The sequence below is a fragment of the Clupea harengus genome, chromosome 17 (genome assembly GCF_900700415.2).
Source record: "Clupea harengus chromosome 17, Ch_v2.0.2, whole genome shotgun sequence".
NCBI classification, from domain to species: domain Eukaryota; kingdom Metazoa; phylum Chordata; class Actinopteri; order Clupeiformes; family Clupeidae; genus Clupea; species Clupea harengus.
This window is the reverse complement of record NC_045168.1, coordinates 23,759,354-23,863,699: the sequence shown is the minus strand read 5'-3', so window position 1 is coordinate 23,863,699 and position 104,346 is coordinate 23,759,354. Positions and strand designations below refer to the sequence as shown.

At 41.7% G+C, this 104,346-nt stretch overlaps 11 protein-coding genes, 1 long non-coding RNA gene and 1 pseudogene across 14 annotated transcripts in view; 10 read left to right on the top strand and 3 right to left on the bottom strand.

The window, feature by feature from the left end:
• Positions 1 to 3,607: 3,607 nt before the first annotated feature.
• Positions 3,608 to 6,905, top strand: LOC116224358 (annotated as a pseudogene).
• Positions 6,906 to 10,506: 3,601 nt separating this feature from the next.
• LOC105905241 lies at positions 10,507 to 12,840 on the top strand. Its single transcript, XR_001162603.3, has 4 exons — positions 10,507 to 10,707; positions 11,422 to 11,484; positions 11,635 to 11,759; positions 12,493 to 12,840. It is a non-coding gene; the product is annotated as an uncharacterized LOC105905241 (long non-coding RNA).
• A 1,770-nt stretch (positions 12,841 to 14,610) lies between these two features.
• On the bottom strand, positions 14,611 to 15,698 carry LOC105905237 (cold-inducible RNA-binding protein-like). The gene has a single exon (XM_042710266.1). It carries the CDS (start codon positions 15,626 to 15,628, stop codon positions 15,095 to 15,097), a length of 534 nt encoding a protein of 177 aa, XP_042566200.1. The 5' UTR covers positions 15,629 to 15,698; the 3' UTR covers positions 14,611 to 15,094.
• Positions 15,699 to 16,549: 851 nt separating this feature from the next.
• lsm5 (LSM5 homolog, U6 small nuclear RNA and mRNA degradation associated) lies at positions 16,550 to 18,279 on the top strand. Its single transcript, XM_012833241.3, has 5 exons — positions 16,550 to 16,692; positions 17,489 to 17,584; positions 17,710 to 17,737; positions 17,826 to 17,898; positions 18,001 to 18,279. The coding sequence occupies exons 1-5, from the start codon at positions 16,647 to 16,649 to the stop codon at positions 18,031 to 18,033; spliced, it is 276 nt and encodes a 91-aa protein (XP_012688695.1). The 5' UTR covers positions 16,550 to 16,646; the 3' UTR covers positions 18,034 to 18,279.
• A 1,240-nt stretch (positions 18,280 to 19,519) lies between these two features.
• psme2 (proteasome activator subunit 2) lies at positions 19,520 to 22,883 on the bottom strand. Its single transcript, XM_012833240.3, has 11 exons — positions 22,677 to 22,883; positions 22,173 to 22,205; positions 21,918 to 21,980; positions 21,736 to 21,819; positions 21,563 to 21,611; positions 21,360 to 21,457; positions 20,681 to 20,749; positions 20,499 to 20,566; positions 20,344 to 20,398; positions 20,098 to 20,184; positions 19,520 to 19,704 (listed from the first exon to the last, which is right to left on the bottom strand). Exons 1-11 carry the CDS (start codon positions 22,722 to 22,724, stop codon positions 19,624 to 19,626), a joined length of 735 nt encoding a protein of 244 aa, XP_012688694.1. The 5' UTR covers positions 22,725 to 22,883; the 3' UTR covers positions 19,520 to 19,623.
• Positions 22,884 to 22,985: 102 nt separating this feature from the next.
• On the top strand, positions 22,986 to 32,324 carry LOC105905240 (E3 ubiquitin-protein ligase RNF31). The gene is given in 24 exon segments (XM_012833242.3): positions 22,986 to 23,359; positions 23,858 to 24,074; positions 24,167 to 24,313; positions 24,715 to 24,870; positions 24,962 to 25,030; positions 25,131 to 25,262; positions 25,265 to 25,442; positions 25,555 to 25,714; positions 26,206 to 26,351; positions 26,506 to 26,666; positions 26,899 to 27,129; positions 27,235 to 27,558; positions 27,780 to 27,965; positions 28,194 to 28,400; positions 28,589 to 28,762; positions 28,943 to 29,041; positions 29,212 to 29,301; positions 29,818 to 29,932; positions 30,403 to 30,515; positions 30,624 to 30,737; positions 31,053 to 31,101; positions 31,254 to 31,350; positions 31,819 to 31,984; positions 32,100 to 32,324. Coding segments are annotated over 23 exon segments (3,357 nt in total). The 5' UTR covers positions 22,986 to 23,359; positions 23,858 to 23,879; the 3' UTR covers positions 32,148 to 32,324.
• Positions 32,325 to 32,390: 66 nt separating this feature from the next.
• Positions 32,391 to 37,569, top strand: irf9 (interferon regulatory factor 9). Its single transcript, XM_012833239.3, has 10 exons — positions 32,391 to 32,776; positions 33,262 to 33,317; positions 33,460 to 33,582; positions 33,847 to 34,027; positions 35,140 to 35,282; positions 35,507 to 35,585; positions 35,703 to 35,756; positions 35,851 to 36,240; positions 36,393 to 36,508; positions 36,706 to 37,569. The coding sequence occupies exons 1-10, from the start codon at positions 32,563 to 32,565 to the stop codon at positions 36,835 to 36,837; spliced, it is 1,488 nt and encodes a 495-aa protein (XP_012688693.2). The 5' UTR covers positions 32,391 to 32,562; the 3' UTR covers positions 36,838 to 37,569.
• Positions 37,570 to 37,589: 20 nt separating this feature from the next.
• On the bottom strand, positions 37,590 to 40,810 carry emc9 (ER membrane protein complex subunit 9). Its single transcript, XM_012833216.3, has 6 exons — positions 40,306 to 40,810; positions 39,734 to 39,938; positions 39,450 to 39,526; positions 39,293 to 39,362; positions 38,964 to 39,058; positions 37,590 to 38,570 (listed from the first exon to the last, which is right to left on the bottom strand). Exons 2-6 carry the CDS (start codon positions 39,926 to 39,928, stop codon positions 38,390 to 38,392), a joined length of 618 nt encoding a protein of 205 aa, XP_012688670.1. The 5' UTR covers positions 39,929 to 39,938; positions 40,306 to 40,810; the 3' UTR covers positions 37,590 to 38,389.
• A 2,983-nt stretch (positions 40,811 to 43,793) lies between these two features.
• On the top strand, positions 43,794 to 48,424 carry LOC116224393 (sialic acid-binding Ig-like lectin 14). The gene is made up of 7 exons (XM_031583885.2): positions 43,794 to 43,911; positions 44,014 to 44,583; positions 44,839 to 45,144; positions 45,812 to 46,072; positions 46,173 to 46,263; positions 46,452 to 46,506; positions 46,763 to 48,424. The coding sequence occupies exons 2-7, from the start codon at positions 44,169 to 44,171 to the stop codon at positions 46,940 to 46,942; spliced, it is 1,308 nt and encodes a 435-aa protein (XP_031439745.1). The 5' UTR covers positions 43,794 to 43,911; positions 44,014 to 44,168; the 3' UTR covers positions 46,943 to 48,424.
• Positions 48,425 to 55,383: 6,959 nt separating this feature from the next.
• Positions 55,384 to 76,530, top strand: LOC105905185 (transcription termination factor 1-like). Of its 2 annotated transcripts, none has more exons than XM_031583748.2 (9): positions 55,384 to 56,601; positions 69,474 to 69,659; positions 69,886 to 69,964; positions 70,857 to 70,981; positions 72,943 to 73,144; positions 74,934 to 75,020; positions 75,437 to 75,502; positions 75,814 to 75,899; positions 76,168 to 76,530. In XM_031583748.2, exons 1-9 carry the CDS (start codon positions 55,938 to 55,940, stop codon positions 76,296 to 76,298), a joined length of 1,626 nt encoding a protein of 541 aa, XP_031439608.1. In that variant the 5' UTR covers positions 55,384 to 55,937; the 3' UTR covers positions 76,299 to 76,530. The 2 variants fall into 2 exon arrangements, with proteins under 2 accessions (XP_031439608.1, XP_031439607.1); XM_031583747.2 differs by lacking the exons at positions 69,474 to 69,659; positions 69,886 to 69,964; positions 70,857 to 70,981; ... (3 more) ...; positions 75,814 to 75,899; positions 76,168 to 76,530 and adding exons at positions 56,988 to 57,173; positions 57,443 to 57,521; positions 58,588 to 58,712; ... (3 more) ...; positions 60,646 to 60,731; positions 60,967 to 61,332 and having other exon boundaries at positions 55,408 to 56,601.
• Positions 76,531 to 80,364: 3,834 nt separating this feature from the next.
• On the top strand, positions 80,365 to 91,515 carry LOC116224372 (transcription termination factor 1-like). Its single transcript, XM_031583749.2, has 9 exons — positions 80,365 to 81,515; positions 81,910 to 82,095; positions 82,309 to 82,387; positions 82,705 to 82,829; positions 83,289 to 83,496; positions 83,744 to 83,830; positions 84,265 to 84,330; positions 89,925 to 90,010; positions 90,299 to 91,515. Exons 1-9 carry the CDS (start codon positions 80,870 to 80,872, stop codon positions 90,430 to 90,432), a joined length of 1,617 nt encoding a protein of 538 aa, XP_031439609.1. The 5' UTR covers positions 80,365 to 80,869; the 3' UTR covers positions 90,433 to 91,515.
• Positions 91,516 to 94,348: 2,833 nt separating this feature from the next.
• Positions 94,349 to 101,973, top strand: LOC116224357 (leukocyte elastase inhibitor-like; the record flags this gene model as incomplete). Its single annotated transcript, XM_042710230.1, has 7 exons — positions 94,349 to 94,506; positions 99,369 to 99,495; positions 99,732 to 99,849; positions 100,060 to 100,202; positions 100,400 to 100,437; positions 100,636 to 100,765; positions 101,440 to 101,973. Coding segments are annotated over 7 exons (1,086 nt in total), but the record flags the coding sequence as incomplete, so codon positions are not given.
• A 1,771-nt stretch (positions 101,974 to 103,744) lies between these two features.
• The window catches only part of LOC116224444 (leukocyte elastase inhibitor-like), a 14,469-nt gene continuing 13,867 nt past the window's right edge, over positions 103,745 to 104,346 (top strand). The window contains exon 1 of one of the 2 annotated variants that reach the window (XM_031584233.2): positions 103,745 to 103,824. The gene's annotated coding sequence lies outside the window, so the exon portion shown is untranslated. Of the gene's footprint in view, positions 103,825 to 103,855; positions 104,095 to 104,346 lie in introns of those variants that run through there. The other variant, XM_031584232.2, reaches the window with a different exon arrangement.

The window sequence follows — 104,346 nt, the reverse complement described above, 5'->3', positions numbered from 1 at the left end:
ATTCACCCCCTTTAAATAGACTGACCTAATTCAACAGAGGTCCAGCCAATTGGTGCTAGAAGTCTCACAATTAGTGAAATGGGGATCAGTGTGCAGTGAATGTGTCTCAAGTGATTGTAGTATAATGACACCAGTGTCTGGAAGGTCCATTCACTGGTCAGTATGCAGTAACCGTTTAACATGTCCCTATGGTCAAATCATTTTTGTCCAGGCCAGTTTAAATAGTTAGTTTTTAAAAATGATTCTGTTGAACCACAATTCAAAAGCAATGTCTGATTTTCATTAGTTAATTTTCAGTACAATTTTATTTATTATTACTTTTGTCAGTTTCAAGTTATTTCAGTGACCATTGTGGCAACAATTTTGTCTACGTCTGTACATCAGCATTTGGATCATGCTATAAGAGAGAGAAACATTTTGTTAGTAGACGTCAATTTGATAAACAGATAAGGAGATACATTTAGGTAGTCAATTAACAATAAGTAATAAGTAAGTTTATCAGTATCAATATAGGCATTAGCAATATGATATAAAAGTAGAGAGAGAGAGAGAGAGAGAGAGAGAGAGGCTGCTTGTGCAGGTGTATGGGAATTTTATTAGCATTTAGTTTAGTTTTGTTATGTTATGTTATGTTCAGTTATGGTTGGCTGACATGGCGCATGCGGATTTGAGTTAGGATGGCAGGGATGGCAGGATATCCAGCAGAGCCTAACTGGCTGGAAACAAGCGCAGCACGCGCCGTATGCTGTACCCGGGATCCGTAAAGGCCCTCCTTCACGATACAACATATGCTGTCTGTAGCCCAGTTTTATTGATTTTGGGGATTTTGTTTGTGTTTAGTTGTGAAGAGTTATGTTTAGTTATGTTGGTTGGCTTGGTGCCTGGGGAGTTTTAGTCATAAAAGCACAAAAGGGGTGGCAGGATACACAATACTGCCCAATTGGCTGGTGACAGCCGCAACACGTGCCATATGCGGTCCCCGGAATCCGTAAAGGCCCTCCTTCACGGTACAACATACGCTGTCTGTAGCCCAGTAATAAAAGAGTCTGTTTTGTTGACCAGAGTCAAAAGAGCCAGATGAAATTGACCGTGATTCAATGTTGTAAAACAATACAATGTGTGAATACTTTTATAGGCATAGTATGCCCTACTTGTTATGGAACATCATTATCTCAAGTTGAGTTTAATGTTATACGTACCGTTTTGTCTGTTTCTAGATCAGCTCTCCAGCACACCTTCAAATCTATATGAGATTACATGCATATGTATTGTTTGAAACAAGCTTCAAATTAAACAGACAGCGAAGAAACAAAGTTCATAGAGAACTCCAGAGGGTTTGTCCCATCCTGAGGTGTCCTTTTTTATTGAAACCCCCAAGTAATATTCACAGTCCCTTCCCCTCTTCCCAGGGGGGCCTTCCTGTGTTGGACCTCATACTGGGTGAGCACAGGTCTGGGCATGGAAGATAAAGGACACCTTTTCAGCGCTTCTGACTACCCATTAACTATGGACTGTAAAAACAATGGGTTAATCAGAACAAGAACGGTAGTGGAACAAACACTGGAACCCAAAACATTATGGGATAGAAACCTGTGGATGGTGGAGTCTCACATTGATTCCGACGGGGATTGAGAAGCCATATAGCCCACTAGATGTAGCCTCTTGACTGGGTACTAAAGAATAGAAAATTAGGAAACATGCCATGCACGCAATGTTTTATAAGTACACGACTGAGTCACCCCTCCTTGCAGGCCTGGATGTAGTTCCCACTTCATTGAGTCATTCATCAGTGCTGAAGCACTCACACGCCACGCTGAGAGCTGTGGAGCACGTCGGTGGAGGGAGCTCTTCCTTCAGAAGACCCTCCTTAATGATCTTGTGCCGGCCCACTCCATCACTTGTTTCAGTAACTGGTTTTGGCACCATGCCATAGACGATGTCCAGCCTAGAGATGCAGCCAGTGCCAGGCTTATTGGGAGCACGATATTTGTTCAGTGTATCCAGAGCCTCTCCATACCTCATGTAGTCCCAGAACCTCTCACTGTGGTTATGGTCAGGTGTTACCACCCTCTCAGGATAACTAACTTCTTACTGGTAGCAAGCATCACCGGCTATTTCTATCAATATTGTATAAACGAGTGGGCAATTGTTGGTCAGTGCAAAACATAGTGCCAAAAAAAAAAATCGGTATTTCCATCATTCCATTTTAAAATTACAGGCAAACACTTTGTAGGCCTTTCACATTAAAACTTCGAAAAGTTTTGTTATGAAACTAAAATGTACCCATCCTTCTGAGGCAGATCTCCCATTCACAATTGCATCACTAACACAATGCAGATGATGACATCACAGGGCATTTCCTGTCTGGGACTAACCACTTAACTAACATCGCTGTTATTTGTAGTTATGAAACAATCGATTGTGAATTGCCATCGAACAAATAACAAATGATTGCATGAATGCAATAAATAATAATTAATCATACTGACATTATTACTTAAGACGTATATATTTGGTTAAGTAATGTTATGTTTAATTCTCTATAATGATTTCTTAAATGTGAGTCATGATTTTGAATCTAAAGTTGATTCAGAAAAATCTACACATCACACAGATTTCTGATGGTAAACCCGTCCTGCTCAATCCTCACTTCAGTTATTGGTTCTCTTCTGTTAATCATGAACTAAAATGTCTTAACTGTGAGCTCAATCACTGCGACATCATTCCAATAATATGACTGGCAGAGGGATTAACGGGCTGTAATGAGCTCATGGCTCAGTACTGTTAGGTAAACACACAATGTCTTACTGCGCACTTTTCAGTTCATACTGTTCTTTTATTACTTGTCCTACTTTGCATTAAGTGTCAATATTATATAAATATAATATATAATAAATATCACTCAATTCAGTACATATTTTAAAATGTTACTAATCCTTTTTTTATATAATTATTTGTATTATTGCATACAAGAGGCAATACAGGTATCAGCATACTTTGTAATATTTTACAGTTTATACACCTCCCTATGGTTTTAACAACTCATATTCACACATTCATACGCGCAACACAGACACTCACCCGCCCCCAGACACCCTCCCACCGCTCACACACACTCTGACACGCAGACAACCCCCCCCCCCCTCAACACACACATACACACACACTTGGTTCCCAGCTTTCAGCCACCACACCTATTCCCTATTGCTTGGCTTTTAAATTGTCAAGGCTTCATATAAGTCCTGCCACACCTTATTGAATTGTCGCCTTCTGTTCCGGTCTTCGAACATCTTTGATCTTTCTATACTTAAATAGTATTTCATTAGACCCTTCCATTGCTGTAATGATGGGGCCTCGGAGCCCTTCCAATCCTTTAAGATTAACTTTTTATACACCAAAGAGGAAAATATGACCATCCATCCAATGAGATATTTAAGTGTATCTGTATTTTGGAAAATACATCTCATGACTGAATTCAAATTTGATTCTACAAGTAGTGGTCATCCATTTTTGAATCTCTAACCATCCCTTGCGGACCTTCTCGCGTTCCCAGAAGGCATGTATAATTGTTTCCTTGTATATGCCAGATTTGACACAAACAGGGAAAATGTCACTAATCCTAACAATAATCCTACTGTAAATTGCTTTGGATAAAAGTGTCTGCCGCATTAATAAATATAAATACAAAACGACGAGAGGCTATTCTTTATCGCCAACAGAAAGTTTAGTGATAAATCAAAATCTACCAAATATGGGGGTGGGGACTTAGTTCTATTTTCTGTGATGACGATACAGGCACTCTGTTCACATGTAGTTTCCTTGGTGCAGCTTTGGTCACCAGTAATGGATACTTGTGGAAACAACAGCGCCGCTTTGCCCTCTTGACCCTATAGTATTTTGGAGTTGGCAAGAAGTCTCTTGAGTCAGCCATTTTGGATGAGTTTACATATTTAGCCAATGATATTGAAGCACTTAATGGTAAGAATTAATATATTGGCTATTCTATCTTTGCAATTAAAGGATAGTTGAATGAGGCAAATCACATCATCCTGTAAAATCATTAATGATTGTACTCATCTGTGTGTTATTTAATCACCAAGGGCATACAAAAGCATAGGGTGTTCATACACAATAGATAAAGTATTCTCTGGCTGTCACAATGTTTGTCTTGTTAGGGAAACCCCACAATCCATACCTGCCCACAAACTACGATGTTGCCAACATCATTGGCTCCCTTGTTTTTGGACATCGATTTGAATACACTGACAAGAGGTTCCAGATGCTGATGAAAATGTTTGATAAATCTATTGAAGTTGAAGCCTCCATTTAGGCTGAGGTATTGTGCAAGTGTTCAATGAAAACATCACACTGTTTTAAACATGTTTTTGCCCTATCTGATATTCTCAAAGCACTAAGATGAGCACAATAGGTAGGCAATGTATAAGTACAACATATGAGTACAATGGGTAGGTAATGTATAAGTACAATATGAGTACAATGACTATAACGGATGGGTGAAGATCGAGCGGACCTTATCATTTTCCTCCATTTTGTAGCTGTACAACTCTTTCCCGATGGTGATGAGACTCTTGCCTGGACCTCACCAGACAGTCTTAAAGAACTGGAACACTGTGAAAGATTTCCTGAGGGTAGAAATTGAGCAACACAAGAAAGACTGGGACCCATGGGAGCCCAGGGATTACATCGACTGCTACCTGAGTGAGATTGAAAAGGTGAGAAGTGTGTATGCGAGTTGGACTCAGTGGCAAAACGTGCCTTTTAGTCTTTTGTGGCCTATATATATACACAGTGGTGGCCAAAATTATTAGAACACTTGGCATATTTAAGAGGTTTCAGTTGTTTTTGTTGAATTGGCCATTGAATTACCCATAAAACAAATGAAATATCTACACAGTCATCATTATGCTCTATAATCCATAAAATAAAAGCCATCATAAGGAGATTTAGGTCATTTTCCTTACAAAAAACAAGCTAGGCCTATTTCACCATCAACGTCACACAATGATGTTCCTTCACAGAAGAAGCCAAATTACTTGTGTAATCATTGTCAGGTGTGAACATGGTTAAATTGATGGTGAGTCTTAGGACACAGCTGTGTGACTCTTTTGAATGTACAAGGCCTATCCTGCTCATTAAGTGATTGGTAACATCAGGGTTTTGTTACTGAGGCCACACCACCAATTGGTATAAATTCAAAGCCTCTAGAAGTAGTCTTGAAGCACATGTTGCTCTTTGAACATGGCTAAGGTGAAGAAGGAGCTAATGAATGAGCATCGGGTTCGAATAAAGGCACTTTTTGATGCTGGCTGGAGTTACTGCCGCATAGCCAAAGACTTGAAATGCAGTCCAAGCACTGTAAAGTACACTTTAGACCGCCATGATGCCACCAATTCGTGAGTGAAGCTACTCCAAATTCTCAGTCTTAAGGACCGAAGAAAAACCTCACGAGAACTGCGTGACAAGATCAACACCACAATGACAGATGGTGCAACAGTGTCTTCATGTAATGTGCGTCGGATACTGGGAGAAGAAGGACTTGTTGGCAGAATAGCAGCAAAGAAACCATTACTGAAAGAGAAAAATAGAGTGAAATGCCTGAAATTTGCAAAAGAACACCAGAAATGGACAATATATACTGGTATACTATAAAGTGTTGTGGACTGATGAGTCCAAGTTTGAACAGTTTGGCAACAAGCAAAAAGTGTATGTTAGATGGAGGGAAGGGGAGAGATATAAAAATGAGTGTCTCTTGTCAACAGTTAAACACAGAGGGGGTAGTATTATGGTGTGGGGTGCCATTTCAGCCTCAGGAACAGGTGACTTAGTGAAAATGTATGGCATCATGGATAAGAAAGTATACCACAACATTCTGGTGAAGCACGGAGTACCATCTGGGAGTCGTCTTATTGGGCCCGGATTTATTTTCCAAGAGGACAATGACCCTAAACATCCTTCCAACTATTGCCGGAACTACTTGCGACAGAAAGAATCTGCTGGAACATTGAAAATGATGGACTGGCCCCCTCAAAGTCTGGACCTTAACCCCATTGAGCAAATTTAGGGCGAATTGGAAAATAAACTGGACAGATCTATTGTACATTAGTGTTGAAGATCTCAGGAAATATATTGACTATGTCAGAGAGATGTGCTGCTGTAATTGCTGCAAAAGGTGGACATACAAAATATTAGAGTTAAAAGTGGATAAAAACAGTAACACTCACTTCATCTTATATTTGTTGTGCTCAGAGAAAGCCATCTGCATGTTTCATGAACATTATGAAATGAAATCATGTTTTGGAGGCCACGAGGAGAATCTGATCATGTGCAGCCTGGATCTGTTTGTGTCCGGCTCAGAGACCACGTCCACCACCCTCCGTTGGAGCTTCCTCTACATGGCCAAATATCTGGAGGTCCAAGGTGTGGTGAGATTGCACACACAGCAGCCGCCGGGCATGCTTTAAATGTGTCTCCCATTTCTGGGGGTTGATCCTGCTGAAGCCACAGTTTCTGGCTGGGCCTCGCTGGGGCATTCAAGGCATGAAACAGATTTTGGACTGTACCCCAAAATGAATTAGACATCTATGATCAAAGTTGTATTTCATCTTATTGTGACTTACAGCTGCAACATGCTGATTTTTCCTGCTCTTTCCATTAAACTTCAACAGAAAAGGTCCAGGCTGAGATAGACCGGGTGATTGGTCAGTCACGCCAGCCTAGCATGGCAGACAGAGCGGACATGCCCTACACTGAGGCAGTCCTCCATGAGATCCAGAGGATGGGCAACATCGCCCCACTGGGCCCCCAGGGTCACCACCAAAGATGGGCACCTCGGTGACTACCTCAACCCAAGGGGGAATTTAGAAACACCCTCCAAATTACACTAAATAGTTATTACTGAAGACAATAAAGAAAATATGTGTTATTTTAAAAAGAACAAATGCTGGAAATGGTTGGATTCGCTGTTGGAAATGGTCTCATAGCTTTCCCCAGACTGATGGGCTGTCAGTACCTTCTTCCTGATGTCCTCGGATATCTCCTTTCCTCTCGGCATTGTTGATCTGTGTGGGTACACCTTGGCACTACAGTAGTTTGGTTGGTTTCCTCTCTATTTTGATCTGTGTTGCCCAACCCTTTTCCTAAGGATGTCTCATTTGATTGGTTTGCTTGATTGACTAATTAAGCACCAAAATGTGTTTCACCTGAATCTGTTACCTTCTTGACTTTACCAATGCAGCTGGGGGTTCACTTACTTTTGCACTTACACTAATTCCATGTTTCATGTAGTTTTTATGGCTAATCTCACAATTCCCTCTCAACAAGTACATGCAATTGACAAACATAAACCTGACATTTCATATATGGAAAACTGGTGATGATAAAATAGAAAAATCATGGTAAAACAACAGAAAACTCTAAACTGCTCAAGGGGTTCACATACTTTCAAGCAGCAACCACAAAATCAAAGCCTGGCCAAGATGGAGCTCTTTCTCTTCTTCACCTCGTTCTCTTCTTCACCTCTTTCTCTTCTTCACCTCTTTCCTGCAGCGGTTTATATTTTCAATGCGTCCTGGAGTGAAGCCCATGATGGATTTCCGTTTTGGCATAACCCTGGCACCCCTGCCACATGAGATATGTGCCACACCACGCCATCTGTGACCGGTAGCAGAGGGCAGACTGCAACTTTGTCTCTCTGCACCATCTACTCTTCGACTTTAGCGGCTGTGAAAAGGGCAGAGCTGCAGGGAGATTAATGCTGGGATGTTTTTAATGGTGAAAAAAGGTTTAATTGTACTTCATTTTGATCGGTGTTTAAATTCTCAATGAATAATGGGTGTATGCAATATTATACACACTCACACACACACAACAGCACGCTTAGATGGAACCGTACAAAAGCAGCTAATCTAACTTCCCTTTCATGGGCATGACGCACAGAACTCCCCTGTCGTTTGAATAGTTGGGATTTATTTTCCCCTAGTGGTCAGAGTTTTTACATTCTTTGACGATACAAAAACGTTTAGGAAATCATGTCAAATACTACTTTTGCTCTCCCCCATTGAATTGCTTTCTCATTCGCTTTAACATTTTGTATTTTATTATTTTATACTGAATTCTGAGCAGAACTGCTCTTTGCGTGTAACATAGGCGATTGCATTAATGGACTTCATGACATTAAATTAAATATGAGTGACTTTACTTTAACAAGCCATCCAGGGCCTGCTGCAGAGAAACATCCCCACAGCATGGCATGTGTGTCTGATGATGCACAGGGTTTGGTGTTCGTGAAACATAGTGTCTAGTCTGATGGCCAAAAAGCAACATTTTGGTCTCGGCAGACCATAGAACCTCCTTCGACTTGACATCAGAATCTCCCACATGCCTTCTGGCAAACTCGAGCTGACATTTCATAGGAGCTTTTTTCAACAGTGGCTTTCTGTTTGACACGCTCCCATAAAGCTGTGACTGGTGAAGATCCCTGGCAACAGTAGTTGTTTGCACAGTCTCACCCATCTCAGCCACGGAAGCTTGAAACTCCCCCAGAGGAATCCTAGGCGTCTTGGTGGCCTCCCTCACTAGTCCCATAGTTACTCCGTTTTTGAGGATGCTGTCAGCACACGATCGGTGGTAGCAGGAAGTAATTCTTGGTCTCTGATTGGTTAAGATCTGTCACCTGACCGGAACGGAAAAAACTATACGTATGATTGGCTAATCCCAGGCTAATACCAGGACCTTTATTTTGTCCTTGGGTAACGATGTCGATTGCCTGACTGCAGCGGGTCTGTTGTGGGCGGACATGAGCATATGCCACCGCACCCTCAGTGCTTTTCTTAAATAAGAATATTTGTTTTGCTTTATTGTTGTATAATCGTCAATGTATATTACTTTCTTTATATTATAATAACATATTAACCTATATTCTTCATTACATATAAGAAATAGCAAATAGATATGTGTTATTTAAGTAGTACTATGGACTGAGAATATTTTTTCATATTCTGTTGAACAGATAGGTAGGCCTACTGTATGATGAAGTAGGCCTACAGTAATTAATGGTGTACTGTATGACGAAGTAGGCCTATAGTAATTAATGGTGTACTGTATGACGAAGTAGGCCTACAGTAATTAATGGTGAACTGTATGATGAAGTAGGCCTACAGTAATTAATGGTGTACTGCCACTTAATGTGACAAAAACATAGCACAGAGACTGTCCACAGGCCCATGTGAGGCCCTCTACCTGCATGTACCATTGTTCAGTCGGGGTAACCGTTTGCTTCCATTCGTGAAGGGTGTGATGAATGTAGTGTACTTGACTGATGACTTTGTAAGTGGAATCTGCCAGAACTTCATGTTGGCATCCAGTTTGCTGAACGTTTTTGCTCCAGCAAGTGTTCCGGGGATCTGTTCTACTGACGTCAGAATGTACTTTTCACGGCACACATAGTCCTTCAAACCCGTCAGGTCCACACATAAACACACCTTTTCAGCATATTTCTTGGGCACACCTACCATGTGGGCACACCAATCAGCTGGCCCCACCACGCAGCTGATGACACCCAGGCCTTGCATGCGCTGGAGATCCTCTTTGACTTTCCCCATCAATGCTAGTGGAATCCTCCTGGGGGTTTTCAAGGAAGACGGGACCGCCGCTGATTTAAGCTGGATGGTTGGCGCATAGCTTGGGGTAGCTTGTCTGGAGGGTCTCTATATCTATGCTGTCGACATGGACAAGTAAGCCAAGGGCCCTCAATAGCTGGCAACCCGAGCAAGGGTGTGATCAGGTTTTTGACCACATAGACCTTCTCCATGATCTGCTTGGCTCCTATCCTCAACTGCAGTCTGGCGAACCCCAACACATCCGGTGGAAGCTGTCCTGGACCAAACAAAGGTTTCTCCGCTTTTTAGAGAACAGACAGCTGTGCACTGGAAAAAATGCTGTCAAAAACATTGACATCTGCTCCAGTGTCAATTGTAAAAGTAATGTTTTTGTGTCTATTTTAGGCTAATTATGTCTATTTTAACAGTCCATGGATCAGCATCTGATGTCACAGAGCCAAGAAAGAAGCTTTCCTCTTCTCCCTCAGGCGAAATTCCATGCACAGCCTTAGCAGGAAAGCACACACGCTAGTATGTGCTAGAAATACAAAGACCAACCCATATGTAATATTCAGGTCATTGTGTTTGCATTGCAATTCATGATGCTGACAGAAAGACCATACCTAAGCAACTCTTTGATGACATGAAACTTGGTATATGGTCTCAGGAACCCTTCCTGAGGTGGTGCAAAAATGTTTGCTTCATTTGACCATTGGGGGGTGCTGTGATATGCATAAAACTGTTTTTCTTTTTGCCCACGACAAGGCAAAATGGAAAAGGTTGTAAAAAGGTTCCCTGTTTGGAAAAAAAGAACCAAGAAATATTTCAAAATGTTCCAAATGCAATACGTTTCTAAAATAAATGTTATTGTGATCAATACATTGCCATAAAGGTCTGATGTATCAAATATGATTAAAAATCACCGTGGCGAATTCCAAACATTTGACCAATCACGGCAGAAATGCTGGAGGGCGACGTGAGGCGACGTGAAATGGCCGGACCTGAGGGGGCATAAATCAAACAGTGAAGCAAGCCGGACGCCGAAGCTACAAGGAATCATTGTAATCTACCGAGGCAAATTTTCGACATGGTGAGTATTTACACATTTAATACACTGCTGTATGAGATAACTTTAAGTACTGAAGTTATTTCACCTTTTGTGTTTAGCTAGCTTTCCACCTTACAGACGCTCTGTTATCTGATTGGAATTTCGCTCGTTCTCATCAGCGTTTCCTTTGCTAATGTTATCTGTAAGTGCTGTGTGATATAACTTTTAAGTATTGAATTCATTTCACCCGTTGTTTTATGTTGTCGTATCGATGTATTTAGCTATCTAGCTACGTTACAAACACTCCCTTATCTGACAAGAATTTCGCCATATTAAGGGGGCTTTTACGTGGGCAATGAATTAATGAGAACGAAAGAACGAAAGTATTTTCGAAAGTATTTTCTACACAATCGTTTAAATTCAGATGTATAGACGAGTTTATTTGGAGGTTGTCATATGAATACAATCTCTTTTACACATGTTTAGGGAGCTACTCTCACAGCTGATGTTATGTAACGGTGTCTAACTGTATAATAGCTTACACTGCACACTTAAAGAATACATATTTGTAATGGAAATCAGGTTAATTCATGAGCTGTGTTTCAAACACGGACACAGTATACCCTATGTGGCTTATGCCACCACTGTGTTTTTCATAGGGTTAATACTATTACTAGAAAGATGGTCTGCTCTTCATGTGCATTTATGTTATTTTCATGCATTAAAAACAATGTGCGTGCATCTATATCACCAAAGGCAACATCTTTAAAGTCACACAAGGCGATGGCAGACTCCGAGTGGATTGCCATTGGCAGGAAGGTAACACACCTACCCATATATTTTGGAGTTGCTGCCTGCCTCTAGTTAAGATCAAGGGAACAAATCTAATGTGCGTGTGTTTGTGCGTGCGTGCGCCTGTCTGTGCGTGTGCGTGTGCGTGTGTGTGTGTGTGTCTGTCTGTATGTGTAGGTGTCTAACCCAGTATCAGGGTGGAATCGTTGCTGGTGACGGTCATCAGTAAAGCATCAGCCCAGCAGAGGCCAGGGAAGTGCTTCAGACTCTACACAGAGAAGGCCTACAGGACAGAGATGCAGGTATAACACGCACGCACAGACGCACGCACGTACGTCGTACGCATTCACCTCAACTCTCTACACAGAGAAGGCATACAGGACAGAGATGCAGGTATAACACACACGCACAGACGCACGCACGTACGTCGTACGCATTCACCTCAACTCTCTACACAGAGAAGGCCTACAAGACAGAGATGCAGGTATGACATGCACGCACACACACACACACACACACACACACACCTCAACTCTTTACACAGAGAAGGCCTACAAGACAGAGATGCAGGTATAACACGCACGCACAGACGCACGCACGTACGTCGTACGCATTGACCTCAACTCTCTATACAGAGAAGGCCTACAAGGCAGAGATGCAGGTATAACACGCACGCACAGACGCATTCACCTCAACTCTCTACACAGAGAAGGCCTACAAGACAGAGATGCAGGTATAACACGCACGCACAGACGCACGCACACACAGACATGCCGGAAAGACGCACGCACACACACACACACACACACACACACACACACACACACACACCTCAACTCTCTACACAGAGAAGGCCTACAAGACAGATGCAGGTAGAACACACACACACACAGCTCAACACTCTCCAGCTGCCAGGCTAAAGGCGGGTTCTTTCTTTCCACCACACTGGTCCTTTAGTTTGTCACTGGGTCTCCCCGCTTAAACGCGTGTGGGCTGCTCTAAGTGTTTGTTTGTTTGTATTGTGTCCCTCTGTAGTTGGAAATTCCTCATGGGGGTAGGAGCTGCGCGCCATCGGAGTGCTATTGGGGAGCGTTCCTGGTGGATGGGCCTGCGCAGAACCGTCTCCGCGCTTGAACGTGACGAAGCGAGTGCCTGCCACACTGAACGGTAGCGACTAGCTGTCTGGATTGTCTTCTGGATTGGGATGACTTTCCTCTTTGGTGTGGGTTGATCTATTGCTGTGGACTTTTCTGTGGATTCTATATGTTGGGCGTGGTTTTAGTATTGCATACTGATAATACCTTTTGGGTAAAATGTTGTGTTTTTTGTAAATAGTTGAGTGTGTAAAATGAATTCTGTTTTAATTAAATCTTTCAAAAATAATTCTTTGCTTCTTTCCTCTATGAACAAACAAATATGGTGTACAAGTGGGTGTTTTAATGACAATGTGTGTTAAAACAGCTTACCAATAATAATAATAATAATAATGATGTTGAAAGTAATCATAATGGTGGTGATCCCAATGACAACAATAAATAAAAGTAGCATTGAATGTTATTAACAAGTTAATAAAAAAAGCACAAACAGATAGAAAGATCTGCATGTGATGAGGGCTCAGCAGTGGACATGGACCTTGAGAAGAATAAAATAGTTATTACACAAAAAGAATAAGAATATACAGGTGTATCAAATTTGAATATTGTGGAAAAGTTCATTTTTCCCCCCCGTAATTTTATTCAAAAAGTGTCACCTTCATAAATTCTAAAATCATTACACATAAAGTGGCATGTTTCAAGCCTTTTTTGTTTTAATCTTGATTACGGCATACAGCTCATGGAAATCAAAAATCCACTAGCTCAAAATATTAGAAAAAAACATTTACCGCACAGAAATGTCAACCTGAGAAGATCAGCTTATTAACTCAAAACGCAAAAAAGTATATTCATTTTTGCACTCCAAACTTGGTCAGGGCTCCTTTTGCACAAACTAATGCGTCAAATTGAAGGCTCAGGAAACCTTTGCAGGTATTTTGAGTTAATTAGCTGATCAGAACTCTTCTCAGGTTGACATTTCTGTATTTTAAATTCTTTATTCTAATATTTTGAGATACTGGATTTTTGATTTCCATTAGCTGTAAGCCGTAATCATCAAGATTAAAACAAAAACATATATGTTTTTGTTTTAATCTTGACGAAACTAAGAATTTCCACAGTCGTGGGTTCGTATACCGTCTGCGGTGTCTTCAGGCAGCTAGAAATGCATTTATCAAATGGCTTCTTTTTTCCCTCTCTTTTCTCCCTTTCTTCTCCCCCCCCCCCCCTCAGATGGCAGTATGTTCCCCAGCTTACTTCTATGGAAAACGTCATGAGGTCAAGGAAAGATGTGAAGTAGAATTCATAAGGACTTAGGCAAAGACAAATGCTGTGAAAAATGTATCCATTACGCAAAAGTAGTTTTTTGTTGCAGATTCCCTCACAACTTTCTCAATTAGAAGAACTACACCTATACTAGGCTACTATTTTTTTTAATCAACAAATCCCTCTAATGGGCTCCATGAAGCCAAAAATGAAAACAAACACACACAAAAAACACAACATAATAAAACTGAGAGGAATATCAAACGGGAGGTGACCGAGAACACAAAGCACAATACTCCCCTCTATGCTGACATCATCTGGATGAACCGTTTTTTCATTTCCCTGACTGTGATCAATCAAGTTATCCATTTCGGTAATTCTTTCATTTCTTTGTTTCCTGTAAGAGTTTGTCCAGTTACAGTAAATTAAAAGACAAACTAGGCTATGAGCAGGGCCCATACAGACTGACTGGATTGGATTTATGAGCCGTGGAGGGCGGGACCAGGCCTAGGCCGCAGGAGGGCGCTTCACCAGTCTGAAAGGAAGCCATGCTTTGGAAAGCCATGCTTTAGTCATGGCCGACCCCTCCCCCACCCCAGTGCTCGTTTATGTTAGTTTTGGCAAGCATATCGTGAAAGCCCGGATAACCAAATCGGCCATTCTTTGACAATTTAATTTGGTTTTTATGATACTTGTCGAAGACAAGTCCTCACCGTTCTTAACTAAACTCAGATATGTGGATTATAAAAATGCAGATATTCCCATTCGAGAATCCCAAAGAAAAGAGGAGGCAAAGTGACTGTTGATACTTTATTCTTCAGATGGACATAGAAAGTAGCCTTTACAATACATATAAAAAAGTTTAAGTCATCGTAAGGAATTGGGACATAATGTTCATAGATATCTCGGAGCAAAACTGTTCTGAATGAGTAAATAAAAAGGTTGAATCGTTTTTGGTTCTTACACGAGGCTGCCTGATTCCACTGGATAAAGACAAAGATTTGGCGGCAAATGAACTGAAGCCGACAACGAGGCAGATTAGCTTTTGACTTTACTGCCAGAAACTTAACATCCCCCTTTTCTGTGTTTCCCCACAAAACAAAGATGCACGCAAGTTAATTCAACATAGAAAAGCGATTTGCAAATCGCCGAGAAAATAAGAAAGAGAGAACTTGAACAATTGGTTTCTTGCGGAGGGCATCTTTGTGAGGTGTTGATCTCGGGGTAAAGAGGGAGCAGGCCGATATCTAGTCGACAACAGCGTAGCGGTCATAGCCGTCTCAGTACCGGTCACCATAGCCGCTAGACTGGTCCCGATCCCGGCTGTAGCCTCCGCCTCCACCTGAGGAGTAGCTTCCACCACCACCCCCGCTGCGGCTAGAGTAGCCTCCGCCGCCACCTCTGCTGTAGCTACGGTCACCGCCGCCGCCGCCATATCCACGGCCTCCTCCGCCGCCATATCCACGGTCACCACCGCCGCCATATCCTCCGCCACCGCCGCCATATCCTCCGCCACCACGGTAACCGCCGCCTCCGCCACCACGGTAACCTCCTCCGCCACCGGGCTTTCCGGCCTTGTCCACGCGGATCGTTCTACCGTCGACAGACTGTCCATTCATTCCCTCTAATGCGTCTTTCGCGTCTTCCGGGTTCTCGAATGTGACGAAACCAAAACCACGCGGGTCCTGTGTTTCCCGGTTTCTGGCAACGTGAACGTTTGAAATGGCCCCATATTTTGAGAATGCTTCTTCAAGGGACTGCTCCGTCGTGTCGAAGCTGAGTCCGCCGACGAAGAGTTTTCCCTCGTCAGACATGTCGCTGGTTATTCTGCTGCCGTCTGTCGAGCTGGAATGTTCTGCGTAATGTCCGCCTGAATCCGGGGTTCGTCGAGAAGTTATACTAGGCTACTAATTATGCAAGGGTGGATGTGTTTGACGTGGGTCACATTGATTGGCTGTTGTTACTCTCGCAAGGAATTGTGGGGCAGTTGGGGAGTGCTGGGACGAGAGTAAAGTGGGGCAGAAGTAATCCATTTTCTCTGAATACAACAATGATGGACATACATCCGTGGGTCAAAACAGAGCATTTTGACCTTCATCTATCTGCCAAACATCTCCCTGTTATGTCATTTTATTATAGAGTTAAAGCCAATAAACGATTTTTTATGTACATTTTAATAGCGGTTGCTTTTTGGAATATTAAAGCCTGTTTTTCATGTAGAGGTTCAATCTCATGTTTATTCTGTAGACCATTTAGTGCGATTGACAATCTCAGACTTTCTTATAGCATGCTTGTTTGCACAGAATACAAGCTAGGCTATAATGGCAAATGTCTACGGAGGGACTAAAGTGTCTTAAAGTAAAGTTACTGTTCTCCCCACCAACACAGAACCCCTAGACATTCTAAATCAATGTAAAAATATCTATGTTAATTATGTGGAAGTGAGACTTGGAAGAGCCGTTTTAGAAAGATGTAAATATCTTTGGTCGTACAAAGATGCGGCCAATAAAACTATAGTTAAGGTGCTGTATGGACACAAAATAACTATTTCACATGCAGCCCGGAATCTTGTATCACCACCTTTAGTATAGAAAGTTAGGACGTTTCCTATCAGATTAGTGCATCAAGAGCCTGGCCAGCTTCACAGAATCTATTATCTTCAGGGATAAAGGGACAGGCTGCCATTGTTGCCCCCCACCCCCAAAATCCACTCTTAAAAGAGCAGTGCATGTTTTCGCCTCTGAATCGATTCTATCATTGATCGATTAGTATTCCCACCGTTCGAAAGAGTTGGATCTTCGATCGATTATACTTTCTTGAACTGTTCGTAACATGGCGGCAACACCAGCAACAAATCCTTCCCAACTGCTCCCATTAGGTAGGTTTCAGTTATTTTGTTATTTGTAAAGGGGGAAAAAGCCTTGACATATCGTGAGTTGAACAGCTGCGCGGAACAACTTTCCTATTCTGGTGCATATGAAAGTATTAGCACCGAGAACACCCAGCTATAGCTAGCAACTGTTAGCAAACCCATGATATTAGCCAGTAGCTAAATAGGTCGCCATGAGTATTGAATAAGATGGTATGAATGAACCGCAGCAGCGCCTTCGCATGTTAACTGTGATGTTCGCTAAACTACCAAGATTTATTTATATATCCATATATCAATGAATATATATATATATATTATAGCGTTTCAGTGTAAAAACAGTCACGTGCAGAGGTGCAATTGCTTATGCTAAAGTGCCTAGGTTTGTCCGTGGCTTTGAAACATAGATTGTCTCCATGATGCAACCAGGGAAAGGCAGAAACTCGTTAAGTCATTACAATGTGTAATGTTTCCCCTTTACTCAAGTGAACCCAGTGAAATGGCATACATTCCATGCCAGAAGTAGCAACATGGAGCAACAACATCTGCGAGCTTTATTAGAGTTGAGCTAGGTCATGTAAAAAAAAGTTTTGGGCTGCATTCCCATTATAAATCGTTAGCTTTCAAGAGATGTATTCATAACTACTAGGCGGCCAGAGTATAATAAGTGCAAAGCCTGAAGAATATATATATTTTAAAGTTACTTGCTCTGCATAATAAGATCCTGAGTATCAGACTCCGCATTTCTACTCAGAATTGGGAGAAAGAAAATGTATTAATTTGACTGTCTTGCCTCAATCAACAGAACTTGTGGACAAATGTATTGGCTCCAGAATCCACATCGTCATGAAGAATGACAAAGAGATTGTCGGCACCTTATTGGGTTTTGACGATTTTGTCAGTATCCTTTTATGGAGTTGTAGGATGTTTTGAAAAAATATATATTATTTTCAGCTACTTTAGTAGAGCATAGATAAAACCAACTGTCTAAATTCTCCCAAAATGTTCCTTCACTACCACTCACAGACATGGTGCTGGAGGATGTAACAGAATTGTAAGTATCATCTCTCGAATTTATAAAACTTCAAAACTTTAAAATATATTTTCCTTTTGAATGGTGTTTATAACAATGTTTCCCTCAGTGAAATCACTCCAGAAGGTAGGAGGATAACTAAACTTGACCAGATTCTGTTAAATGGTAACAATATTACAATGGTAAGTTTGAATTGAATTAATGGAGTTGCATTATTTTTAAATGTATAGTGTTGTATGTTTGGTTGCCTCTGCCATGGCTAATCTTTCTCTTTTATTTTGTAGCTAATTCCTGGAGGTGAAGGCCCAGATGTTTGAAGGAGTTATGCTTAAGTCTCTCTTTTTTTTTTTAATTGTACTTCCTTTCTCTTATGCATTTGTTCCCCATTTTTATTTTCATTTTTGTTATTTTGTAAACAAATAATTTCTACTGGAGCCATTGATTTTAATTTGGAATGATTTGAACAGTTGTAAATAAGGTGGATTATGTGGCGTATGACGTATAGGCTCCTCGTGCTACTGAGAGTCCTAGTTTTGTTATGAATAAAGCCATTTGTGCCCAAACAGGCTTGGCTCCTGACCTTTTTGTCTATGTTGAGAGCCATCAGACATGGTTCCTGGCTTAGGTGTGTCGTGGAGCTAGAGCTATTAGACTCTGATTGTTGGCTTTTATCTACAGTCACAACAAGATGGTTGAAGCCAAACATATTAGCATTTATATGGCCCTACCTGGCTATAGCCTTGGTCATGACCTCCCCTTTTGCCTAACATAAAGCCATTTTTGCCCAATGTGGAACTAATCAGACTTTGTTTTTCACTTGCTTGGTTTTCATATCGCTGTAAACTGAAGTTAACCTAAGGGGTAGGTGTGATCATTTTCCATAATATGTGTTCCACTGCTCTTATTCTTGAGCTGACAATAATAATAATAATTAAGACCTTTGTCAGGTTTTTAATGGCACACACGACACACTGGAACACACACATGCATATATGGAGGCGACACAGGACACACACACACGCAGATAGGCCTGAGGTCGCGGTTAATTTATTTTCTGCTTTTTCCCATCCTGGACCGTCCTTCCTCAAGGACCCCCCAGGAGCAGTGGGCAGCTTTGCAGCGCCCGGGGACCAAGTGAAGTGAACTGTCCATCTTTGGTCAGGGATGGACATGAGTTCTGTTATTTTGACAAGGGTTCTACCTTCGTTCTGTTAGATTTAGGTAGATTTCATATGTCAGACCATATCTCAATTTGACCCCCACTCTCAGTTTGAATATCACCAGGGCAGAGCCATCAGGCTAGGCTCCTGGCCTTTTGTCTATGTTGAGAGCCATCAGACATGGTTCCTGGCTTTTGTGTGTCTTGGAGCCCGAGCTATTAGACTCTGATCTTTGGCTTTTGTCTACAGCCACAACAAGATGGTTGAAGGCAAACATATTAGCATTTAAATGGCCCTATAATGTAGAAGAAGACTTTCCTCGTAGAGACCATGATTTGCCGAGGTTACTGTGCCTAGCTTTGGAATAAAAGTATTCTTTGACTAAGCCGTTTTCCACAAGTCTCTTACTCATAACAAGCTAACTTGATCTAAGGATCCGACTTTGGCCTTTTCATCAAGGAATTCGCCTAACAACAGCATACTCTTTCAGCCCTTTAAGCATGTATTTTGAATGTGATTTAGAGGAATTGAATGAAGCTCACATATCCCTGCTTGTGATGAATATTTTGTGATCTTAAGATCATCTTGATGAATTGACCCAGTAGCAGTGACTCCTCCTACACAGCAGACCAAATCATAATTGTTCTGTATCAAGGCTGTTTTTTAATGGATTGAGAGAAAGAAAAACAGGAACTGTAGTTATGTGGATATTGTAATCACTGGTAATGTGAAATCCCAGTTTAAACATCAATACATGGAGGGTTTCTCTTCTCCCTTTGGATTGGTTACTTTCTCCAGGTTCTTGCTGATGATGTCATACAATTCAGCCTGGGCAAAAAAAAATATACAGCTTATTATGTTACATTACATTTAGTCATTTTGCAGACGCTTTTATCCTAAGTTTATTAAGTGGGGGCAGAACCAGCTATCACTGTGTAAGCAAGCATAAATTACTTGATCCTAATGCGAGCAGCTATAGGCAGCCAGTGGAGCTCAACTTTGCCAGGGGGTATGTACTATTTATGCATAAACAACTTTTTAAAATTATATATACATTTGTTTCCATTTCACTGGGTCTAATAACTAAATTATTACAAAATCACAAAGATGGGAAAATGCACAAAACCATTGTCGCAGTAATGTTTCCTGTTACCTCAACTCCATCATTAAATTATAAGATACCGTATTTCACCTTAACACCAACCCAGTGTGATTACTTACATAGAAGCCACGGATGTCCAGGACGATCACTCTGATCTCAGAGTACACAGCTTCATCTTTCTCGTGGACCAAAGAACGGTAGTCCATCTAGTAGCACATGCATGGAAGGGAAAGGGCGAGGGAACCATGTTAGAAATAACATGTGATATTTTAACCAGAACTATTTAGTAATGCTCAATTCTTTCACAGTAGCTGCACATCTGTGCGCTGCAGTACTATATCAGATGTACAAAAAGGTCATCTCACCACATGAGTATCTTTGGAGGCTTTGGCAACGGCATCGCCCCTTTCTGAAAAGTATCTAAAAACACCATAGAGGTAATGAACACCATAGAGGTAATGAAAGAAATGCAATTAGGACAATTCAACAGTAATGTAAAAAGTTAACCATTTACACTTACTTGTTTAGGTTGGTTTGAAATCCCTCAACTTTAGTCTTCACAGCAGTTATCCTTTCAAGTATTTTTTCCTTCATAAAATGAAAAACAATAATATGATCAAATGGGACACAATGAAAATGTAACAAAAAGGAAATATGTTGGATGGTTACAGCAATTTCTAATTAATGTAGAAATAATTGTACCTGAATGGCAACTCCAAAGTCATTCCCGTCCTCAATTTTGGGAATGAGATGCTGAATCCAACAGGATACCTAAGAGATAAAAGATCAAAGCATCTTCATAATATACTTTTTTTTATAGTTTACATAAAATATTGATAACCAATAACTTGAAGAAGTTTAATCAGAGTTATTTTCTTTTGTTTATGTATAGTAATGCACACTAATCAAATATGTTAAAATATAAAACAATCTGATGAAATGTGGGGTGGCTGCTAGACATTTTAAAAGACCTGTGGAAACCTGCGGTGACAATTCATTACTGCAATCTATAACCAGTTACCTCCACCAAAGACGTTATGTTTTCTTTACCGTTTGTTGATTTGTTTGTCTGTCAGTAGATTACGCAAAAACTACCAGGCTGATTCCCATGCAACGTGGTGGAGGGGTGGGGCATGAGCCAAGGAAGAACCCATTACATTATTGTGCAGATCCAGGAATTGTCTCCCTTTAACATTGCGAGAGGAATTTTTTTGACTGCCTGCTGACCTTGGCACACCTTTGGCCTTGGCAGGGGTCTGCGCTCTCCTAATGCCCTTCTAGTTTTATAGGAAATTCCCTCAACTATGAAAGGGAAGAAATGTGAGGACCAAATACATGGTTGTCATTTTCAGATATTGCATTGTAATGTTTTTGTTCTTACTGTGATGCAGGTCTCCTTCAGAGCAACAATCTCTGGCTTCACTATGTTCAAGAGCTTTACAATTTTTTCATTTCCTTTGATGAAACCACACTTTGGAGCTGAAAGGGGGTGGTCAAAATGAAGGAGAGTGAGAAATATCAAGAATAGCACTTAACGAATGGTGTTTGAACCAAGGTAGATACAATGCAGGGAAAAGTACATACTTTTTTTCTTCTTCTTTTCATCTTCTTCATTTTTATCAGTCTCCATCTCCTAAGAAGATCATGTGAGTTAACAAATCAAATCTCCTTGCTTATATAATGTGAGCCCTTATCTAATAACACAAAACCCTCTAACCCTGAACTCAAATTTCTAAAGTGATTAGAGTGTTGCTGACCTCATCCTCTACTGGGGGCTCAGGGATGGGGATTTCCAGCGGGGCATGGAGGGAGGAGAGGTCTGTGATGCACAAGGCTTCCTCCTGAGAGTAGGGGTGGGACAAAGAAAAGGAAACAGAAATTATTTAAGTAAATGAATACACTTAATTAAGGTAATGGTCGGGCGTGCATACATACACACCTGGAGCAAGTTGTCCAGTTGTGTTATCTTCAAAGGGATGTGGTTTGAAAAGAGATTCTCGGCCTAAACATAAAAGTTGAAATTCCAACATGTGATTTAATAGACATACCATAGGCCTACAATAGCACAACAACTTATTTGTAATGCAATGCAATATTTCATAATTGCCTGTCAACTTCGGTTTACTAAGCAACACGGATCTAATAATAGGGGTCTAATAGCTGTGTGAATCCTGCTTCCACATAGGCTACCTACCTGAAGGTAGAGTGACTGGCGATAGTTCTCAACCTGGGTGGAAGGTAGGAAAAGCACAGAATGGGTTAAAAGTTCAGGGTTTCTGTCTTTGCTTTGTCTCTACAAGTGGCTTTTCTTACATTTGGCAGTTGACTACGTAATGACAACGACAATAAGGAAATGGGAAATAACCTATTATACTTTCGATTTCAATTGCTGCGAATGGCAGCGATGACTAATGATTTTAAAGCAAAAAGCAATAAACTGTATTGAGCACATGGTGAATGCAGTCTGTAAAAATTCATCGTGCGTTTGCAAACATTATCAACAAATAGCTATTATTTGAATTTGTAACTTCAGCATTCAGCACGCATACCCACACACACCCTTTGTGAATCGCAGTAGACCCTACGAAGTTTTAAATAATCATGACATATAACTTTAAAATAAAAATCTAGCCTACAGAATGTTCACATCGTTTTGAGTATTTTCTCTTGCTGCATAGCCTAAACCCAATTTTCTTACCTTAACTATGTTCTCGCGACTTATCTTGAGTACAGAGGTTTTAGACATGTTGAGACTTGATATTAATAACTTTTATAGTCTATTTCAATTTGAATATCTGAAAAAATTGTCTTAGATAGCCTCTCTCTCTCTATCTCTAAATATATGTATATATAGAGGAGTCGCAATCCGTCTTGTCCTTAATTCCCTCCTGATAAAGCTTTCGATTTCATCTTTTGCACCTGATGACACCTCCCATACTTAAATATGTAGAAAACCCCAAAAACTTAAGGTAGACTAAGTCAGAAATGTTGGCACTTATATAAACGCTGATTTTAGACATCCATCATTGATATGAGGCTGCTTGAAATTTGAACATAATGTAGGCTGAATGAATATTGTCTTCCTTAATATCTTTTCAGTGCTATAGCCTATAAGATAATTTATAGTTTCGTAAACGGACTAGATACCACCTTAACTTTTCCCGTAAAGTCTTCTGATAGCATTTCGAACGAGTTCGAGAAATCATGAACTTCCGCATATGTTCACAGCTATGAACACCCCAAACGCTGGTTCAAAGCATGATACTTATGTTTATGTATATAACTTTAAAGACAGGTCTCCATTTTTAGTGACAGACTACTCGAGTTGGACACAGGATCAGTGGGGAGACTCGGAATATTACCTCGTTTTAAGTGTTCACGGTAATGTGTTGCCTACAACCTTTGAGTTTCAGAAATAACGACATCTAGTGACTTGTAAACAAGCTTTCGATATCAACCCTGTTAGCCGGGGTAGCTAGTTAGATTTCCAGTTAACGTTAGCCTACATTTGTGTGATATGTCATGGCTAATTTAAGTCAACAAATTGTTGCAGTATTAAAAAATCGATAACAGTTAGCTTAGAGCATGTGAATGTAAGTCGGCCTCTGTTAGTTCTGGTTAATTAAGCTGCTTTATACCATAGTACCAACAAGTAAGCTGGTAAGTTATAATTTTAAGCAGTCAAACTAGTAGGTAAGGTCATTTTACTGTAGAAATATTAAGCTGGGCCAAAATAGAAGAAACAATAAGTCGTTTCAGCAGTAGGCCTACATGACTGTACAGTATGAGTGTAGTTATTGTGTTATAACTTTTGTGAGATTGACTTTTTGTTATTCAGTGTTTTGACATTTTTCCATTGCCATCGTGTTTCTGAAACAGCAGCCCCATATGTAGCAGTATAATGGCACTCTCGGATCAGTTTGAAGAGCTCAGAAGGAGGGCAGAGTCTCAACTGACTTTATCAGGCTCCATCCCAGAAATTAGAACAGATGTCACATTGATGGCCAAGATGGCCCTCCCCCTGTCTGAGCGGTACAAACACATCAATGCTGAAACCATGGTGTCAGAGAATGCTGTTGGACAGAGTAGACATGAGGTTTGTGGACATTTAGACAACTCTCTTTCTTGTTTACTCTTTCACTTCCATTTCGGCTTCATCTCTGTACACTTTTCTCTCTCTCCCTGCAGGTGCTGGAGTGCTGTGCACACCTGTTGAAAGCAGTAAGCATTCTGGAGAAATATGGCTGTAATCTCACCAGCCCCAACCGGCCCAAATACTGGCGCAGTGTCAAGCACAACAACCCAGTATTCAGGACCACTGTGGATGCTGTCAAGGTAAATAAGCACAATAACCCAGTATTCAGAACCACTGTGGATGCTGTCAAGGTAAATAAGCACAATAACCCAGTATTCAGGACCACTGTGGATGCTGTCAAGGTAAATAAGCACAATAACCCAGTATTCAGAACCACTGTGGATGCTGTCAAGGTAAATGAGCACAATAACCCAGTATTCAGGACCACTGTGGATGCTGTCAAGGTAAATCAGTACCCCAAGTCTATGTGTATCAGTAGGCTCGTCATCAGTGTATCTGTGTTTGAGTGCTAACATGTGTGACTACAATAATTTATTCTTTGCATCTGTGAAGGTGATATGGATTGAGGTTTTTACTCTGCATTATACTACTTTCTGCTACCCTGCCACAAAAAGTAACTTGTTTTCTTTTCTTTCCGCAGGGTGGTAGGGATGTGCTTTGTCTTTATGGATACACCAGTCATCTCCCAGATGGCCTTAGCTTTCCAGATGATGTCACAGAGCCTAATGTTCGAAGGGTGGCAGAGGTTACTGTGGAAGTCATGATGATGCGCACAGAGTTAGACATGCTTGTCAAGGTAAGCATTAGCTTGAGAATTTAAGGCTCACGTACAAGCTGGCTAAATGTACTGATAATGCAAAACAAGCATTTGCTTTTTTTTCTGTAAGGAGGTGCATCCCCACCCTGAGTTCTTTGAGAGTGTTGGACCAGTTCTTCTGGAGCAGAATAGCCCTGAGGTATGCATGAGAACCATCCTAGTCTCTACCATCTCTCTGTCTCTCTATCTCACACACTCACACAAGCGCACTCAATCTTTTTGTCTGTCTGTCTTTATAGGAGGTCATCTCTGATGCCCTGGTTATACCCCCCCAGCCTCCATCATCACCACTTAAACCCAACATCACCACCCCTACCCCAGCCCTGGCCTCCATAGATATATCCTCCATTCCCGCTCCACCAGCCCGGCTAGTAGTGCTGTCAGATCCCCCTGCAGCGTCCCCTTCAGACACCCCCAGGGATGTGACATGTGTGGGGGGACATCCACGCTTGTCTGTGCCTCCTGTGGCTCGAAGCCATTCTGTGACGCCTGTGATGCCATCTGCCATCGCCACCCTGTCAGAGCCAGTCACCGACGAGATCGGGTTCAGGGTGAGCGCAGTTGCACTGGTCCACTATCACTTGGGAGCTAGATAGAGATATTGTTGTGCCTTAGGGCAGACTACTACTGTACAGACAGACTACTAATGTTTCCCTCTTTTAGAAAACTGCTCTATCTGTGGAGTTTCCCTTGTGTCTGCCCACTGTGTCACCTGCAGCCAACGCCTGTGTACTGAATGTGACCAGCTGTACCATTCCCATCCAAGTCGCAGGGCACACGACAGACAGCCGATCAGTCACACACCACTGGGAAAAGCTTTGAGGTTAGAGACTCATCTTGTTTCATGTATCTATTCAGAATGTGCTTTCATCCCACCCTATAGTCATAGGTTTAAAGACAGGGTACACTACTGTACTTGTAAGGCAAAAACACAATGGGCTGCCTTTGATTCCATGTCATGACCAGCTTTTGAAAATATGAACAATTGCTAGACAGTGTCCTTGTGCGAGCGAGATTAATTAGCATCCAGGATACCCTTGATGTTTCAGGGGTCTTTGTTCTGTTGGAAAGCAGTAGTAAAGTAGATGAAGCTATCAGATACCGGAACGGTGAAGCTACTATTTCACCATCTCTCTAACTATTGCACCATTTGAAAGTCCCGCTCTGTTCATTTGCACATCAAATAAGCTGTCACATTAGTGTTTAATGAATCATGATCTTTAATGAATCAGCATGCAGTATCAAGAGGAGTGATTTGTTGCTATGTTTGTTTCTCCTGAACATTCTCATCTTTCAACTATCCTGCTTCCCCAGTCATTCGCTGTCTTCGTGGGAGTGTGTGCGCTGCACCAGAGTGAATGATGTCCAGGCTGTGTTGTGCATGAGTTGTGAATGCCCACGCTTGGCCAGTGCTGTCCCAGTGGGCTTTGAGGAATCGGCGCAGTCTTCCACCATCACAGGTTACCCAGCCACCTGTGTTTCCTTTATTTATGCAAATATGTCTAAAAAAATTAAAACCGTGCATTTTCATCTCCTGTGCCATGTAGTTTCTGTCAAATCTCAGATCTGTATCGCTGTGTATTCTACATCTCTCCTGTTTGCCCCCTCTCTCAGAGTGGCAGTGCCGGAGCTGTACCGTGATGAACCCTGGCAACAGTGTGTTGTGTACCGTGTGTGAACGCCCTCGTCTCGCCACGCGTCCCTCTGTCACCCCCACACGCCACCCGCCATCTCCACACACACCACCCGCCCAGTTGGAGGCCACAGAGAACGAGGTTGGCATGATACCTCTGTCGGTTCTTCTACATACACAAGATATGAGTTTAGAGTTCACAAGATCATTCCTCTTTCCATGTTCTAACCATTGTTCAAGTCTACAGTTTGTTTGAAATAGATTGTCTACGTCGTATGCTGACAAATCTCGTGCGTGTTTGAAGCATCTTGACAGCCCAGTTCTACAGCTTTCTCCACATTCCTCTCTCTTACACACAAAGCTTTTCTTCTCAGTGGATGTGTGAGCACTGCACATTTGCCAACGCCAGGCCCTCAGGGGTCTGTGAGATGTGCACCCTGCCCCGCCAGGAGCCTCCCAAGAGCCGCAAGCCCCTTCCTCTGTTGCCAAGCAACGCCAACGCTAACACTAAAGCCCAGACGCCCACTCCCATGCCCAGGAACATGCAACTACAGACACAGAAGATCATGAAGGAGGAGGGCCAGAAACTTGTCAATCACATCAGAGTGGGTGGATCTGTTAATCTGCTACAATTTACTAGTCTCAGAATACTATTCTCTTGTCATTTGTCTTCACGCCTCTTTGTCTTTCTCATCACTCTGCTGCCTCAGGAAGGGGAGAAGAGGGGAGTGAGTCCAGAGGAGGTGTATGCTGCCCTCTGTGTCTCCAGGAATAGCAATGTCAACCCTTCTGACTGGATTACCTCTGAACTTCCCCACCTGCTGGATGAAATCTGTGCTATGGCTGTGTCTGTCCAGCAAACATGCGCAACAGCTAAGCAAAGTGAAGACTCCTCAGACTTGAGCAGTGGCATGGCAGGAATGACTGGAGGGCAAGTGCAACTGTCCAGAGCCGAGGCCAAACAGGCCTGGCTAACAGCAGGCGGCAACACTGAGAAGGCTGTGCGGCAGCTGTTGAGGACTAGACAAGACAAGGTAACTTGAACAAGCTCACATAAGGGGACCTCCTAACATCCTAACCATCACTAAGTAGCCATGGTAGAAAACAGATTTTTTTTTGGGGGGGTGGTTTGCTGTGCTTGATCGGTGGATGTGTCCGTTACTTATGATTCTCAATTTGAAATTGCACATCTCAGCACGTGTGTAGATAGATGCATGTGTGTGGTAATATATATATATATATATGTATGCTGTAGATGCAGGAGCTGCATTCATTGGGTTTCAAGGACCGAGCCCAATGTGAAGGGGCCTTGAGGCAGAGTGGGGGTGATGTACATGGGGCTCTGTCAGTTCTTCAGCGGCCCCTTCTGGAGCCCTTTCACCAGCGCGTGTGGTGCAGTCAGCCAGAGGCCCCCATTGATGTCAACAACCCAGACAAACAGGTTGGTGCTGACTTCACTAAACTTCATAGAGCGTGTGCTTTTTTGCAAATAACTTCTGCAGCTATATTTCTTGTCAGCTTTAATAGTTTCTGGATTTGTATGTGTAATAGTGTTATTCTGTGATGGCATTGTCTCTCATTTCTTTAAACATTTGAATTAGATCTTGATCCATGCCCTCTGTTTGAAGTGCAAGTTAAAGGTGATGATGTTCTACTCTTGTGGTCGCAGAGGATGTGTCGCAGGCTGCTAGCGCTCTATGACCTGCCCAGCTGGGGCCGCTGTGAGCTGGTTCTGTCTCTGCTGCAGGAGCCAGGGATGGACTACTCTCTGGAGGACGTGGTGCAGGCTGTCAAAGAGAGCCAAGACCGGGACTTCATCCGACGCATGCTCAACAACACGTGCACTATGTGCTTCAGCAAATACCCCCTCAACAAGGTGTGTGTGTGTGTGTGTGTGTGTGTGTGTGTGTGTGTGTGTGTATGTTTATGTTTGCCCAGGGGTATGTAAAGATGCGAAGGGGCTGTCCTGTGTGTGTGTGTGTGTGTGCGTGCGTGCGTGCGTGCGTGCGTGTGTGTGTGTGTGGGTGTGCGTGCACATTATCACTGTTGTCTTTAATCTTTCAGATGCAATCCCTGACTTCATGTCAGTGTTTAATGTGCTGTGAGTGCTTCAGGGATCACTTTACCATCGCCATCCGAGACAAACACATCAGAGACATGGTCTGTCCAAACTGTGAGGAGCCAGACATCAATGACCCCGAGCACCTGGACAACTACTTCTCCACTCTGGACATTCAGGTAGAGGAAGGAGGAGAGGGAGAAAGGGATTTGGGATTACAGGAGAATAGCAACAGAAGATGAGTCTGTCATAAGTCAGTTGAATTGAGGATGCAAGAGAACAAGTTTCCTGTCTATTTGACTTACTGTATATTGCTCATTGCATGGTACTGACCACTTCCTGACTTTTTGGTTCTCTAGCTGCGGGACTGCCTGGAGAAAGATGTTTTTGATCTCTATCACAAGAAGCTCACAGAGCATGCACTCATCCAGGACCCCAAATTCCTGTGGTGCACTCACGTGAGTAACCACTCACCTCTAGGTTCATATAGTCACAATATGACCTCAAATCAGATTAATGCATCACAGGCAGTGCCTAGTGATCTCTCAGATTATCACTGATCATTTTCTCTCTCTCTTTTTCTCTCCCCACTGTCTGCCATTTCATCCATTTCTCCTTCTCTTCTCAGTGTACAAATGGCTTCATCTATGATGGTAACCAGTTCAAAGTCACCTGTCAGAGCTGTAGAAAGAGCTTCTGTGCCCAGTGTAAGAAGCCTGTGAGTATCTTACAACGCCTGGATGTATAATGGAGATGGTGATGCCACCTCAGTTATTACCTTTACTATCAGTTACTACAGACAGCGCATGTGGTACCGTGAAGGAGGCCTTTAAGGATCCCGGGTACAGCATGTGTTGTGGGGCTGTATCCTGACACCCTTACTATCCCAATGCACCAAGCCAGCCAACATAATTAAACGTAACTCATCAAAACTAAACATAAACAATATTCCCATACACATAATTGCCACCATCACCATAGTTTTCAGTTCCATTGCTCTACTTACCCTTGTAATAGTAACCTACAGGCACACTGCATACCCACTAAGCTGTTCTACAATAACACCAATGTGCCAAGGTTCTGCTCAAGGTTTCTTCCTGTTAAGCGCCTAGAGACTGTTGTATTGTTTTGGCGCTATGTAAATACAATTGAATTGAATACCTTTACTGCTGTATATGCGTTACCAAGGGATTGCCATTGGTAAAAGTGACTAAATGATTTTTGGTTTTCTCAGTGGGAAGATCAACATGAGGATGTGTCCTGTGAGACGTTCCAGGCTTGGAAACGAGAGAATGATCCAGAATACCAGAGACAGGGACTCGCTGGCTACCTGCGAGACAATGGAATAGGTGAGTCCCTTGGGATATACACCTGAAAGACATGATGTTACACAGCCGTATGGGATATACACCTGAAAGTCATGATGTTACACAGCCGTATGGGATATACACCTGAAAGACATGATGTTACACAGCCGTATAGGATATACACCTGAAAGACATGATGTTACACAGCCGTATGGGATATACACCTGAAAGACATGATGTTACACAGCCGTATGGGATATACACCTGAAAGTCATGATGTTACACAGCCGTATGGGATATACACCTGAAAGACATGATGTTACACAGCCGTATAGGATATACACCTGAAAGACATGATGTTACACAGCCGTATGGGATATACACCTGAAAGTCATGATGGACATGATGTTACACAGCCGTATAGAGACAACAACTAAAAAAAAAACACACATTTAAAAGCTTGCTTAATAGATTCAGGTAGATTTACTTTGTAACATATAATTCCTCCTCAGTCTGTCCCAGCTGTAGCTACCAGTATGCCTTGACCAGAGGGGGGTGCATGCACTTTACCTGCACGCAGTGTCGATATGAGTTCTGCAGTGGCTGCAACAATCCTTTCCACAAGGTAACCAACCGTTCTTCTTTCAACGCTAAGGGGGTCATCTGTTCATAAAGTCCCTTCCCTATAAAAGCCTTATATAAAACACATAAACCATGTATCTCTCCTTCACAGACTGGATGTACTGTTGCGCAGTGCTCTGTCACAGGTCTGCATGCCCACCACCCAAGGGACTGCCTGTTTTACCTGCGGGACTGGGAGCCAAAGAGACTGCAGGAGCTTCTGCAGGTAGAATGAGAGAGAGAGAGCTGAGGAAAGACTAAATGATGGGGTAGGGAATGGTAGGAGGATGGCTAAGCAGTAACGTGTGAATCCTGTCAGAGTTACTGGATGAGTACACATTTAAGTTTGAAACGGTATTAACAACCAAAACACTGGCCTTCAAAGGAGTCTGAGATCATGTGTGAAGGAGTCCATGAGTCCAGAGGGAAAGTGCTCATCTTAACATCGAATGATTTCACTTTGTTCTGTGGACTTGCCGGTGCAGGGCAATAGTATGACTGAATGACTACAAACTTTTAATACTTCACCATATTTCAACAGAAAAATGGAGTCGAATTCAACACAAACCCACCCAATGGTACTCAGACAGGTAAGGAAAGCGCTTTTTAGTATCAGTTTTTTTACAAACAGTTAGAGTCTCTCTCTCTCTCTCTCTCTCTCTCTCTCTCTCTCTCTCTCTTTCCAATTGTCCAATTGTATCCCCCTACTTGTAGCTCACTCTCACTCTATCCCTGTCCTCAGGAGCGTGTGGAGTGATTGAACAGAAGGAGGAGGGTGGCCAGCACATTGACTCTCCCTGTGGGATTCAGACACAGCCGGATCAGGCGGGACTCTGCGAGTGAGTGACAGGACATCAGAGTTGCCATCACCTTCACCACCAAAACATTTCACATTGTCACAAATCAGTATAGCCACTAAATGAAGTGATAAGATATAGTGACTAAGAGACTAATTGAGTTGTCTGATAAAGTTCATAAATGTGGCTACTAATTGGGTGAACATATTTGGAACAGACGTATAGTATAAAGAGGCCTGATTGGTTTGAGCAGGGACATAGTGCTGTGGAGGTGGACAATGGGACAAATAGCACAGAATTTGTGACATGACTGTATAATCAGAGCTGTAACTGACTAAGTGTAACAATAATGCTGCCCTCAGTAAACGTCTGCAATAGGTCTGTGTGATGAGAAATCAAATGTCATGTGGTGTTCTTCAGCATGCTTTGAGTCCTGAGCGATCATATCTGGAGGCATGCCGTGCCTTTTTTTTGGACCCTGGAGGTTTTATCTGTTTAATTTGTTTTTAGTAAACACTACCGGGAGTATATGGTGAGCCTCATCAATAACCACACCTTGGATCCAGCTCCACTCTTTGATGAGACAGAACTGATGGCTGCCTGCAGGAGATACCAGATTGACCTCAGGCCGGGAGAGGCCGAGGACCAGAGCATGCACCAAGCAAGGCTTTTGCAGGCAAGTGACTAGACATGTAGGAGGAATCTGTGGAGTGTGATAGTGCTTAGTGAAATTCTGTGTGGAAGTCTGGTGGCTTCAATGGACTGATTTTCTGATTGTTTTTCTATTTTAGAAACTGTTGGAGATTCCACTTGGAGACAAGGTCCCCCGAAAGAAATAACTGTTCATAATGTTTTTTGAAGCATTTATCTTTTAAATATTTTCTTAAAGGAAATAAGGAACATGATTAGCTAAATACACAAAGAGAATATGTTTTTGATATGTTTAAACAACTGAAATAGAATCATTCAATGAAAGTAAAAATCTATCTTGTGTAAAATAAAAACAATAAAACAAATTCTTAAAATGATTTTCTTCTGTTGCTGAGTATCGTAGCCACCAACTTCAGAGGCTGCAGAAACGTCCTTGTGTGATACATCGTTCAGACATCTGTCCAATTTTACTGTCCACGAATGAGATATCATAGCCATACTATTTATTTCAGATTCAGAGAGATATCCTTCTGGTGCACAACGGGAATTTACTACTTAACTGCCTCAAATAGTAAAATAAAAATAGCAAATTTTGGTAAATAAATGCACCAAATCAGTGACCTGTCCATAAGGATTAAACAGCCCCATCTAGCGATGGTAAAAGATACCTACTTTGGATTTCCGCGATGTCACGTGATTTCTGGGAAAGGGCAAGTCTACTTCAAAACAGCTGAGGTCTGGGAGACTGGGGCTTCCCTGACAGTGAGGTTGCTAGCAGTCCAGTTCTATCCTGACGAAGGATCCGAAGCTGCGTCTGGTAAGTGACCCTTAACTGTAACGCCTGTTTAGGACAAATATGTGCAAAGAATTACGTGAACGAAGAGCTTAAACAATATATTTTGTAGATAGTAGTGGACCTTTCTTTTAAACCAAATTAACCATAGTTAACAACAACAGGTTAACAAATCTAACGTTCTAAAATGTTCTTAACATAAATTATTTAAATACTTACATTTGCACATAATAGTCAAAATGTATCTCTTTCATGTCCATAGTCATTTTCAGCTAATGTTAGACCAAATGAACCAGTTAACAAATCTAACGTTCTAAAATGTTCTCAACATAAATACATAAATACATAAATACTTACATTTGTACATAATTGTCAAAATGTGTCTCTGTCATGTCCATAGTCATTAGCAAATGTTAGACAATGCTTAGCCTAGAGAATTTTATTGGAAAAATTAAAACCGGGTAGTAGCTACGGCCATAAAAGCAATAAACTGTTTTTGTTGATCGTAGATATGCCTTCAGGAATTCGGTCAACGCGCCGGCTTCGCTCATGGATGGTGGAGCAGGTGAGGTGTACCTCAGAGGGGAGAGTCTCAGTGTGTGAATGTGGTGAAGTGAGAGAGAGATAGACAGAGCGAGAGAGAGAGACACAGAGACACAGAGACACAGACAGCCCCTTTCTTACAGATATGTTTGTGAACTCAACAGGTGAGCAGTGGAAGGTATCCAGGTCTGATGTGGGATGACCAGGCCAAGACTATGTTCCGCATCCCATGGAAACATGCAGGCAAACAAGATTTTCGTAGCGAAGAAGATGCTGCCATTTTCAAGGTAACACCATCACCCCATGTGTTCAGTGTGCACTTAACCAACCCACTACATCTGTCTGTAGGTAAATATCGTGGTAGTAATCATGTTAACGCAAGGCAGCTTGAGAGGATGCTGGTATTTGTGGTTATGAAGAAACCGGGATGTGAAGTAACAGTTTCTACTTATGAAATCACAACATTGTGACCACTGACTCATCCCCACACTCACAAGTTGGTAAAACACATTTCCCAATGGCTGGTGTGCTAAAATCCACCCTCTCTGCAGGCTTGGGCTGAGTTTAAGGGAAAGCTGACTGATGCTGGCCGCTCCGACCCGGCATCTTGGAAGACTCGTCTTCGCTGCGCGCTCAACAAGAGCCCTGAGTTCTGTGAGGTTGCAGAAAGATCACAGCTGGATATATCAGAGCCGTTCAAAGTGTATCGGCTGGTACCAATCTCTGAGCAAGGTAGCAACACAACTAACCGTACCTTGGTTCTCACACCTGCACACACTCTTACACATATAGTGTTCCACATATAGTGTAGGAAGTAATACCTTAACTGTACTGTACCTTTATTCACAATCACTCTCAGAGTCCTCCTTCAACCTACTCCTGGCTAACTGTACCTTTACAAAACTGTGGCGTTCCCACGAGTGTAAACAGACCCGCTGCCATAGTCTTGGAGTAGAGTAGGTCTACAGCAAACATTGGGACATCATTGTAATGCTCAGGCTACGGTGCCAAGTATCAGCAAACTCAAACAACCACAAACCCTTAGGCTATTTATTATTCAGTACAGCTGATCGCACGCAATAGAATTGCTGTTCTCTTGTCATGTAGTGGCTGCTAAACTAGACAGTGTAGCAAACATAATAATGGACTTGATCTGGTTACATTATGATGTCTGTTTGAATGGATCAAATTGGAAGATGGAAGATGTTTCAATCAAGCCATGGCAGACGTTGCAAACATTACACTGCAGTGCAGTGAACAGTGTTAGTTCATTTGGCCTCGAGATCCGCACGGCTAACCACAGGAAACAGGAAGCTTCTGAAAATGAGTAGATTAACTTGTTCATCACCATTAGTCTCCTCTCTGTTGTCAAATGCTTGGGCATTCTGTGTCCGTTGTCTCAGTTGGTAGATGACAAAGAAACATGGTTTCTTTTCATGAATTGTTACAATATACTACTTAAGGATGAGCATTACTATGTGCATCGTTGAGAACAGATTTTGGGGACAGGAACTCTGTTTAATTTGGTCCCCCCTGTCTTTCAGAAAAGCAAAGAATATTTCCCTATGTTTTTATGAATTTCTGTTCTTGGAAATAATGAGGTCATATAGATTACGTTCTTTCCTGCACTTATTTCAACATGTATCTCACAGCATCGCAGGCAGAGGTTTGGAAGCATTTTTAGTACTACTGCTCTTGAAGGGGTTTATCAGTGTAGGCCACAAAGTACAAATGTTGCCATCGCTTCTAAAACTGCAACGGTGATATGCTATCTGTCCAGTTACACAACTGCAATTAGACTCCTTGGAAACCACTATCTATGCACGCAATTCCCTCTTGCACAGGGCTGGGGAATGTCAAAACAGGCCAGATGAAGGAGGTCTCCGGGAGGAAGAGGAGGAGGAGGAGCCACAGCGAGGATAGCGAGGAGGAGCTCTCAGCCAAGATGATAAAGGAACAAGTCACAGCCGTGCACGAAATCAACATGGTGGGTTTTCTTACTCACACCAAAGCAAGTCATTGCAATTTACTGTTTTATGTTATGTTCTATTACATATTAACTGGAACCTTGTTATACAATTTAAATCTTCTCAAGCTTAATAATGCACCAATAATGTCAGCAATTTCTGTGAAAAAGCAAGGCAAGCGTTAGATTTTCTCATGAGTCTCAGTAATTACATATGTGACCTTAAATTCTGCTATTCCATAAAGGAAATGGAAGCTGTCACTGAGGTCAACACCCAAGTTATAGAAGTCACTGCGCCCACAGTCACCATGAAGACTGATGGCCGTATGTCCCAATTCTTGATTTGACACATAACATTAAACTCATTCTAACACAGTACTAATCTGATCTAGAGATGATATGTTATGCAAGTGAGTTTCATATGAATCCTATTTCTTGCAGTCAACGAAATCCAGTTGAACGTTACAATTGAGACTTCACCCGCTGCCTCCACGGGTAATTGAGTATCCACCAAACAAGCTTATTTCTGTTGTTCTTTGCGTCTTGCCAATCTTACTCAACCAGACTCACTGCTTTTCTCCTTGGGCAGTGCTCCACTCCTTCCTGGTTTCTGTGCAGTACCTGGGCCAGGAGATGCTCAGGCGTGAAGTTCAGGACAAGGACATCCGAATCTCCTATATGCCTGTGGCTCCAGTCCCGCCCCCCCCATCATCTCAGACCACTTTCCACCGGATCCCCCTTCCAGATCCTCCCATCTCAATGGCGTCTGAACCAGCCATGCAGGCCATCTCCACTCTGCTGCCCTTTATGGAGAAGGGTGTGATGCTGACATCCACAGGAAGCGGGGTGTATGCCAAGCGCTGCTGCCAAGGGCGGGTCTTTTGGAGGGGGCCTCATACTCCCTCCTCCACCTCCCCCAATAAGATGGAGCGCACTGTGGAGCGAGTGATGGTGTTCAGCAGGAAGGCATTTATAGAAGGTGAGGGAACTCTGTCCTGGTCTCAGGGGGCTGTCTGCTTGCTTTATTCCACTTTAAGGTACACAGTACAGTACACCATAATCACTCCGTTATTTGAATGATAATTTGCCTTTGTACTATTGTTTACAATTGCATTTTGTGTTGGGACATAGAACTGCAAAACTATCAAACTTCTGGGGGACCGCCTCCACAGACCAGCATCACCATGTGCTTTGGGGAGGAGCTTCTTAATACAGATGACCCTGCCGCTAAGCTCATCACTGTGAATGTAAGTAAACGCCAACTTAGCCAGAATCAGTTCCAGACTCCTGCAAGGATCAGTGCATTAAACAGTAATTAAAGAGTCCATGATAAGAAATTATGATGCAGTAATTACATTGTAGCAATTCTTGTGATTTTGTGTTTGTGCAGAAAATGTGACGTCCCCCTTAAGTTCATCCTTTTGTGCTTTCTTTTTTTGATCAGATCTCCTTTCCTTGGGCAGAACAACAGATCAAGGAGGTAGATACGCTCAGGGAGTCTGTGTCCATCTTTCAAAACCTAGCCAACCAGTCACCACATGGAGAAGTCACTCTCAATCTCATTCAGATACCTTAGCCTTAAAGCTATCATTCCTGAGTGACAGCCCAGAACCCTGGTCTATCAATGGAAGCATTACCTACGGCACAAGCACTACATGTTACCCTTCAGGAAGAAACCAAGTTTGTTAATGCACTTTCCACAGAGTGGTTTACCCCAGACAAACACATTTCCCAGATCTTCTGGGGAAAAAGGGGCAAAGAAATAACACTTAACTAGGAACCCCAAACTTCTCCCAACCTGAAGCACTTCAGCTGTTTTGTACTGTCCTACTTCTCAGAAGAATCAGGCTGGTTTATTGAGTGACGAAGGTGAGAAAATATGGACATGAATGACCACTATTGTCAACCGCCACATTCTACATATTAATAGGCATCACATTCAGAGCAGTCTCTGTAGAAACTGTTGAATGAGATGAATTGGTGTTCATTTGTGTTCTCGTGCTAGAAGCAGAACAGGAGGGGAGAGAGAATGCAAACCTTGATTTCTGACTCTAATGTGGCACGAATGTGTATATATGACCTAATGCATCACTCACTAACCATGACTGCATTTCAAAATGTATAATTGTACTTTGTGAAAATACCTGTGATTATGATAGTGTTCTTAATGATGATTAGAATTACTGTTGTGTTTATTAGTAAGGGTAGCATGTCCTTTTTGGTGACTATTACAAGTTTAGTGATTGATCATGGCTATTGCAATCCCATGAATGTCTTTTTTTATTAAAGGGTTTACAGCAAAGATCCACTCCTTCTCCCAGACACAGATTCTTTTTTTATATTTTATTATTAATATAAGAGGACAAGAGGATATCACAAGGTGATTTGGTGAAATTATGTAGGTAAACCTTTGCTTCAAATTTAATCTGTACTATTTAAAATAAATAAAGCAGATTTCAAATACAGGACCAGATGTTGAATTCCTTGTGCTAGTGGTTGGAGGCCATTGTGTGATACCCCATATCCACTACCACAGGAGATTTAACATTGTGTTATGGTACTGAAATTGTGTTTTCTCTGTAGGAATTCCCCTGTTTGTCACTCTCACAGGTAGCGGAATACCTGAGTGCTCAGTTCCATCCTCTTAAATTGTGAGATATAATCCAGTCAGACCCTTCCAGCATGTGGGAAGAAAACAAGACTCTATTTGTTGGTCAAAATGTAGATTAAAAGCAGACTTAAACAGATGTCTATATGTACAGTTACACAAGGGAGTCTGTAGATCAAGTTTGGTCTCATATTGTGTACTTACTAATTACCACTGCAACAATTGCTAGTTTTATTAAAAGGCACAGAGAACTAGGATTTTTTGTTATTTATCCAAAACATAATTGTTCATTGACAGTTCTTCAGTGTGTTTAGTTCAAATATAATACAAAGTATTTCAGATGGAACAAACAGCCTCTGTTAATGCATTACAACAAACAGTATATTAGCACAAATCTAATCAATGGAGGAAAAAATGAAAAAAAAAAAACATTTTAAAATAGCAGTTGTTTTTCAGAACATTTCACATTAGTTTTTTCATGAGGTTTATTTAATGTCTGTTGTTACACCCGTTCATCAAGTCACACGTTCCCATTGACAGGAGAGGCCAGTTCTGCTATTTTGGCATTCAGTTTTTGATTGGTCCAGTCCTTTGTTATGTCATCCAAATGACTGTCAAAATCCACCAAAAGCGTGTGGTCTCCTGAGTCAAGCAGCTGATTGGCTACTGAACGAGTCTCCTCCCACTGTCTCAGCATTATCCTGAGAGAAGAAAACAATGTTAACATGACCCGTTTTCATTGAAACAAGTTCATGAATAGCTCAAACATCTCCACCTGGCAATATTGGAAACTAACAGCGCACAAGACATTCTGGATTCACGGTCACCGGGGATCCGTATGAGTGACGATGCATTCCACTGTTTGATGGGTAGTGAATGGAGAGCACCTCGCTTAGACAAACCAGGGTGGTCAGTGTGCACCGGCTTTTGATAACACCTTTTGCACTTGCCTAAGCAAACTGCAACAGGGAGTTGAATCCTTCAGGTCAACTAACTGCACAGTACGAGATCTTTTTGTATATTCTGTTCTTCAAAAATGCACATTCAATTTTCCATCCCCCTTGGTAAATGTGGTGCATGCATGTATGTCTTACATGTGTTTGTCCTTCAGTGTCCAGCGGGAGTCTTTGCGCTCATACATCACTATGGGAGGCACCCTGTATCCTTGAGACATTTTGGCCCCATCAATCTGAAAAACATCTGCCTTTTTACAATAGCACTGTAAAGAATACTAAGGTAAGGCTGAGTAGGCCCAACAATCCACCTATTTTACATCCAACAGTAAAATTGCACATTTCAACAAACCTAACTACCTATAACTACTTAGGATTGGGCAGTAGTAGTTGATTATGTATGAACTAAACTGAATAAATGATTAGGCTGGTGCTACCAGTGTATACAAATAAAACAGACATATTCTTACCATAAGCAGTACTGCACCACTACACTGCTCAGCAATCTTGTCTGCTATCTTCAAGGCACAAGGTGTTGGACTGCAAGAGAGGTGAAAATTGAAGGCTCAGAGACATTTGTGCACTGTATGAGAAACAGAAATGTTTGTTAATGGGAAAGAGAGGCACCTGCTATCTGATACACAAGCATTTGCTTGATAGTATCCCACAATCCTCTGCTGTGTCTGTGCACACCAAACATCCACCTGAAAAAGTAATTGCATGAGTCTCAATATGACCATTATCTATTCATATCCGAAGTCAACAACACAGTATCCATAAGGGTTCGGCAGCAACTACTTTCAAGCCATATTCACAACGGCACGGTAATAAGACCGATGCTGTTATTTACGAGCATAAATGATACAACAGATGTCAAGTCCGTAGCCTGCACAATCACAGCACTGGCCTACCTGTGTGAGGGCGACCTGTGTGATGGGTGCCAGTGGCAGGTGCGAGTGGAGAAGAGGCACACAGTCTGTAACACATAGAGGACCCCCTACTGGACTGGATGATAACAGCAGGCCGTTAACGCTGCACCGGGGAAACAGGCAAGAGTGTAGATACATCTTCACATAGGCCAGGCAGGATAACTCTACCTCCCCCATCGCTGCAATACTGAAAGAGTTAACGTTAGAGATGTAGGGTGGATGAAGAAAATTGCCAAAACGATTGGATGGAAAAAAACGACATAATAGTACTACATAAATCAAGACGCTGATTAAGTTAAATAAATGTGCGGACAGATATCCTAAAATGATCTGTTCCCATTTTTTTGCACAGCAAGCAAGTCGTGTTTTAGGCTCAACACAAACACTGTCAAACTTAAACGCAGTGAAGGCTTTATGGAGGAATTACACATAGACTGGTACGTGTGATGCTGGTATGGCTGACGAAAGCGAACGTTGGTGCAGCAAAACATGAACAATTTACGGCTAACTAGCAAACATCTTGGTCGCTAACGTTGTACGCGCCCCGTGCTTACCGTTTGTTATCGTAGTTCCGTGGAAGACAATATTAGCAAAGTAGGCAATTAATCACTTGTTTAAAATAATAGTTCGCAATACATGCCGGTTAAAGAAGCTAGGATGAATGTGACATGATAAACCCTTTGGATACACTGATCAATTTCTCACTTCCTCTAGTCACCAACGTGTACGCCCCGCAAATGCAATGGTACATTATGATTGGTTACAAACATTACACTCAGCCTACCTACTGGAGCACATTGTCGACTATCAAGACAGTATTCGGGCACTTCCGCCATAAAGCAACCCATTTTAGGCTACAGGCCACATGCATTCATTTCACGAACTGATGGTTTATGGGACACAATTCCTTCATGGAACCTTTGTTTAACGTTCAACACTGCACCCCTGGCCCTTGCCCTCTCATATAACTTGGCCACATTTAGTCTATAAACAGTACTTGAACCACTTCCAAATAGATTGATTGTTCTATAGATAGATAATGACTATCATTAGTAGTAGTAGTAGGCTAGTAGTATTGTTATTGTTATTATTATTATTAGCCTCTGTTAGTATCATTACTACAGAGTCTACATTTATGCTAAATCTCAGCTCAATGTTACACGAGCCTGCTGTGTTCCGCAAAGCTATTGAATTCTCGGCTACATTTTGGTTAAATACAGCCTCTGTGCACGGTATTTTGTTTTGAGCGCTGTCAATTTGGAAAAGCCTGCTCATGCACCCCCCGCAGCCGTTTACGCATGTTGCCGAAGTACTGCAGCCCAGGCTCTGGCTCTGGAGCGCTCATCCGAACATGAGGGTGACCTCTTCACCTCTACAGTGACCTCTTCATCTTCATCTTCATCATCTTCAGAGCCACTGGTCTGGTAATCATGGCTTTTCGGTTCCATGCGATCCTTTGAGGTCATTGAAGTTCACCGACGGGTGTATTGGTACGAGGTAAGTCTAGAGTGGCGTTTCTCATCTGTAGTGTGGTATCTTCGTGGTTCTCCAGCATGGCACACCTCTGTGAAAGCGGTGGTGGTCCTCAGCTGGTCAGAGGTCAAAGGTCCCAGGGGTTCCAGTGCAGTGGCTTCCTCAATCTGCTGCGGGCTCGCTTGATTGACAGTCCCTAAAAATAGATATAGCCTACATTAGACTTTTATCTGTGATGTTGTTATAAATTAGTAACCAACAGTGCAGCATTTAGTCACATCTTGAAAGTAAAGAGTTGATGTCTCCTTCAATGCTTAAAATGCCAGGGTTTATTTAACACACACAGTTTATGTGATTGTGGGACCCACGTGAGAAGAGAAGAGAAGAAGAGAAGACAACAGCACCTGAACTCAACTCAAACTTTCTGTTAATATGTAGACCTACAATGCAGCATAGAGCGCACAAGCTCATGTGGTTAGTCCATACATTGCACATCATCACTGCTTTCTGCATACACTTCCACCTCACACAATGTAAGGTACTCTGACCGCCCTGGAATGAGCACATTAACCCAGCGACCCTCCATCCCATGACACTTGAAGGCCCTGGATTCCCCAGCAGGGATGGAGGAGATCACAGCACACCTGAAAAGAGTTAGATATTGTAAGTAGTGGGTTACTATTGGAAGAGGTTTAAACATGTACTTGTACTGTAGGTGTAGATGTTTCTGTATAGAGGAACACACAACAGATAGATCTGGTTGGAATTTTAAAGCAGCAATAAGGAGTTCTGTTCCAAAACTACCTAAACGAACTACCTAAAAGGCATGCAAAAACCTTGCAAACACCACAAACAGCCCAGTTGACACTGATAGAAGCTTGCCAACACACTAACTGGTGTCTTTTGGCAGTATAGCTGGCAATGTCATGCTTTTCTTCCATTGCAAGGGGATCCAGCCAGGAAACACAGAACTACATAGGGCATATCCTTGATGGCTAGTGGGAAAGACACCGGTGTTTATCTGTCTTTCACATGATCATATGCTATCACAATGAATTTCAGGATGGTACCAAAACTAGTTACTTATAAAACCGTACATCAAAAAGTGTCAAATTGTTGCATAGTGTTGCTTTAATCACTGTTCCAGCTTTCATTTGGTGTACATTGGGCTTAGACCTCTGGGTAACACTTTCTATAAAGCCTAGCTTTATAAGGCCCTATAAGGGCATTATAAGGGCCTTAATAATGACTTATAAAGTCCCTTCCTCTTCTAAAGAAACTGCCCCCTGAAAGACACACTGCTAAAGGGTACAAAGGTCGGTAACACTTTCTTTGCCCTATACAGGCCTTAATAATGACTTATAATGTAGCTATAAGTCATTATAGCAATCATTATAACTATAATGTCTTCACAATGACTCATAACCACCTTTATGAAACATTATATCAGTTAATTATAAATGGTCCATTTGGAATGGAATAATGCATTATAAATATGTGATCGTCAGTCTGTGTGTCAGTAACACTTTCTATTTAGCGTGCCTTTATAAGGACCTATAAGGGCATTATTAATGCCTTTAAAAAGTAGCTATAAGTCATTGTAGCACTAATTATAACTATGTATGTAAGTCTTCACAGCACCCCATAACCACCTTTATGATATAATATTCATATTCATTTATTGTTATAAGCATGGTGACTATGCTGCTACAGACATAGAATATTATAAACTGCCATACGATTTTATAAGAGGACTTTGTCAGCTTTAAGTAAAGTGACAAAAGGATAGTGTTGTTATGAACAGATATAAGATTATTATAAGATAGGATAAGGCATTATGAACTTGTGAAAACAAATGAATACTCTGACATAGGCTGCTGAAATGGCATGTGCTGAATTTCAACAATCTGAATTTCAACAATTGCAGAACATTGACTTAAATGACCAGAACATTGATTTGGAAAGTTCCCCTTGTCCATTTCAGCCTCCAGTTTCAATTTCAGCATAGCAATTTTATTGATGGCCATTGGAGCAGGTGCATCTGCAAAACAAAATTAGTTCAACCCAGAGTAAGGCACTCTTGGACAATTCTATGAAGTAAGTCTACTATTTAGACTAAAGTAGTGGTTCTGACCAGGTTCATTTATTAGTTATAATATATATTGTCAGTTATAATTAGTGCTACAATGACTTATAGCTACTTTTTAAAGGCATTAATAATGCCCTTATAGGGCCTTATAAAGGCAGGCTTCATGGAGAGTGTTACTGAAACACAGACTGACGATCACATATTTATAATGCATCATTCCGTCTTAAATTATAACCATTTATAATGAACTGATATAATGTTTCATAAAGGTGGTTATGAGTCATTGTGAAGACATTATACATAGTTATAATGATTGCTATAATGACTTATAGCTACATTATAAGTAATTATTAAGGCCTTTATAGGGCCTTATAAAGCTAGGCTTCATAGAAAGTGTTACCGACCTCTGTACCCTTTAGCAGTGTGTCTTTCAGGGGGCAGTTTCTTTAGAAGAGGAAGTGGATGCTTTCCTGTCTTTGCTTCTCAGCAAAACCAGTATGTCTCCGGGAAACTTTGTCTCCACACAATAGTACTGTATCATTGTACTGTTAAATTGATGTTTGTCTGATTTTACAGTATTCAATGGTTTGAAGATAAGGTAAGGGTTATCTGGATGACAGTAAATGGTTTGATGCTAAAAATGGGCATACAGTGAGTTACAGAAATTAACTCAACAATGATACGATATTTGCTTTTCAAGGTGTTTCTATCTGAAGTCGCCATCACTGTGACATGATTCTGGTGAGGGACCTTATTTTGTGCGGATGTTTTATTTCATGTGAGTATGTCTAATGTTCACTATGATACACAGTTTGCAGCATCTCCATTGTCTGCAATATATTATTTATTGAACGTATGAAACATGAAATGTATCAAGTAAATACAGGTTCTGTCTCTTTGTTACATCTTTTGGCTACAGCTGTGTCATGTTCAGACTACTCTGTCAATATGCCCCCAACTTTGGAAACAACCCATGGTTCCTGCATTTTCATCCCGTGCTCCTTCACTGCCAAGGACTCAAGTGTGAGAAGTCCTGCCACAGGAGTGTGGAGAAAAGGCTCCCAGTGGTTTAAAGATGGTGTTGATGTGTTCAATTCTTCTAAACGCCAAAACAAACTTCACGGCAAGATACTTGGCGACCTCACCCAGGGGAACTGCACCTCCGTCTTATACAATGTCACAAGAGATTATGAAGACAAATACTTCTTCAGACTGGAGTGGGGAGACGAGAAAGTAACTTTTCCTGAAAATGTTTTGATAAAAGTCAATGGTAAGAAAAATTATATAACTTCAATGACAAGATCCCAATAAGACTTCTTCATTTTGCTAGGTGTTCTTAAGTGAAATAATTCATGTGTGTAGACCTACTTAGGTTTATACCAATTTTTTATTCTGCAAATATGTGAGACTTTTATCTCTCGAGAGCCTAATAGCTAATTTGCTGTTTATTTCAAATTCGACCTGAACCGATAACAGAGATGCACATAATGCAACTTCTTCGCATGTACTGTATGTCTTCCTCCAGATGCTCCACCTAAGCCACATCTGAGCTCACCACAACCCCTTCAGGAGGGCACCCCCGCCCGTATGACTTGTGCAGTCGCTTCCCACTGCCCCCAGGATCCCCCTACCCTGGCATGGAGCCCAAACCTCAACCACAGTATGGAGACCCTGCAGACAAAAGAAGATGGCACTCAGGAGGTCATCTCTGTGCTGAGTTTGATCCCCTCACACTGGGAGGATGGCCTGAATGTAAGCTGTGTGGCGACACACAGGCTACAGAGACAAGGCAGCATCTCCTTCCAGGAAACAGTACCCCTTACTGTGTTGTGTGAGGCTTTTCACCTTCTTTCTCAATATCATATGTGTGAACAACTTCTCTGTTTTGGCTGATCTATCTGCCTCTCAGTTCTGCAAACCCTCAGTATCAGTGTGATTCTTAAGTGTTTCCTCTTTCTTTTTCCTATTGAAATGCATGGTCTATTGTACGCCTACTGTGACATTACTCACTCTGCGAGCTGTAGACCAGAGCCAGCAAGAACAAATACTTTTTGCTTTAAAACAAGCCGGTCTATTCATGTCAGCCTTACCTTTACAAGTCTGTTTAACCATTAAGATCAAGGATTTGAGTGCTTTAAAATCTTAGTTTGTAAACAAGCCATTAATAAAATATATTATCTATATTTTACCCGACGTCAGCGTTTAGGCTACATATCAAAGACTTACAAAAATCATTTAAACAAAAAACAAGCTATTAATAACACTCTCGATGAGTGTCCTTGATTGGGTAAATGAACACTGTCAACTCATTTTGAATACTGTTTCATTAATCTTAAAGTGTACCATGAGCTGTTTGGTCATAATTATAGTAATTAGTGTTTGGGCTGAATAATGATTTTGTTTTGTAAAATTTCAATCTGTACATTTTTGTTGCGGAAATGCATCATTAGTTTTTTATTTCTTCTTTCAATCTTCCATCTGTCTCTGTCTTGTTTCAGATGGACCAAAGAATCTGTCTGTGTCACTAAACACCTCACGCGTTGGAATGGGCAGTCCCGTCACATTGATTTGCTTTGGTGCATCCAATCCCCCTATAAACAATTATAGATGGTTCCGGGACACAAGTGGTTACCAGGAGGAGATGGACTGGAAATACCAGAATGTCACTTTCAACGTAACCTCCAGTACCACTGGTACATACCACTGTGAGGGAAGAAATACAGTTGGAGCATCCAATTCCTCAAGACTGCAACTGGAGAGTACGTATAAGCCCAGTTCAGTTACTTGACAGCCACTGTCACACAAACAAGTTCATTGGGTCAGTGTTGCATAAGTGCAGTATAGATTATCATTTTGCAGTGCCAGCCAGTTCGCATGTGAAACCAGGATGGTGGCTACTAGGTGGATGTATCCTATTTTTTACGATTGTTGCTGCCTTTTTATGTCACAGGTAAGATTTTGTGTTTTCATGAATCCACAGTATGCTTGACATCAGTTTTTTTTTTTTTTTTTTACAATTGACAATGTTGTCACTCAGAGCCATTGCCTGATGTGTTGTAGTTCTTGTCATTTGATCAGTTTTGTTGCTACTGTGTTTAGATTTCACCCATTCATTCATGTCCATCAAATACCCTTTAGACATAAGAAAGCAGAGACTCAGCAGCAGAGAGGGAGGAGGCCTGAACACACAGGGGTATGTCTCTTACAACATTCAGATTTCATGGATTTATTTGTTTGCACAATTTAGACATAAGGGACGTTCTTTATCGACTGCAAACCCGTTCCCATTGCCTGTCAGAAAAAGACAGAATCAAATGTAACCTAATTTTGTACAAAATGTTCGTTAAAATTCAGGGCAAATCATTATTGTCATTGAAGTTTTGCCTACTGTATGTCAAGGGCATCAGTAGCCTCCCTTTCCTAAATGCTATCAATGTTCTATCTGGCAGAGAGTGGCGGACCACAGTATTTATATCAACGTGACGGAGGACACCCTCTGCAGGGCAGCAAGCGCCCCAGATGAGCCGTGTGATAATGTGTACTGTAACCAACTCCCACCAAATAGCATCAGGCCAAAACAAAGGGATTTTTTGTCACAAACTGATGATGCTATTTATGCCAACCACTGATCACACATTTGTATGATGCACATGCCATTTCAGCAGCCTATGTAATAGCTAACGAGCTAAGCAAAACCAACAGTAGCATCAAATCTGTAATACCTAAAGTTCTAAAGGCTAAAATACAGTGGACCCTATTCTGATTTTCAAAGACAGGACACCTTGTATAGGGAGTTGGCCTGGGACTCTCTCCCCTTACAGCAGTGTAGTGTTTTGCTGCCTTTAGATTTCTAGTTATCGTTTTTTGACACACACACATAAGCACCAGCTTTGAATATTCCTTAATAACACAATATTAGGGTAAAATAGGTTTAGTAGTCGACTAGAAGTGGTATATATTGCCCTTTAGTTTGTGGCCCTTGGTTGATAACTTGTTTGATTACACCAGTAAGAGATGTAATTTATATAACTCAGTGGCAATATTGAGTAGAAAAAAAAATGGACTGGGGTCAAGGGAACTCAATTGTGACACCCAGTGGTGTATAACCTCAAAAGCATTTTGCTTGAGTGAAAGATACCTTACTAAGGGAACATGACAATTTTCAAGCCACCCATCAAAACCACTTGAGTAAAAGTCTTTAAAGTATCTGATATGAACAGTAGTTAAGTATCAAACGTATTTATCCAGTATTGAATTTGGCCCATCTGAAGCTACTGAGAATTTTCATCTGAAAATATCATTATAACATTTAACACAAGTGACTCAGTTCATGTCAGTTTGTTACCCCCGCCAAGGAGATTATGTTTTCACTACCATATGTATATCTGTTGTCAGCAGGATTATGCACATAACTACCAAGCCAGATGTCGAATTGTGTTGAAACTTGGTTGAGGGGTGTGGCATGGGCCAAGGAAGAACCCTTTCAATTTTGGAGCGGATCCAAATCACAGGCTAGATTGTCTGATGAGCCCTGTTGAGTCAACATCCTTTTTAACTTTAATCAATGTGGCTAAACTGAGGAGAGCACACATTTCCCACTTCCAAAGTAAAACTATTGCATGTCATTTTATAAAAACTTTTTTTGAGAATGAGTATTTACATTAATATGTTTCTCTGATGAGAGATGACAACTAGAGAGTTTGGGGGAAGTTGTCTCAGTTACCAGGAGACAACTTGTCACAAATCACAACAAAACAAAAAAATGAAGTTTTGGACAGAAAAGAGGGCAACAAAGAAGAAGAAACATGAGGACTCATCATCAGATGAGAAAAAGTGTTTCTGGTTCACAGTGGGCCAAAGGAGACTGAGGCTCAATCTGTGAGATACAGCAAATGGGCCTCATTCTGAATTGACTCTGATTCTGATTGATTCAACAAACGTTTAGATACTTTTATGTTGATTTAAGGTGTTGAGTCCAGTTAGTTATATTCTTAGTTTGATAATCCAATGTGACAATTTACCCAATGTGTCAGTTTACCCCCTCATAGGCAGTGGTGGAATGTAACAAAGTATTTTTACTTCGTTACTGTACTTAAGTACATTTTTACGTATCTGTACTTTACTTAAGTAAAAATAATAATGCATACTTTTTACTTTTACTCCATTACATTTTTTTGCTATTATCTATACTTTTACTCCGCTACATTTCTACAATATGTGTTGTTAGTCGTTACATTTTATGAACACAGTTTCGCCAAAATGTTGCCTACACAAAACTATGGATTGCGTTGCTGTTTTGGAAGTTTAAACCAATCAGGTGGCTCTATCAACTCCAATGATATCAGAGTGCGCGTCTGGCAGCAGCACTAGCAGCGGTAGCTTTGCCTGTTATACGTGAGCATTCAACAGACAGCCTGACTACTGCCTATTCAACATGGATCCAGAGTCGGCCTGAACTGAGCCCTCTGATATGAGCCACCCTTGGCCCTATTTAAAAGATATGTTCGAGTTCAAAGGCCCCAAGAATGACTCCTGGAGGTTTCAATGCGTTTCCTGTCTCCCTCAAAAAAAAGGAGTTGCTAGCCTTCAATAATTCGCCCTCAAATTTAAAGTAGCATATCGAGGTAAGCAGAGTGATTGATATGCTAAGTTAATGTCCCTGACTTTTGAATATATGTATTTAATTCGTTTACTGACATGATATTATAATGTTATCTAGCGAAATGCTTGTTGACATACAGCAATAGCATCAAAAAACATGATTGTATCTTCATTATATATTTAACGTATTGGTAAGATAAAGCTGGTAGGTTAGCTATGTCAAGCTAGCGTGCCTTGTTCTGTCCAGTTTTACAATTACATTTGTTTTTCTTGTTCCATGTTTCCCTTTTTTACACGTTTACAATTAAATAAAATATTTAAAGATATCACATGGTGTCTTTATTGGTTTGGCTTAATGGTATTAACTTTGCAAATAATCCCTGGTAGATAACTAGTCATCCGCAGAATTGTAAGATATAGTGTGAACGGTAGGCACAATAAGTACACCAACCTTTCCAATTAACAAATGTTGTTGCTTATAATTATTACTAGTAGTGACATCTGTGAGGCATTTATTACCAGTAGCTATTTATTTATCAAAATGGCACAGCCTAGACATTGAGAGACAACCCATTGCGCGAGTACTTTTACTTTTAATACTTAAAGTACATTTAAAAGTAAGTACTTTTTACTTTTACTTAAGTAGGATTGTTGATGTAGTACTTTTACTTTTACTTTTATTTTCCTGGGTACTTGTACTTTTACTTAAGTACTAAACTTCAGTACTTCCTCCCCCACTGCTCATAGGGCAAGTTGTAACAAGTGCAAACTCTTAAGATAATGGTTTGTAATTTTCACTGAAATATTTTGTGATTAATTCATTAAATAAATAATATAAAATACGGGCCCCAGATTAAGATATTTCACTTGGTCTTTTAACATTTTCGGCATTATGACATCTTGTTTACAGTCATCGTGAGGAAAAAAAGAATAGCGTGACCACATATTGCACTCATCCCCTACTGAAATGCTGGTATGAGAGCAATCGTTTACATTTACCAATTAACATTAGCCAATGACTTCACCTGCAATGACTATTTGATCAGCCAAACCTTGCAATGGGTGTTCAGGTGCTATCTTATGTCGTTGTATATCGTTTATTTTGGAGTAATGAAGATAAGGGAATTAAGGCCACATTTGTTGTGACATTAAATTAGGTCTGTAGAGTTTTCACTGAGCGATAAATAGGGTGGTGCACAAAATATAATGAGTTAAGATCATTGTCAACTCAAATGGAGTAAAGGGTATAACATTTCTATATAAATGTAGTGTTGACAGTAACAGTTGCTAAAATTCTTAATACTATAAAAAGATCTTGAAGTACAGTAACAAAGTACAATTACTCAATTACTATACACCACTGGTGATCCCCAAAATAAGATTTTTTTGATCTGTGATGTTGTTATAAATAAATAATCAACAGTGCTGTATTTAGCCATATCTTTGAAAGTAAAAACCCAACCGTCGGAGGCAATAGTCAATTTAACAGATTTTACTAACGAACTGGCATAAAGGGAAAACATCCCTTAATATCCCAAAATAAGGAATGTATACCAAAAACAAGTCCTGAGGACCCCTTATGGCTCAAAAGGGAATGACACCCTCCAGAATCCTCACAGATAATAAATGTCTGATGTGACCAGTGGTATTGTTCACAGGTAGCCTGACGATGTCATACTCATAATTCTAGTCAGAATATGAGTCTGATACCGCTCCAATGGGCTGTGATTATGGGGCGTGTTTCAACCGAACCATCTTCGCTCAATTGGATATATCTAGAACCAATCAGAGCAACGTAGTATGACCATAACGTAGACCATGGGGCCAGCTGATACATTAAACTTTTACCGGATCCCGTAGGAAGGACGGCAAAAACATCTTTTCGATCGACAAATGCCTTGATCGCGTTTCTCTGTTCCTCTTTCAAAATGAATGTGCTGTCAATATCTTCTAAAACAGACTCGAATCACCACATTTCAGCTCTCCAACGGCAGCCATGTTTGTTGAAAACGAATTCACCCCAAAAGCTCTTTGGTGACGTGGTTGATTACGTTACGGTTGATCATCTGTCCATCATCGTATGAAGCCCGCCTTGACAATTGATTGGTACGGCAATGTCTGTCCACAGATAATTTCTCCTCAATGGAGTAATGCCAGACCGAACTTCCCAACCAAAAAATGTGTGGGCGGGGCTAAGTTCCGTCTGGTATCCAGGCTAGTTCACAGGGTCAGTTCTTCTTCAAAGAAACATTTAGCCAAAGTCATTATTCACCATATTGAGGTAAGGGAGAAAAGACGTAGACGTAAAGTGCGTAGACAAATTACCTGATTAAGCAAAAAAACATTAACCCAAACCAGGCAAAAATAAGGATGCTTTTGGTCCTGTGCGAAAAATAGTATTTTAATCCACATGTAAGTTTTTGTTGCTACTGTAGTTGGATTTCGTCCATGCATTCATGTTCATCAAATTCCTTTAGACATAAGAAACCACAGTCTCCGCAGCAGGAGAGAATGAAGGGGTCTGAACATGCAGGGGTACACTGGTCGAAAGTGGCGTGTTTTTGCGAAGATGTTTGGACTGGATACTTTTTATACATACGGAGCATAATCCGAGATATATTGTGAATATCTAAATCCTTGAGTCTAGACTTGAGATGTTTTCTCAGTTAGCCGTAGTGGAAATGTTCAAACCAGGACTCACACACACCAAGATGATCTAAACACTTTCTATGCACGCTTTGAGATAGGGGGCCAAAACTAAAACTCAATGGCAGTCATTGAACCCCCTTTCACAGTGAGAGTGATGTGAGGAGGGTGTTCAAAGGGGTAAATGGGAAAAAGGCTGCTGGGCCTGACCAGATCCCTGAGAGGGTCCTTAAATCCTGTGCTGACCAGCTAGCTCCAAGACCTTCAATACATCCCTGGCCCAAGCTGTCGTCCCATCTTGCTTTAAGCAGTCCATAATTGTCCCGGTACCCAAGAAAATGAAACCATCATGTTTGAGCGATTACCGTCCAGTGGCCCTTACATCAGCAGTGATGAAGTTCTTTGAAAGGTTGGTGAAAAATTATATCTGCACCTCCCTGCCCAGCTCGTTCGACCCTCTACAGTTTGCATATAAAGCAAACATAAGCAGAGACGATGCCATCTCCAACCTTCGGCACACCACTTTAACCCACCTGGATGGAGGGGGGGACTACTATTCGAGGACGCTGTTCATTGATTACAGTTCAGCATTCAATACCATAGTCCCCCTCCGCCTGGTTGTCAAGATGAGGTCGCTGGGGATCAACACCCAAATGTGAAACTGGGTGCTCAGCTTCCTCACTGACCGCCCCCAGGTGGTGAGAGTGGAGGGGGGTGTAACCTCTGGGCCGCTGATAGGTTCCCCCCAGGGGTGCGTTCTGAGCCCGCTGCTCTAGAACATTTACACCTATGACTGCACAGCCTCCGGAAGCTCAACCTCCATCATCAAATTTGCCGACGACACTGTGGTGCTGGGTCTAATCTCCGAAAACAACGAGCAGCCCTACCAGAACCAAGTGGCAGGCCTGGCACTGTGGTGTCAGTCCAACAATCTGACCCAAAATGTCTACAAGACAAGGGGAATGGTGGTGGACTTCTGGCGGAAGCAGGACAGCGGGTACACCCCCCTCTCCATCAGCGGGGAGCCTGTGGAGAGGGTCCCCCGTTTTAAGTATCTGGGGGTGCACCTCACTGAGGACCTAACCTGGACCCTCCACACACAACACCTGACAAAGGCATTGAGGCAGCGGTTGTACTTCCTTCGGAGGCTGAGGAAGTTCAAGGTCTCCCCTCTCATCCTGAGGACTTTCTACTCCTCAGCTGTGGAGAGTGTCCTCACAGGATGCATCTCCGTCTGGTACGGAAGCTGTACCGCCCAAGACCAGGCCTACCTACAGAGGGTGGTGTGCTCAGCTGAGCGGACTATTAGAGAGTCCCTACCCACGATGAATGATATTTACCACAAGAGGGAGGAGTCGAGGGCAAGGAATATCATGAGGGATGAGTCACACCCCAATGCCAACTTCTTCACCCTGTTGCCGTCGGGTAGACGCCTCCGCACTCTCAATTCAAGGACTGAGAGACTTAGGAGGATTTTTTACCCACAGGCTGTGAGACTATTGATCTCAATTTTAGTTACTCACTACGTTTTTAATGCAGCACTCTTTCCTTATTTCATTTATTTTTTGCACAGTGTGGAGCGTAGACCCTTTTAGATTTTAACTACATGTTCGTGTATGTGACAAATAAAGTACTTGAGCTTGAACTTGATGTACATGACAGATGAACAGTTCAAAAAAAGTTTCAGTTGGTGCTGGTGGTCAGTCAGACTTGCTACAGGGATGGATAAATCACATGGAGTGCTGGTGAGTATTCACAGAGAATGTTGTGATATCTTGTTTACAGTCATCCTGAGAATAAAAAACGAATAGTGTGAACACATGAAACTGAAATGCTGATATTTACCAGTTCACATCAGTCAATGACCTCACTTGCATGACTATTTGGTCAGCCAAACCTTGCGATGGGTATTCATTTGCTAGCCTATGTCATGTTCATTTTGAAGTAATGAGGATAAGGGAATCTTAGGCTACATGTATTGTGACTAGGTCTGTCGTTACCTGCGTCTGGTTACCTCAATAACTAAAGAAACTGTAAAAAAAAAAAATAAATAGTGTTTGTACAGTCAGTGTTTTACAGCTAGCTCCACCTCCAGCAGTAACATGCTGCTTAATAAGTCCAGGATTTCGCGGGCCTTTTTTGTGATAGTTGCGGCCTAAAATTCCTGATTTCGCGGGAGCTTTTCCAAACAGTTGCGATGAAATTTGCGGTGTTGTTTAGGTGTTTGTTGCGATGAAATTGCAGGAGCAAGTGAAAGTTGCGATAAAAAAGTTGCGAATTTCCCTCTTTGTAATTATAATTGAGTTATTGGTTGAAAAATAAGTAATTAATAAACAAACATTCATTAAAGAACAAAACCATTGATAAATGGCCCCCTAAATAACCTTACCAAAATGCCAAAACAAAAGATTACGAGGACTACCGAAATTTAGCAAAATAGGCTGTTCTGCCCTCTGCTTCTTTAGGCCAGCAAATGTATGCTTGTATTGTTGTTATAGAAACGAACAGAAGTATAGTATTGGACTTTTACTTTGACATCATTAAAATGTTCGTCTCGTGAGAATGGCAACAGCTGTTAGACAGTTATCTAGAAACATATGCTAGTTACGCATGCTCATGGTAAACCTTGTGTTATGCTTTCCCTCGCACCCTCGAAAACAATGACTACGTGTTTTGACTGTTTCATACTGTGATAAACATGGTTAAGTGACCTAAATATTATTTCCATGAACTGTTAGTGTTAATTATTAGTAAAATATAGCGATATGACAGTTATTCATTCATAATTCCCTTAATGGCTAAGGTTAGCACTTGTTAGCCAGCTGTGCTGTAATCTGTTGTTGCTCTGATTCTTGATGTAACGAGTATAATAGTAACTTGCTGTGTTTAGTATACCTTCTAAGTATTTTCTGTATTACAGTTTCACTCATAAATTTCACCTGACAATCAATAAAGTAGTGTACTCGAGTTTGGCTGTCTGTTTACCTACATTAACGCACTGGTGGTGTAAAACACGTAGCGGGAACAGTACATAGGCTTTACTTATCCACAACGAAGTGCACCTGTTGGTATTACAAAAGGACCACCAGTAAGACTGAATACTATGTTATGAATGTTTCAGCCTTCACGTATAACGGAAAAAAAACAGCCTGTGTCACTGATCTGTCTGTCTGACGTCCTTCCTGCGTTTCTGCCGTTCTCATTCTATGCAGATCAATCTTTTTGCTATCCTTGTTGAATTATTTTATCCGTATAGGTGTTTATGTTGTTCAATTTCATAAATTAATTTAAAGTCGTCCAATTTCAAGTTATCCATTCTTCAACAATAGCTGCTACCTTATCTTCAAACTGAAAGTAATGTTAAATCTCCATGGCAACAGCTCTCATGGGTTTGGGAAATAATCGGATTCATTGCTTCCTTCATTATTCACAGCAAAATAAATAATTTTCATTACATTTCATTGATGTATTACCAGACTCTATGTAAAAAGGGCCACGCACACCTCGCAGAAAATTATAAAAATTGAAGCCAGATCTATTTCTGAATTCTCTGAGGACATGGGCTGCGTTCTGTTTCCACGTCTGGTGTAGCCATTCTCAGAACTCTGCTAGTGTCTGCAGGGCAGAATTTCCGCCCTTGGTGTAGCCGCGGAAGGGAGAACGTTTTGGGAGATGACAATGATTTGTCAAATTTGCGGGGAAGGTTCGGTGATGTGTTAAAATCTACTTTTACTCTCGGTGAAAACTGGTAGTTTTACTTAACTAGGATTTTTCTGCAGGACTTTTACTTACATTGCTTGTTACATTGCTGAAATGGTAAAGGGTCTGAACCACTGATGACTGATGATATGAATGTATCTGCTTGCTCAGCTGCTTGCTTCCGATTCTATCTGCCCCAGATACAACTCCATACCACGAGGTGGCGGTAAGATACATGTTTGTGAAAATGTACCAATTTAGAGTCATCGCCGAGAAACACCAATTCACATGGGTTAAGTTCTATTGGTGTGTTTGGGTTGTCGGAGCAGAACAACAACGCTTTATATATTTAACTACACACTTGCTATACTAGTTTTGACTACATAATGTATAATGTCGCTTACATTGTGTGCGAAAAACATATGCCTAACTACTGTCTGTAAATTCCTAACTAGGTTAACGTTAGCGTAAACATTAGCTAGCTAGCTACGTTCAAATCACATACCCAGCCATTGAACAAGCATATCTTGCTCGGAGGAGAAAATACAGTTGTGGTTTCGGACTCTCAATTTGACTAATTTAATCATAATGTATTATCAGTTTTAAGTGGCACAAAGATTCATTGAAGATATGTGAATTTCCATGGTCCTTTATTTACGCTGTTAGAGAGGGAAAACTATGCTACTTGAGGTGAACATGACGGAGGCAGAGATGGTCTTTCATAAAAAGAAGAAGAACAAGAAGCAACTTTTAGAGGAGGTGGCGGAGCCCGGCAATCCTCATGAGACAACCACTACGGGAGTCAACTCTCAAAAGAAACATAAACACAAAAAGAAGAAAACAAAAAGTGAGAAAGATGACTGTAGACCCGTCGAGGGCCTGTGTGACACAAGAGAAGGGCAAAACGAAACGAAAAGAAAACACGATGCAGAGAACGTAAGTGTGACACAAGAGGCTGCAGATGCTGCAGATGCTGCTGCTGCTCAGGAGAGAGAGGTGAAGAAAAAGAAGAAGAAGAAAAGGAGAATTGAAGAGCCAGACCGTCCTGGAGGGAACACAGAAGCAGAGGCGGCACTCACAGCGGTGCAAACCAACCTTGAACCAGTCCCCCAGACACGAGTGAAGCGCAAGGCGAAGGTCAGAAAGACACACACACAGCCTGCTGCAGACGCACACTCTCCCACAGACGCACGGCTTCACCCAGATGATGTGCTGGACATTGACGAGGCCACCCGACAGGAGATCCTGGAGTTCCTGCCTAACTTCACGTTTGGCCACGTCGTCACAGTGCATGGGGCCATCAAGTACGACCTGCCCCGCTTCAGGGTATACAAGAAGCAAGGTGAGTAAGCAAACTTTATTATGGCCATTGGGCGTATCCAAAGCCTGCAATGCACTGTGAAACAGGGTGATTAAGTGTGCATTTTCAGAGGGGAAGCTTATCTTCCTTCAGGCCATTGGGAACATGTGAGGCCTGCATCAGTTTTATGTATATGTTGCCCAGGACGTTTTCTCAGTGCATAGTTGCATGATTCTGGTATGGTATGTTATGACATTCTGAGTTAAACATGTCATACTGGGTTCATGTGTTCTCCATCATCATTTAGATTTTTGGGTGGACTGTGTTTGAGAAGTTGAAGGACCACTGACCATTTGAGGGATAACTTCAGTCATGTGATCCAGGGTTTTTGTGTTTACTGCTTTCTCTCCGCCCCCACCATGCCACAGGGATCCCTCTGCGAACAGGGCGGTTCACCGCGGCCGAGAACAAGCAGCTAAAACAGAACGTGAAGGACTTCCTGGCCGTTTCCGGGATCGACAGCGAGTTCAAGCTTTTCAGACCCACACGCTTCCCAGATGAGACGGTTACCATCCGAAGCCTGAAGAGGAAGCTCAACTTCCTCATGTGTTTATGTGAGTATAGATATCAGATGTCATGTCATGTATGAGTATGAGACATGTGAGTGAGTGACACGGGCCGAGTTTGTTCGGTGAGTGTGCCCACTGCCGCCATGCCGACATTACATTTGTTTTGAGATGTGACTTGTCAAATTGTATCAAGTGACTGGAAGTTAGAGGTGTAAAACAGTCCAGCCTGCAGTGAATGGTGAATGGTGCAGTGAATGGTGAATGGTGCAGTGAATTGTGAATGGTGCAGTGAATGGTGTCCTGTCCCTGAACAGGCGCTGGGATCCCTCGTTGCTGGAACAATATACTCAACCGAGCTAGGAGGTTCTGCAACAGGGAGAATTACAAGGGGAGGTAAACACAAGCTTCTCAACAACGGGTTCTCTTTATAAAGAAATGTGCCTGTGCCTCAGGTTACTTAAAGTTCCCCTAACCAGGTGAGCAGCACAGTGAGGTTCAGTGGGTGTGTGCGCGTGTGTCTGGTTTAGAGCATGGATCGGGGCAAATTTTTTCTGTCCAAGCCCGACCCGCGTCCGACAGAGTAGTAACCGAGCCCGGCCCGAGTCATTCAGCCATTCAAATATTTTTTTCCGAACCCGAAACAAGCCGACGGAATCAATTTCTCAACTGTTCATACTAATGCCACATTTACGTATGTTTTTTATGAATAGCCATAAACTCGGGCATCAACGGATAAATGCTCGCTCACACCAACAAGCGTTGTTAAACGTACAAGCGTGCACAAGAAGGCCAATAAGCATATTTCAATTAAATGATTCACATTCCAAGAACGTGTTGTAAAATGGTGCGGCTCCTTTAAGAGCAGCACGTACAGGGTGGGTGTGCTAGAGAGAGAGAAGGGTGATGCTTATTAATAGTTTGGATTTAGCGACAGGAGCTAAAAACGTATGTGCTGTAACAGTGTTAACCAGTGTGTGAAGAATAAATCCTCAGAAAGAATACAGTGGGCATTTGTTTTCTAACCAGCAGCAGATGGAAAGGTAAGGGAATTAACCGCGAAGTTAAAAACATGTAATACTAGTCTCCCCTGCAATCTCCAACTACAGTCAGAGACAGACAGCAGGAAAGGTTAACAAACGGAATGAAATAGCCCACACATTACACACGCTATGCCTTAATAAAACTCACGTTATATGCTAAACCAAAGGAGGCACAACAGACAAGTCTTACCATTGAAGATCTTTTTTTTTCTTGAAAAACTATCTACATAGTCCAACCATCGAGGTTTAATCCATATCCATCCTCTGGTTTGGTTGTTATGAAACTGCTGCGTCATGTTGGGGGTGTTTCATAAGTGTTATGACTCTGTATGTGTGTGTGCGTGTGCGAGTGTGTGTGAGAGCAGCATCATGTTGGGGGTGTTTCATCAGTGTTATGACTCTGTGCCCCTCATCCGCAGGTTTACAGAAGATGAGAACAAGGACTTGAAGAAACTGTATATGCTGCATGGGACAAACTGGACGACCATATCAGACAAGATGGGCCGCAGTTGTGAAGCCGTGCAGAGACGCTTTAACGGGATGTGTGAGTGATCAGATACACACCAGAACATCCATAGTGTTAAAGGTTCAGTCCGCGATTCTAATCCCATACACTTCTTGTCAATTTCAGCTAATTGCTCCTCATGGTCCTCTAGCTGTCCTTTCAGTGTTTGCTCTGAAAAGAAATCTAATTCGTACAGAGTAACTTGTAAATGGCAAACAAACAGTGAATTCCAGCCATAAAACATTTCCAGGCAAGCAATCCATTACTCCGGGGTTAGGCTGGAGGGGAGGGGTATAATGTGACTGGCGGTCGAGCTTAAATATTAATAACGAATGAGGTCTGTGAATACTGACCCTGTCTTGCTTTATGCTTTTTCCCCTTCCTGTCTCTCAGCTAAGGATCGTGGGCCATGGTCAGAGGCAGAGTTTAAGGTCCTCCTGACATGCTTACACCAGCAGCTGCTGAATAGGGCTGGAGGAGAGGGCGGCGACGGGTCTGCGGTCGTCCAGAAGATGGACTTGTATAAGCAACTGGCCTGGAGGCCTGTGGCCAAGCAGGTCCCGACTCGCAGCTGGAAGCAGTGCAAGCACAAGTGGTGAGAAAGCTCATGTGACAGTCACATCACGATGCACACAAAACATGTTCAGTTCAGGTACATTTTGCTGTGACGGGCTGAATAATCCATGAGAACATACACGACACTAGCAAGGAACAGTTTTCCTTCAACACGGAGACTATTGGCAGATCCTGCTTCCGTCTGAAACAGCTTTGGTGTGTGTGTGTGTGTGTGTGTTTATCCTTGCCTTTGTGAGCTGAGAGTAACCTCCCTGCCTGTGTTGTGTAGGATGACTTACCTGACGGGTAAAATGAAGACTGGTGGAAAGATCCACGGGAGGAAGAGCATAGAAGGGCAGATCCAGCTGATCAAAGCGTATGTTTCAAACTGTTACTCTGGTTACCTGTAGATCCAGCTGATCAAAGCGTACGTTTCAAACTGTTACTCTGGTTACCTGTAGATCCAGCTGATCAAAGCGTACGTTTCAAACTGTTACTCTGGTTACCTGTAGATCCAGCTGATCAAAGCGTACGTTTCAAACTGTTTCTCTGGGCACCTGTAGATCCAGCTGATCAAAGAGTACGTTTCAAACTGTTAACCTGGTTACCTGTAGATCCAGCTGATTAAAGTGTATGTTTCAGACTGTTGCTATGGTTACCTGTCTGCCTCCTTGTCCTGGTCCTCTTTCTCGTCCTCCTTGCCTCTGTCTGGTAGACAAAGACAGATAACCACTAACTCTCATCCAAATAGACACTTCCTTAAGCCTCACTTCTCTCTTCACGTGTCTTGACTCTCATTGAAACAGCTGCTTTGAGTAATACTCCAGATGGCATTCTCTATTGAAATACCTCTGTCTGGACATTCAAGAGATCCTGCTTGTGTGAGAGTCTCCTGGTGATCACCTTATTTCTGAAGTTAACCCAGTTTCTGTGTGCCCCGCCCAGGATCAATGAAATGGCTGTGGAGGAACCTGGAGACATTGTCTGGGATGACCTCACTCATCTCTTTGGGTAAGGGGCTCATGTTAGCAAGTACATGGGAGACTGACAAGTACAACGCTTCTGTTCTTGAGTGCTTGTTACTTCCTGTCCTGTTAAGGTCATAATCAATATGGGTTGGCTTATTGGCCCTAAATATGCGTTTGCATTGAAACTACTGTTTGACCCGGCTGTTAGACTACCTGTTTATGCACAAGAATCGTGTATTAGTGTGATATTTGAGTGAATCGTGTGTTAGTATGATATTAAGTGAATTGTGTGTTAGTGTGATATTTGAGTGAGTTGTGTGTAAGTGTGATATTTGAGTGAATCGTGTGTCAGTGTGATATTTGAGTGAATCGTGTGTTAGTGTAATATTTGAGTGAGTCGTGTGTTAGTGTGACGTTGAGTGAAAGTTTCCTGTGATTTCTCTATGAAGCAACACCCCACCTGTCTACTTACAAATGAAGTTCCACCAGCTGAAGGTGACCTATGTACCAGACTGGAACAGAAAGTCTTTCTGTGGTGAGTACTGACCCCTGCTGGTTCATCTGGTATCTCTCTCGGTCATGTCTAATACTGTTGTCTGTTTTCTGGCGGAGTATGCAAAAGTGACCTTGGGTTTGAGAAAAGCACTACATCACGAAAACAGCAACTTCACATTTGTTGTCTTCTTCCCTTCTCCTCTGCTTCTCCACCTTCTCCTTTCTTCTGTCTTGCTTTTCTTCTTCTCCCTCCCTCCCTCTGTCTCTGATGGCAGACATCATTGATTTCCTGTATGAGAAGACCCTGCCAAAGCTGGAGGAGGACCTGAAGGGCTGTAAGGATGATGATGATGAGCCCGCAGAGACGCGACACTCTTACAAGCTATCAGAGATCTTCCCCAACCTCTGAAACACCCCAACGCCACCCCCACTCATCACCAGAGAGACAGGTCACTTTTACAAGCTGTCAGAGATCTTCCCCAACCTCTGAAACACCCCAACGCCACCCCCACTCATCACCAGAGAGACAGTTCACTTTTACAAGCTGTCAGAGATCTTCTCCAAACACTGGCAATCTCCCCAATACCACCCCCACTCATCACCAGAGGACTTTGGGGGGTGTGTGTGTGTGTGTGTGTGTGGGGGGGGGGTGTATTACTCTTACTTGCTGGATCAAAGATCTTCCCTGGTCTTGGAAAATCCCCAACCCTGACCCTACTCGCCTAACCGCCTCACTAGGGGCCGTGAGAAGTTTGAAACGCCAGTGACTGAATTAACATTTATTTGCTCAGGCCTTTTCCAAAGAAATTCAGATGTATTATTTTCAGGAATGTAAATGATTGAAGAAAATATCAGCTTTGTTTCTGGAAACTGATTATGTATTTGTATGCACTAGTTAAATAGTGAATCAAGGAGTTTTTAACCCAGTGTTTGTTGACCATTTTGTTTTATGTGAATTTTCTACTGGTCACCAGTAAAGAAAGACATTAGGCATTTTCACCAGAGTTTTACTTCATCACAGAGTTTCATCACCGGTTAGCCCTTTGCCATCAAACTGTGTCTGTCACAATCGGGCCGGTCATATAAGCATGTAACGTCTGCCGTAATCTCATATTAGTTGTTGGAGCTGTAAGGGCTTCTGTGGCTTGACTATTAACAATCAATATAATAACCAGTGTGGGTAAAATATTAGTAGAATATTAACAATCAGTAGAAACACTAGGATGTTCATGATAACAAGCTATTAAGACTACTATACTACTACAAAATGATTGACACTATTGATATGGCCACTCTGTTTAAATATGTATCAAGTCTGGGCCTAGGGATATGTTGGGTGACTGAGGGGTGACTGAGACACAGTGCCCTCCACAATTATTGGCACCCTTAGTGAATATGAGCAAAACAGGCTATGACAAAATATGTCTGCTGTTTATCCTCTTGGTCTTTCACTCAAAATATTCACAAAAATCTTACCTTTTCATTGAAGTAAAATTATTGAAAGAAAAAAAAACAGTTGACATTAAATAAATATTTTTCCCCAAAACATGTGTGCCACAATTATTGGCACCCCTTAATTTAATGTTTTGTGCAGCCTCCCTTTGCCAAGATAACAGCTCTGAGTCTTCTCCTATAATGCGTGATGAGGTTGGTGAACACATGGCACGGGATCTGAGACCATTCCTACATGCAGTATCTCTCCAGATCCTTCAGATTCTGAGGTCAACGCTTTGAGACTCGGCTTCAGCTCATCCCACAGATTTTCTATGGGGTTTAGGTGGGGGGGGACTGTGATGGCCATGGCAAAACCTTTATTCTGCGGTCGGCGAACCATTTTTGTGTTGATTTTGAGGTGTGCTTCGGATCATTTTCATGCTGGAAGGTCCAACCACGGCCCATTTCAAGCTTACTGAAGGGGGCTGTTAGGTTTTCATTTAATATCTGCTGGTATTTGATGGAGTCCATGATACCATGTATCCTAACATGATGTCGAGGGCCTTTGGAAGAAAAACAGCCCCACAACATCAAAGATCCGCCACCATACTTCACATTGGGTATGGGGGTCTTTTCTGTATGGCTATGTTTCTGTCTACGCCAAAACCACCTTTGATGTTTGTTGTTGTTTTTGGTCTCATCTGACCATATAACTCGGTCCCATTGAAAGTCTGACTTACATTTGGCAAACTGTAGGCGCTTTAGTTTGTAGTTGATTGACAGCAGAGGCTTTTTTCTGGCAACCCTCAAAAACAACTTGTGGTGATGTAGGTGGCGTCTGATGGTAGTTTTGGAGACTTTCTGACCCCAAGACTCAACTCACCTCTACAATTCTCCAGCTGTGATCCTTGGAGATTATTTTTCCAGTCGAACCATCCTCCTCACGGTGCGTGGGGTCAATGTACACACACGTCCTCTTCCAGGCTGATTCTTAACATCTCCTGTCGCTTTAAACTTCTTAATTATTTCCATGATAGTGGAAATGGGTATTTTCAACTCTTTACAGATTTTCTGTGTTCTTGGGTCTTTCCCATAGTGATGAATGACTCATATTTGTACGCCAGTGGAACAGGAAGTCATGGTTGACCTCTTAAGAGTTAAAAATGTAAAACATGACTGGAAATATACTTCAGTTAGATTTTAATTATAAGATTTTTCTAGGGGTGCCAATAATTGTGGCACACATGTTTTGGGGAAAAATATTTATTTAATGTAATCTAATCTTATCTAATATTTTGAGTGAAAGACCAAGAGGATAAACAGCAAAAGACCAATTACAAGGAGACAACTTGTCACAAATCAGGGGGAGAATTAAAAGATCTCTGGGGAGAACGGAAATGTCCATATGAAGTATTGGACAGAAAAGAGGGTAACAAAGAAGAGGAACATCACAGAGGACTCATCATCAGAGGAGAAAAAGTGTTTCTGGTTCATAGTTGGCCAAAGGAGACTAAGGCTCAATCTGATTGATTTAACAAACGGTTGGATACTTTTATGTTGACTTAAGGTGTTGAGTCCAGTTAGTTATATATTCTCTGTTTGATAATCCAATGTGACAATTTACCCAAAGTTTACCCCCTCATAGGGCAAGTTGTAACAAGTGCAAACTCTTAAGATAATGGTTTCAAATTTTCACTGAAATATAAATAATAAATATAAATAATAAATATAAAATATGGGCCCCAGATTAAAATCTTTCACTTGGTCTTTTAACATTTTTAACATTATGACATCTTGTTTACAGTCACCGTGAGGACAAAAGAATAGCGTGGGGACACATATTGCACTCATCCCCTACTGAAATGCTGGTATGAGAGCAATCGTTTACATTTACCAATTAACATTAGCCAATGACTTCACCTGCAATGACTATTTGATCAGCCAAACCTTGCAATGGGTGTTCAGGTGCTAGCTTAGGTCGTTTATTTTGAAGTGTATCTGTGATGTTGTTATAAATAAAACAGTGCTGTATTTAGCCACATCTTTGAAAGTAAAGACCAAACGTCGGAGGCAATAGTCAATTTAACAGATTTTACTGACGAACTGGCATAAAGGGAAAATATCCCCAAAATGTTCTCATGTATACAAACTACAGAGCAGGTCAAGAAAGTCAAGAAATAAAATTCACCGCTGAGGCGCTGACATCTCAACACTGAGCAGAGAATGAGGGCAGACAGGTAGCTTGTATAGGCCAAAATGTAACGAGGCTCAGGCGAAAACAGTAACATACAGATCAGTCTCAGGTGAAGTAAGAAATGTATACCAAAAACAAGTCCTGAGGACCCCTTATGGCTCAAAAGGGAATGACACCCTCCAGAATCCTTACAGATAATAAATGTCTGATGTGACCAGAGGTATTGTTCACAGGGTCAGTTCTTCTTCAAAGAAACATTTAGCCAAAGCCATTACTCACCATGTTGAGGTAAGGGAGAAAAGACGTAGACGTAAAGTGCGTAGACAAATTGCCTGAACAATTAAGCAAAAAAAACATTAACCCAAGCCAAGCAAAAATAAGGATGTTTTTGGTCCTGTGCGAAAAATAGTATATGAATCCACATGTACATTTTTGTTGCTACTGTAGTTGGATTTCGTCCATGCATTCATGTTCATCAAATTCCTTTAGACATAAGAAACCACAGTCTCCGCAGCAGGAGAGAATGAAGGGGTCTGAACATGCAGGGGTACACTGGTCGGAATCGGCGTGTTTCCGAAGATGTTTGGACTGGATACTTTTTATACATACGGTCCGTATCCGAAATATGAGATATATTGTGAATATCTTGAGTCAAGAAGACATGTTTTCTCAGTTAGCCGTAGTGGATATGTTCAAACCAGGACTCACACACACCAAGATGATCTAAACACTTTCTATGCACGCTTTGAGATAGGGGGCGAAAACTAAAACTCAATGCCAGTCATGGCCGACATGATTGCCAGTAACACCGAACCCCCTTTCACAGTCAGTGAGAGTGATGTGAGGAGGGTGTTCAAAGGGGTAAATGGGAAAAAGGTGGGCCTGCTGGGCCTGACCTGATCCCTGAGAGGGTTCTTAAATCCTGTGCTGACCAGCTAGCTCCAGTGTATACCAAGATCTTCAATACATCCCTGGCCCAAGCTGTCGTCCCATCTTGCTTTTTAAATTAAAACAAAATGAAACCATCATGTTTGAGCGATTACCGTCCAGTGGCCCTTACATCAGCAGTGATGAAGTTCTTTGAAAGGTTGGTGAAAAATGATATCTGCACCTCCCTGCCCAGCTCGTTTGACCCTCTACAGTTTGCATATAAAGCAAGCAGAAGCAGAGTCGATGCCATCTCCAACCTTCGGCACACGGGTCTAATCTCAGAAAACAACGAGCAGGCCTACCAGAACCAAGTGACAGACCTGGCACTGTGGTGTCAGTCCAACAATCTGGCCCCAAAATGTCTACAAGACAAAGGGAATGGTGGTGGACTTCTGGCGGAAGCAGGACAGCGGGTACACCCCCCTCTCCATCAGCGGGGAGCCTGTGGAGAGGGTCCCCCGTTTTAAGTATCTGGGGGTGCACCTCACTGAGGACCTAACCTGGACCCTCCACACACAACACCTGACAGTCATCTAGGCAGCAGTTGTACTTCCCTCCAGAGGCTGAGGAAGTTCAAGGTCTCCCCTCCCATCCTGAGGACCTTCTACTCCTCAGCTGTGGAGAGCGTCCTCACAGGATGCATCTCGGTCTGGTACATAAGCTGTACCGCCCAAGACCAGGCCTACCTACAGAGGGTGGTGTGCTCAGCTGAGTGGACTATTAGAGAGTCCCTACCCACGATGAATGATATTTACCACAAGAGGGAAGAGTAGAGGGCAAGGAATATCATGAGGGATTACTCACACCCCAATGCCAGCCTCTTCACCCTGTTGCCGTCGGGTAGACGCCTCCGCACTCTCAATTCAAGGACTGAGAGACTTAGGAGGAGTTTTTACCCACAGGCTGTGAGACTATTGAACTCAGTTTTTAATTCAGCACTCTTTCCTTATTTTATTTATTTTTTGCCAGTGTGGAGCGTAGACCCTTTTACATTTCACTACTACATGTTCGTGTATGTGACACTTGAGCTTAATGTAAGTATGTACATGACAGATGGACAGTTCAAAAAAGGAGAATTCACATTGAGTGCTTGGTGAGTATTCACAGAGAATGTTTTCTATATTACATTATACCGTGTGAGACGCTTAGCAGCATAGATAGCAAGTATGATAAAAAAAATCACTATGGTAAACGTTAGTTACAGAAACTTCAGAGTTAACCTATTTTTAGCACTGAAATATGTGATAATCTAATAAATATTAAATATGGGCCCAAGATTAATACCCCGTTTACACGATGGGAAAACGCATATATTTTCATGCGTTTTGGCCTTTCATTTACACAAAAACGGAGGTTTTATCGCGGAAAACGACCATTTCTAAAAACTCCGGCCAAAGTGGAGATTTCTGAAAACTCTGTTTTTGTGTTTGCGTGTGAACTAGGTCAAACGGAGTTTTAGGTTCTCAAACGTCACAGTATGCGACTAAAAATGCATCACATCATGTGAGCGTCCTATTGTTTACAGTTAGTTTGCTTACTGATCATGGATGCTGTTAAGGTAGTGCTCATTTATACGTTAATGCAAACGCCTGTTTGTATTTAGAAACACAACTGCTTTTCTATATGGAGGAGTACAGGCGAAGAACTGCACGGAGGTCAGCAGTCTTTCTACTGCTTTCACTCCCAAGACGTAGGCTACATTGCCTGCCAACGTCGCCGCCGACGGTTTTGGATCCGACCAGGGCGAACTGCTGTCTGGTGGGAAAACTTAGAGAAAAAAGTCGTCCTCCCGGACGAATGGTATGAGAACTTCCGAATGTCGCGCTCATCACTACTGTCTCTTTCGGAGTCACTGCATCCCTCCATAGAAGGGCGTATGTATGCGGGTTCATGTAAACAGAAACTTTTTTGAAAACGACCTTGTGTGTACGACGTTATTTTTGAAAACAGAGGGGCAGAAATATTCGTTTCTGTAAATACCTGGCTATGTGTAAATGTGGTCTAAGATTGTTCACTCATCTTTAAAAAAAAAAATTGCATTGTGATATCTTGTTTACAGTCATCCTGAGAGTAAAAAACGAATAGTGTGAACACATGAAACTGAAATGCAGGTATTTACGAATTCACATCAGTCAATGACCTCACTTGCATGACTATTTGGTCAGCCAAACCTTGCGATGGGTATTCATTAGCTAGCCTATGTCATGTTCATTTTTAAGTAATGAGGATAAGGTATCTTAGGCTACATTTATTGTGACTAGGTCTATCGAGTTTTCACCGAGAGATAAAGAGGGTGGTGCAATAAACGTAATTAAAGTGAGATAAACTTAAGTTAAGATCGTTACCTGCGTCTGTTTACCTCAATAACTGTAAATAAACTGTAGAAAATAGTGTTTGTACTGTCAGTGTTTTACCTCTCTCTTCTTCTGGTCTTTGATGTAGCACCCCATTTATATCAAAGAGAAGTCAGGGTATCAAATCTGCTACTGTTCCTGTATACAAAACTGCAGTTGAAGTAATTACAGCTAGCTCCACCTTCAGCAACTACAACAGTAACATGCTGCTTATGCTACTTCAGCATTCATAATCTAAAATGTCATAAATAATAAAATATTTGTATTAACTAGTTTACTAACTAGTACTTTCACTAGTACCGTCTGATACGTGTACTACATTTTTTGCTGCTAATATAAATTTAATCTCGGTGAAAACTGGTAGTTTTACTTAACTAGGATTTTTCTTGCAGGACTTTTACTTACATTGCTTGTTACGTTGCTGAAATGGTAAAGGGTCTGAATACATATTAAACCACTGATGACTGATGATATGAATGTATCTGCTTGCTTCCGATTCTATCTGCCCCAGATACAACTCCATACCACGAGGTGGCGGTAAGATACATGTTTGTGAAAATGTACCAATTTAGAGTCATCGCCGAGAAACACAAATTCACATGGGTTAAGTTCTATTGGTGTGTGTGGGTTGTCGGAGCAAAACAACAATGCTTTATATATTTAACTACACACTGGCTATACTAGTTCTGATTACATAATGTATTATGTCGCTTACATTGTGTGCGAAAAACATATGCCTAACTACTGTCTGTAAATTCCTAACTAGGTTAACGTTAGCCTAACATTTGCTAGCTAGCTACGTTCAAATTACATACCCAGCCATTGAACAAGCATATCTTGCTTGGAGGAGAAAATACAGTTGGGGTTTCGGACCCTAAAGTTAGCATTTCATCTAAATAATAATTTAACTAATACAATTTTCATTTAAGATATTATGTACTATGAAATACGTTCTCAGATGTCTCTTCCTCTCTACATTTTGAAGTAAACTGCAGATCAGTTTTAAGTGGCACAAAGATTCAGTGAAGACAAGTGGATTTCCATGTTCCTTTATTGACGCTGTTAGAGAGGGAAACACTACTTGAGGTGACCATGACAGAAGCAGATCTGGACTTTCATAAAAAGAAGAAGAGGAACAAGAAGCAACTTTTAGAGGAGGTGGCGGAGCCCGGCAATCCTCATGAGACAACCACTACGGGAGTCGACTCTCAAAAGAAACATAAACACAAAAAGAAGAAAACAAAAAGTGAGAAGGATGTCTGGGGACCCGTCGAGGGCCAGTGTGACACAAGAGAGGGGCAAAACGAAAAGAAAAGAAAACACGATGCAGAGAACGTAAGTGTGACACAAGATGCTGCAGATGCTGCTGCTGCTCAGGAGAGAGAGGTGAAGAAAAAGAAGAAGAAGAAAAGGAGAATTGAAGAGCCAGACCGTCCTGGAGAGGACACAGAAGCAGAGGCGGCACTCACAGCGGTGCAAACCAACCTTGAACCAGTCCCCCAGAAACGAGTGAAGCGCAAGGCGAAGGTCAGAAAGACACACACACAGCCTGCTGCAGACACACACTCTCCCACAGATGCACGGCTTCACCCAGATGATGTGCCTGAAGCGCCTGTGCTGGACATTGACGAGGCCACCCGACAGGAGATCCTGGAGTTCCTGCCTCACTTCACGTTTTGCAACAGCGCCATGGTTCAGTGTGTCATCATCTACGACCTGCCCCGCTTCAGAGTATACAAGAAGCAAGGTGAGTAAGCAAGCTTTATTATGGCCATTGGGAGTATCCAAAGCCTGCAGTGCATAACTTCAGTCATGTGATCCAGGGTTTTTGTGTTTACTGTGCTTTCCCTCCGCCCCCACCATGCCACAGGGATCCCTCTGCGAACAGGGCGGTTCACCGCGGCCGAGAACAAGCAGCTGAAACAGAACGTGAAGGACTTCCTGGATGTTTCCGGGATCGACAGCGAGTTCAAGCTTTTCAGACCCCAACGCTTCCCAGATGAGAAGGGTACCATCCGAAGGCTGAAGAGGGAGCTCAACTTTCTCAGGTCTTTATGTGAGTATAGATATCAGATGTCATGTATGAGTATGAGACATGTGAGTGAGTGACACAGGCCGAGTTTGTTCGGTGAGTGTGCCCACTGCCGTCATGCCGACATACATTTTTTTTTTAGATGTGACTTGTCAAATTGTATGAAGTGACTGGAAGTTACAGGTGTACAACAGTCCAGCCTGCAGTGAATGGTGAATGGTGCAGTGAATGGTGTCCTGTCCCTGAACAGGCGCTGGGATCCCTCGTTCCTGGAATCCTATACTCCACCGAGCCGGGAGGTTCTTCAACAGGGAGAATTACAAGGGGAGGTAAACACAAGCTTCTCAATAACGGGTTCTCTTTATAAAGAAATGTGCCCAGACAGACATTTTGATGTGGCCTCAGGTGACTTAAAGTTCTCCCACCAGGTGAGCAGCACAGTGGGGTTCAGTGGGTGTGTGTGTGTGTGTGTGTGTGTGTTTCTGGTTGTTATGAAACTGCAGTATCATGCTGGGGGTGTTTCATCATCGATATGACTCTGTTAGGGTGTGAGAGCAGCGCTATGTTGGGGGTGTTTCATCAGTGTTATTGATAGAGATAATTTCGAAACACTGTTAATGACTTAAGAATATATTACACCATTAAAGTGCCTTTTATTAATAATTACCTTGTATGAATCATGTGCTTATGTAAGCAGGAACATGGCTTTTCTGTTTTTCTGTGTGTGTGTAACTTAGATTGTTAGGTGCCACTTAGTCTGCATATGTGCAAGAGCATGTTTGAGACCAGAGGTGATAAGAAGGGGCGAACTGACATCTTTACAAGACAGAAAGCATAGTATGATATCCTCGGACGCCAGAGACCCATCACGTGGTTATCCCTGCTGATGTATTGTTTTGGTGCCAAAAAACGCTAAACTTCTATCTATATAAACCTTGTATGATGTGTTTAATATTGCTTCTCTCTCATCTGCTGCCGTCTGGGAGTAAGCCCGGGCTCCCTCTCTCTCTGAGAGAGGGCCCGTGCTTCTCTCTGACCTGCTGGGACATGGGTGAGCCCAACGAGCTTGTTGTTGTTGTTTAATAAATATACTTATATAAATACTTACATGAGTCCTGAGGTGAATTTTCCCCTAACAGTTTTGACTCTGTGCGTGTGTGAGAGCAGTATCAGGTTGGGGGTGTGTCATCAGTGTTATGACTCTGTGCCCCTCATCCGCAGGTTTACAGAAGATGAGAACAAGGTCTTGAAGGAACTGTATATGCTGCATGGGTCAAACTGGACGACCATATCAGACAAGATGGGCCGCAGTTGTGAAGCCGTGCAGAGACGCTTTAACGTGATGTGTGAGTGATCAAATGCGCACCAGAACATCCATAGTGTTCAAGGTTCAGTCCGCGATTCTAATCCCATACACTCTTACAGCAGATACACGCATTACTTCAGGGTTAGGCTGGAAAGGAGGGGTATAATGTGAGTGGTGGTTGAGCTTAAATATTAATAACCTTTTGCCAGAATTGTGGACTGTACCTTAAAGCTAATTTTCTGAATGGCAGCCAGCTAGACGGACAGTACATACAGTGCCCTCCACAATTATTGGCACCCCTAGTGAATATGAGCAAAACAGGCTATAAAAAAATCTGTCTTTGCTGTTTATCCTCTTGGTCTTTCACTCAAAATATTCACACAAATCTTACCTTTTCATTGAAGTAAAACTATTGAAAGAAAAAAAAACTGTTGACATTAAATAAATATTTTTCCCCAAAACATGTGTGCCACAATTATTGGCACCCCTTAATTTAATGTTTTGTGCAGCCTCCCTTTGCCAAGATAATAGCTCTGAGTCTTCTCCTATAATGTGTGATGAGGTTGGTGAACACATGGCACGGGATCTGAGACCATTCCTACATACAGTATCTCTCCAGATCCTTCAGATTCTTAGGTCAACGCTTGTATACTCGGCTTCAGCTCTTCCGACAGATTTTCTATGGGGTTTAGGTCGGGGGACTGTGATGGCCATGGCAAAACCTTTATTCCGTGGTCGGTGAACAATTTTTGTGTTGATTTTGAGGTGTGCTTCGGATCATTGTCCTGCTGGAAGGTCCAACCACGGCCCATTTTAAGCTTCCTAGAGGGGGCTGTTAGGTTTTCATTTAATATCTGCTGGTATTTGATGGAGTCCATGATACCATGTCTCCTAACAAGATGTCGAGGGCCTTTGGAAGAAAAACAGCCCCACAACATCAAAGATCCGCCACCATACTTCACATTGGGTATGGGGGTCTCTTCTGTATGGCTATCTTTCTGTCTACGCCAAACCCACCTTTGATGTTTGTTGCCAAAAAGCTTTATTTTGGTCTCATCTGACCATATAACTCGGTCCCATTGAAAGTCTGACTTACATTTGGCAAACTGTAGGCGCTTTAGTTTGTTGTTGATTGACAGCAGAGGCTTTTTTCTGGCAACCCTCCAAAACAATTTGTGGTGATGGAGGTGGCGTCTGATGGTAGTTCTGGAGACTTTCTGAACCCAAGACTCAATTCACCTCTGCAATTCTCCAGCTGTGATCCTTGGAGATTCTTTTGCCAGTCGAACCATCCTCCTCACGGTGCGTGGGGTCAATTTACAGATAGGTCCTCTTCCAGGCTGATTCTTAACATCTCCTGTCGCTTTAAACTACTTAATTATTTCCATGATAGTGGAAATGGGTATTTTCAACTCTTTAGAGATTTACTTGTGTCCATTTCTTGATTTGTGCAGCTCCACAACTTTCCGTCGCACATTGTCCACTGTGTTCTTGGGTCTTTCCCATAGTGATGAATGACTAATGGAATTTGGCCTGTGTCACCTCATATTTGTTCGCCAGTGGAACAGGAAGTCATGGTTGACCTCTTAAGAGTTCCTTATCAAACAGGTGAACTTAAAAATGTAAAACATGACTGGAAATATACTTCAGTTAGATTTTAATTATAAGATTTTTCTAGGGGTGCCAATAATTGTGGCACACATGTTTTGGGGAAAAATATTTATTTAATGTCAACAGTTTTTTTTTCTTTCAATAATTTTGCTTCAATGAAAAGGTAAGATTTTTGTGAATATTTTGAGTGAAAGACCAAGAGGATAAACAGCAAAGACATATTTTTTTATAGCCTGTTTTGCTCATATTCACTAGGGGTGCCAATAATTGTGGAGGGCACTGTAAACTGATAGACACAGGGTAGGTAGACATTAAAACTAATGCAGACGACTGAGGTCTGTGAATACTGGCCCAGTCTTGTTTTATGCTTTGTCACTTCCTGTCCCTCAGGTGAGAATCATGGGGCATGGTCAGAGGCAGAGTTAAAGGTCCTCCTGACGTGCTTACACCAGCAGCTGCTGAAGAGGGCTGAGCCTGGAGGAGATGACGGGTCTGCAGTCATCCAGAAGATGGACTTGTATAAGAAACTGGCCTGGGTGCGTGTGGCCAAGCAGGTCCAGACTCGCAGCTCGTTGCAGTGCAGGGTGAAGTGGTGAGAAAGCTCATGTGACAGACTGTATCTATTCAGGAAAAGTACTTGAATTCGAAGTACACTAACTAAACTAAGTAAATTGTAGAGACAGAGCAGCATGTTCATTTCACCTTCCATGTTTATTTTGACGTTATAGCCTCTCGAGCACAAGCTACCCCCAGTGCCATGGCAACCGTCTAAAAACTTCAGTTTCCCCTGTCCACACTACAAGTCCAGTTTTCAAATGTATCCACCTAGGGCAGCGTTTTTGAAAAGCATGGTTTTCAGTGTTGGAATACGCCGTTTTAAAGTAAGGGGTGTCGTGTATTCCTACCAGACTATTTAACGGGATGCTATGGAGCAGTTAACCTGGATATTATAACTATCCTAGCTATCTCTAGCTTAGGGAACCATCTTAACAGTTTGCAGTTGCTTGTGTGTGATTAACTCATGTTAATATGTGTGAATATGAACTCGTGAACATAAACTCGTTAATATGAAGCTGCACAGGCACCCTGAGGGGTAACCATAGTAACCCAGGAACCCATGTTCGCTGAAAAGTTTAATTTCCCAAAATCAGCTCACCAATAAAAGACAGTCTTGAATTCAAAGTGATCACAACTTTTAGGAAGGGCTAAATGGAGAAATATTTATGAGTTTCTATATTTACCCGGGTTAGTTTGCTGTAACCTCGTGAACCAAAAGCTCTAATTCTAATTTTAACTCGTCATCCATGGTGGAAGGAAGGACGCAGGCTCTTTCTTCCCTATTTTAGCTGCACACTAAATGACACTAATGGGCGGGGTTAGGCGCTAATTACGCTGGTAAGGCGTCGACACATTCAGATGAGGTTCTTGTTTGATGAATACGATGCAAAATACCATGCGCTATATGCGGGTTGGCAAAGGCGCAGATTGCGCTGCGGTCGCAATGTTAGTAAATGAGGCCCTGTGTGTCTGATAAGCAATCCTAACGATACCCTTAGATGGTGTGGCTAAGCCAACTACCAACTAACCATGAAAATATATAACAGTTATGTTCGGTAAACAAAACATGCAATACATGTTTGGAAAAGTGTTGGCGGATCCGACGTAGATGAGGCAGAGAAGAGATGAAGATGTCCGTAGATGGAGAAAGTTGTCTTGCTGTGATGTCTTTGTTTCACTGCAGTTGAGGTCGGAGGATTTGATCGCTCGCTCCGTGCAGTTTCAGCGATTTCTGTTGTCGTGCTTTGTTCCCGTTGCAGTTAGCTAGCAGGTCTATTGTTAGCTGCTTTTGCTAAACTTACTTCGTCTCAATTAGCAGTTTGTTGACTATTGAGAGATCTTAGGCGTTTGTCAGCCGTAAGACAGAAGTGAAAGTGTTCTCTCTGTTGCGAGAGAACAAAGAGAGAAGGTCTTCGCTGGTTGACGGTGGAAGGAGAGAGATGCTGCAGGCGATGCCTGAGGTGAGAGGAAAGGTGTGTTCCTGGCAACACCAGTGGAGAGAAAGAGTGTTTTGATTTCAGCGCTGCTTTAAAGGGAAAAGTTTTCCTTGTTTGCAGCCAATGCTGTCTTAATGAAATGTTGATAAGAAAGTTAAGGTGATAACAGAATTGTGGGTAATGTAGTCTATGGTGGGACTACACCTACAAGAACATAGACGAATCTAGCATGGAACAGTTTTCCTTCAACACAGAGACCATATGCAGATCCTGCTTCTGTCTGACACAGCTTTGACCTGTGTGTGTGTGTGTGTGTGTGTGTGTGTGTCCTTGCCTTTGTGAGCTAAGATAAACCGTGTTGATGCTCTCCCCGCCTGTGTTGTGTAGGATGACTTACCTGATGGGTAAAATGAAGACTGGTGGAAAGATCCACGGGAGGAAGAGCATAGAGGGGCAGATCCAGCTGATCAAAGTGTACGTTTCAAACTGTTACTATGGTTACCTGTAGATCCAGCTGATCAAAGTGTACGTTTCAAACTGTTACTATAGTTACGTGTAGATCCAGCTGATTAAAGTGTACGTTTCAAACTGTTACTATAGTTACCTGTCTGCCTTCTTGTCCTGGTCCTCTGTCTCGTCCTCCTTGCCTCTGTCTGGTAGACAAAGACAGATAACCACTAACTCTCATCCAAATAGCCACTTCCTTATGCCTCACTTCTCTCTTCACGTGTCTTGACTCTCATTGAAACAGCTGCTTTGAGTAATACTCCAGATGGCATTCTCTATTCAAATACCTCCATCTGGACATTCAAGAGATCCTGCTTGTGTGAGAGTCTCCTGGTGATCACCTTAGTTCTGAAGTTAACCCAGTTTCTGTGTGCCCCGCCCAGGATCAATGAAATGGCTGTGGAGGAAACTGGAGACATTGTCTGGGATGACCTCACTCATCTCTTTGGGTAAGGGGCTCATGTTCGCAAGTACATGGGAGACTGACAAGTACAACGCTTCTGTTCTTGAGTGCTGGTTACTTCCTGTCCTGCTAAGGTCATAATCAATATGGGTTGGCCTATTGGCCTTAAATATGCGTTTTGCATTGAAACTACTGTTTGACTACCTGTTTATGCACAAGAATCGTGTATTAGTGTGATATTTGAGTGAATTGTGTATAAGTGTGATATTTGAGTGAATCAAGTGTCAGTATGATATTGAGTGAGTCGTGTGTTAGTATGATATTTGAGTGAAAGTTTCCTGTGATTTTTCTATGAAGCAACACAACACCTTTCTACTTACAAATGAAGTTCCACCAGCTGAAGGTGACCTATATACCAGACTGGAACAGAAAGTCTTTCTGTGGTGAGTACTGACCCCTGCTGGTTCATGTATCTCTCTCGGTCATGTCTAATACTGTTGTCTGTTTTCTGGTGGAGTATGCAAAAGTGACCTTGGGTTTGAGAAAAGCACTACATCACAAAAACAACAGCTTCACGTTTGTTGTCTTCTTCCCTTCTCCTCTGCTTCTCCACCTTCTCCTTTCTTCTGTCTTGCTTTTCTTCTTCTGCCGCATTGTCTCTCTGTCTGTCCCGTCTTCAACCGCCCTCCCTCCCTCTGTCTCTGATGGCAGACATCATTGATTTCCTGTATGAGAAGACCCTGCCAAAGCTTGAGGAGGACCTGAAGGGCTGTGAGGATGCTGAAGAGCCTGCAGAGACGCGACAGTCTTACAAGCTGTCAGAGATCTTCCCCAACCTCTGAAACACCCTAACGCCACCCCCACTCATCAACTTTGGGCGCGTGTTACTCTTACTGTGTGAGAAGTTTGAAACGCCAGTGACTCTTTGTGTCAAATGAGGTTCAAATTAAATATTTTCAGGAATGTTAATGATTGGAGAAAATATCAGCTTTGTAATTTTTTTTCCTGACACAGATTATGTACTTCAATGCACTGTTAATGGGTTAAATAGTGAATCAAGGAGTTTATAACCCAGTGTCTGTTGACGATTTTTTTTGGGTGGATTTTCTTTTGGTCACCAGTGGAGAAAGACATAAGACATTTTCACCAGTTTTACTTCATCACAGAGTTTCATCACCGGTTAGCCCTTTGCCATCAAACTGTGTCTGTCACAATCGGGCCGGTCATATAAGCATGTAACGTCTGCCCTAATCTCATATTAGTTGTTGGAGCTGTAAGGGCTTCTGTGGCTTGACTATTAACAATTAGTATAATAACCAGTGTTGGTAAAATATTAGTAGAATATTAACAATCACTATAAACACTAGGATGTTCATGATAACAAGCTATTAAGACTACTATACTACTACAAAATGATTGACACTATTGATATGAGTTACATTATGGGCACTCTGTTAAAATATGTATCAAGTCTGGGCCTAGGGATATGTTGGGTGACTGAGGGGTGACCATGATAACTATCTACACTCATGCCCACTGAAGGGGTGACAGAGATAAACGCTGAAGGCCGCAAAAACCTTCCCTGATAATTCCTGAACAACCAAGAACAAAGAGTTTTATTCGGATCAGGAAAGATGAATGTTTTTCTCTCTCACAAGCCTACAAATCAGACACAACACTTGGTTGAGCTGTAAGGGCTTCTGTGGCTTGGTTGAGCTGGAGGCCCTAGGGGCAGATGTCCTTCTCTGAGGATTATGGTATGTTCATATGATGTGCGTGTAATTTTTTTTTAGCAAACTCTGCTGCTCATCCCCCAAATGCATGTTCCTTACAAATGTGGCACCATTTAAAAGGGAAATAAACAGGCTTTCCAACGGTATAAGATGTATTGCCGAGAAGCAGTGTTACAACAAAGAAATAATCTACCGAACACAAATGTCCTTACTTTTTGTGCTATGTTTAGATTATATAATTATATAGATTAAGGAAACGGGTCATGTTTATATGTGTGTGTGTGTGTGTGTGTGTGTGTGTGTGTTTATATGTGTGTTATATATACAGTGCTAAGTATTTCCCCCCTTCCCGATTTCTTCTATTCTTGCATATTTGTCACTAGGGCTGAACGATTTGGGAAAATAATCTAATTGCGATTTTTTACCAAAATATTGCGATTGCGATTCGATATGCGATTTTTTTTTATCCTCTTTTTCCCCCCAACAAAACGTAATGAATGATTTAAATATGACCAACACAGTATTAGATACATTTAGTGTAAAATATTCTTTCCCACACTTTACATTTGTATTTAACTGCTCATTACAGAAACAAGAACAACAAATTGGTGGCTTTGCCACTGTGCATTTAAGTAATTTAAAAAAAGTAATTTTAAGTATAAACACTAGGCATGCACTTTTTAAACACTGTGTGCAAAATGTACCATCTTAAAAAAAAAAAAAAAAATATTATTATTTTTTTTTTTTTTTTTTGTGACCACGTTTTTTAATCGCGAACGTTGCGGTTAGAAAATCGCGTTCTATCATATCGCGATTAAATCGCAAATGCAATTAATCGTTCAGCCCTATTTGTCACACTTAAATGCTTGAGCACCATATCTGCAATTGTACGTCATAGAACTTGTGGCATTTTGAGTATCCAGTCCAGTATCCATTTGTTAAAGCAGCAAAAACCTTGCAAACACCACCAACAACCCAGTTGACACTGATAGAAGTTTGCCAACACACTAAATGTGGCAGTATAGCTGGCAATGTCATAAAGGTTTTTCTTCCAATTTTGCAGGGGGTTCCAGCCTGGTACACAGAATTACAGAATTGCGTATCCTTGATGGCTAGTGGGAAAGACACAGGTGTTTATCTGGCCTTCACATGACCATATGCCATCAAAATGAATTTGAGGATGGTACCAAAACTAGTTGCCTATAAAACCATACATCAAAAAGTGTCAAATTGTTGCATAGTGTTGCTTTAATCACTGTTCCAGTCTTTCATTTGGTGTACATTGGGCTTAGACCTCTGTACCCTTTAGCAGTCTGTCTTTCAGGGGGCAGCTTCTTTAGAAGAGGAAGTGGATGCTTTCCTGTCTCTGCTTATTATGGTTGTTGGACCTCTGCAATTCAGTGTACAAATTGGTCATGCAACATGACAATGCATTTAGCATTATTTTGATTCAAACGTAAAGGTCAATGCTTGTTTTTTTTGTATAGTTTTTCTCTGTCGATCGTGAATCGTCCCTAGTAAAAATTTGGACACAAAAAGATCTTAATCTAGGGCTTAGGATGAAACATGCAGAAGTTTCCCTTCAATCAGTGATACAAAATGCCCATCAGTACATACACACAACATACTCTGATTGCAATTGTAAAACACTATGGAGCTTTGTCTTTGATATGGATATATTCTGAGAAAGTTTGCTTTTCCCATTTAATTTTCATTCCTTAATTCTATTCAGAATTAAACATGCCATTAATTCAATTAAATTCAATTCAATTTATATAGCGACATAACAATACAATTGTCTCAAGGCACTTTACAGAGCCCAGAGCCTGGACCCCCTTAGTGCAAGCACAATGGCAGCAGGGACAAGGAAAAACTCCCTGTTAGTCAGGAAGGAACCTTAAGCAGAACCACGGCACACAAGGGGGAACCCATCTGCTTGAGGTCCGCCGGGTGGAGATAGGAAGGGGGGAGGTTTGTGTGGCAGAAGGGGAAGGGAAACAACAAGTGTTGTACACGGCATGCATTTGGTAGATGTACGTAATATATATACAGACATCCGGTGGTATATACATGATACAAACAAGACCAGTTTAGTAGGTATACACTGTGCTCATAGAGTTACTGTTACAGGAGTAAAGAGAGTACGAACAGAGAAACATGTCGGTGGTGGCAATAATATATACTGTATATATAAATGCTAGCATAGGGTATGGGGTAGAGTAAGTGTACAGCAGTACGATGGCGGTGAGTGCAGTTGGCCAAGGGTTTCTACAGGTAGATCGGGTGGAGAGACTACAGCAGCGTCCCATAGCGAAGATAGTCTAGATTAGGAGAGAAAGAAAAAAAACAGTGAGTGGGTAGAGTTGGGCTTTCCATATGCTAGATGAGGAGTAGCAATTAATGGCATTTGTGATTCATAATCCAACCTTTTCAAGTTATATGCAATTACTTGTAAGATGTAATGTGTAATGTCTTTTTGTAGTAAACCAATCAGATAATGTAATAAACACAGAACATGTGGACTAATAAAGAATAAAATATAAATGTTCACATATGTTTAACATTTAACAGATAGAAGATATGTGCAAATTTTAGATTAACATTAACATGCCACAGACGTTCTGTCACTTTGTTTACCTTCAGCCAGTCCCTGGATGGTGCCTCTGAGTAGTCCCACAAGGCAAATACATGTAATTTAAGGGGGAAATACATGAATTTAAGTGAGATAAACTTAAGTTAAGATCGTTACCTACGTCTGTTTATCTCAATAACTGTAAAGAAACTAGAAAATGAGTGTTTGTACAGTCAGTGTTTCATCTCTCTCTCCTTCCGTTCTCTGATGTAGCACGTACCCCATTCATATCAATATCAGCATTCATAATCTAAAATGTCATAAATAATAATATATCGCTCAGAGCGTGCAAACTAGTGGGCTACTTTTTAAGACTTAAACTACATTTTGCTGCTAATATACTTTTAATCTCGGTGAAAACTGGTAGTTTTACTTAACTAGGATTTTTCTTGCAGGACTATTACTTTGTTACATGGTGAAATGGTAAAGGGTCTGAATCAACTGATGACTGATGATATGAATTTATCTGCTTCCCTCCGATTCTAGCTGCCCAAGATACAACTCCATACCACGAGGTGGCGGTAAGATACATGTTTGTGAAAATGTGCCCATTCAGAGTCATCGCCGAGTAACACACATGGGTTAAGTTGTGTTGTCGGAGCAAAACAATAACGCTTTATACATTTAACTACACACTGGCGGTACTAGTTTTGATTACATAATGTATAATATCGCTTACATTTTGTGCGAAAAACATATGTCTAACTACTTTCTGTAAATTCCTAACTAAAACGTTAGCTAGCTACGTTCAAATTACATACCCAGCCATTGAACAAGCATATCTTGCTCGGAGGAGAACATACAGTTGTGGTTTCGGACCCTCAACTTAACATTTGATCTAAAAACGAATTGAATTCATTTAACTAATTTAATTTTCATTTAATATATGTATTATCACTGAAATACGTTCTCAGATGTCTCTTCCTCTCTACATTTTGAAGTAAAATGCAGATCAGTTTTAAGTGGCACAAAGATTCAGTGAAGACACGTGAATTTCCATGTTCCTTTATTCACGCTGTTAGAGAGGGAAAAACTACTTGAGGTGACCATGACGGAAGCAGATCTGGACTTTCATAAAAAGAAGAAGAGGAACAAGAAGCAACTTTTAGAGGAGGTGGCGGAGCCCGGCAATCCTCACGAGACAACCACTACGGGAGTCGACTCTCAAAAGAAACATAAACACAAAAAGAAGAAAACAAAAAGTGAGAAAGATGACTGTAGACCCGTCGAGGGCCAGTGTGACACAAGAGAAGGGCAAAACAAAAAGAAAAGAAAACACGATGCAGAGAACGTAAGTGTGACACAAGAGGCTGCAGATGCTGCTGCTGCTGCTGCTCAGGAGAGAGAGGTGAAGAAAAAGAAGAAGAAGAAAGGGAGAATTGAAGAGCCAGACCGTGCTGGAGAGAACACAGAAGCAGAGGCGGCACTCACAGCGGTGCAAACCAACCTTGAACCAGTCCCCCAGAAACGAGTGAAGCGCAAGGCGAAGGTCAGAAAGACACACACACAGCCTGCTGCAGACACACACTCTCCCACAGATGCACGGCTTCACCCAGATGATGTGCTGGACGTTGACGAGGCCACCCGACAGGAGATCCTGGAGTTCCTGCCTAACTTCTCGTTTCGCAACGTCGTCACAGTGTATGGGGCCATCAATTACGACCTGCCCCGCTACAGGGTATACAAGAAGCAAGGTGAGTAAGCAAGCTTTATTTTAGCAATTGGGAGTATATAAAGCCTGCAGTGCACTCTGAAACAGGGTGATTAAGTGTGCATTTTCAGAGGTGAAGGAGTTTATCTTCATTCAGGCCATTGGGAATATGTGAGGCCTGCAGCAGTTTTATGTATATGTTGCCAAGGACGTTTTCTCAGTGCATAGTTGCATGATTCTGGTATGGTATGGTATGTTATGACTTTCTGAGTTAAACATGTCATACTGGGTTCATGTGTTCTCCATCATCATTTAGATTTTTGGGTGGACTGTGTTTGAGAAGCTGAAGGACCACTGACCACTTGAGGGATAACTTCAGTCATGTGATCCAGGGTTTTTGTATTTACTGCTTTCCCTCCGCCCCCACCATGCCACAGGGATCCCTGTGGGAACAGGGCGGTTCACCGCGGCCGAGAACAAGCAGCTGAAACAGAACGTGAAGGACTTCCTGGCCGTCTCCGGGATTGACAGCGAGTTCAAGCTTTTCAGACCCACACGCTTCCCAGATGAGACGGTTACCATCCGAAGTCTGAAGAGGAAGCACAACTTCCTCTGGTGTTTATGTGAGTATAGATTTCATGTCATGTATAAGTATGAGACATGTGATTCAGTGATACAGGCCGAGTTTGTTCGGTGAGTGTGCCCACTGCCGTCATGCCGACATTACATTTTTTTTTAGATGTGACTTGTCAAATTGTATCAAGTGACTAAAAGTTAGAGGTGTACAACAGTCCAGCCTGCAGTGCAGCAGTGAATGGTGTCCTGTGTCTGAACAGGCGCTGGGATCCCTCGTTCCTGGATGAATATACTCGACCGAGCCAGGAGGATGTGCAACAGGGAGAATTACAAGGGGAGGTAAACACAAGCTTCTCAAAAACCGGTTCTCTTTATAAAGAAATGTGCCCAGACAGACATTTTAATGTGGCCTCAGGTGACTTAAAGTTCCCCAACCAGGTGAGCAGCACAGTGGGGTTCAGTGGGGGTGTGTGTGTGTGTGTCTCTGTTTTTTATGAAACTGCTGCGTCATGTTGTGTGTGTTTCATCAGTGTTATGACTCTGTGTGTGTTTGTGTGTTTGTGTGTGTATGCGTGTACGTGTGCGAGTTTGTGTGAGAGCAGCATCAGGTTGGGGGTGTTTCATCAGTGTTATGACTCTGTGCCCCTCATCCGCAGGTTTACAGAAGATGAGAACAAGAACTTGAAGGAACTGTATAAGCTGCATGGGTCAAACTGGACGACCATATCAGACAAGATCGGCCGCAGTTGTTCAGCCGTGCAGAAACGCTTTAACGGGATGTGTGAGTGATCAGATACACACCAGAACATCCATAGTGTTAAAGGTTCAGTCCGCGATTCTTATCCCAATTTCAGCAAATTGCTCCTCATGGTCCTCTAGCTGTCCTTTCAGTGTTTGCTCTGAAAAGAAATCTGATGGTCGTACAGAGTAATTTGTAAATGGCAAACAAACAGTGAATTCCAGCCATAAAACATTTCCAGGCAATCAATCTATTACTCCGGGGGTTAGGCTGGAGGGGAGGGGTAAAATGTGACTGGTGGTTGAGCTTAAATATTAATAACCTTTTGCCAGAATTGTGGACTGTACCTTTAAGCTAATTTTGTGATTGGCAGCCAGCTAGACGGACAGTGCATAAACTGATAGACACAGGGTAGGTAGACATTTAAACTAATGCAGACAACTGAGGTCTGTGAATACTGGCCCAGTCTTGTTTTATGCTTTGTCACTTCCTGTCCCTCAGGTGAGAATCATGGGGCATGGTCAGAGGCAGAGTTGAAGGTCCTCCTGACGTGCTTACACCAGCAGCTGCTGAAGAGGGCTGAGCCCGGAGGAGAGGGCGGCGACGGGTCTGCGGTCATCCAGAAGATGGACTTGTATAAGAAACTGGCCTGGAGGCGTGTGGCCAAGCAGGTCCAGACTCGCAGCTGGTTGCACTGCAAGCACAAGTGGTGAGAAAGCTCTTGTGACAGTCACATCACGTTGCACACAAAACATGTTCAGTTCAGGTACATTTTGCTGTGACAGGCTGAATAATCCATGAGAACATACACAACACTAGCAAGGAACAGTTTTCCTTCAACACGGAGACCATATGCAGATCCTGCTTCCGTCTGACACAGCTTTGGTGTGTGTGTGTGTGTGTGTTTATCCTTGCCTTTGTGAGCTAAGAGTAACCTCCCTGCCTGTGTTGTGTAGGATGACTTACCTGATGGGTAAAATGAAGACTGGTGGAAAGATCCACGGGAGAAAGACCATAGAGGGGCAGATCCAGCTGATCAAAGCGTACGTTTCAAACTGTTACTCTGGTTACCTGTAGATCCAGCTGATCAAAGCGTACGTTTCAAACTGTTACTCTGGTTACCTGTAGATCACAGCTGATCAAAGCGTACGTTTCAAACTGTTACTCTGGTTGCCTGTAGATCCAGCTGATCAAAGCGTACGTTTCAAACTGTTACTCTGGTTACCTGTAGATCCAGCTGATCAAAGTGTACGTTTCAAACTGTTACTCTGGTTATGTGTAGATTCAGCTGATCAAAGTGTCTTCACGTGTCTCTAACTTCACTCTGTTATCGAAACAGCTCCTTTGAGTAATACTCCAGATGGCATTCTCTATTCAAATACCTCCATCTAGACATTCAAGAATTCCCGCTTGTGTGAGAGTCTCTTATGATCACCTTATTTCTGAAGTTAACCCAGATTTTGTGTGCCCCGCCCAGGATCAATGAAATGGCTGTGGAGGAACCTGGAGACATTGTCTGGGATGACCTCACTCATCTCTTTGGGTAAGGGGCTCATGTTAGCAAGTACATGGAAGACTGACAAGTACAACGCTTCTGTTCTTCCCCGCCATGGTTTTCCCCCCACTCATCACCCCGACACGCATTAAGGTCAAACACGCACACAACAGGACTGTTATTTCACAAAAATAGCTTTATTAAGGAAATACGCCATTTTGTAGTCAAGTTTAGTTTTCACAGTGCATTATGCCATCCGACGGATTTGAACAGGTAGCGATTGCAACACATCACTGCCTGGCTACAGCATAGACATTTGAAAAATGAATAAATAATAATAATATTGGAAAATAATTTAAAAAAGAAATAAACACGGTTTACATCCATCCTTTTAAACGTCAGGCTTCTCGACGCTGGCGGAAGCCTAATTATTTGACAATTGAGTTTTAACTTAGCCTACGCTACTTAACCTAAAACTATGAGCGAAGTTGACTGGTCATCAGACTGGACACATACGCAACAATAATAACAAAACATGGCTTAATGCCATATTAGATAATTTTTTTAAACTGACAGTCGTGGCAAACTTTTAGCAAGATGTAGGCTATAGCTACCTTACAGGCTAGCCTACTGTAGGCTCTGCGAAATGGCTAACAAACATCAGGCTATTAAACAACTGCCTGCATGGACTGCCTGGGCATACATTACCTATCACAGGCCCATCTATGTGTTCTTGTTCATGAAAATCAACATATTCACATGTTCTGGGGTAAGACGTGTGCGCAGTCGATTCACTGTCAGTCCGGCAGCTGAAAAAACTTGTTTAGATGGAACGGAGGTCAATGGTGTACATCAGAGGAGGCTCTTCCATTGAGGAAACGGAGGAAGGACCTCCCCAAACTTTTTGAGAGTTAATTTTTATAATTGAACTGACTAAACTCCTTTAAAAATGCAGTTTGATATCAGTATTTAATACTATGCATATCACAATTAGTTTCCCTGAGTTAAAATAACATTAGCACCCCCTATCGTAACCAGAAATTATTGCACGGAGCGCCGTCCTCCCTTTTGCCCCTATTGAGATCAATGGGTTCGGTCTCTGATACTGGCGGCTCTTGGGGGGGCTTATTCACTTACATTGCCCAGGGGAGGAAAGACCTCCCTAGCGTCTGAGTCTGCGCCAACATCGCTTAACCAATAAACAACGGATTTGGCGTTGGAGGGAGGGGATTAGACATTATTAGGGAAAGAAGTTACCCGGCTCGACCATTCTGCTGTAGGATATCGATAGAACTTCACCCTTGGATTGTTGTAGAAATATTGCAAATAAAGAGATGTGCAATGAAAAACGAAGACATTGTACATGTTTTATTGAAAAAAACGTTTTCTACATTTAGCTACAGAGAGAAGGTTAGTATGAAAACAACAGGGAGACCCCTTCCAAAAAATCAAGTCACTAAACCCAGTGGTAAAACCACTGCCGTATAATGCTAGCTGGTATGCGAAATACCCATGGCTCACTGGTACTGTCATGGCAAAAGGTGTCCGGGCGCCAAAATGGGTCCTGGTGATGTAATATTGGCTTTCGAACGACTCTTGAGTGACAGTTGCCATACCAACGCTAGCATTACGTCACCCGGACACTTTTTTGGAAGTGATAGACTTGTACTGCATTAAATACCTCAATAACGCGATTTACCCCAGAGCATCTGGCATTATACTTTGCTACCTGAGACCAGCTTGCCTGTATTTTACCTGTAATAAACCGAGCAAAACAACCATGTGCTTGATGTTTGACTGTGTTAGGAAAGTTGTTGACTTGCTAGTTTGTTATAGTATCAAAGTAATCATATTTCAACAGGTTTCGCCGCTAGCATCTTGTTAGCGATTAGCAATTCCTCCTTTGTGTTGCTTTAAGAAAGTCCTTAATGTGTTGTGATTATTAGACATATCTGACGACACCCACAATTACATTTTCACAAAACAGGGAATTGTTTGCACCCCCTTTAACTATAGAGCTCATCGGAGGAATTGCTGATCGCTAACGAGATGCTAGCGGTTAACAATTGCTAATCGCTAACGAGATGCTAGCGGTGAAACCTGTTGCAATTTGCTAACTTACAGGATACCGGCAGGCAGGTTTAGCTAAAACGAAACATGTCATAGTTAAGGCACAATATTAAGCGACTAAAAAGTAGCTGATGACTCTTGAGACTCTCTGACTGATAGCCAAGAGGCGTCCGGGTTACGTAATGCTAGCGTTGGTAAAGCAACTGTCGTTCGAAAGCCACGTCGCCCGGACCCCTTTTGCGCCCGGACACCTTTTGCCATGACAGTACCATTACTAACAATCGGCTATACTGCTGGCCCTGTTTGCTCATGGGTAAATCACACACATGGTCTGTAAATGGATTCGCCGACATTACAAATTTGGACAGGGCAACAAAACGTCATGATAAATGCCAAGACCACGTTGGCGCAGCAATTTGGTTGTCTGCTGCATTTCTATCGTAATCCAGACATTAATTCTTCACGAAATCTCTGCGAGGCCATTGGCTTCATGAAATCCAGTGGTCTTGATGGGGCAATGCCACAGCTGTACAAATGAATGTGTCTGATTGCAACCATTGTTGCTACTTCTGCAGGGGTTGAGCGTTCTTGTTTTTCGTGCTTGAAACAAATCAAAAGTTACACACGGAACAGGGGCAGGAGAGATTGAAACATTTGGCCATGATTTCTATTGAAAAGAAAATTCTGAAGTCTCTTAAAAAAAATCCTGCCTGGTATGATCAAGTCACAGACATTTTTGCAACTCAAACAGCGAGGAGAATCGACTTGATCTTCAAGTGAATTAATATTTAATTGGCTAACATTCTGCAGCTCTTGAAAGCATCAGCATTTCTGAAACATTCACAAACATCCATCTTGATTATTTGTTAAATAATGTTCTTGTTCATGTTGATATGTTTTGTTTAAATCATTCATAGGCCTATTGTTAGTCTGACTGTTCTTGTTCAGCTGACATTCTGAATGGAAATTGTTAATGAATGTTTCAGAACGCTATGTGTTTCGTATCTATTCTAATTAGCCTACGTTGTCACTTGGGCATTGGCCTCATATTAGGCTGCTTAGTGAATGATTCAGAGCATGATGCATTTTAAATGGCATCTCTCTGCGTTGTTTTCAGTGTTGCCAACTTAGCGACTTTGTCGCAATATCTGGTGACTTTCCAGACCCCTTGGAGACTTTATTAGCAAAAAGCGACTAGCTACAAATCTAGCAACTTTTTTCTGTCATTATTATTGGATTATTATGTCGACAAAGCACTGAAAAAGCATCTCACATATCCCGTTCTGCTGTTCACGTTACAACCGATCTCACGATAGCTGAGTACAGCGAGGGCTGTCATCGTCTCCTCTCCACTCACAAAGCGCCTGCGCGGCTAGTCTGACTAGATAGCAGCAAAATATTAGAGCTTTGTATTCGCAAGCAAAATATTAGAACTTTGTATTCGCGCGAAAGTTGTACCTCTCCCAGAATTGCATAATGTGCGCATGCGCAGCTTATTTGCATATTATGCAAATTAGTTGGTTACGTCATCTAGCGACTTCTGGCGACTTTTGGGAGAGCTAACAGCTACTTTCCTTACAGAAAAGTTGGCAACACTGGTTGTTTTTCCACCAGTCTGTGGGATTTGAATCCAGGGGAGGTGGCTGGTCGTTGAGGTAGCTATCCAATTCTGCATCTACATCATTTGGACGAGCAGTGTAATTGTCACCCAAAAGCGCAGCTATGGCACTTGCAGTAGCACTTCTCCACGGCAGTGCTCCTGCGCTCTCAGTTGCATTAATCTGTTCAACAGTAGTGGTGGCCACGATATCCAGTAATGCATTCTTCAAAGTCAACCTTGGTGAAGGCTTGAGAAATCCCAAATATTTGTGGCGAGGGTCTAAGATCATAGCAATCATTGTGGTTGACGTTGAAGGGAAGTTGTCCGAATCGATCTGCAGAGGCAGAAAAAAGAAAATTGGAGCCGGTCTATCAATAGCCTATGCACAAATAGCTAGTAGTTCTAGGGAACTTCAAACACATATGTATTATATAACAGACATACCTTCATTCGTTTGGCCAGCTGAGACCGCACTTTGGCCTTGAATGCTTCTATTTTGGGGTGGCCTCCATCACTCTTAAGATGAACATTTAGCAGGCTGAAGGTGATTGGGTATGTGCACTTAAGTGCCTTCAACACTGATAAGGAGTCTTCCATTAGCTGTCAGTGTTCGTCTTTCATCTCGAGAGTTCTGGCATTTTGGATTTTAGTCACTGTACAATCGGACAGCACTGCAGTGACAGCCCATCGTTGTTCCATTAACCTCTCAAACATATCACAGACCGAATTCCATCGCGTTTTGCACGACTGGATCAGGTGGTGCTTTAGCATTTGTAGTTTTCCTTGCTTCACATCCAATGCTTTGGTAGCAGGTGTGCTGTGGTTGAAATGTTTCACTAACCTCCCAGCTGCTGCAATGACCCTATGCAAGTCAAGAGCAAAGCCACTGGCTTACTGTAAAGTATGTGCAAAGCATGGGAGTGACTGCCAACTCATTCGAGTGGGATCGTTTGCCGCAACTATATTCCTGGCGTTATGCATGCAAGCAACTACTCGGCCAGCTAGCCCCCAATCATCTACGGATTCCTTTAGTTTATCAGCCAAATTCTCGGCAGAGTGTCTCTCTGAAAAACTCTCTGTGAGAAGGACTGCCGATTTCACTTGCCAGTCTTCCTCAATGTAGTGATGTCACTGTATTGTAGCTCTCCGTAGTCAAGGCAGTCCAGCAGTCAGTGGTTAAAGCGACGTCAACAGTAGCTAGTTCCTTTTTAACTCAGCCTTCTTCTTAGCAAACTGTTGGTCAATGTTTTTCTGGATGGAATACGATATCCTGGCTCAATCAATCCCATTAGTTCTCGGAAATCCTCGCCGTCAGCCAGACTTAAAGGCAACATATCTTTGACAATCATATTAACTATGCGTTTGGTATTTTCGTTAGCTTGCTTGTCATCGCACGTCCTCCTAGCTAGTGTAGCCTGAATGGTTTGCTGCTGGAGCCCTCCGCTGGTGCTGGCTTCGCTGGAATTTACGTTCGGATGTATATTTCTTAAATTATATATTAAAGGAGACGTTGTGCTATGGTAAGTACATACAGCGTCACAGTAACTGCAGTGGACTTTATCATCTTTTCTTGAGTAATGGTATCACTCTGCACTTCTCCTAGCCCGCTTCATCTTTGCTCGTCTGCTGTAGGAAGTCGCGCTCACGCAAGATACCGGAAGAGGTTGTTCTCATAATGCGCGGGACTAGAACAATTATTTATTAGGCTTGGATTTTTATTCGAATGAATTCTTAATGACGAATAATCGATCATCGGGGAGTAGGAACAGAGAAACATGTCGATGGTGGCAATAATATATATTGTATGAGTTGTGTATTAGTGTGATATTTGAGTGAGTTGTGTGTAAGTGTGATATTGAGTGAATCGTGTGTTAGTGTGGTATTTGAGTGAGTCGTGTGTTAGTGTGATATTTGAGTGAGTTGTGTATTAGGGTGATGTTGAGTAAAAGTTTCCTGTGATTTCTCTATGAAGCAACACCCCACCTGACTACTTACAAAAGAAGTTCTACCAGCTGAAGGTGACTTATATACCAGACTGGAACAGAAAGTCTCTCTGTGGTGAGTACTGACCCCTGCTGGTTCATCTGGTATCTCTCTCGGCCATGTCTAATACTGTTGTCTGTTTTCTGGCGGAGTATGCAAAAGTGACCTTGGGTTTGAGAAAAGCACTACATCACGAAAACAACAGCTTCACGTTTGTTGTCTTCTTCCCTTCTCCTCTGCTTCTCCACCTTCTCCTTTCTTCTGTCTTGCTCTTCTTCCTCTGCCGCATTGTCTCTCTGTCTGTCCCCTTCTTCAACCTCCCTCCCTCCCTCCCTCCCTCCCTCCCTCTGTCTCTGATGGCAGACATCATTGATTTCCTGTATGAGAAGACCCTGCCAAAGCTGGAGGAGGACCTGAAGGGCTGTAAGGATGATGATGATGAGCCCGCAGAGACGCGACAGTCTTACAAGCTGTCAGAGATCTTCCCCAACCTCTGAAACAACCCAACGCCACCCCCACTCATCACCAGAGAGACAAGTCACTCTTACAAGCTGTCAGAGATCTTCCTCTGGCAATGGCAATCTTCCCAATACCACCCCCACTTATCACAAGAGGACTTTGAAACCCCATTGGGGTGTGTGTGTGTGTGTGTGTGTGTGTGTGGGGGGGGGGGGGGGGATGTAATATGATATGTAATATCAGATGTAATATGCCGGAATGTAAATGATTGAAGAAAATATCAGCTTTGTTTCCGGAAACTGATTATGTATTTGTATGCACTAGTTAAATAGTAAATCAAGGAGTTTTTAACCCAGTGTTTGTTGACCATTTTGTTTTATGTGGATTTTCTTCTGGTCACCAGTGAAGAAAGACATTAGGCATTTTCACCAGAGTTTTACTTCATCACAGAGTTTCATCACCGGTTAGCCCTTTGCCATCAAACTGTGTCTGTCACAATCGGGCCGGTCATATAAGCATGTAACGTCTGCCCTAATCTCATATTAGTTGTTGGAGCTGTAAGGGCTTCTGTAGCTTGACTATTAACAATCAATATAATAACCAGTGTGGGTATAATATTAGTAAAATATTAACAATCAGTAGAAACACTAGGATGTTCATGATAACAAGCTATTAAGACTACTATACTACTACAAAATGATTGACACTATTGATATGAGTTACATTATGGGCACTCTGTTTAAATATGTATCAAGTCTGGGCCTAGGGATATGTTGGGTGACTGAGGGGTGACCATAATGACTATCTACACTGATGCCCACTGAAGGGGTGACCATGATAACTATCTCCACTCATGCCCACTGAAGGGGTGACCATGATAACTATCTACACTCATGCCCACTGAAGGGGTGACCATGATAACTATCTACACTCATGCCCACTGAAGGGGTGACCATGATAACTATCTACACTCATGCCCACTGAAGGGGTGACCATGATAACTATCTACAGTCATGCCCGCTGAAGGCCGCAAAAACCTAGAACAAAGAGTTTTATTCGGATCAGAAAAGATGAATGTTTTTCTCTCTCACAAGCCTACAAATCAGACACAACACTTGGTTGAGCTGTAAGGGCTTCTGTGGCTTGGTTGAGCTGGAGATGTCCTTCTCTGAGGATTATGGGATGTGCATATGATGTGCGTGTAATTATTTAATTATATAGATTAAGGAAATAGGTCATGTTTATATGTGTGTGTGTGTGTGTTTATATGTGTGTTATATACAGTGCTAAGTATTTGCTCCCTTCCCGATTTTTTTCTATTCTTGCATATTTGTCACACTTAAATGCTAGAGCACCATATCTTCAATGCGTCATAGAGCTTGTGGCATTTTGAGTATCCAGACCTCATTTGTTAAAGCAGCAATAAGGAGTTCTGTTCCAAAACTAGCAAGCTAACTACCTAAAAGGCATGCAGAAACATTGCAAACACCACCAACAATCCAGTTGACACTGATAGAAGTTTGCCAACACATTAACTGGTGTCTTTTGGCAGTATAGCTGGCAATGTCATGAAAGTTTTTCTTACATTTTTGCAGGGTATTCCAGCCTGGTACACAGAATTACAGTGCCATGCATAAGTATTCACCCCCTTGGATGTTTTACCCTTTTATTGCTTTTATAAATCAATCATGGTCAATTTAAGTCGGCTTTTTTGACCAAAAAATCACAAAAAAGCCCTCTTTAATGTCAAAGTGAAAACAGATTTCTACACAGTTATGTCAATTAAATAAAAATATGTAATGAAAAATAAGTGATTGCATAAGTATTCACCCCCTTTAAAGTGACTGACCTAATTCAACAGAGGTCCAGCCAATTGGTGCTAGAAGTCTCACAATTAGTGAAATGGGGATCAGTTTGCAGTGAATGTGTTTCAAGTAATGATAATAAAATAATAATGGATTTTATTTGTATAGCACACTTTAAAATACAAAGAAATCTCAAGGTGCTTAACACAGTCACAACAACATTAATACAAAGTAATAGAAGTGCTAATGAAGTGCAGAAAATAGGATAATATAATATACAGTGTGATTGAAGTATAACGACACCTGTGTCTGGAAGGTCCATTCACTGGTCAGTATTCAGTAATCAGTATTCCTGGCTACCGTTACACCATAAAGACCAAAGAACACTCCAATCAACAGAGAAAAGGTTATTGAAAAGTATAAGTCAGGGGAAGGATACAAAAAAATGTCCAAGGCACTAAACATCCTCTGGAATTCTGTTAAATCCATCATCTACGATGTAGCCTTGATGTGAATTTCAGGGGCATCCTCTGTGAGGAGGGGGGGGTGTGCTCGGAGGGGGGGTGTGCTCGGAGGGGGTCTCGCCTGGGGTGTAATTCGATGTAGAACCGCCACTGTTCGTGGGCAATGGTTGAATTTGCGTTAATAGTTGCGATCGCAACATCCTGGAGGGTCTGGTTCTATACTACAACATCTCCCCACCATATTGTCTGTCATCTGTTAACATATTTGCTCTCAAAAGCGTCTTTGGGGTCCATGAAAAGCGATATACAAATCCATTAGTAATATTATCATTAGGTGCTTCCGAAGGGACGCGCACATAGCCGCGTTCATTTGCGATAGTGACTGAAGACTGTGTTCGAAAACTTAGATAGCTGTCTTGATCCTCTTGATCCTTGATCTCTTGTTGGACAGGTGTCTGACGAGACACGTCCTTTCGGGGGAAGGTATCTCAAAAAACGTTGATTTAGAACAGTCTATTAAGATAGCATGTACGGCAACATGTGATGTCTTCACGCTGTGTGTGCTTATTTGCTAGCTAACAGCTACTGTTAGCGACCTGGCTAACGGATACCTCGCTAACAAAATCAGACTATTTTTGTTAATCAATCATGGCATAATTACATAGTACACTGTTTATTTCTCGGTAACTTTTTTTTTTTCAAATAAGCAAAAAAAACAAAGAAACTTACATCGGTGAATACTTTTGTGGCGATTTCATCCGCCATCTTTTTATTTTTATTTTCTCTGGTTAGGGAGCTGGCGTACAGATTTATGGGTAATAGGCAGCATCAAGGCTGCATTGATGCTCTCTTGAAAAATGACCCTTACGCAACGATTTCAAGGTATCTTATGAAACCGGAAGAGAAAGATTAAGAGTTTTCGAACAGTCCTTCCTTCCTTACTATAAGACAAGGAAGAAAGGAAGGACGCATTTTAAGAGTTTTCGAACAGAGCCTAAATGCATGCAGCATGTTATAGATTCCACAATCCCAAATATTTCACTTACTTCAATGGGGGTTAAAGTTGGGCGCCAGGTGACCACCAGGTCACCACTACCATGTCAGACAGAGTGAAATTAAACTAAACTTAAACTAAACACAAATAGTTTTGTAGCCCTTTGGAAAATTAGGCTAGATGCTTAAAGTTATTAATAGTATAAATAGAATAGGTTTATAAATAGTATATGTTAGAATAAATAAGTTCATGATATAATAAATAGCATTAAGGTTCAAAGTTAATTGATTTAAAATGTTAATTATTTGTTGTGTAATGTATTTGTGAAAATGTTTAGTGAATGTATTTTATTGTTGTACGGTTTGATTATGAGCGAATTACATCTGGGGTCAAAGGACAGGGAAGTGGGAGGAGTTGGACTGACGTGAGGAGAACGGGAGGGTTGAGAGATAGCGCGAGCGAGGAGGTTGGTTAAAAAGAAGAGTGGAAGCGGTATAGTTAATACATACAGTATTCATCATTATTAGTTAAAGTGTTCAACACGGACTCTGTTATATTATTAATGGTGTTATATTTAGTTTGGTGTGTGGATAACTCATCAAGAGGAAAAATAGTTTAGCTGCTGAAACAGTGGCTATTAATTGAGCACAGACTTTGCTACAAAGCTAGCGACCAGCTAACGAAGTGGTAACGGCTGTGGAAACTCCAGTTGGACATCTGCATCAGTCCTCTCTTCTTCAAGTCAACTCAACTCATCTCGTCATCTACGAGGATCTTCTGTCCGTCTCTCCTCCACCTGCTGCCGCCTTTCTGCCCCTGGGCGTGTGGCTTTAACCTCATCCACCAGAGGTATCATCTCCCTTTTATTTTGTGCCTCACGGTGAAGCAGCCATTTTGTTTACGGCTACCACGTTCACCAGCTACAGTCAGCTCTGCACCGTTTGAACTGTAAAGGTATTAGTTTATTTAGTATTGCCGGCTAGTTTAGTATTGTGATTATTGTTGTGAATATTGATATGTCATGCTGATGTGTATATATGTGCAAAGGATATTGGAAATGTAAATTGAAGTACTGATTTGTGTTTTTTTCTAAAGTAAATCTTTCATGCTTTTTTATCCGTTGTGTGTACTGGTTTTGCATATTTAAAATTTGATTAGATTAGTAATAACTATTAAGTTAAAGGTAAGTGCATTATTGTAAAATATACTGGATTAATATTGTCAAGTTCATTAGTGAAACCCCAAGTGTATCTTTGTTAGTTAAAAGAATTCAGGTTAGCCACCTCTCATGAAAGCTCAAACAAGCTAGAGAGGCGCTACAGTTTGATTAATTTTAAACTGGAAAATGTCAGACATGTGTTCTAAAAGTATATATTATTTCAGTTCACAATCATCAATAATCACATAGAACCCCTGTTGGACTCCATACATGCAAGGTGGATATTTCTGGAGTATTGGTCTTCTCGAACCGACCTGGGCATTCATGCTAAATGTCACCGTACTGAATGCACCATGGTTAGCACCCTCAGTAGCCATGGAGGGTTGACCTTGACCACAAAGTTCCTCTTTTTCAAAATCCACATTAGATACCCCTGGCGTTTCTTCTTCTTCTTCTACGTTACTCTCGTTTCTCAATGATTCTTCCAAACGTGGGCATTTAGGTAGCAAAAACGATGCATTTTTTTTAGTGCTGTCAGTTTAACGCGTTATTAACGGCGTTAACGCAAACCCATTTTAACGCCGTTAATTATTTTATCGCGAGATTAACGCGAGAGATTTAATTATTATTATTTTTTTTATTTTTTTAGATTAACGTTCTTTTTGGCCTCGCAAACTGTGTAGTAGGCTAACATTACGGTTTGAGAGTGAATGGTGAGCGCCATACGGCGAAATGGATGATAAAAAGCTTCTGAATGGAAAGTTTACTTTTAAAAGTTGTGTTGTGCAAAAGAAGCAAGCTTCACTGTTGTCTGAAAATGTCAACAGGCAGCTGGCTGAAAGCAAAGAAGTAGTAGGCTTACCTTTTATTGGTAACCTAACTGTTACGGTTCATTGTTTCTGAAATAAGAGGCCTGACTGCTATGTTCCCAGCAAACTTGAAAAAAAAAAATACAATATTAAGCCATGGTTTAACTGCACTATAGGCTGAGTCCTTGTTTACCTGAAATTTTATTTTGTACCGCCCTATTTGGCAATGTTGGTTTTCAATAAAATAAAACATTTGCATAAAGCAAGCCAATTCACTTTTCCATGTTGATAAGGGCATTAAAATTAAAATAAAATGATAGAAAAAATAAATAAATGAAGGGACATTTAGAATAGATAAAAATGTGCGATTAATCGCGATTAATTTTGAGTTAACTATGACATAAATGCGATTAATCGCGATTAAATATTTTAATCGTTTGACAGCACTAATTTTTTTATGTTAACTTGAAACTAGATCCCTTCTCCTTCAACCGTCCGGAAATGTCAACGTTCACGCGTGCGATGTGAAAATGGAGTCAAAGGTTATTACAGATTGATTGCTCTGTGTATAAAACAATCTGTTCATTTCAATCTGTTATTATTTTCTTTTGTGAGTGAAATATTATTATCACACAATAAGTAACGCAAAATTAAATTAAGTAACAATAATAAATAAACCATTATTTTCTTGGGAGCACACCTCTGGCGCTGCCCCTGCATTGGGCTAAGACCTCTGTACAGTGGCGTAACGTAGTTACGACGGGCCCAGGTGCAGGCTATTATGACAGGCCCTAGTCAGTGGCGTAAGGTAGTTATAACAGGCCCTAGTGCATGCAAGTTACTAGTCATGAGGCCCGCACACACACCATTGCCAACATGTACGCATTTTGACATCAAAGTACGCTGGTACGAGTTGATGCGTTAAAAGAAGGTTCAACCTTCACAGTCTGTCTGTGTCGAGTCGCCAAGGCGTAGGCCTACATAGGCAGCTGCAGCAGAGCAAGAAGCAGAAGAGGAGTTTGACCAATCACAGACCCCCTGCCGTTACTATCCTCTGTATGACCCCCGAAATCAGAAAGTACTAGGTTACTCTGCAGTCAGTAGAATCAACTAAGCGCTGTTTTTGTCTCAGTTAGCGATTTTTCATTCATACTTACCTAACTCTCCCTTCTCGCCAACATCTGGCCAATTCTTCAAGTGAGGACATTAAACCAAGTTAAAAATCACTGAAAGGTAAACTAACGAGTAATGCAGAGATAAGACGTTAAATTAATTTAATTTTAGCCTAACGATGTTAACCATGCAGTCTTTATGATCGCCATCGATTTAAAATGGCAAATATATCTAAGTGTCTTGGCTGTGTTACAAATGGTTTGACGTTACGCTTTCTTGGTGTTTTTGATATAACTAATTTCAGACAAACTCTTGTAGTATGCTACCATGGCAGAACCACCGGATAAAATTAAAAGATTCCATGCGCCTCCAAAAAATCATTGATAGTCATCATTGAGAGATGGCCATGCCACCGTTCTTTTCAGACTTCCCCACCATGCTTTTTGCAGTGTGCAATGTCTTAGCAGTTGTCTAGTCCTGGTATCACATGATGTCATTGGGCTTGCATTCAAACGTCAGACGTGGGGAGAAAAAAAAATATGATGAATCATGACACTTGACAGGTATGAGGTCGTGTTAAATATGTTAATTAAAAAGGGAGAAATACAACATGACCATTGTTTGAGAAGGTCCTAAGTAGCCTAGAGTGAAATAACATCCCAGAGGAAATGTAATAGGCCTGCTACGTACTGCTCACTTGTGCAGAGAAAGTTTTTATTAGGCTACGAATTTGTTGTTACAGTTATCACAGTCTTTTTTTTCTTTCATTAGGCCTACTAAAGTGGTTCAGAACTGCATTATTTATTAGCTCAGAATGCCGTCTATTGGTTCAAACATGCAACAGCATTATAACTAGGGATGGGTATCGTTTGGTTTTTATCCGATACCGGTACATAACCGATACTTTTAAAACGATACCGGTGCCTAAACGGTGCCGGAACCGATACTTTTATAAAAAATGTAAATAAAAAATTAAAAAAATTACGATTGACGACATTTAAGAAAGGCTTTTTTTATTGCCAAATATATGAACTGTTTAAAGTAGATTATATATATATAAATAAATACAAAACACTTTTTAACTTAAAACTTAAATAATATATGAACTGTTAACAAAAGTTTAGACTATACTTAAATAAATACAAATAAATACAAAACACACACACACACTCTGTACACACACTACAGCTTCAATACTTCAGCAATTCTTTTGTAGAAATATCAGCATATTTGCCTTCTCCGGCAAAATGCGACACCTTTCCTGACTAATCGCATGACCTGCACAGGAGAAAACCCTCTCCGATGCTGTCGATGAGGCCTGTACACACAGATATGTATCTAAAAGTACACAATTAGGGATGGGTATCGTTTGGGTTTTTTACGATACTGGTGCTAAACCGATACTTTTAAAACGATACTGGTGCCTAAACGGTGCCTGAACCGCTACTTTTTTTTTTAAAAGCACAAAGCAACGATTGACAACATTAAAGAAAGGCTTTTTTTATTGCCAAGGCAATTTCTTTTCTTCAAATTGAACAATATATGAACTGTTTAAAGTATATTATAAATATAAATACATACAAAACACTTGGCTTCCAACTACAGCTTCAAACTTTTTAACTTCAAACTATGAACATTATATTAACTGTAAACAACAGTTTATAGTATACTTAAATAAATATAAATAAATACAAAAAACAGCTTCAAACTTCTTTTGCAAAAATATGAGCATATTGGCCTTTGGAGTCAAAAATGTATTATTTTGTTTGCATTTATTTCATGAAATTTCACCATTTTATGATTTGTTTATACCTATCTTTTCTATCTTGTTTATAGTTACTCTTGTTACTTGAACACACTGAGTACTAGAAAATGTGTACTGCCCCTTTAAGAGACTACCGTTGGTAGTTTAGCTGTCATCTCCGTATATTTTTCAGTCTTCGTTTGCTGATCTGCCGTTGACTCTTGCCTTCTCTCCCCTCTTTTCACGCAATTATTTTGTTGCATTTGCTGCACGTCGCGATGTTTGAATCTTTTTGTGCGAAATACAGCCACACTTTTGACCGTTTACCTTTCGGTATTTTCTCTGTTAAAAGGTTGATGGCTAGTTTTGTTTGTGCTTGCCTGCTCTTCACTGTCATATCAGAACCGGTTCCAATACAACCGGTACCTACCCGGACCGAAATGCAACGCAGATTTCGGTGCTTCATTTCGGCATTTATCAGATAAGACTGTTGCTATGAAAACACCAATGAGCGTGAGCGACACAGGACAAAGTTTACATTGGGAGCTGGGGCAGTTGTACATGTGCCCCACAAAATCTGCCTAGCGACCGTGTTCAATTGGCTCAGGCACCGAAATGAAGCACCGAAATCTGCGTTGCATTTCGGTCCGGGTAGGTACCGGTTGTATTGGAACCGGTTCCATATTGGTACCGGTTCTCGGTACCCAACCCTAATTATAACTAATAAAATGAAGGCCACAAAATCTTGGACAGGACAACAGAAAAATCGTGGGGGTATACTACATTTACAACAGTTCTCTCCCCCGCCGTGCCGCACAAAACCGCCGCCCCCCCCCCCCCCCCCCCCTCAGGAGTGGTACTCAAACACATTTTCCAATGTTGGCAGGTCTGCAGATGGTGATTTCCATGTTGGCTTCAACAAGCTCTTCGCTGAACTCAACAAAGAAGGAGCCCCATATGCACTGAGTCTGGCCAATCGCCTGTATGGAGAAAAGACCTACAAGTTTGTTGAGGTAAGACCAGTTTGTTGAGGTAAGACCGGTTTGTTTGCAGGGAGGCCATAGTAAATACCTGACTTTCATTCAGTGTTACACGGAACATTGGACACTACTGGTTTATGTAGGAAACAGAAGATATCAGATATCAATGCGATGTTAGTCCCTCATGGGTCTGCCTTGAATTTGATCATTCCTAAGTGTCCCCCCCCCCCCCCCCCCCCCCCACACACACACACACACACACATTTCAGAAATTCCTTGCTGACACCAAGACACACTATCTTGCCGAGTTGGAGGCTGTTGACTTCCGCACAAATGCACAGGCGGCACGACTGAACATCAACAAATGGGTGGAGGAAAAGACACAAGGTAATCATCAATCCGTGCTGAAACCCAAACAGCATAAATGTTATAAAACAGTTAATAACAATTTAACAGCAGTTTCAAAGATCTGTTATTCATTCCGTAAGCTAGATCTGTTGTTATTTCTCAGTAGCCACTCTATATACGTAGACACAATTGAATCATTACATCGTGTTTTTCACGATTCTCTGATTGATTGATCAATTTTTATTGTAGAGAAAATCAAGGACCTGTTGGCTGAAGGGGTTGTGGATGATGAAACAAGACTTGTGTTGGTAAACGCCATCTACTTCAAAGGCAACTGGGAGAAGCAGTTCAACCGTGCTCGCACCAGTGAAGTTAAATTTAAGCTCAATAAGGTAAAAGCAAACAACCCGTTTGCAATAATATACTAATTCATGCAGCTATTGAATTTCTTATACCCGTGTTGAATTTTGATCACTTGCATTGCTACCATTCACCCCCTGTGAGGTTCAATGGACACATCAGAGGACCAAGTGGAGGACGAAGAGTACATTTGTGTGCATATGCATTAAATCTGTATTTCTGTTTGCAGAATGAAAGTAAGCCTGTGCAAATGATGCATCAGACGGCTACGTTACATTTACATTTAGTCGACGCTTTTATCCAAAGCGACTTACAAGGATGTATACACATTGTACATTTACACTGATGGCACACTGCACATCAGGAGCAATTAGGGGTTCAGTGTCTTGCTCAAGGACGCTTCGACAGGGAATCGAACTAGCAACCTTCTGATTACTAAACGACTTCTCTACCTCCTGTACCACTGCCGTTCCCCTTTACCTACGTCCCCGATGCCAACTGCCAGATTCTGGAACTCCCCTATGTGGGCAAAGACATGAGCATGCTCGTTTTGCTCCCAAATGAAATGGAGGACAACGCCACTGGACTGGAGAAGGTAAAATTAGCAGTTATATGAACAGTAATGTAAGACGGAAGTAGTACATAATAAGTAACATAGAGCTGAGTGAACAAGCTTAACACAAAATATTCGTCAGATATCTCCCACTGATACACTTAGCGTAGCTATGTCAGTTATCGGACAGTGTCAAACCTCGGCCATTCTGTTAAACAATCAAAATGCTAAGTTTAATAATGGATTAACAATCTATAACTTCAGTTCAATAATGGATTCACATGACAACGCGAACGTTTGCCGATAACACACGCCGTCCGATAATTAACACTGTGACAATATGTCTCATTTCTTACAAAAAGGTAAAAGTAAGGTGAGGTGATGTTCTTTGTGTGAACAATACAATACTTAAATCTGCAGTCCTTTCTGCTGCTGCTGTAATGATCCTGAAAAAAATACAACATTAGATGAAATATCTCTAACCTATTATCAGCCTGACCTGACCTATTGGAGGTTATAGTTTATGTACGTAAGTGTTTTTGTCAACTACAAACTAATATGTTAATCTTCAAACTTGAAAAAGTAAGCATGTAGTCCTTTTCGTCAGCTGTGCTAGCTATGTAACATAGGGTCCAACCTGGATCATTAGAGATTCAGACATTCAGATACCCAGTCCTTGCTCTGATATATAACCTCTCTCTTTGCCACTCCCTAAGCTGGAGCAGATGCTCACGTATGACAAACTTGTGGAGTGGACCAGGCCTGACATGATGCACACCGTGTGGGTCGAGGTGGGTCTCCCCAGGTTCAAGCTGGAAGAGACCTATGATCTCGAGGAGATCCTGGTCAGCATGGGCATGGTGGATGCCTTTAGCCCCCAGTGTGACTTCTCCGGCATGTCCTGCGACAATCTGGTTCTGTCCAAGGTCGTGCACAAGTCCTTTGTGGAAGTGAACGAGGAGGGCACTGAGGCAGCCGCAGCTACAGCTGCCGTCATGGTGAATTACTGTGAATTACCCTTCCTCTTCCTCATCCGACACAACCCCACACAGAGCATCCTCTTCTATGGCCGCTACAGCTCCCCTTAAGCTGAGGCTAGAGTGGTAAAGAAGTCTACATAGAAAGATGTCTCAGGAATGTCTGAAGAGATCCTGTGTCTGACTAGCTACCTGTAACTTAAAGTCTTACTATGAATTAGAATTTTTCTTCTCATTGGAAAATAGTCTTATACTGGATGCTTTAAGAATGTTACTCTACCTAACTGTATGAACCTGGGAGAGGTTGTGGTTATTGACTTGTAATACCATGTCACATGTCAAATAAATCTACTCGAAATATAGTGCCATTGTCTCTTTATTGGCGCTTTAAGGGGAATAAACGAATGATGTTTTAACACATATTGCCTCATATAGCCTCAGCACTAGAGACACTAGAGACAATAATGGTTCATTTGATCAGCAAGTACAGTCCAGCAATAGAACTCACACTCCAATAGAATCAGTCAGATGCAGCGAGAATTATTGCAAGAGACTGCTTATTTAGACAAACAAATAAAAAGCTGAGAATTGTCCCTGTAGTTCACCAGTGCTGGTTAGGTCAAAACGTTTGCTTCTGAGGTATATATATATATATATTCGTATGTCTCGAAATACATTTAGTTATACTATTTAGTAATACTATAGTTAAATAACTAAGTTTGTGTCTGGGATCCATGCTTGGGATTCATTGTTCAAAGTAGACAGTGCCTGAGGACCAGGGCACTGGTACTTGGTGCAGCCGTTGATGATGTGATCAGCAGTTTGCTCTTGAGCCCCACAAGGTTTGTAAGTTGTTGTACGAGTTGACTAACAAGAGCTAAGACATAAACAAGGGTACATGCTGCATGAGTGGTGCACTGATGCGTAAGTTTGATTGGATTTAAGTCATTGCATCAAGACTGGAAATCTAACTCAAAGACAAGGTCAATGCAGTTGAATTTTGTATTTATTGCTGTTAATTCCAGGGATAATTTTTTTTTTTTTTTATAAATCAAAAATTGGCATAAAATCATCCTAGAAATACAGTGGGTAAAATACGTATTGCACACGTCACCATTTTTCTCAGTAAATATTCTCATTAAATATATATCCAGCACTCACATACAGAACCAGGTACTGGAAAGGATGAAAGGTAGCCCGTTCCTTTTTAAAAACAAGTTAGACGAGTCGACGGAGGTCAGTAAAGCTGCATTAGTGCTGTTTTTTGTGCGTTATCATTGTAGTGGTGTTCTACAAGAGGACATGTTTTTCTGTGGAATATGGACATATTCAATAAGTGTGGAGCTCATGTGCATATTCAAATTAATTTAAAAAGAAACATGTAATACAAAATGTTTTACCTATCATGGGTACTTTCATTGTTTAAAGTTTCATTTTGATAGGAGTAAAGGAAAAAATTACATTTTTGAGCTGTATTTTATGCCATGCATTATTAGCACACATCTCAGATTGATGAGAATTAAACATATTTCCTCAACTAGGATTTCTTAGGACTTTTAGTATGTTGTTCTGGACACCTCATAGAAATGATCTATGCTATTTTGCCTGGACTATTACTACATTTACATTTACATTTAGTCATTTAGCAGACGCTTTTGTCCAAAGCGACGTACAAGGGAGAGAATAGTCAAGCTACGAGCAATAGAACCTGGTGTAACAATAAATAAATACTACTTTACATAAGAAATATAACAAAATGAAATAAAAAGGAAAAAAGAAGTGCAGAAATGTAACTGCTGTAATTGCAAGTTACGCACTAGTCGAAGTGCCAGTTAGGACGGGAAGTGCTCTCTGAAGAGTTGGGTCTTCAAAAGCTTCTTAAAGGTAGAGAGGGACGCCCCTGCTCTGGTAGTGCTGGGTAGTTAATTCCACCAACGTGGAACTACAAATGAGAATAGTCTGGACTGCCGTACTTGCACAGACGGCAGTGCCAAACGACGCTCACTAGAAGAGCGCAGCATCCTGGGTGTAACATCATGTGTCATCATCACGTGTCCACCCCGGAAACTTCCATTGACAGGTTCCACTGACAGGGTTTATCTTTGCCTTACTGCTACAAGGCCGGTACGTGTCTATGTATTACCCCTGAAGTTGCAGTTTCACATATTTTCAGTTTATTTGTTTTAAAAAAATCACAGTAAAGCTATAGTGTAAGGCCTATTACGAAACGTAGGCTACGCAATGCGATAGCTAGTCGAGTCAGTGAGAGTTGTGTAACAGGGCGTGTCAAGTAATAAACTTATGGGGAGTAAAGTGTAAATGACAGTTCAGTCTCTGTGTCAGTACGGTGGTAAGAGGACTCCTGAAAGCTAAAATAACGTGTACAACACATCGGTAAGTCCTGGATCAACTTTAGTTAACTTTAGTGTTCGTGGCATTTCCAGTTGAGAATTCTCTATTTCATGGCCGCAATATATCGGTTGATTGTTGCTTCAACAATAGAATGTCGTCACCACTGTCGACCACATTTACATTTCAGTTTCTTTAGTTGATGGTCTGCTCTAGATTAACCTTTCCCGATGAAGTAAGAGGGAGTCTTCGATGTCGTGGTGTGACTTTGTACAAGCTAATTATGTAAAATATGTC

What these genes read in the sequence shown, in the direction of transcription:
- LOC105905237 (XM_042710266.1), bottom strand. Translation starts at nt 15,628, where the DNA reads ATGTCTGACGAGGGAAAACTCTTCGTCGGCGGACTCAGCTTCGACACG.
- lsm5 (XM_012833241.3), top strand. Translation starts at nt 16,647, where the DNA reads ATGGCGGCAACACCAGCAACAAATCCTTCCCAACTGCTCCCATTAG. An exon ending in TTCCCAACTGCTCCCATTAG is followed by an intron (nt 16,693 to 17,488) that starts GTAGGTTTCAGT and finishes CTCAATCAACAG; the next exon opens with AACTTGTGGACAAATGTATT. An exon ending in GGGTTTTGACGATTTTGTCA is followed by an intron (nt 17,585 to 17,709) that starts GTATCCTTTTAT and finishes TACCACTCACAG; the next exon opens with ACATGGTGCTGGAGGATGTA.
- psme2 (XM_012833240.3), bottom strand. Translation starts at nt 22,724, where the DNA reads ATGTCTAAAACCTCTGTACTCAAGATAAGTCGCGAGAACATAGTTAAG. An exon ending in AACTGGACAACTTGCTCCAG is followed by an intron (nt 21,820 to 21,917) that starts GTGTGTATGTAT and finishes CCCTACTCTCAG; the next exon opens with GAGGAAGCCTTGTGCATCAC. An exon ending in TGAAGGAGACCTGCATCACA is followed by an intron (nt 20,750 to 21,359) that starts GTAAGAACAAAA and finishes TTTATCTCTTAG; the next exon opens with GTATCCTGTTGGATTCAGCA.
- irf9 (XM_012833239.3), top strand. Translation starts at nt 32,563, where the DNA reads ATGCACCAAATCAGTGACCTGTCCATAAGGATTAAACAGCCCCATCTA. An exon ending in AGGATCCGAAGCTGCGTCTG is followed by an intron (nt 32,777 to 33,261) that starts GTAAGTGACCCT and finishes TGTTGATCGTAG; the next exon opens with ATATGCCTTCAGGAATTCGG. An exon ending in CTAAGCTCATCACTGTGAAT is followed by an intron (nt 36,509 to 36,705) that starts GTAAGTAAACGC and finishes TTTTTTGATCAG; the next exon opens with ATCTCCTTTCCTTGGGCAGA.
- emc9 (XM_012833216.3), bottom strand. Translation starts at nt 39,928, where the DNA reads ATGGGGGAGGTAGAGTTATCCTGCCTGGCCTATGTGAAGATGTATCTA. An exon ending in GCTTGTGTATCAGATAGCAG is followed by an intron (nt 39,363 to 39,449) that starts GTGCCTCTCTTT and finishes CCTCTCTTGCAG; the next exon opens with TCCAACACCTTGTGCCTTGA. An exon ending in ACACTGAAGGACAAACACAT is followed by an intron (nt 38,571 to 38,963) that starts GTAAGACATACA and finishes TTCTTCTCTCAG; the next exon opens with GATAATGCTGAGACAGTGGG.
- LOC116224393 (XM_031583885.2), top strand. Translation starts at nt 44,169, where the DNA reads ATGAAACATGAAATGTATCAAGTAAATACAGGTTCTGTCTCTTTGTTA. An exon ending in TGTTTTGATAAAAGTCAATG is followed by an intron (nt 44,584 to 44,838) that starts GTAAGAAAAATT and finishes GTCTTCCTCCAG; the next exon opens with ATGCTCCACCTAAGCCACAT. An exon ending in CTCAAGACTGCAACTGGAGA is followed by an intron (nt 46,073 to 46,172) that starts GTACGTATAAGC and finishes ATCATTTTGCAG; the next exon opens with TGCCAGCCAGTTCGCATGTG.
- LOC105905185 (XM_031583747.2), top strand. Translation starts at nt 55,938, where the DNA reads ATGCTACTTGAGGTGAACATGACGGAGGCAGAGATGGTCTTTCATAAA. An exon ending in CAACTTCCTCATGTGTTTAT is followed by an intron (nt 57,174 to 57,442) that starts GTGAGTATAGAT and finishes GTCCCTGAACAG; the next exon opens with GCGCTGGGATCCCTCGTTGC. An exon ending in AAGCAGTGCAAGCACAAGTG is followed by an intron (nt 59,269 to 59,517) that starts GTGAGAAAGCTC and finishes TGTGTTGTGTAG; the next exon opens with GATGACTTACCTGACGGGTA.
- LOC116224372 (XM_031583749.2), top strand. Translation starts at nt 80,870, where the DNA reads ATGACGGAAGCAGATCTGGACTTTCATAAAAAGAAGAAGAGGAACAAG. An exon ending in CAACTTCCTCTGGTGTTTAT is followed by an intron (nt 82,096 to 82,308) that starts GTGAGTATAGAT and finishes GTGTCTGAACAG; the next exon opens with GCGCTGGGATCCCTCGTTCC. An exon ending in GACCTCACTCATCTCTTTGG is followed by an intron (nt 84,331 to 89,924) that starts GTAAGGGGCTCA and finishes TTCTCTATGAAG; the next exon opens with CAACACCCCACCTGACTACT.